We start from the raw sequence: 144,179 nt of genomic DNA, 5'->3' as shown, positions 1-144,179 counted from the left end.
GCCCACCCCGAGGATAAGCTTAACGTTTTGTTAATTACCGGAAGCACTCACTGGCAATCCTGATGCCTTCTCTTTCTCAATTTTTAAAAATAACATTTATCACATTGTACTATACACTGTCTTTGTAAATTATGTATATTGTCTCTCCATAAGAGCACAAATTCCATGAAGTCAGAGAATTTTGTCCACTTTATTCTCTGATATATCCCCAGTGTCCTGAACAATGTCTGGTACACAGTAAATCTTCAATAAATATATTTCTGGAATGAATGAATTTTATGGAAGATACTTACAATTAAGTAGAAACATATTAAATGGAATAGTCACAGAAGATTTCAGAGGAAGATGATATTTCGGGGTTGTTCATTGTTTAGTCGCTAAATCGTGTCCAACTCTTTGTGACCCCATGAACTGCAGCACATCTGATTTCCCTGTCCACCACCAAATCCCTGAGTTTGCTGAAATTCATGTCCAGTGTGTCAATGATGCCATCCAACCATCTCATCCTCTGTCACCCCCTTTTCCTCCTGCCCTCAATCTTTCCCAGCAACAGGGTCTTTTCCAATGAGCCAAGTTTATTTTAGTGTTAAAAGGTATTACGGATTTGGACAGCACATCTCCTGAAAGAACTGTGTGTACAGTAGCCTGGATGTAACACAGAGCCCATGAGGTAGAGAGACTCTGGAGACTCCATCGTGAAAGACTTGGAATGTCTGATTAAGATGCTTGGATATCAGTTCAGTTCAGTTCAGTCGCTCAGTCGTGTCTGACTCTTTGCGACCCCATGAATCGCAGCACACCAGGCCTCCCTGTCCATCACCATCTCCCGGAGTTCACCCAGACTGAAGGCCATCGAGTCCGTGATGCCATCTAGCCATCTCATCCTGGGTCGTCCCCTTCTCCTCCTGCCCCCAATCCCTCCCGGCATCAGAGTCTTTTCCAATTTTTGGATATAATTTTATAAAAAATTGGATATTTCTGAAAGATCTGTCTGATGATTGCTATATACAGCATGAGTTGGAGTGGATAAGATATATGTGAGAACTGAAATAGCCTGGACTCAGATTTCTAACACTGGACAGAGGTAAATGGAGTGAAAGAGAAAGGATGCAGAGAGTAACGGAGGAGGAACCATTGGTACCTTCAATAACATGAGTCTTGATGAAAACATGTCATTGTCAAAAGTTGAAAGGCAGCAGAGAAGAGAAAGCATTAAGAAATAGAAACCAGTCTGCTTCAGTTCTTTGTAGTTTATTGAATAAGCATGTATACAGTTCCCAGTGTAAGATTTCTGCAGATTTCCTGCCTCAGAGAAGGCATATGTTACGGTGAACCTGGCAAACTAAACCAATTAGACTGAGCGACGTCACTCTCACTTTTCACTTTCATGCATTGGAGAAGGAAATGGCAACCTGCTCCAGTATTATTGCCTGGAGAATCCCAGGGACAGGGGATCCTGGTGGGCTGGTGTCTCTGGGGTCGCACAGAGTCGGACACGACTGAAGTGACTTAGCAGCAGCAGCAGCAGAGTTAGATTAGTAGAACTATTTCAGAAGTCTGAAAAGGTTTCACTCAGCTAGATTTTAAGTCACCTGCGCCATCTATGTTGAATAGAGACAATAAATCCAAATGTACATGACAGTGCCTAAACTTTTTTTGTGTGAAAATAGTAGCATGATATAATTTTAAGTGAAAGACAAGAAAAAATATCACATACAATTTGATTCTATTTACATACAATTTTATACATATTTAAGATGGACTCCCCCGGTGGCTCAGTGGTAAAAGAATCAGCTTCCCAATGCAGAAGACTCAGGTTTGATCCCTGGGTGGGGAAGATCCCTTGGTGTAGGAAATGGCAACTCACTTCAGTATTCTTGCCTGGAAAACTCCATGGACGGAGGAGCCTGGGCTACATTAGGAGTGGGCTACAGTCAGTCCATGGGTCACAAAGAGTCGAACATGACTGAGCAACTGAGCCCACACAAGATGGGATTTTAGGCTGTATATTCTTCTCCATATTTTCTGTATTATTTAAGTTTTTGCAATGACGATATTAGTTTTTACAATCATAACAAAATCATTTTTATGTTAAACTATTAAAAATGACAGGCCAGATGTATAACAAAAATCTCCATAGATTTGTTTATATATTAAGAACAGATTCATGCTACAAACTACTTATTTGCTGTGAAGACTATTAGGAATTAGTCAGCAAAGTTTGAGATAATAGGTAATGTTCCAATAAACTGTCTGCCAAGCATATTTGAATTTCTATTAGTCTAGTAAGAACAGGCAATTGACTGATTGAACTAAGATTATGAATTTTGGAAACTAGACCTGTGTCCAATGCCAAAGAATCACTTGTTGCTTGAGTTTTAAAAATGGATTATGGTAATCCTTTCTTAAATGGTTATTTAAATGAATTGATATGATAAAGAATACAAAATACCTATCTAGTGAGTAGCTGTTCCAAAAATGATAGTTATTATTCTTAAAAAATGGGTAAGTACTAAGGTAAAATAAGAGTTTGAGAATCAAGTCACATTTACTTAACCCATTACTCAATTTGTTCCACTTAATATCATGAACTGTGTCAAGTACTGGCATAAAATGTAACATCAGGAGCCTGCCTGCTCTGTGTTTAAGGTATGACCAAGAAGGTGTTTAATAAGGTGTTACAGATGCTATGACTCAAGTTCTTACAGAGCAGAAAATTTAAACCAGGCTACCTCCCCAGTGAAGTTTAGCATATAAAGTCTTTTGTGTGCCCGGAGGCTTTTCACTGAAAATATATGTAAAAGGACTTTTATTTGGAAGTTGTCCTTTTATTCATCCATTCATTCAACAGTTACATGTTCAGCATCTTCCATTTTCATACATTCTTCTTGGAGCTGGCCCTATATAAACAAAGACAAACAAGATTTCTTCTCCTATAAAGTTCCAATCCGATGAAGGCAGAAAAATTAACTAGGAAAAAATAAATAGACAAACTCAGTTAGTACCAGAAAGAAAATCAAATATGGTGGTATGATGGACTAGGGTAATTTAGCTCAGATGATTGAGCAAGGCTTCTCGGAGCAAGGGGTATCTGATCTGAGACCTGAAAGATGAAACTTCCATCATGTAGAGAGAGAATATTTGGGAGAAGGGAATTATAGGTTCAGGAAATGGCTAGTACAAATCATGTAAGGAAGGAGCAAATTTAGCCAGCTTTATAATCACGACCAAGATAATCACGATGGTATGATCACTCACCTAGAGCCAGACATCCTGGAATGTGAAGTCAAGTGGGCCTTAGAAAGCATCACTATGAGCAAAGCTAGTGGAGGTGAAGGAATTCTAGTTGAGCTATTTCAAATCCTAAAAGATGATGCTGTGAAAGTGCTGCACTCAATATGCCAGCAAATTTGGAAAACTCAGCAGTGGCCACAGGACTGGAAAAGGTCAGTTTTCATTCCAATCCCAAAGAAAGGCAGTGCCAAAGAATGCTCAAACTACCGCACAATTGCACTCATCTCACACGCTAGTTAAGTAATGCTCAAAATTCTGCAAGCCAGGCTTCAGCAGTATGTGAACTGTGAACTTCCAGATGTTCAAGCTGGTTTTAGAAAAGGCAGAGGAACCAGAGATAAAATTGCCAACATCCGCTGATCATGGAAAAAGCAAGAGTTCCTGAAAAACATCTATTTCTGCTTTATTGACTATGCTAAAGCCTTTGACTGTGTGGATCACAATAAACTGTGGGAAATTCTGAAAGAGATGGGAATACAGACCTCCTGACCTGCCTCTTGAGAAACCTATATGCAGGTCAGGAAACAACTGTTAGAACTGGACATGGAACAACAGACTGGTTCCAAATAGGAAAAGGAGTCCGTCAAGGCTGTATATTGTCACCCTGCTTATTTAACTTCTATGCAGAGTACATCATGAGAAACGCTGGGCTGGAAGAAGCACAAGCTGGAATCAAGATTGCCGGGAGAAATATCAATAACCTCAGATATGCAGATGACACCACCCTTATGGCAGAAAGTGAAGAGGAGCTAAAAGCCTCTTGATGAAAGTGAAAGAGGAGAGTAAAAAAGTTGGCTTAAAGCTCAACATTCAGAAAATGAAGATTATGGCATCTGGTCCCATCACTTCATGGGAAATAGATGGGAAACAGTGGAAACAGTGTTAGACTTTATTTGGGGGGGGCTCCAAATCACTGCAGATGGTGACTGCAGCCATGAAATTAAAAGATGCTTACTCCTTGGAAGGAAAGTTATGACCATCCTAGATAGCATATTGACAAGCAGAGACATTACTTTGCCAACAAAGGTCTGTCTAGTCAAGGCTATGGTTTTTGCTGTGGTCATGTATGGATGTGAGAGTTGGACTGTGAAGAAGGCTGAGCGCTGAAGAATTGATGCTTTTGAACTGTGGTGTTGGAGAAGACTCTTGAGAGTCCCTTGGACTGCAAGGAGATCCAACCAGTCCATTCTGAAGGAGATCAGCCCTGGGATTTCTTTGGAAGGAATGATGCTAAAGCTGAAACTCCAGTACTCTGGCCACCACATGCGAAGAGTTGACTCATTGGAAAAGACTCTGATGCTGGGAGGGATTGGGGGCAGAAGGAGAAGGGGATGACAGAGGATGAGATGTCTGGATGGCATCAATTACTCGATGGACGTGAGTCTGAGTGAACTCCGGGAGTTGGCGATGGACAGTGAGGCCTGGCGTGCTGCGATTCATGGGGTCGCAGAGTCGGATACAACTGAGCGACTGAACTGAACTGAACTGATAAACAGGATTGTTTAAAACTATGGTTGAAGGAACAGGGGAAGGAGGAGGAAGCTGTGAAGTTAAAGAAGTGATCTCTTCATCACCTGAATATGCGCTTCCCTAAGTAGGAGAAAGGGCTTCCCAAGGCACTAGTGGTAAAGAACCTGCTGCCAACATAGGAGACTCAGGTCCGATCCCTGGGTCAGAGATATCCCAGAGAAGGGAATGACAACCCACTCCAGTATTCTTGCCTGGAGAATCCCATGAACAAGGGACCCTGGTGGGCTACAGTCCATAGGGTCCCAAAGAGTTGGACACAACTGAAGAGACTTAGCATGCATGCAGGCATGTAGCAGAAAGTTACAGAGAATGCTGATGTCTTGAAATGCAAGGATTTAATTCAATATCCTAGAGCACAAGATCATCAACTCTACCTTACTGTGTAAATCATTTAATCAACTAATATTTGTGTGGATCACAGTAAACTGTGGAAACTTCTTAAAGAGATGGGAATACCAGACCTCCTGACCTTCCTCCTGAGAAATCTGTATATAGGTCAAGAAGCAACAGTTAGAACTGGGCATGGAACAACAGACTGATTCCAAATTGGGAAATGAGTATGTCAAGGCTGTATATTGTCACCCTGCTTATTTAACTTCTATGCAGAGGACATCATGAGAAACGCTGGGCTGGAAAGCACAAGCTGGAATCAAGATTGCTGGGAGAAATATCAGTAACCTCAGATATGTGGATGACACCACCCTTATGGCAGAAAGCGAAGAGGAAATAAAGAGCCTCTTGATGAAAGTGAAAAAAGAGAGTGGAAAAAGTAGGCTTAAAGCTCACTATTCAGAAATCTAAGATTATGGCATCTGGTCCCATCACTTTATTGCAAATAGATGGGGAAACAATGGAAACAATGGAAACACTTTATTTTGGGGGGCTCCAAAATCACTGCAGATGGTGACTGCAGCCATGAAATTAAAAGACACTTGCTCCTTGGAAGAAAAGCTATGCCCAACCTAGACAGCATATTAAAAAGTAGAGACATTATTTTACCAACAAAGGTCTATCTAGTCAAAGCTATGGTTTTTCCAGTTGTCATGTATGGATGTGAGAGTTGGTCTAAAATGAAAGCTGAGCATGAAAGAATTGATGCTTTTGAACTGTGGTGTTGGAGAAGACTCTCGAGAGTCCCTTGTACTTCAAGGAGGTCCAACTTGTCAATCCTAAAGGAAATGAGTCCTGCGTATTCATTGGAAGGACTGATGCTAAAGCTGAAACTCCAATAATTTGGCCACCTGATGTGAAGAACTGACTCGTTGGAAAACAACCTGATGCTGGGAAAGATTGAAGGCGTGAGGAGAAGGGGACAGCAGAGGGTGAGATCGTCGGATGGCATCACCAACGCGATGGACATGAGTTTGAGTAAGCTCTGGGAGTTGGTGATGGACAGGGAAGCTTGGCATGCTGCAGTCCATGGGGTCGCAAAGAGTCAGACACAACTGAGTGACTGAACTGAACTGAACCAAATACAAAGCCTTCAAGAAATTTAACCCATACAAAAGCTCAAGTGTATGTACTTTCTGTCAGAAGTTAATGTCTCCGGCAGATAGGGAGGGATCATTTCTTGCTGTGTGAATCTGGAATTTTTATGGTTGGCATTTGAGTGAGGTTAGGTGGGTAGGATTTAGACATAAAATACAATGGTGCTGAGGGACACCAGAAGGCATTCTAGGAAACAACATGGATAAAGGCATAGAGAGTTGTTGAGATAATAATAGCACGCTATTTTAAATTCCTCTTATAAAACACCTTGAGTTCTAAAATTCAACAGATCATTGTGAAACCTTAACTTGACCTTGTCACATTTGGCTCCCACTTTTCTTTGCAAGAAATTACGTGTGTGTGTCAACAGGAACTTTGTGAGCTACACCACAGGTCTTCTACACACATTGAGCAGTGAGGAGAGATGAGGTGGAAGGGCCATCCCTCCTAACTTCACTGTATAGCCATGCCAGGTCTTGTAATAAACAGTGAAATGAAGGAGGAAAGGCCAGAAGGTGACGCTCATCAGCTATGCAGTTCCACAGGGATGGGGTGATTGCCCAGGCTACGAGTCGTTTGGGCAGCCCCGTGTCCACCAGGTCTGGTATAGTGAGGTGAAGGATGTAAAGCTGTAAAGTGATATAAAGAAAATGGAAAGTGGCTTATTTTTTTTGAATTTGTTTAATCTGTTCTCAACTGGTAATGTGATTTACATCAGACGATGTATTTCTGGATTCAAAAAGGAAGTCATTAGGTTATGAATGTCATCGTTTCCTTTTCAGAAAAACTGACCTCACCTGTTGGCCCATCTAGGAAGTAGTCTTCCTAAAGCTTATCAGCTATCTCCATAATGCCTCCTCAGCTACTCACAAAGATTATTTCACAACCTATGCTTCTTCTCTAATATGTCAGATTGGCAGGGGTTTTATTGCAATATTTCAGGTTGATTAACATAAGAACAAATAAATAAGGACTGAAATTATTGATCCCACAAAGACAGGTGGGGCTGAAGATGGCTGCTGTAGATAAAATAGTTGATGGTACAACAAGGTCATATTTTTAATAAAGACACATACGTCCTAAGTAATAACTCTTTTAGATCTATCTATTTCTACAACTGGAAATCATCTACCCTCTTGCAATTGTCAGGCACTTGTCATATATTAAGAAATTAATACAAATGGTGTTGGTGTTTGGGTAAACTGGACAAGAGAAAGATTTTAAGATTTAATCCTAGGGGGCAGTGGTAAAAGGCAGAATTTTCATGAACACTAGTTCCCTAGAATTTCTCCAACTCTGTCCTTTGCAGTATTACTTCCACTTATTGATCCAGGGAATGTTTATTAAGCGTTTATCTGTAACAACCACTGTGCTGGAAGTTAAAGATCAGAGTGACCAGAAAAGAGAGTCCTTGCATCACTGAATTACAGGAAAGGAAACAGCAAGGGCAATATGAATGAGAAAACTGCAAAGGATGGGGAAGCATTAAACCCAGGTTTTGAGTCTCAAGGCTGCCTTCTGGGAAGAAGTACCATATAGGCTGAGACACCGATGAGCACGTGTTAGTGGACTGATAGGTAAGAAGGTCACCTAGATGTGAAAACAGCTCTTTCAGGAAAGCTATGGCTGGAACATCAGGATTCAGGTCCCTGGATAACTAATATAAATTATGCTATGTGCTAATACTCCTTCTATTTTCCCTCTCCTTTTCCTACATAATACTTAACACTATGTACAATTCTCTATTTATATGATTTTTAAAATGTCTATTATTTCTCTTATTTTGTTATCTCACTTCTTGGCACACAGTAGGCACTCAATCTTTTTTTTTTCATTTGGAGGATAATTGCTTTACATTATTGTGTTTCTGCTGTACAACTATATGTATACATATATCCCTTCAATCTTGAGCCTCCCTGCCACGTGCACCATTCCAGCGTTCTTGTTCATCACAGAATGCCAGGCTGAGGCTTCTGTGTTATACCACAGCTTCCCACTAGCTCTCTGTTTCACACATGGGCTGTGTATATATCAACACCCCTCTCTCAAGGTGTCCCCACCCTTTTTCCCTTCCCCACGGCCACGTGTGCATCCTCTACATCTGCGTCTCTATTCCTGCCATGCAAACAGGCTCAAATGTACCATCTTTCTAGATTCCACATACATGCGTTAATAAATGATATTTGTTTTTCTCTATTTGATTTACTTCACTCCGTATGACAGAGTCTAGGTCCATCACCATGACTACACATGACTCAATTGCCTACCCTTTTCACGGCTAAGTATTATTCCATTGTATATATGTACCACATATTATCTGTCCATTCCTCTGTTGACGGGCATTTAGATTGCTTCTGTAAGGCTATTGTACTCAGTATTTGTTGAAGCAACAAATGGCTGAGAGGTGAAGGAAAGGATAACAGAAAAGGTTAGCCAGGGGACAAATTAAGCAGGGCTTTCTTGACCAAATTAAGTTCTTAACTTTCTTCCTGGGGTTTCTCTAGTGGCTCAGCTGGTAAAGAATCCACCTGCAATGCAGGAGTTGCAAGAGGTGCAGGTTCGATACCTGGGTTGGGAGGATCCCTTGGAAGAGGGCATGGCAAGCCAGTGTAGTATTCTTGCCTGGAGAATCCCATGGACAGAGGAGCCTGGAAGGCTGTAGTCCATAGGGTCACAAAAAGCCAGACATGACTGAAGCGGCTGAGCAAGAGTGGTACCTTCATTCTAAGAGTAGTGGGAGATAAAGAACTTTAAGTTGCTGTTTGCATCTCAGAAAGATCACGTAGACTACAATGGAACAAAAGAGACTGGAAAAGAGCAGACTCAGCCTGTTAGTTACCTGAACCAACTGAAATTATAATTCTGGGAGTGGATGTAAAAGAGAGTTTGGAAGAGAAATTGATAAAGCTTGGTGATTGGTTAGATAAGAATGGAGATTAGAGTGGAGTCCTCCAAAATGACACATAGATTTCTGATGCTATGTGAATCGTGAAGTAGAGCAATATTTTGTCTTTGTTTTTGGTGATGAAGAGAGAAATGAGATTCAGTTTTGAGCATATTAAGTTTAAAATGCCTATAGCATCGTCTAAGAAATATTTGGGAAGATGTTGGATCCCTATCTTTGAAGTTCATGTGAGAAATTTTGGTTGGAGATAGACATTTGTGAGTTATCAGAAGATAAAGCTGTCTTTTGCTGATGTGGCTAAAAGATTCTTGCAAGACCGGCTTCCATAGACACTCTCCTAAAGGTCTCTCTTCTAGGCTGCCAATCCACACACTGAGAAATAAATCACAGAGGATTGTTTTATAACTTTGGGGGAAAATGCATGGTCTTTTTCAGACATCATAAAGGCCAATATGATGGGAGAGCCAACCAAGTGTCATCTGGACTCCATAGGTTTCTACACCCCAGTTCAAGTGTTCCTCTTTCATCTCTTTGCTGAGTAGTGATTCTGTATCACTAGTTTTCTTTGCACCTCTTTGAGTAAGAGACACCCACAACAAGAAATCTGTTGGGACACTGTTAAACTAAAATGCCACAGTGGATTAATCATGTCACTGTATTTCCATATCCAATTTCCTTCCACTTGAAACCGAAGTTGCTTTTATTTCTGCTTCTCAGTACAGATCTCTCATTTCATAAGTGCTATGACCTGTGTAGCAAAAGACTATGTCTTTGGATGTGTTTTGTCTGCTTGGTTATATCAAGAGTGTTTAAAAGAGCAGTTTAACTTGTAAGTGTTATGCTTGGTTACAAGTACCTTAGCATGAAGTGTCTTTCATCCTATCTATTTCTGGCATTTATGTTGAATGCACACCTTCTGCAGGTGTTTGGTTTGTAACCTGTACCCTAATGTTAAGATCAACAACAAAAGCACAAACATGGTACAAAGGTAGGCTAGCAAAGGAAAAGATGAGCTGTGTGTGTTAGGTACGGGAAGGAGGAGCATTTTATCAAAACCTCCATATAGAGATTTTACAAAACAAAAAAGCATTTGCCATTCTTCCAGGCAGACCTTGCAGAGGAAACTACACAATCAAAGGCATACCATGAATGAATGAAGTGTTTTCAAGGATGTGCAGGCAGTAAGATGTTTAATGGTATGAAATATTTGCAGGCAATAAAGAAGCATCCTAAATACTGTGGTAAGAGTTTAGGGATTATCTTGGAGACTAAGGAGAAAGAAAGTATTTGATGCCACAGAAAAAATATGTCTTACTTTTCATTTTAAAAAGAGTTTCCTGGCAGCATTATTGATCATGAATTTGAAGGAAGCAAAGCCAGAAAAACTATTTTGCCATTTTCCACAGCATTCATGTCAACACAAATTCAGAATCTGCTCCACTACTGAAACCGTGATCTCTGAAATCTTTTACCATAACAAGTTGCTCTTTTAGCCTACCAGTAGACACACCCTCATTATTTTTTAGGACCAATAACCCTTTCTTCCTGGTACAAGCGTATTCTTCCTTCTTAGCTTCATTCCTACCCCTATTCAGCCTGCAATGCAGGGATCAACATTTCTGACTGTACTCTCCTCCCATTCCTTTCACCCCTTGACCTGAGTCCAGCCTTTATCTTCCAATGCTCTTACTCACTCTTAGTTAACTCCCTGTCTCTGTGGTGTCTAGTTTCCCACACCTGGTAGTTCTAAAAATCCCTCTAGAGGCTTGTTAAAAATTTTAGAATCCCAACCCAGACCCAGAGAAACACTCTCCCATGAAAACTTGCTTTTAAAATAATATTAAGGTTGATCCTTTTAATCTGGTAAATTTAGAGAACAATTCATAGATAAGTCTATTAATTCCTCAATAGCAACTCCTCTGAAATTATTTTACAGTCTTAAACTTCAGCTCAGCCCTCCTCCTTAATTTGCTTACATTTAACACCGAAATGAGAGATCAAACCAGTCAATCCTAAAGGAAAGCAAACCTGAATATTCATTGGAAAGACTGATGCTGAAGCTGAAGCTCTAATGTTTTGGCCACCTGAGCCAAAGACAGCCAAAGTGGGCTGATGCAAAGAGCTGACTCATTGGAAAAGACTCATACCGGAAAGACTGCAGGTGAAAAAGAGAATGAGATGCTTAGATAACATCACTGACTCAATGGGCATGAATTTGAGCAAAATCTGGAAGACAATGGAGGGCAGAGGAGCCTTTGCACAAAAAGTGGGTCCAAACCAACAGACAACCAATTACAATAGAGTCTGACTGCCATGGGGTCTATCCTACTGTGTGGTCTGTAATGACTCAATTCTCCCACATTTTTTAACTTAAACTAATGAAAAACTTTCCTTCCTAAAGCATCTTATGCTGTTACCTCGGTTTCATTTGATGAGAACCCACCTATGACACAAACTCAAATGTGAACACTCAAATTACAGATTGTCTTCCAAAAGTTACAGAATGCACTCAAATTAATTTTGATTTCACATAGAGAATTCTAGGATGTCAAAGAGTACATACCAGTTGGAGAAATTCTGACCTAAATGAAAAACAGGCTGTTTCCAGGAACACATACCCTGTTCATGCGGTGTTAACATCACAGTGGCTACAGTAGAAGCAAGATGAGGTAGATATAAGGAAACAAGGGTCAAAAGAAAATGAAATCTCTTTAAAGGCTACAACACAGTTTAATAAATTGCTCACGTAATTATCTTCCTGACTCAGGCCTTGTTCTTACTCCTAAAAGACTCAAGGGAATGGAAAGATGGAAAATCTATTGAAAAGTCACTATACAGAGGCTTATTGAATCACAGTCAAAGCTCCATCTTCCTAGGAGAATATTGCTTGGTTTTTACTCCTCAGAGGTGAATAAGGAAGAGTGTTGTTGCTGCTGCTGCTGCTAAGTCGCTTCAGTCGTGTCCAACTCTGTGTGACCCCATAGACGGCAGCCCACCAGGCTCCCCCGTCCCTGGGATTCTCCAGGCATGAACACTGGAGTGGGTTGCCATTTCCTTCTCCAGTGCATGAAAGTGAAAAGTGAAAATGAAGTCACTCAGTGATGTCCGACTCTTTACGACCCCATGGACTGCAGCCTACCAGGCTCCTCCCACCACGGGATTTTCCAGGCAAGAGTACTGGAGTGGGTTGCCATTGCCTTCTCCAGAGGAAGAGTGTTAGATCTCCCCAAATTACTAGAGTTTACAGTGTTTAGTAACAGCTAAAGGTGAATAATTTAGAGGAGAACATAGACAGCATCTGGGGCATTTAAGAGTCTGGGCTTCCACTCAGGAGATATGGAAACTAGGCATTAACTAGTGGTGTTGACTTGAGGCAAATCAATTGATTTTTTTTTTCATCATTTTCCTTTCCTTTCAAACGGGGCAGCTAGACTACACCGAGGTCTCTGCTGTCCAGCTCAGAGTTGAGGTCTTATGGCTCTGTGAGATGGCTGTATAACATGGTGGAGGAAACCATAGTCAAGGTTTCATGGACTCAAGCCATGGTGCTACCCTGGTGTCTGTTTCGTAGGATATTATTGAGATACTTTAATAAGTAACTTTCTGCCTGCTTAGTTACAGTTTAAGACATAACCTCCATTCTGCTATACTCAGAGGGACATACATTGTGTTCCAGTTTATGTTTCTGGAAGGTGGGGTGGAACTTTCCTTCTTGGGAACAAGTTGCTCCACTCTGACTTTTAAAGGGATTGATAGAAATCAATGTTAAGGTTTCCAGGAAGAGCAATTTTAACACCATACCCTAAAACACATTTAAGGAAATAACATTTCATCACATTAGTCAAGAAACAATCAATCTTATTAAGGTCATAACTTGTCATCTGTGTGTTTAGTCCTTATTTCACAATATAAGGGTGATAATGATACAGTGTGTGTGTTTAAAGCAGTCATCAATTGCAACTAAAGGCAGGCATGTTGAACTAAGAAATGGCAGAATCAATTCCAAAAAGAGAGACTTTATGTATATTATGAACTATTTTTTATGAAGTTAGTCACATGTGGATGGCTATTTTTTTAAATAACTTGAAATATATCCTTGTATATCAAATTTAATAACTTCCAAACTTTGTCTTCATAAGAACCACCTGTAGCTTTTGCGAAAAATACTGATTCTTGGTCTCCATCCCTGACTTCTGGGATCATTCTCTAATCACTCCAACCTTGGTTGCACATTGAAATCACTGGAGAGCTTTAAAAAATACTCATGCCTGTGAAATAAGCCAGCCAGAGGAAGGCAAATACCATCTGATCTCACTTATATGTGGATTCTAAACAAACAAATGAAAAATAACTCATAGATACAAAGAACAGATTGGCAGTTATCTAAGTTCAGGAGTAGGGAGTGAGTTGAAATGGATGAAGCAGGTCAAAAGGTACAAACTTCCAGTTATAAGAACAGTAAGTCATGAGGATGGACTATACAGCATGGTGACTATAGTTAATAGCACCATATTGTATTCTTGCCTGGGAAATCACATGGACAGAGGAGCCTGGTGGGCTACAGGCCATGGGGTCACAAAAGGGTTGGATGCAACTTAGTGACTAAACCACAAAACAGCAAGTCATATATTAAAAGTTTCTAAGAGAGTAAACCTTAAAAGTTCTCTTCACAAGGAAACCAGCGTTTAACTATGTATTTGGATGGTTGTTAAGTAAACTTATTGTGGTGATCATTCCACAAGAACAACAACAAATATTGAATCATTGTGTTGTCCACCTGAAACTGATGTCAATTATATTCCAAGAACAAATACTCAGGCTTGGGCTAAGCCCTAGAGATTTTGTGTGACCTGGATATCTGGACTTTAAAATATTCCCCCAGGTGATTCTATGGAGCAGGAGAAATTGGGAACCACTGCCCTAGGAGATAAAGCCAGGAAGGATCTGCTTCACAAAGTTCCCTAAATTTCCCTAATCATCAGGTAAGTGTGTAGAACTTCAGATGATCATCTTTCCAAGATGTTTTCAGAACCCATGTGGATTTACTTTACATTGTGTTCCAGATCCTGAATCAATATCACACTTTTCTAGTTCACTCTCATTCCAGTGCACCTAGCTAACATTTGAAGCAATGACTCTTTTGCATCAGCAATTCTCAACTAGTAGTTGTTCTGAAAAATGTAGTGAGCCACACTCTAGACTTTTTTCTTTTTTAAAATTAATTTAATTGGAGGCTAATTACTTTACAATACTGTGGTCGTTTCTGCCATACATTCACATGAATCAGCCATGGGTATACATGTGTCCTTCGATCCCCAAACCCCTCCCACCTCCCACCCCATCTAATCCCTCTGGGTTGTCCCAGTGCACCAGCTTTGAGAATCTTGTTTCATGCATCAAACTTGGACTGGTCATCTGTTTCACATATGGTAATATACATGTTTCAATGCTAATCTCTCAAGTCATCCCACCCTCGCCTTCTCCCACAGAGTCCAAAAGTCTGTTCTTTATATCTGTGTCTCTTTTGCTGTCTCGCATATAGGGTCATCTTTACCATCTTTCTAAATTCCATATATATGTGTTAGTATACTGTATTGGTGTTTTTCTTTCTGACTTACTTACTTCACTTTGTATAATAGGCTCCAGTTTTATCCACCTCATTAGAACTGACTCAGATATGTTCTTTTTTAATAGCTGAGTAATATCCCATACTGTATATGTACCACAACTTTCTTATCCATTCATCTGTTGATGGACATCTAGATTGCTTCCATGTCTTAGCTGTTGTAAACAGAGCTGTGATGAACATTGGGCTACACGTGTCTCTTTCAATTCTGGTTTCCTCAGTGTGTATGCCCAGCAGTGGGATTGCTGGGTCATAAGACAGTTTTATTTCCAGTTTTTTAAGGAATCTCCACATGTTCTCCATAGTGGCTGTATTAGTTTGCATTCCCACCAACAGTGTAAGAGGGTTCCCTTTCCCCACACCCTCTCCAGCATTTATTGCTTGTCGACTTTTTGATAGCAGCTATTCTGATGGGTGTTAGATGGTACCTCATTGTGGTTTTGATTTGCATTTCTCTGATAATGAGTGATGTTGAGCATCTTTTCATGTGTTTGTTAGCCATCTGTATGTCTTCTTTGGAGAAATGTTTGTTTAGTTCTTTGGCCCATTTCTTTTATTGGGTCATTTATTTTTCTGATATTGAGCTGCTTATATATTTTTGAGATTAGTTGTTTGTCAGTTGCTTCATTTGCTATTATTTTCTCCCATTCAGAAGGCTGTCTTTTCACCTTGCTTATAGTTTCCTTTGTCCTTCAAAAGCTTTTAAGTGTAATTAGGTCCCATTTGTTTATTTTTGCTTTTATTTCCATTACTCTCAGAGGTGGATCATGAGGATCTTGCTGTGATTTATGTCAGAGAGTGTTCTGCCTATGTTTTCCTTTAGGAGTTTTATAGTTTCTGGTCTTACATTTAGAGCTTTAATACATTTTGAGTTTATTTTTGTGTATGGTGTTAGAGAGTGTTATAGTTTCATTCTTTTAAAGGTGGTTGACCAGTTTTCTCAGAGCCACTTATTAGAGATTGTCTTTTGTCCATTGTATATTCTTGCCTCCTTTGTCAAAGATAAGGTGTCCATAGGTGCATGGATTTATCTCTTGGCTTTCTATTTTGTTCCATTGTTCTATATTTCTGTCTTTGTGCCAGTACCGTACTGTCTTGATGACTGCAGCTTTGTAGTATAGTCTGAAGTCAGGCAGGTTGATTCCTCCAGTTCCATTATTCTTTCTCAAGATTCCTTTGGCTATTTGAGGTTTTTTTGTGATTCCATACGAAGTGTGAAATTATTTTAGTTCTAGTTCTGTGAAAAGTACCATTGGAAGCTTGATAAGGATTGCACTGAATCTATAGATTGCTTTGGGTAGCATACCCATTTTCACTAGATTGATTCTTCCAATCCATGAACATGGTATATTTCTCCATCTATTTGTGTCATCTTTGATTTCTTTAATCAGTGTTTTATATATAGGTCTTTTGTTTCTTTAGTAAATTTATTCCTGAGTATTTTATTCTTTTCATTGCAACGGTGAATGGGATTGTTTCCTTAATTTCTCTTTCTGTTTTCTCATTGTTAGTGTATAGGAATGCAATGTATAGGATTTTTGTGTATTAATTTTACATCCTGTGACTTTACTATATTTGTTGATTAGCTTCAGTAATTTTCTGGTGATGCCTTTAGGGTTTTCTATATAGAGGATCATGTCATCTGCAAACAGTGAGAGTTTTACTTCTTTTTTTCCCAACCTAGATTACTTTTATATCTTTTTCTTTTCTGATTGCTATGGCTAAAACTTCCAAAACTATGTTGAATAGCAGTGATGAGAGTGGGCACCCTTGTCTTGTTCCTGACTTTAGAGGAAATGCTTTCAATTTTTCACCATTGAAGATAATGTTTGCTGTGGGTTTATCATATGCGCCTTTTATTATGTTGAGGTATGTTCCTTCTATGCCTGCTTTCTGGAGAACTTTTATCATAAATGGGTGCTGAATTTCATCAAAGGCTTTCTTTGCATCTATTGAGATAATAATATGGTTTTCAGCTTTCAATTTGTTAATGTGGCATATCACATTGATTGATTTGTGAATATTGAAGAATTCTTGCAACCCTAAGATAAAGCCTATTTGGTCATGATGTATGACCAGTTAGACCTAATTGATATCTATAGGACATTTCACCCCCTAAAAATGAATTTCACCTTTTTCTCCAGGGCATGTGGATCATTCTCCAGGAGAGATAACATCCTGGGCCATAAATCTAGCCTTGGTAAATTCAATAAAATTGAAATCATTTCAAGCATCTTTTCTAATCTCAATGCAGTAAGATTAGATGTCAACAAAAAGAAAAAAAAACTATTAAAAATACAAACATATGGAGGCTAAACAACACACTTCTGAATAACTGACAGATCATGGTAGAAATCAAAATGTGCACAGAAATGAATGAAAATGAAGACACGACAAACCAAAACCATGGGACTCCGTGAAAGCAGTGCTCAGGGGAAGGTTCACAGCACTATAGGCCTACCTCAAGAAACAAGAGAAAAGTCAAACAAATAACCTAACTTTACACCTAAAGCAACTAGAAAAAAAAGACATGAAGAACCCCAAAGTTAGTAGAAGGGAAGAGATATAAAAATCAGAGCAGAAATAATTGAAAAAGAAACAGAGGAGATATAGCAAAAATCAACAAAACTAAGAGCTGGTTCTTTGAGAAGATAAATAAAACAGACACACCATTAGCCAGACTCATCAAGAAACAAAGGGAGCAGAATCAAATTAACAAAATTAGAAATGAAAATGGAGAAATCAGAACAGACAACACAGATATACAAAGGATCATAAGAGACTACTATTAGCAGCTATATGCCAATAAAATGGACAACTTGGAAGAAATGGATGAATTCTTAGAAAAGTATAACCTTCTAAAACTGAACCAGGAAGAAATAGAAGATCTTAACAGACCCATAACAAGCACAGAAATAGAAACTGTAATCAAAAATCTTCCAACAAACAAAAGCCCAGGACCAGATGGCTTCATAGGTGAATTCTACCAAAAATTTAGAGAAGAGCTAACGCCTAACCTACTCAAACTCTTCCAGAAAATTGCAGAGGAAGGTAAACTCCCAAACTCATTCTCTCAGGCCACCATAATACCAAAACCAGACAAAGATGCCACAAAAAAAGAAAACTTTAGGCCAGTATCACTGATGAACATAGATGCAAAAATCCTCAACAAAATTCTAGCAAACAGAATCCAACAACATATTGAAAAGATCGTACATCATGACTAAGTGGGCTTTCACCCCAGACCTCTTGAATGAATCTGGGAAGGTGCAGTTCAAATATCTATACACTAACAACTCAGAAATTTGCATTTCTAAGCCTCCTGGGTGATGTCTGGGTACAGCAAAAGTTGCAGACAAGAGGATTAAAACTTGCTTGGCATGGGATAGCAAAGAGTCAGACCCAACTTAGCAACTGAGCATGCCCACATGGCATGGAGAACAACAGAAGACAACAAGTTGTGGGAGCGCAAAAGCCAATAATACCCTGCTCTCATTTCCTCTAGTCACAGCACCTTTCCCACAGCCAAACTCAGCCACTCTGTAGTAACACTAAAGAAAGCTTCTCAAAGCGTTTGGTGTGTGGGTTGTGAGAACTGTACATATTTACACTGAAAGGTAAATATGACTCACGAGTCAATGAAATTGCACCTTATATAAGAGCACAGCATGTGAAATCCTGGGCTGGATGAATCACAATCTGGAATCAAGATTGTTTGGAGAAATATCAACAACCTCGTATATGTAGATGATACCAGTCTAATGGCAGAAAGTGAAGAGAAACTAAAGAGCCTCTTGATGAGAGCAAAAGAAAAATGTGAAAAATGTGACTTTAAACTCAACATACAAAAAACCAAGATCATGGCATCTGGTCCCATCACTTCATGGCAAACAGAAGGGGAAAAAGTGGGAGCAGTGACAGATTTTATTTTCTTGGGCGCCAACATCACTGCAGTGTCTTCAGCCATGAAATTAACAGACATTTGCTCCTTGGAAGAAAAGCTAGGACAAAGTTAGATACCATATTAAAAAGCAGAGACATCACTTTGCTGACAAAGGTCCAAATAGTCAAAGCTAGGGTTTTTTTCCAGTAATCATGTATGGATGTGAGAGTTGGACCATAAGGAAGGCAGAGGGCTGAAAGCCAGTACTTTGGCCACCTGATGCAAAGAGCCAACTTTAAAAAGACTCTGATGTTGAGAAAGACTGAGGGGAAAAGGAGAAGAGGGCAGCTAAGGATGAGATGGTTAGATACAGTATCCCCATCACTGTGTCAATGGACATGAATTTGAGCAAAATGTGGGAGATAGTGGAGGACGGAGGAGCCTGGTGGGCTACAGCCTAAGGGGTCCCAGAGTCAGATACAACTTAGTGACTGAAAACAACTCAGCAAATATACTTAACTATGTATAGACACTTAGGTTTTAGAACATGGCCTAAAATTAGGGAAAGTAAGGATGTCAGTGGGCTTCCCTGGTAAAGTAGGCTTAGCAGTAAAGAATCCGCCTGCCAATGCAGGAGATGCAGGTTCAATCCCTGGAGAAGAAAATGGCACCCCATTTCAGCATTCTTGCTTGAGAAATACCATGGATGGAGGAGCCTGGCAGGCTACAGTCCATGGAGTCATAAAAAGTCATACAGGACTTAGTGACTAAACAACAGCAAAAAAGCTTGAATGTTACATAAGTGTGAAGTTGTTATTTAAGTTACAGGAAGTAGAACTCTAAATTTCTTAGAGGTTGCAAGTACTGCAAGCAGCCCTCATCTCTAATATGTACTTGGGAGGAAAAGAGACAAAGTTATTGAAATTTAGAACCATAGAGGAAAGGACCTCATGAGCATGGGACCAGGATCTCTGAGGAGAGGGGCTTAATGAATCTAGTTCTACTAGAGTTGCACAATTACAAACTGGATTTTCACACAGATAGAGAATGCACTTCTGATGGGGTGAGAAACCTTCAAGGCTAAAGCCCAGGGCTAAAGAGCCTCTTAATGAAAGTTAAAGAGGAGAAAGAAAAAGCTGGCTTAAAACTCAACATTCAAAAAACTAAGATCATGGCATCTGGTCCCATCACTTCATGGCAAATAGATGGGGAAACAATGGAAACACTGATACACTTTATTTTCTTGGGCTCCAAAATCACTGCAGGTGGTGACTGCAGCCATGAAATTAAAAAACGCTTGCTCCTTAGAAGAAAAGCTATGACCAACCTAGACAGCATATTAAAAAGCAGAGACATTACTTTGCCGACAAAGGTCTGTCTAGTCTAAGCTATGCTTTTTCCAATAGTCATATACGGATGTGAGAGTTGGGCCATAAAGAAGGCTGAGCATCTAAGAATTGATGCTTTTGAAGTGTGTGTTGGAGAAGACTCTTGAGAGTCCCTTGGATTGTAAGAAGATCAAATCTGTCAATCCTAAAGGAAATCAGTCCTTACTATTCGCTGGAAGGACTGATGCTGAAGCTGAAGCTCCAATACTTTGGCCACCTGATGCGAAGGACTGATTCATTGGAAAAGACCCTGATGCCAGGCAAAATTGAAGGGAGGAAGAGCAGAGGATGACAGAGGATGCGATGGCTACATGGCATCATTGACTCAATGGACATGAGTTTGAGCAAACTCTGGGAGGTGGTGATGGACAGGGAAGCCTGGCATGTTTCAGTCCATGGGGTCGCAAAGAGTCGGACACAACTGTGTGGCTGAACTGAACTGAAAGTCCATAGCACATACAAGCAGACAAGAAGACTGTAGGAATCCCACAGGAAACAGGAAAACACATTCCCCTTCCTCCAACCTTCCAGTCACCCTCACACACCCCTCTCGGCAGAGATTAAGACTGATCCAGCTGGAGATACAGAAACATGGGTTCAGCCTGAGAATCACAAAGCACAGGGAACAAAGATCAAGAGATAAGTTGATAACTGGTGGAAGAAGCATAGTGATGGCTGGGCTCCCTGTGTAATATATCAACATCTCACCAGCTATCTGTTTTACACATGGTAGCGTATGTATGTCTATGCTGCTTTCTCCATTCATCCCCTGTCTTCCCCCACGGTGTCCATAAGTCTATTCTCCGTATCGATGTCTCCATTCCTTCCCTGCAAATATGAGCTAGAGGGGTGAGGTGGGGGGAGGGCAGGGAGGCTTAGGAGAGAAGTGATAAATGTATAATTATGGCTGAATTGCCTTGTTGTATGGCAGAAACCAACACAACATTATAAAGCAATTTTCCTCCAAATAAAGAATAAATTAAAAGAAAAAAAGCACAGCATTAAATGCTGCATGGTAGACGAGAGGAGACAGATAGGTTCCTGGTGCCTTCACTTAATAGCTATGTGATCTTTGGTTCCTTATACTTGATAGATTAATTTGCCCTAGGTATAAAACAGGAACAGTGTTAACATCTAGGAACTGTTGTGAGAAGTGATTTCAATAACGAGGTTAACTGCTTATCATACAAGCTCAGATGAGTATGTGACAAATGTCAGCTATTATAAATTATATTTGTATTATACAGCAAGATATATAATGGTATATTCCAACTAAAAACTTCGGATGTACACTACAGATTAGTGGTTTTCAATTGTTTATGAGTCTTCAATACCTGGGAAGGCTTCTGTTTGTAGTAACATACCTGGAAATTGGACTTCCCTTGTGGCTCAGTGGTAAACAATCTGCTTGCAATGGAAGAGATACAGGATATACAGGTTCTTTCCATGAGTTGGGAAGATTCCCTGGAGGAAGGCGTGGCAACCCATTCCAGTATTCTTGCTGGAAAACTTCCATAGACAGAGGAGCCTAGCAGACTACAGTCCATGGGGTCAGAAAGAGTTGGCACAACTGAAGTGACTGAGTATGCATGCACCTGGAAATTAACATGCATATTTCAAGAAGATTCTGAATATGTATCTACCGTCATTCATTAATTTGTAACCTTCCTATTATGTGCCATGTCCCCATCATTGTAGAATTTACAGTTTAGCAGACGACAGAGACAGCTGAACAAGTACAACAAAGTGGCATAAAGGCCAGGAAAGGGGAAGCATAGCGATATGACAGAGATGGGTAAAGAAGCTCAATAAAATCTCAGAGGATGCTCTCTAAGGAAGAGAAACCTGAGGCCCGAGTAGGTTAGCTAGGCAAAGTTTGCAGGGGACATGGCACTCCATATACTTTACAAAGTTAAAAATAAAGAACTTAATAAGCAAAAGTTTTCACACGAATGCAAAAGCTAGCATGTGGAACATAATGAGATCTTCAGATTGCACAATGAAAATGTTTAATCCTGTACCTTGAAAGGTTTAAGAGAATGCCATATATTTTATTCAGTCTTTCTAGAGAATTTAGTGCAGTGCTGAGTAAATAGAGCTCAATATGTATTTGTTAGAAAGTACAGTTCTATGGTTTTGTACTATTATGGCTCAGGGTCTGTCTGGTGAGATTAGTACCCACCCTAATAGCTCAGCTGGTAAATCTGCCTGCAACGGAGGCGACCCTGGTTCAGGGTTGGGAAGATCCACTGGAGAAGAGATAGGCTACCCACTCCAGTATTCTTAGGTTTCCCTGAAGGCTCAACTGGTAAAGAATCCACCTGCAATGCAGGAGATATGGGTTCGATCCCTGGGTTGGGAAGACCCCGTGGAGAAGGGAAAGGCTCCAGTATTCTAGCCTGGAGAATTCCATGGACTGTATAGACACGACTGAGTGACTTTCACTTTTACTTTTCCATTGGGGCCTTGAATTATTAACTGAGTATCTTGACATACTAGAATAGAATTACAAACTGGGGAAGGAAGTGGGTTGTATTCTGTTAATCCATCTAATAATAACCCAGTTTATATCTCTACTATATATATGCATACATTATTCTTTTAGAATTCTATTATATATGAAAAAGTGAGTGTTAGTTGCTCAGTTGTGTCTGACTCTTTGCGATCACATGGACTGTAGCCCGCCAGGCTTCTCTGTCCATGGAATTCTCCAGGCAAGAATACTGGAATGTGTTGCCTTACCCTTCTCCAGGAGATCTTCCCAACCCAGGTCTCTTGCACTGCAGGCAGGTTCTTTACTGTCTGAGCCATCTATGTATGGATAGCTCTGTACTTCTACACACAACAGTGATACAGTGACGCAGCCAAGGCTGTTGCATCACATTTTTTTCCTTCTTGGTCCCTGGTTTTGATTGTACATCCATTGTGTAACAGAGATCAAAGAACTATTGGTATGAACATCTTGGCGGAGTTATTGTCTCAATGTGAAATGACCCTAGACATCCTGACTTCTTTTTACAGTCGAAACAACACCTTGATTATAAAAGATAATTTTATGTTTTTAATTTTCATGTATGATGTTATTTGTTATATAATGTCATTAGCCAGAAAACTTAGATCTCTTAGTTCCCTTGCAGATATGCCTTTGCTGCTGCTGCTAAGTCGCTTCAGTCTTGTCCGACTCCTAGCAACCCCATGGACTGCAGCCTAGCAGGCTCCTCTGGAGTGGGTTGCCATTGCCTTCTCTGATATACCTTTAATGATCTCTTATTCTCTGAGCTAATAAGTCATACCTTGTACTAGACCATTATTTCTTTACAAAAGACATGTGATGTTTATCATCAACTACCTCTAAGAATTCTACAAATGATTAGTGAAACAATGATTTCAAAGCTGTCTAGTATTCTCTGGTGGAAAAGTACCTTGCATGAAATTAGCATTAAATAGAAGAATGCATCCATACACAAATGAGAAATAATGATAATCCTTATATTTTGTGTACTCAAACTTTATTAAGAGTCATCAGACTATTTTTATAATATTCTCTATCAATAGGGAAAAGATAATGAAATATAAATGTCTCTATATATGTATGTATGGGTGTTTTGAGGAGAAACTCACTCTAGGGAGAATAATTGGAAAACACAGAGATTCTTGATGCCTTAATTTCAGTAGAGACTACACACATGCAAAATGACACTAATTATAGGATACACAGAATAACCATACACTGTTCAATAATCAGATGAGAAAAAAAGACTCAGAAAGGGAGCGCTATTTTTACAAAGTCGCACAAATAGATGGCCAAGAGAACATACTTTTCTCCCCTTCCAGATTAAATCAGTAAACAATAAGCATGTGCCAAGCAGCCTTTCTGAGAAGTGGAAGTAAAGAACAGTTCCTCAGGAATATACAATTTAGTATGGTTTCCAGCTCTTCATACATTTATATGGTATTAAATGTATTGTGTTAAGCAATTTGAAGAAAGGCATGAACCTGGCGGGGGGTGGTCCTTGTGATAAAAATACATCACTTTGACACATCCAGAGCGATGTGTTATACACACACACACACACACACACACACGCACACATGTATTCCTGCACATGATACCACTCTAATGGTAGAAAGTGAAGAGAAACTGAAGAGCCTCTTGATAAGGGTGAAAGAGGAGAGTGAAAAAGTTGGCTTAAAACTCAACATTCAAAAAACTAAGTTAATGGCATCCGGTCCCATCACTTCATGGCAAATAGACAGGGAAACAGTTAAAGAAGTGACAGATATCATTTTCTTGGGCTCTAAAATCACTGTGGACAGTAATTGCAGCCATAAAATTAAAAGACACTTATCCTTGGAAGAAAAGCTATGACAAACCTAGACAGCGTGTTAAAAGCAGCAATATCACTTTGCAAAGTCTGTATAGTCAAAGCTATGGTGTTTCCAGTAGTCATGTACAGATGTGAGAGCTGGACCATAAAGAAGGCTGAGCACCAAAGAATTAATGCTTTTGGACTGTGGTGCTGGAGAAGACTCTTGTAGAGTCCTTTGGACAGCAAGGAGATCAAGCCAGTCAATCCTAAAGGACATAAATTCAGCTTTATACATATGAATAATGTTTGCCTGGTGGCTCAGCAGTGAAAGAACCTGTCTGCAGTGCAGGACGTGCAGGTCTGCAGGTTTGATCCCTCAGTTGAGAAGAGCCCCTGGAGAAGGAAATGGGACCCTACTCTGCTATTCTTGCCTGGGAAATTCCATGGACAAGGAGCCTGGCAGGCTACAGTCCATGGGGTCATGAAGAGTTGGACATGACATTAACTAAACCACAACCACAACATACGATTAAAATGAACATCAGCGCAACTTTGTGCCATATACTTAAAGATTATTAGTTTTCACATATGAATATTCTCCTATGTCCATTCTTTCAGATGGACTTTAGAATAATTTTCTTGAGTGCCAACACCCTAAAGGATAATATGCATCTGTTGTAATTAGCTACAATTATTATATTGTTACTATTTCATTTTAACTACAGAATTCAAATCAAGGTTAATTCTAAGATATTTCATAGAAACTTGTAATCACAATTTACATAATTTTAAAACTTCTATTATCTCTAAAATTACTAGAACTATACAAATGCCTACAATCAAATTGCCTCAGTTTTCTCATCTGTACTATAAACAGTAACATAATCAATTAATTCTGAATCTAGCTGGTGATGAAAATAAAATTGGAGGTACTTCTTTGATGGTCCAATGGTTAAGACTTCACCTTCCAATGAAGTTGGTGCAGGTTTGATCCCTGGTCAGCTGAGATCTACATGCCTTGTGGCCAAAAACCCAAAACATAAAACAGAAACAATATTGTAAAAAATTCAATAGAGGCTTTAAAAATGATTCACATCAAAATTAAATCTTTAAAATAATAAAGTTAGAATCTTTTTAAGCTTTCTTATTTTTTATCTAATGCCTTTTTTCTGTTTCAGGACTCTATCCAGCATACATTACATTTAATCATCAAATTTCCATAGGCTCCTCTCTTCTATAGTAGTTTTTTAGGTTATTTTTTCCAAGACCTTTACAGTTTTGAGAAATGCCAAGTATTTTGAATGTCCCTGTTATTGGAGGTTACTTCATGATGCTTACTAATGTGTTATTCCTGATTAAACTAGGGTTATAAGCTTTGAAAATAAGACTGAAGATTTTCTAAATTATACATTTCTGTATTTATTTATAATTGTGTGGATCATACATGAGAATTTTTCAAAACCTCTTCAGGATTCAATCACTGCTTAAATTGTCTCTTCTCTCAGGTGCTATTTGCTCTGTTTAGTATCAATCAGATACCAGTTAAGGATTAAGATCTGAGAATCTATTTTCTTCAGTTTTTGGAAAACTCTTAGTTATATTATTTCTTATTTCTTTTTATAGTTCCTCCTTTCTTTTCTTCTGAAACTCCAGTTACAGGTAAAATTGAGTTAATATATTCTCCCAGTCTCTTAATATTGGCATGCATGTTATATGTGTCTGTTTTTCTCTCCTCCATCCTGAATTTCTCAGAACAATCTTTAGATTTACTAATTTCTCTTCACAGATGTGTAGAATTTATTCCTCACAATGAACTTTCAAGATTTCTTTTCCTTTTTCATGTTCAAACTTTTCTTGAGATATTTTTGCCTTACAAATTGGAAATGAATTTGTAATTTTGATTTTAAAAGCTTTGTCAAGTAATTCCATAAAATTAATATTATAATATAATGTAATTAATATAATTTACAAAGAATCCATGCTTGGAGCACTGAGGTTTTCTTAACTTTAGAGTTCTTCCTGTGACTTTAGTATACATTTTATTTGGAGAAGGACAGAAGACTGGAGAAGGACAGCTTTTTCCCTTGGTCTGGCCTTTCTTGTCTAAGTTTTCAGGTGCCTATGATTGCTTTCACTTGGCATTCTTGAACCACCAATCCAGACCCAAGTTTGATAGCAGCACTTTAAGGTTCTTGCTCTGGGGAGATATTGGGGGTACAAACTTTATGCAACTAGAGTTAGTGAGCAGCTTGATTTGATTCCCAGTTTGGAGTCCACACCCACTTCAGCTAGTTTTCTATATAGCCAGGTTTTTAGCCTTTCATTAAGATCGCATTCACCTGCGTGGGAGTCCTGGCCTCGCCCTTAGTTTCTCTTCCTGAATGGAGTACTGAGCTAGTTATCTATTGCTGGATCGCACATTACCACAAACTCAGCAGGCTGAAAGAAGACACACTTACTATCTAACAGTCGTGGGTCAGGAATGTGAGGACCAATTACCTGGGTCTTATGACCAGGGATTCTCAAGGCTACACACCAGGCATTGGCCAGGTAGCCTTTCGGCTGGGGAAGAAGACTTTAAAGTGCATTCAAAAGCAACTATACTCTAGTTAAAATAATCTAAAGTAAATAAATAGGTAAAATCAGTTTCTTTAGACTGCCTTAAAACAAAGGGGAGCGTTAGGTTGTTTGCAGAGTTCATTCCCCCGCAGCCGTATGACTGAGGACCCTGGCTTCTTGCTGGCCGTTGGTTGGAAGCCACTCTTAGGTCCGTGAAGCTGCCCTCAACTGTTTGCCACAAGGATTTCCTCCACATGGCTGGTTATTTCATCAAGCTTGCAGGCAGGGTCTCTCCTCTCAAGAAGGATCTTCTACTTCTTTTAAGAGTTTCCCCCTGATACCCTTAAAGTCATACACACAGAGAATAATCTCCCTTTTGATTAATTCAACATCACTGGATTTGGGACCTTAACTACATTTTAAAAATCCCTTTACCTTTGCCATTTATGATCTTGCCTTGTGGCTCAACTGGTAAAGAACCTGCCTGCAATGCAGGAGACCTGGGTTCAATCCCTGGGTTTGGAAGATCCCCTGGAGAAGGGAAAGGCTACCCACTCCAGTATTCTGGCCTGGAGAATTCCCTGGACTATACAGTCCATGAGGTCACAAAGAGTTGGACACGACTGAGCAACTTTCACTTTCTTTGCCATATTATAAGGACCAGAAGAAAGTCAAAGTCCCACCCATACACAAACGGAAAGATTTACAGACAGCATGATGTCAGGAGGTGAGAATCATGGGTCACCCTGGAGACTATTTACTATAAGCACCTTCATCTCCCAAACCACCATCGATGTCTGGTCCCAGAAGAGACTCTTGGCCACAGCTTGGCTCCCTGCTTTGCATTTCTGTTCTTTCACTAGCTTAGGAAGATGTTTTCCTTGTTCCTTACTTCCTCTGTGTCTATCAAGTATTTCATCCTTTCGATGTCTGGTCCCAGAAGACACTCTTGGCCGCAGCTTGGCCCCCTGCTTTGCATTTCTGTTCTTTCACTAGCTCAGGAATGTGTTTACCTTGTTCCTTACTTCCTCTGTGTCTATCAAGTATTTTATCCTTTTACATTCTATCAGGTGTAAGTTTTTGTTTGTAACAGAGAGGTTTTGCAAAAGGATAAATATACAAAGCCAACTTACCCCATCAGAAATGTCTACGTTATCAGGGTTAGGACAGGTTTTTGAAACCTTGGTGTGTTTTAATGGTAAAGAAGTATTTAACTAAACGGCTTGGAGAAGATGGTTAAAGAAGAGGATTATTTTTAGTGTGAAAGGATAGGGAATTGGTCAACACAACTAGGGGCATTTAAAACTTTGCCATCACATTTTAAAAACAATTTTAAAAGTAGTCTATACCTGCTTTACAGCAACAGCCTCAATTTCTAATTATACTCTGGAAAGACCCACACAATCTTCATATCTTCACACTATAGAAATAGCACTGTCGATGACTAGGTTTTTCCCTACCTGGCTTTGTAAGGGATACTTCATCAGACAATTTATTACACTATGGTTCTTTATGACACAAAAGTAAGGGAGGCAATGAATGGAAAATAAGGCAAGAAAAGAGATACTCAGAACAGGATTCCAACCACAAAATAAAATACACACTATAATGTAATGATCTGAGCACTAGGGGCAAAGTCCTTAGTGTTTCTTGTTTTCCATTGATACAGAAACCCTCTTTCTTTGCAGACCTTGGGAGAGTTACACTTAGGGCTGACACTTATGAACAATAGTTTAATAGTCTTAATAGTTTCACCTGAGAGTTAAGGCCTGACCTGAGAAAGTAACAATTTAAACACCATGATTTTAAGATAACCATATGAAATAAGGGTCACAAAATATTGCTTGTATCAATCTGCCAGGGCAAGTCCCTTATTTCTTTTCTGAAAATAACTGGTTCTTTATGTTAAAAGGCAGAGGATATAGTCCTTAAAAAGATTTCTATTCTGGGGTTCTTTAACCTTCTCAATAAATGCAAGTTGACTAGGCAGATAAATTAATGTTTACTTTGGGAAGCTCACAGACCAAGGTACCAGGGGGATATATTTTAGACATATTCAGAATGGCTGTAAAAATTAATGCCTGCAAGATGAATGGGGAAGGAAGCTGTTGTGGCACGGGCTTAGCTTTACTGTCATGTAGCACCACCTGATTCTCTCTCTTAAATCTTTGTTGGTGTAACGGACAGAGACTCAATACAGGGCTCCATAGGACACGACTGAGCGACTTCACTTTCACTTTTCACTTTCATGCATTGGAGAAGGAAATGGCAACCCACTCCAGCGTTCTTGCCTAGAGAATCCCAGGGACGGTGGAGGCTGGTGGGCTGCCTTCTATAGGGTCGCACAGAGTTGGACACGACTGAAGTGACTTCAGTAGCAGCAGCATAGGAATACAGAATAGCAAACCTCCCAGTTCTGAAAGGCCAAACGCCTTAAAAGAGATATTCTGTCTCCATACATTTTCCGCAACTAACTTTGAACGGAGTTTATCATCATGAAGTGTTAGAAATTATTTTTAAAAGATTTTAACTGACTGGTATAGATTAGAGGGGGCTTCCCTGGTGGCTCAGTAGGAAAGAACCCACCTGCCAATGCAGGAGCTGTGGGTTCTCTCCCTGAGTCAGGAGGATCCCCTGGAGAAGGAAATGGCAACCCACTCCAGTATTCTCGCCTGGGGAATCCTTATGGACAGAGTTCATGGGATCACAAAAGAGTCAGATACAACTGAATGACTGAAACAACCAATAAACATAGATGAGAAAGCAAAGTTTTATTGAAGGCATTTTCTAATCATGAAAATAAATATTGCTTTAAAAAGACATAAAATAAACAATAAATAAGGACATACAGAATAAGTTACTGACTCTGTGCAACCCCACAGATGGCAGCCCACCAGGTTCCCCCGTCCTTGGGATTCTCGGGTTGCCATTGCCTTCTCTGATGATGTCTATCATGTAACCAAAATTACTAAAAGTATCAGCTTTTTTTTTTTTTGACTTGCCCTTATATCAGATATTCCTTAAGACAATTTAAAGATATATTTTTTTATGAGAAGTTCCCCATCACTTTCAAAGTTCTAGAAATTTCTCTTTCTTCTTCCAATCATTCTTTGTTACAATTTGACCCACAGATCAGCATTTTTTAAAGAAGCCTGCTGCTGCTGCTGCTGCTGCTGCTGCTAAGTCGCTTTAGTTGTATCCGACTCTGTGCGACCCCATAGACGGCAGCCCACCAGGCTCCCCCGTCTCTGGGATTCTCCAGGCAAGAATACTGGAGTGGGTTGTCATTTCCTTCTCCAATGCATGAAAGTGAAAAGTGAAAGTGAAGTCGCTCAGTCGTGTCCGACTCTTAGCGACCCCATGGACTGCAGCCTACCAGGCTCCTCCGTCCATGGGACTTTCCAGGCAAGAGTACTGGAGTGGGGTGCCATTGCCTATAATGCATAATAAAACAGAATTAAGATGAAAATTGCATGTATTAAGCTTATAAAGAATGAAAAAATGTGCATATGTTAAAAATGGGATATGACACTAAGTAGAGCATATAGTTAAACCTGAAAGCAGGAAGCAGATGTTTGCAAGAAAATAGATGATGAGAAAGGACATAGGAAAGAGCCAAAAGGAGGAGGTGCAGATGTGCTAGTGTGCCTGTTTTAATCACATGGACTCTGCATGATCTTCATTCTGTTTGCCTTCAGGTTTAGTGTTTTTACAGCAAGTCAGAGTCCATAGGAAACAGGAATTAAACAAAATAATGGCCACAGTTTTAAAGTGGATCCACAGAAAATCAAGCCTCTCTCCTTGCTAGGTATGTTTGCAGTGTGATTGCCTATTAGCAGCTGTTTTGGGGTGAAAGAGATGCAGCAAGACAGACTGGGTCTATGTGTTTCTTGAATTCCGAGATTTCCCCAAATGGCCAGGCTGCCTTTATGTTCTTCAACGTTTTCTCCGACCATGTCTTAAAACTGCACTATGAGATAGTCTGAGTAGACATAGTCACTCAGGGCATGATCTTTGATTCAGAATTCAGTTCCCAGTTTTGTCAGTTTCCCTCTGTGAGCTTGCATGTTTGACTCCCCAACGTTCTACTACTCTACCTTCCACAGGGAAACTGATATTATCTACCTCCAGGATTCTTATGAGGATTACATGAGATCAGTCTTGTTAACTGAGCATTGTGCCTGAAATTACACTTTAGAAACTCAAGTAGAAACCATAATAATCATTATTATTATTAATATTATGGAGTGCAGGATCAAATTAAGCCTAAAGAGTTTTTATGTACCTTCAGATGCTCTGAATTCCTCAGAGCTCTAAAATAGATGGTCACATTTCTTAGGAACTCAGCAGAGCTCAAACATCTAATTTGCAAAGTCAGTGATATTTTCACTCATATGATACCCCACTGTGATATATTCAGATATTTGGGACAATCAGCAAGGGAATGTTGGAATGTACAGCCATCACATTTCTCCCCATGATTAAACTTATTCCCATTCTTTTATAGTCTATATTATATCATCTACATTACAAAGACAAATGATATAAAACTGTGCCATTCATAACTGATTAAAATTCCATAGTTCATGGTTAATGATCACCAGGCTAAGCGAGTGTCCTTCATAAGTTATTTTTTTATAATCTCCCAATAAAATCATATGGACCCAACTAGTTGAAGAATCATGAACATTAAAAAAAAATTAACAACTGAGTATACTGATACACTTTGTCTACTGAAATAATGGGGGAATTTTAATAACATACTTCAGGGTGGCTGGAACTTCCTTACTACAGATGAGCTAGTCAACATTCTATAAACTAAAGCTAATGAACAGAATTTCATGTGAATCTGGATGGGAACTTGGAAAATGGATTAAATATGAGAAATATCCATTCATTCTTCAAGAGAAGTAGCAAATGCTTTCATCATTTACTTTATCCAGCCATTCAGTCAATAATATTAAGTGTTAAATGCTGGTAGATCCTTAAAAAGGAGAGAAAGAGACTCACCGATTTTTTTGAATAATTTCAAGCTCCAAAAATGCAATTCAAGTATGTATACAATGACTGACTTAACATATTTTAAGTTATGGGATGTCTTTTGTGTGCAGAGATGTGAGAAAATAATCATTATATAAAGAGTGTTGTAGGCAATAGATAAAACAAAGAGACAATAAACATGGATATATCCCCACATACTGGAGCAACACATTTTCTTTCCAAAAATCTGACAAAAATATTACTTGACGGTCAGTTTAAATGACTTTATTAAGTAAAGGATTGTGACACAAATTTTTAAAAATCTTTCATAAAATTGAGTATTTTTGCTTAATTTCTAGTACTTTTTTTAACCAAGAATTTACAAATGCATTATCCAAAAAGTAGCTTGCAACTGCTTGAACGATTACTTGAAGCTTGACAGTTGAGAGAGGGGATCTTTTAAAGTAAATGCTTAAATTCTCTTATGTCAGATTGTTATCCGTGGTTTACATTTTAGGTTTTTCTAATGAAATTAAATGGAAAATGATTATAGAGGTCAGTGATCTCCTTTGGTTAGGTACAAAGACTGAGAAAATATCCCCTATGTTTTCACAATATTCCAAATTTCTAATCTGCAAAGAAGGTAAACACATTCTTTTTTAAAATCCGCATTTGGAAGTCTATCAGTGAACTTTGGACTCTGGTACTTAAACATAGAAACATAAATAAAATGCTAATAGCAATGCATGTTAGTTCCCCCCGCCCCCTCCTTTTAATGTTAAGTAATACTATGCACAATAAAACATAGTCTCCGTTTTCTTTTCTAAGGGCACAAAATCCCAGCCTATCTCTGAAATTGTTTGGAGCAAGCAAAGAACGGCTTGACTTGGCATTTTTTTTTAAATTCCCCTGTTTGGTGTTTAAACGTATAACGGATGTACAGCGGCGGCATCTTAGCTTCTGCAGCTTACACCTCACATGATTTTTAGCTTTTCTGAAAGCTATGTCATATATATACACATTGAATACATAGCCAATCATGCTCAGAGGAAAAGCGAACAACTGTTAGACTTTCCTGGTTCCCGGGAGGACAGCACTCTAAGATCAGACTCTTAAAGGTACTTGGCCTCTGACTGGGGGAGAGGGGAGGGAAGGTGAGGTACCACAGCAGGCCTGGGTATGCAAAGCTGCTTCCTGGCTTTCTTGCCTGGACGCCAACTTGGCGAAGCTCTGCTGCTGGCAAACACAGATCAGTCAGGATAAAGTCGCCACAGACTAAACCAAGCAAAGCATAAATGGCTCTTTTCAGCACGAGTCTGTGAGGAGGGATGTTCCTGAGCCCAGCAACCCCATTTCCTTCCTCCAAGATTCCCAACTCGCCTTTTCTAAACCCTTTCTGACTTACAAGGCAGGTGGCTGATCACCTAAGCACCTCCCCCGCACCCCCCCCCCCCGCCTTCCCTTCACTTATCTCCTTCACCTCCTAGCCCAAGTTCAACTTTTTCGTGGGTTCGGAAAGAAGGAGGCAGACTAGCAGGCTGGGAAGTTAGGGCAGGCGCGCTCCCACCACACCACGCAGATTCGAGCGGCGCTGGTGTGACGGAAAAAGGCGGGCACGGGGACCAGCTGGGAGGTGGCAACGAGGGCACAGGGCACGCCTCGCGGGGGGACGGGGCGGGGCCACGTGCCAGTCCCAGGGTTCCCAGCTGCAGCACCCGAAGGCTCGCGCGCCCCAGCCCGCCCGCCGCCCGCCGCCCGCCCGCGAGCATCCCGGTCCTAGGACTCTGCGCTTCGCTCAGCCCGCGAGCGCGCGGCACGAAGGCGCGTCGCCATCCATGCCCCCGCCGCGCGAGCAGGAGGCGCTCGCAGCCCCCGGCGTGTAATGCGAGGCTGAGCGCGTGGCGGCCCGCGTCGTGCCCTGCGGAGCCAGGCGCGGGAGGTGAGGGGCGCACTCCAGCTCGGCTCGCGGCGCGCGGGGCGGGGCGCGGCTGCTGGGGGGGCCCGGCCGCCTGCGGGGAGCCGCGGAGGAGCAGGCGCGCTGCGGACCCGAGGGAGGGCACGGTTAAAGCTTTGCCATCAATTCCGAGTCCAGAAAGTCCGTCCTAAGCTAACACGCTAACTCTGCAGCCTCCCTCACGACCCCAAGCCACCGAAGGCGGCGACACCTGATCCAGGGACCCAAACACGGGTCCCTTCTGTCCCCGGATACAATTACGCGGCGGAGACACACTCAAACTCACGCGCAGCAGCCAAGAGCCGAGGTAAGCGGAGGGACCACGCGGTTCGAGCGGGCGGAAGGGGGGCGGGTAGGCAAGAGGAGAGGGGCGCTGTTTGATGCCGGAGGTGAGTGCTGGGCGAATGACTGCGATCCCGGGGTGGGGGTTAGGGATCCGAAAGTGCAGTTGCGGTTGGGCTGAGGGAGTTAAGGGTTGGGGGTGGGTGGGAAGGAAGACGGTGAGCTGAGGCGGAGGGGTGTGAAGGAGATCTTTCCAAGCTGCCCCAGTCACGCCTGTGCGCCCTTCCCTCCCATATGGCTCTCGAGTGAGGGTCCTCTCGCTTCGCGCGTGCAGACTGAGAGGGCATAACGCGGCGCGGATCTGGCCAAGGACTTTGCACTTGACCCTGGAGGGATGGGCACCGCGGAACCCCAAGGCCATAGCCCGCTGTCAGGGATGGGGGCCCCAGGAGGTGCTTCTTCGGAAAAACTCTCCAACTCTCCTCCACTTCGTCCTCTCCTTGAGGGGGAACTAGACCTGGGTGCGTTGGGGATAGGGCGTGGCTGGGGACACCGACACAGGGACCTTTCAGTGCCCGCAAGCCTGTGCGACCCTGGGGAATGCACAGTAGTGGCAGGGTCTACGCGCGGATGCGGGGCCCATATGGCGTGCCCTTGCTCTAGGGAAGCCTGTGCGGGTGAGAGAGGAGTCGAGAGAAAGGACGCGCTGCAGGAAGTAGGGCGCCTTCCATGGACCGGAGGAGCGGTGAGGGGGCCTGGGATATGCGGTTCGGAGTTGTACCGGGCAAACCGCGTAGGGGGGCGCAAGATTTAGCCGTGCGACCCGGCAGAAGGACGGTCACGGGTGGCGAGGGGTTTATTCAGTCTGTATGTGTAAATTCACTGCTTTAATTGAGGGTTTATGAAGTTGAGGACCGGAATGTGCCACTCTGCAGCACTTCCTTAAGAAAGGACCACCTCTGTACCTGTACCGCTGGTTCCCATCACCTTAAAGCAACTCTGGGGGCGAGGAGGGAAGAAAGTGAGAGAACTTCTGAAAGTCGGCAGACTAACTCAGTCGGCTGGGTTGTGTTAACTAGTCATCCTCAAGGGGAAGAGGGCGTATCACAAGAGTGAGGAGTGGGTAGCATTTTTATTTTCAACTAGGCATGACCCAAGAGTCACCTCTATTATGAATCAGTGTTAGTGATAGAGGCAGCCTTTTATTTCAGGTGGCTTCTATCCAGAAAAGGTAGAAAAAACGCTACTCTAAACCTTCCGTTTCCCTCAGGCTGTCATCTAGTATAATGAGTTTTTCAAGATTAATGACATGAAGATGTGGTAGTCTGGCTAGCTGCCAAGAGTGCTGTTGTTTCTATATCTGATAATTTCGTGTTCAAAGAAAAACGTCTCCACTCAGAATTGGTGTAATTGGTGTGCTTTATTTCCACTTATTCTCAGGAAACAAACAAACAAACACTTGAAGAAAGGAGGGAAAGTGCTTTTTAAATGGTATTTAATAGTATTAGAAGTAATCGTATTTTATTCCCTGGAGATTTTTAAATTAATTGTAGAGTCACGCACATCAATATTGTATGGTGAGGGAATCCGCACTTTGCATTCATTGAATCCGATCATAAATCAGTCTGTGTTTTCTTCTGTCTCAGAGAAACAGTGGACTAGTTTTCTCCTGTAGAAACTTATCTCCAGGCAGTTTGAGGTTTGGTTTTGGAATGTCTCTGTTCAACTATTCTAGATAATTCCAGAAAAAAACACTGGAGTATTATTTGTGTTGCTATGTTTTGTGATTTACTGCTGTAGGAGTGTTTAAAAACTACAATGAAGCATAATGCCCTGACATTTAATAATAGCCTGATAGTATGTTAGTAGCTTGGGTGTAATTGAGTAAAAACTGTACTTGTGACTTTCTCTTGATGATACTACTATAGATAATACTACTATAGAGATCAAACTCTTATGTCTAAACTTTCCAGAGCTTTATGCTTATGGTGTTAATGCCTGGTGCACATATTAGAATAAGTAAACCAACTCAGTAAATAAAAATACTTATAACAGAATTTGTCTTTTGCAAAGTCTTTTTTTGTATGTAAAGAGTTTGATAGTTCACATTTGATTTAAATTACTTAAAACGTTTCATGGTATCTTATAAATAACCATCAGCTTAATTACTATGTAAATATTGATGGCCAAGGAACAAAATAACCACACTCTCAATTCTTCGACTCCTTTTCAGGGTTATTATGTACCTGTTTATCAGATAATATTGACTTGATGCTGTTTAATTCACATTAAGTTTCCAAAGTACATTGAGAATGAGACACTTTGGATTGTTTTTGCAATATGTAATGAAACTGCATTTATTTGATACCATCTGGGTTGTTGCTTATTTACATAAGCACATTTTCTAAATAGCTGACCACTCACACCATTCATTACTGAAACTTTAAAAATTTAGCTATTAAAACAAGCAGTGTCTAAATGTTCCCCTCTTAGTTGGTCCCCAGGATGTAAGCTAAATTTTTTTGTTAGATTGTCTTTATGAACATGAATTCATAAAGAATTGAATAGTGCTGTTTCTTGAGGTGTATAGAGCTGTTTTTGTTTATGGTAAATGGTCTCAGCCTGCCCAGTTGAAATACTAGAATGGAGACATAAGTACTATTCTCTTCCTCTCTCTCTCTCTTTTTTTTTAATTTGTGGTTTTTCTGTGCCCTCTTTCTGTTATCAGCTATCACTTTCTACTGCTGTCAGACTGTAAGCGGGCCCTGCTGCTGTATCTGTTGTCTTTTTTTGGCTTCCGAGATGATGTGGGCTATTGCTCTCGTATAAAGCCTGTGTCATTTGTGACAGATACATGCTGTCCTCATCTTTTGTTTCTGGGCTATATAGTGAGCTCAGTTGCTGAGGTTCCTAGACAGGTAGCTTCTATATAAGTGTTTTTTTTAAGTGGGTTTTTTTTTTTTTTAATAGAAAATTTGTATATGAGATCTTTAGAAGGGTGTCTTAATTTCAGACATTCAGTCTTCTGGAAGATCTTTGCTTTTCTGAGAAATCTAAGCAACCCTGTAATGAAAGAGTTTACTTTTCTGATGGTAGCCCCAGGTTATCTTTGTGTAAGGATACATGTATGATGATATTTTACATCTTACTTCCTGCCACTGAAGTTGACTAACTGTTCACAATGTTGACAATTATGTCTCTTCTCTGAAAGCCATGAATAGTGTGATTTGATAATCCTGGTTCCCATACTTGAAGCTAGGTGAATCATTTCAATACTGTTTTGCATACCCATGTATGGAGGGGCTACATAATCAGATGAATTTGAATAAAGTTGTTTTAGTTAGTCTTGAAAACAGTGGTAATCATATCTTCCTAATCTAAAGCATTTTACAAACATCCTTCTTTTTTTCAATAAATACTTATTACTTTCAATAAATGCTTATTAAATACATACTATGCATTGGGCACCGTGGTCTTGTACACTGGGGATATGCAGACATAAAGACTGTGGGAGGACTCTGGATTTAAGAGGATTAGATGGACAGAAAACAAGTTAGTTTCAATATAGTTTTACTATAGTGCTGTATGTTCTGAGAGTGCTGTGATAGGGATACTCAGGGCGCCCTAAATAGGCATTTGGACGTGGCCAGTTCTACATGGGGACAGAACACTAGAGAGGCTTCATAGGGAAGGTAACAGCAGAGGTCAACCAGACAAGGCAATCAGAAGGTAACCAGTTAAGGGCAAGATCATGGAGGACTGTTTGTCATCCTAAGATGCATAGACCATTTTCTCTTCAATGTTGTTTTAAACTAAAGAGTGATGAGAAGACAGCTGTCACAGCTGTCTAGCAGGATTGATCTGAGGTGGGAGACAGGGATAACAAGTCAGAAAGTATTGAAGTGATCTTGTTAAGAGAAGTTGAGGACCTTATACCAATATGGTGGCACTGAGATGAAGAAAAGGGTTTGGTCACACAGATGTTAAGGTGGTAGAATCTCTTGGATTAGATGACTGGTTAGATGGTGGGTGGTATGGGAGGACAGGATAGGGACTTTAAAGGAGAAGCAGGTTCGAAGACCAAGGATGGTAGAGTTCAGTTTTGGAAATGTAGAATAAGACGTGCTTATAGAAGGCAATGGCACCCCACTCCACTACTCTTGCCTGGAAATCCCATGGACGGAGGAGCCTAGTGGGCTGCAGTCCATGGGGTCGCTGAGAGTTGCACACGACTCAGTGACTTCACTTTCAGTTTTCACTTTCATGCATTGGAGAAGGAAATGGCAACCCATTCCAGTGTTCTTGCCTGGAGAATCCCAGGGACGGGGGAGCCTGGTGGGCTGCCGTCTGTGGGGTCACACAGCGTCGGACACGACTGAGGCGACTTAGCAGCAGCAGCAGCAAAGAAAGAGAAGGTAAAATGCAAGTTGGGAGGAAAATTAAGGGAGAGTTGTTTTTAGCAACTGAAGGAAAGAAGAATTTCAAGATATGAGAAGCTGAGTACTAAGATAGAGGGGGGGCGGTATTAGACAGTTCTGGTTCTGCCCCTGTCTATGTCTGTGACCTTGAATTCAGAGCTTAGTTCCCTTTCCTCATTTACGTAATGAGGATCAAAGTGTGACTTCCCAGGGCTACTGTGAGGATCAAATGAGGTAAATCAAGCTCAGTGACTGGAAGGTTACTGGTTTGTGTTCAATAAGTGTTCAATAGCTGATTTTATGGAAAGCTCAGTCATGTTGGACTCTTTGTGATCCCATGGACTGTGGCCCACCAGGTTCCTTTGTCCATGAAATTTTCCAGGCAAGAATACTGGAGTGGGCTGCCGGTATTCCCTTCTCCAGGGAATCTTCCCGACCTGGGAATCGAACCCAGGTCTCCCGCATTGCAGGCAGGTTGTTTACCGTCCGAGCCAGCAGGGAAGCCCTTTATGGAAGCAGAACTTGGATTTGGTGATTGAGTGGTCTGGAGATACTACTGCTTTTAGCAGCACTCCTTTTCAGGGTTTAGGGAGGTTGATTAAAAGATCTATTAAAAGGGGCTTCCCTGGTGGCTCAGATGGTAAAGAATCTGCCTGCAATGCCGGAAATCAGGGTTCAGTTCCTGGGTTGGGAGATCTCCTGGAGAAGAGCATGGCAACGCAGTCCAGTATTCTTGCCTGGAGAATCCCAGGGACAGAGGAGCTCACAAAGAGTCAGGCAGGGCTGAGTGAATACTCTTTCACTTTAAGGTGGAAACTTTATTATATTTATAACCTTTGGGGAAGAAGCCAGTACAACAGGGGCAATAATAAAGTAAAAAAAAAAAAAAAGAGAGAAACTTTTGAAGGGAGAAGAGAGAACTTTGGAACCTGTTCCTGAAAGGGTGTGGGTGGGGTTGGGTCAGGAGCTCTGGAGAGGAGTTAGCGTCCTCAGGGAAGGCCATGTTCTCACCAGCCTGGAGGGTCCATAGCAACTTTGCTGCTTTTTAAAAGCCTCTGGTAATCAAATCATAAACATTTCTAACGTTTTATTTAAAGTTTCTTGATATTTAAGTGAATTTAAGTGAGTTCTAATTTCTCAGGTAATCCACTAAGGCCAAAGATTATTCATTTTAAGAGACTCTGGAAACAAAAACAAACAAAAAAGATAGGTGATAGTAAAGTAACAAAATATAATTTAATGTTTGATTCAGATGGCACTTGCATGTCAAATGGTGTCTTAAAAATCAACATTGTGGAAAGCAGGTATTAACCTGTGTAGTAGAGGAGGGGCTGATGTGTAGATTTCTTGAAAAATTGAGCTGACCATAGTAATATTTTAAAATATCTCCTTTTTTCTTTAGGATTTTCTCTATTTGGATGAAATAGTGCTCTATATTAGAAACATCTGAAATTAGGTTTCTATATTAATATGTATATGGATTTTCTTGCCATGTATTTAGTGGATATTTTGAAAAAAAAAAAAAAATTTACATACATGAGCTGATTTTGGAGCCAATTAACAATAACATAGTGTATACTGTTTACCAAGTGGTTGTTAGGCATATTGGTGGTTAATTAATTAATTATTATTTTTTTTAGTTCAAATTAAGAAGTCTTATCAATATTTATTCCTTATCATTTGTTTATATAGCATGAAGAATGGTACATAGTTTTTGGGACACCCAATAAATGTTTTTTGAGTAAAATGAAATTGAATGTTCAGTATTTTAAGATGAACTGAAGTCCATTATGTGTGTAGTTTTTAACCTGTGATGACCTTCTTTTCCTGAGATTCTTTACCTACATCTTTGTCATCGGGACCTCTGTGTCTTGGAGTTGAGTTTTGGTCTGTTGCGCTAACTCCCTCTCAGAGTATGGTCCCACCCTTGCAAACCATAGCGCCTATGCAGGTGATTCTCAAAGACTCCTGAAAGTTCCATATTGTATGTTCACAAACTCGGCTTTGGACTCTATACTGTCCCGTTCAGGACTCCCTTACAGAGATGGCCAATGCCACGTTGAAACTGACTTAGACATGAGGTCAGCATTTAGGGTTCAGAGCCCAGATGGAAATGGAACTTCTGGGTTTGTGAATGGCAAGGGTGTATAGGACAGCCGGGTCAGTTCTGAGTCTCTGGCTATAAGCAGTAAAACATTTGGATTAGGTGGAAAGAACATGTAGTTAGGAACGTTTCACAGATTCTGTGTGTTTTGCTAATAATGCTCTTCTGTTTGTCTGAATTTTTAATAATGGAAACAATCACTATATTGGAGGTATTATTTCCCTTGACTTGATTGAAATAACAGAAATGCACCTAGAGGTATTCCCTTTCACTAAATAAATTTATATTGTAACTGCTTTGGTAAATATTTGCCTCATTTGAGAATATTATGAATACAGACATACGTGTAAAATTGCTTCACACTTTTCAGTTAGATTTTAAAGAAATTTAATACTTGAAACGTTTTCGAGACACCAAGTTATATTTTTTTAGCTGTATATTGGCCATAACTTGCTTTAATGATAACCATGGGGCTGATTTTACTCCACGTGAGATGTTTTAGCTTAAACAAAATGTTCTCATGGGTTAAAAAAAAATTTAAACAATAGAATCAAGTGTGGAGACATGCCTTGATTTTTATAATATGTTCCTGAAAAGTTATATAAAATTTAGTTTTTATAAATTGAATCATATTTGTAGAATTTAAGTTTCAAAACACTTGAAAGTAAGGTAGAATTTAAACTCTTAAAATATAGATGATGGGTATACAGATTTTTTTACATTAATTTTATACCTTTCCATATGTTTGAAATAGTTGACAGTCCAGAAAAATATGGACAATGATTTTAAAGCATATCATGTTTAAAATGTACCCATTTAAAACAATCTCAGATTCCCTGATGGTTCAGTGGTAAAGAATCTGCCTGCCAGTGAGGGAGATGCAGGATTTATGGGTTCGATCCCTCGGTTGGGAAGATCCCCTGAAACAGGAAAATACAATCCACTCCAGGATGTCTTCCTGTGAAAATCCCATGGAGAGAGACATACTGGTAGGTTACAGTCTGTGGGGTCGCAAAGAGTCGGACACAACTGAGCGACTAACACACACACACACACCAAACAATCTCAAAGTACATCCCTCTCTCTAAAAAAATCTCATTCTGATTAATCTGTTTTGCAAACTCGTACTTTCCTAATGGACTTAAGCGAACACACACAACAGCAACAAACCGCAAGGATACCTCTGTACCACACTGTAAATAATACAGTCATATCCACCATCTTAAACTTGTCAGATAAAGGCTTAATCTGATTCTCAGTGGTAACCACATTGTAATATCCCTTGTTCAGAAGAGAATGCATAGACAGGAATTTTTTTTTTTTTTTAACTAGCAATAGAGTGAGCCCTTCAGTGATGTTGTCTTCCTGCATTGAGACAGCTGCCCTGAGACTGGGTGGATGGCGCAGAGCCCTAGCTGTGTCTGCTTCTGAAGGCCATGTGCTTTACATAGCCTTTGCATTTGTGCTGCTGTCCCTGTGGTTCATTTGTACTGTCATCCAGTTGGGAGAGCTGGACTTAGAAGAAAACTAGTCAGACAGGTTTGCCTGTCTATTTAGAAAGGGGTGGGGGGGAGCTGGGGGTGGCAGCAAAATTGTGCATAAAGTCAAGGGTGAAGCTATTTTAAGGAATATTAATGCTAATCACTGACTGTTTTTTCCTGGTTTAGAAAATACTTCAGTGGCATTTGTGAGAATATATTAATACCTTAATGGAACTAAAGTGATCAGAAGAGAATCTGGAAGGAGAAGTAGCTAAGAAACAGGGAATTAGAGCAAGATGGAGAGTGGGAAAGGAGATTATATTGGGGGAGAAGGAAAAAAAAAAAAGGCAGAAGAGAATGAGTGCCTCAGCGGCCTATGTGGGCTTTGTGTGAACCTGGAGCACCGTGGCAGGAAACCATAGCATTGATCTGGGCTTGAGTTTAATAAAAACCAGTGCCTGTGATCCTCCACGTTCAGAAGAGGAAACACTACTGGCTCAGTCAGGGCTGAGGTTTACTAGGAACTTTGGTGGCTAAATGTAGCTACCATCTCGGACACTACCTATGTGTTGCAGATACTCAGTTCCTTTGAGCAGTAGTAAAATCTCACATTGATACAGCTTTTTCGTACCTTGCACATTGCTTACTCGGACCTTCTATCATTTCATACTCATTCTTGCCTGTCCAGTAGTGTTAGTCACACAGTCGTGTCCGACTCTTTGCGACCCCATGGACTGTAGCCCACCAGGCTCATCTGTCCGTGGAATTTTCCAGGCAAGAATACTGGAGTGGATTGCCATTCCCTTCTCTGTGGGATCCTTATCCAGGGATGGAACCTGGGTCTCTGGCATTGCAGGCAGTTTCGTTACCACTGTGCCGTGTGGGGCAGCTGGTCCAGTGGGTCGGCACATCTTCCGAACCATGGAGACACAGCGCTCTGAGATCACCAGGACAGGCGTAATGTTTGGACCTGGGCTCCTGGCCCTTCGTTTTCACCTGGGAATGCTGGCTCTCAGAGCTCCCTGTTATCGGGCTCCCCTCTGATCCCCCTTGTCTGCTTCCTCCTGTCCCCCACACAGTTCCGTTCTCTGGGTTCCCTTTGTCTCTCTAGGCGTTTGCTTCAGGATATCCCCCACCTGAATGGCTCTGGGTTCTGCTTTTTTCCCTCTGGGCTTGCAAACTGTCATCCTTCATGGTCTCGATACTCAAGTCCCAACTCAGACTGCTGTGTCCCAGTTTCCATTACTTCCCTTTGCCTTTCATTTCTGTATTTGGCTGTGATAGTTGATCACTTGGTTATGTTAATTCTCCCTCTGAAAAGAGTATGTGCAGTTAGAGGGTGGACTTTCACTCTGGGTTTCCCTATAAGGCCTTGGACAAATACACTAATCAGAGATAAGATATTTAAACATGGTTGAATGATACCTTCTGTGACTCAGAGCAGGAAGGGAGGTAAATTCCCTAAAATGCTGTATGTATATTGATACTTTTTTCCTGTTTGTTTTTTTTTTTTTTAAACCATATCATTGAAACTAGAAACATTCTCTTTCTTTGTAAATGAATCATCCTGTATAGACTGCTGTAACATTTAGTTATGACCGCAAAAAAAAAAAAAAAAAAGGTTTGGTCTGTGGAAAGATCATATTATAGGTCTTTGAACTCTTTATTATAAAATATGTAATGGTTTGGTAGATTTTTCTTTTAAAATTTACCCAGGGCTTCTAATGCATGGAAGTACATTCACAGCTAATTTAAGGAAAGACTAATAGGAGGAAATAATGACACAGATAATTAAGTGTATTTAGTTTTTAATTTGTATTTATATTTGAATATGGACTTCCCGGGTGGCTCAGAGTGTAAAGAATCGGCCTGCAATGTAGGAGACCCAGGTTCGATCCTTGGGTTGGGAGGATCCTCTGGAGGTGGAAATGGCAACCTATTCCAGTCTTCTTTCCTGGGAAATCTCATAGATAGAGGAGCCTGATGGGCTACGGTCCATGGGTCACAAAGAGTCAGACACGACCGAGTCAGACATGTCTGATGTCAAGAAACAGTAGTTGGAGAAAATGATTACACATGTTAGGAAGCTGTGACTTGAAGCAATCAAATTGTTTCCTCTCTCCCTGACCCCCTGATAAGACCTTTTATATCAACTGACCAGAAGCACAGCATGAGTTCTTTTCCCTCTAACCAAAGTTTTCTGGTTCAAAGTGTAACTCTTCCATGTCATTATGGGCAGGGAAATAGGAGTAGCAATACAATGAGACTAGATCTTGAGAAATCTCCTCAGCAACAACAAAAAAGGAAATTGACAGGTTAACTAAGACTGTTAGTAAGAACCGATGCCTGACTCTGTCATTTCCCAGTTTTAAATAATTCATGTGAGCTTTAAGAAGTACTTTTGCTTTGATCAGTTAGACTTTATCTGAGCATTTAGGCTTCCTTTGTGGCTCAGCTGGTAAAGAATCTACCTGCAATGCGGGAGACCTGGGTACGATCCCTGGTTGGGAAGATCCCCTGGTGAAGGGGAAGGCTACCCACTCCAGTGTTCTGGCCTGGAGAATTCCATGGATTGTGGTTGCAAAGAGTTGGACACTGAGTGACTTTCACTTTCACTGAGCATATGCCTGAGAGTAGAACGTACTTTTTGTTCAATCTCTAAATGATGAAAGCCATGCAGAAACAAGGCCCTCTGGCTGTCCTGCAGCTTCTTTTTGCTGTCCCACTCTCCTTCTGTCCGATTACATCGTCTTCCTTTGTGAAGATGATGTCCCTGTCTTTGTGGTGAGCTCAGAAGAGTGATCCCAGTGATCGGCTTACACGTTGTCAGGTAAGGATGCGGATAGAGGTGTGTGCGGAGAGGGGAGGGCGGTGGAGTCTGCCCATTTCTAGAGGAGGATCTGGTCATTTTAGTCAAATCATCCTGTGTAGCAGTTGCCCAGCCTCTGTATAAGCCCAGATGCTTTATGCTTTCTCATCAGTATTTTTACCAGTAAAGATCACACAGCTTGCCATTTTGATACTAAGCAAATGCAGCCCTATTCCTATATCCCTACTCTGCTCACAAGGGCATGGAAGGGGAGAGACATTTTGAACCAGACATATTGAATTTCAGGAGGTTTGTGAGATGAGCATCTGTAACAGAGAAGAACTGATCCAACCATTCGTTCACAAGCAGCCTATTATGTGTTAGATGTCTTCTGTCTTAGAGCCAAAATATACAGTGGTTTAAAAAAATCAAGTATAACATTGAAAAGCTTTTTGAACATTGCTGATTTGCTTTGTGTACCCCAGAATTAAAAAAAAAAAAAGCCTATTATCTGACATGTGGCAGTGGCAACTTCAGAGAGTCTTTTTATGGTACAGGTAAGAGATACTGAATTAGGACCCAGGAAACCTGAGTGCTAGTTCCGACTCTGCCAATGAGTAACTAGGAACTAGCCAAGTGATGCTTGGCAACCACCGCCTGAAACCTTGTTCCTTTCTCTACAAACGAAAGGGTTTGGACTCAGTTATCTTTAGTTTTGAAATTGGGACTTCGATTTATTTTGTAAAATATGAAATACATATTTAAAAAACATATTTGGCATCATTTCATAACAAATGTATTAAGTACCAATGTTAAGCATATTTATATTATGTTTTCAAGACTGTTAACAATGGCAGTGATATACAAAAGCCTTCTCTGGCTTTGCTTCATTCTGTTGAACATCAGGTCTAATCCTAGATGCTAAGAAGCCACAAAACTACATTTTCACTTGTTAACAAGGGAGTCTCAGAGAATGCATTCTGTCTTTCTGTAGAATTTACGAAAATCTTCCTCTTCTGGGGACTAATACAACTTTGCAGTTTTGTCTGATACTCCATAACAAACTTCTCTTTCTGACTTCACTAGTATTTTATGAGACTACAGTTGGGAAATGTGTTATTTGCTCATTCTTCAGGACTTCCAAGGAGTTAAATAGGGAAATATCCAGAGTTATTTTAAATTTGTTTTTGGTTACATTTAGTCAGGCATTTTTTATTTGAAAACATGTTAAAAATATCACATAGGGATTTATCTTTTGACTCTTGATAATGTTAATGTAGATAATGTTTACAATTTAAACTAGTGATATTAAAGAAAGGATATTATTAATAAGTAGGAGAAAAAAAAATCCCATGATCTTTTGTGAACCTAGTACATTTCTGAAACTTTAAGATTCTGTAGGTGATGGTGTATTGAAAAGCTCTCTTCCCCCACGTGTGATTTTGTCCCTTTGTGGCAGGAGATGAAAACTTGACCTGCATTTCCTCCACATTGACTGTGGTATTCTGCTAATTAAAATCCCAGTGAATGAGAGCTAATAAAAGCCCTAATGAAGCATTTTAGATCATGAATCAAACGTCAGTTTTTTTAAAGAAAGCAAATACCTATTGGAACTTAAAGCCTCACACAGAACCAGTTGTATGATGTATGAAACTTTTCTCATTTGTTTAAGGATGAGAACAGTGTCAGAACAAAGAGTTTCCTTATTGTTGGCTGAGTGTTGAGCTCATGGTACAGGGACATGGAGATACCTGTGCAGCTTAGCAGCAAAAGAAACCCACGCTGCATCTGTGTGTGTGTGTAAAATCACAAACTTTTCCCTCTAGTAATGATTCTCAAAATGATCTTCGGACCGGTAGAAACATCGCCTGAAAATTTGTTAGATGTGCATCTCAGATCTCTGGGAACAGAAACGGTGGACAGGCCAATAAGTCTGTTACAACAAGCTCGTCAAATGGCTCTGCTACTTGCTAAAGTGTGAGAACCACTGATCTATGATAGTAAATATAATCGTTTCCAATTTTCTCATGTAATGAAAAATTTCTAGTCATTTTATGGACAAAAGAAAAATCCAATAGGAATGTCAAAATGTTTTCCTGCTTAGCACTTCCTGGCTAGTTTTTATACCCTAAATTCATGGTATTGTATTTTATATGCTAACTGGTTATTTAGGAATATTCAAGTATTCTTGGTTCTGCCAACATACACATATACATACACATACACACACACACACAAGCTCCTCAGTTTATTAAAAGACAACACCAGAAAATGGGTTGGTGGGAATGTAAATTGATATAGCCGCTTTGGAGAACAGTATGGAAATTCCTTAAAAAAACTAGGAATAACGCTACCATATGACACACCAATCGCTCTACTAGGCTTATACCTTAATTGAAACCATAATTGAAAAAGACAGACGTACCCCAGTGTTCATTGCAGCACTATTTGCAATAGCTAGGACACGGAAGCAGCCTAGATGTCCATTGGCAGATGAATGGATAAAGAAGTTGCGGAACATATACACAATGGAATATTACTCAGCCATAAAAAGCAATGCATTTGAGTCAGTTCTGATGGGGTAGGTAAACCTAGAGCCTAGTATACAGAGTGAAGTAAGTCAGAAAGAGAAAAATATCGTGTATTAATGCATATATATGGACTCTGGAAAGATGATACTGATGAACCTATTTGCAGGGCAACAATGGCAGTGCAGACATAGAGCACACACTTGTGGCCACAGAAGGTGAAGGAGAGGGTGCGACGAATTGGGAGAGTATCACTGAGACATACGTACTACCATATTTAAAACAGATAGCTGGTGGGAATGTGCTATATGACACAGGGTCTCAAAGCTGGTGCTCTATGACAGTCTGGAGGGGTGGGATGGGGTGTGAGGTTGGAGGGAGGTTCAGGAGGGAAGGGACATGAGTATACCCATGACTGATTCGTCCTGATACATGGCAGAAACCGACACAATATTATAAAGCAATTATGTTCCAATTAAAAGTTAATTAAAAAAAAGAAAGTAGGTTGGATTAGTTAGTTCACTTTTGTGTATTTTACTGTGACTTTGTGTAAATGGAACCCAGTGGCTTTCAATAGCATAATCCCCTGGGGAGCATTAAACAGAAAACGAAAAATGCTAAGACCTAGGTAGGCCCCGTCTCCAGAAATTCTAACTGATGTAGGGTGGGGGTGGCAGGTTTTCGGGTGTCTCTGGTTTTCCTGGGCTCCTCTGTGACTATAATGTGCGCTCACAGTTGAGAGACACTGGAGGGCCGCCCTGTGCTGGGAGATTGGCTCCCTGCCACACGTAGCAGTTCCTTAAAAAAAACATATATTAGGCTGCTGCTGCTGCTGCGTCACTTCAGTCGTGTCCGACTCTGTGTGACCCCATAGACCGTAGCCCACCAGGCTCCCCCGTCCCTGGGATTCTCCAGGCATGAACACTGGAGTGGGTTGCCATTTCCTTCTCCAATGCATGAAAGTGAAGTGACTCAGTCGTGTCCGACTCTTAGCCACCCCATGGACTGCAGCCTCCCAGGCTCCTCCGGTCCTTTAATTGTTTTAAACAAATTGTCTTTTGTGTGTGATTAAAAAATAATCTGTTTTCCAGTGGGCTATTGGTGGTGTTGACTCACTGACCGCTCTCTTGATGGTGCTTTCTTACTCTTCATTCTGCCTCTTGGCTTCACTCTGCATCCTCGCTTGCTCACAGTGCACTGCGCATACCTGTAGCGCCTTGTGTCACCAGAGAGCTGGTCAGAGATAACGCATCTGGGGCCCCACACCAGACGTGCTGAATCGTAACTGCATTTTAACATTGTCCCTGTGAAACTTGTCTTCACAGTCAAGATCCTCTAGAACATAAAGTTTAACCTCAGGGTAAATTGCGTTTTTCTTTGTTTTTTTCCTCAGCATCCATTGATCTGGTCTTAACTATTTTTATGATGCAAATCATTGCAGTCTCATTAAGCCTATTCTTAACCTCATTTTTCAATAAGCTTTAGACTATAAGCGGTTTTCCAGACTATCTAATTTAATATCCTCACTGGCAGGTGAAGGAAATTAGGTGCAGAGAAATTAAATGACATGGCCTAAATTACCAAGACTATGGATTGGGGCATCCATAGTTGCTTGCCACGCATGTGTGTGTGTGTGTTTTCCTTTAATTGTAGGGACATCATGATAGAGTCACTTACAACAATTTTACTATCATAATATAAAAACAACTTGAGATGCGAACTACCTGAAAAGACAATCAGGTTACTCAAATGTGACACATATTCAGAACACCAAAATTTTAAATACACGTTGACATTTATTTCAATTATACATCTAAAGTGACATTGAAATACTTTACTAATAAACTAATATTTCAAATTATAATTTGTGTAATTTAGTGGTGATGGGAAAGTAGAATATGTGATATTAAACTTAATGAAAATTGGAAGGTAATGTGTGTCCTTATAAATTACTAAAACTGTATCCATGCATTCCTGAGATATTGCAGGCACTTTATCACAAGACATTTAAAATATTTGGGGAGTGTTGATTTGTTTATTCTGGGTTCTTCAGGAACAGGGGATGGGCCTTGTTCTTTTTCACATCCCTGGGAGGGGTGAGCTTTATCCAATCTTTAGATTTCAGATCCACACATCCACTGCATCACTTCTATATCTCTTATTGCAGATAAGGATTAAGTGTGAGATCCTTGTCTCTCAATCTGATGGTTGAATTCATCAAAAACCCCAGCTGCTTCTAAAAATTGCAGATATGGGGATTTCCCCCAGACTTCGTAATAGCCTGTGTATTGAAAAGACTGTGGAATCTGCATTTTTAGTTAGCACTGTAGGTGTTTCACTTGGATGCACACATTTGAGAATCATTTCATTAGGGGATTAAATTTTTGTTTAATATAGTTAAATTTAATTGCCATCATTGAGCATTGAATACGTACATTGTACTAGGTGCTGAGTGCCATGTCTGTTGGTATCCGTATTATCCTGTTTTTCTTTCCTATTTTCTTGTTTTTTTTTAATCTTAGTTTCCCACCTGATGATTTCAGACAAGGAGCCCAGGTGCATCTGGGCCAGCTATCACTGATAAGCGAACAGCATTGGGTTTCTCATTACAGCTTCACCACCTGTACTATAGATGGCTGGAAAGAGATAACTGCAGGTACTGGCAGTGTAGGAAAGTGGTAAGTGCAGCTAGCTTGAAGTGCTATAACAGCAACAAGAACGATAAAGGACCACAAAACACTCCTTATAACTTCTCCTTCAAGAGGAGGTTTTTCCTGTCCCCCTTGTGGTGCTCATCAGAGTCCCAAGGGCAGGACTGGTTTTTTTGAATGGTATTGCTACTGTTTTATTTCCTTGAGTAGTTTGCATTTCTGTAGTTGAGCTGTGCGTATCCAGACAAATCAGTTCAGTTCAGTTCAGTTGCTCAGTGGTGTCCGACTCTTTGGACCCCATGAACCTCTGCACGCCAGGCCTCCCGGTCCATTGTCTCTGCTTTTCAATATGCTGTCTAGGTTGGTCATAACTTTCCTTCCAAGCAGTAAGCGTCTTTCATTTATTTAAATTTTTATTTTTATTTTACTGTACAATACTGTATTGGTTTTGCCATACATTGACATGAATCCGCCACAGGTGTACATGAGTTCCCAATCCTGAACCCCCCTCCCACCCCATATCATCTCTCTGGATCATCCCCGTGCACCAGCCCCAGGCATCCTGTATCCTGTATGGAACATAGACTGGCGATTCGTTTCTTACATGATAGTATACATGTTTCAACGCCATTCTCCCAAATCATCCCACCCTCTCCCTCTCCCTCAGAGTCCAAAATCCGTTCTATACATCTGTGTCTCTTTTGCTGTCTCACATACAGGGTTATTTTAATTTCATGGCTGCAATCACCATCTGCAGTGATTTTGGAGCCCCCCAAAATAAAGTCAGCCACTGTTTCCACTGTTTCCACATCTATTTGCCATGAAGTGATGGGCCCATGATCTTCGTTTTCTGAATTTGAACTTTAAGCCAACTTTTTCACTCTCCTCTTTCACTTTCATCTAGAGGCTCTTTAGTTCTTCTTCACTTTCTGCCATAAGGGTGGTGTCATCTGCATATCTGAGGTTATTGATATTTCTCCTGGCAATCTTGATTCCAGCCTGTGCTTCATCCAGCCCAGCATTTCTCATGAATTTTTCTGTAAGAATCAAAACTATAAATTTGATAAAGTAGCAGACTTTGAAAATCTGAAAGTTACCTCTCTTTATTAACTGCCAGTTGCCAACCAAATATAGGATTTTCACCCAGATTGCACTCTTAATTAAAGAGGCCAGATTGTTTCCAGATCACTGCTCTTTTTTGGGGGGGAGGTGGTGGTGGGAGGGATCATTAACCAAAAGCAAGTGGCCTTGATTTTCTGAATTATCACCCCTAGCCCCTACCCCAAGCCACGGTGTTCCCATTTCACAGTGTGATTTTAGGGGTCTTCTTGCTTTAGTAGTTTACTTGCAAATCAGTTCAGTTGATCAGTTGTGTCTGACTCTGCAACCCCGTGGACTGCAGCACGCCAGGCCTCCCTGTCCCTCACCAACTCCCAGAGTTTACTCAAACTCATGTCCATTAAGTTGGTGATGCCATCCAGCCAGCTCATCCTCTGTTGTCCCCTTCTCCTCCTGCCTCCAATCCCTCCTAGCATCAGGGTCTTTTCCAGTGAGTCAACTCTTCGCATGAGGTGGCCAAAATATTGGAGTTTCACCTTCAGCATCAGTCCTTCCAATGAATATTCAGGACTGATTTCCTTTAGGATAGACTGGTTGGATCTCCTTGCAGTTCAAGGGACTCTCAAGCCAACACCCAGTGTTCATCGCAGCACTGTTTATAATAGCCAGGACATGGAAACAACCTAGATGTCCATCAGCAGATGAATGGATAAGAAAGCTGTGGTACATAAACACAATGGAGTATTACTCAGCCGTAAAAAAGAATTCATTTGAATCAGTTCTGATGAGATGGATGAAACTGGAGCCAATTATACAGAGTGAAGTAAGCCAGAAAGAAAAACACCAATACAGTATACTAACACATATATATGGAATTTAGGAAGATGGCAATGACAACCCTGTACGCAAGACAGGAAAAAAGACACAGATGTGTATAACGGACTTTTTGGACTCAGAGGGAGAGGGAGAGAGTGGGATGATTTGGGAGAATGGCATTCTAACATGTATACTACCATGTAAGAATTGAATCGCCAGTCTATGTCTGACGCAGGATGCAGCATGCTTGGGGCTGGTGCATGGGGATGACCCAGAGAGATGTTGTGGGGAGGGAGGTGGGAGGGGGGTTCATGTTTGGGAACGCATGTAAGAATTAAAGATTTTAAAATTAAAAAAATTTAAAAAAAAAAGCATCAATTCTTCGGCACTCACCTTTCTTTATAGTCCAACTCTCACATCCATACGTGACTACTGGAAAACTATAACCTTGACTAGATGGACCTTTGTTGGCAAAGTAATGTCTCTGTTTTTAATATGCTATCTAGGTTGGTCATAACTTCCCTTCCAAGGAGGAAGCATCTTTTAATTTCATGGCTGAAACCACCATCTGCAATGATTTTGGGGCCCAGAAAAATAAAGTCAGCCACTGTTTCCACAGTTTCCCCATTTATTTGTCATGAAATGATGGGACCGGATGCTATGATCTTAGTTTTCTAAATGTTGAGCCTTAAGCCAACTTTTTCACTCTCCTCTTTCAGGTTCATCAAGAGACTGTTTAGTTCTTTTTTGCTTTCTGCAGTAAGGATGGTGTCATCTGCATATCTGAGATTCCCAATATTTCTCCTGGCAATATTGATTCCAGCCTGTGCTTCCTCCCGCCCAGTGTTTCTCGTGATGTACTCTGCATATAAGTTAAATAAGCAGGGTGACAATATACAGTCTTGATGTTCTCCTTTTCCTATTTGGAACCAGTCTGTAATAGATGGTCATAATTGACTTCAGAACACAAGATATTTTTTACATATGAGAGAGAAATGTTTAAACCTGGGCTTTTTAACAACTCTGTAGCAATAAAGCTGAGTATCCCCCCAGTTTGTCCACAGTCACAATATGTTTTTTCAGCTTCGCTTTCTTCCTGTCTTTGAATGGTGGGATGAAAGTGGATTAAAAGTGGATATGAAGCTCTGCAATACACTAGGTTATTTCTTGTCTCAGTCTTATTCTCCTCATCTGTAAATGGGAACAACTATTTTTGTCCTTATCTCAGTATAAAATGAGGTAACACTCATAAAGCCTGTGATACAGAGAAGGTACATAGTACACAGTACAACTTTACGAGCTGCTGTTCACTGAGAGTTTTATGTTAAGGTGTAGGTTTCAAGCTGTGGCACGACCAGCTCCTTCTGGTTTGCCCAGGACATTCCCAGTTTTAGCGCTGAAAGTTCCACATTCTGGAAATGCCCTCAGTTCTGGGGTGGTTGGTCACCCTACTGTTGGAGACAGTCTGCGAATGACAATGACCTCAGAAAAGTGTCAGGAGTTTCCTCGTGGATAATGGTTACAGTGGGCAGAGCAGACAGGACTGATACTCAGGCGGCACAGTGCTAAGTGTCTCTCTTCTTACACGTTTCCTGGTTTGTGCTTCTGTCCTGTGGTCCAGGATGTTAATCATTACCAAGTCCTCATTCCGTCGGGCAGAAAGACCAAACGTGTAAGCTCTAAGGGTGTAAATGAGAAATTGCACGTACCACTCTGCTTCTATCCCATCCTGTTTACTAGAACTAACTTTTGTGCCTAAACTGGCTCCTAGAGAGGCTGGGAAATGGCTTTAGTCTTTTCGGCTATGAGCCAAGCTAATGTAGAGGATTCCATTACTAGAAAAGAGAAGGAAAAATGTATGCCACGACTCTCTCTTATATGCCTATTTATGACATCCAGTTTCCTTTCATTATTTAATAAATGGTTATTTGCTTGGCCATTTACAACATTGCTGTAAATGTGTAGGAAGTTAACAAATAACATGAAAAAAGACCCTTAGACTTAAGGAAAAGCTGTAATGAAATCTATTCTTGACTTGATAACTTTTTCCAATTGCAGTACCCATTAGCCCAGAAATTCTCTTCATAATTGAAGTGGGTAGCTAACTCCAGTGCCTCGGGCAAAGCTTTTGATTTAGAATTTTGTTCAGAAAGAAGGCAATAAATATAATTACAAGTTCATTCATTTCAGATTAAAGGACAAAAAAGAGTCCATTGGTGGAGGTGTATGTGGTCCAACTATGTATCCTGGTTCAGAATCACAGTCACAGTCATTCATTTAATAAATCTTTATTGAGTACCACCTGGTCAAGCCATAGGAATAAAACAGTTATCAACTTCTACAATTTCTACCCTTTTGGAACTTAAATTATGCTACAGGAAAATAGACTTTTAAAATAAATTTGCATTTATTTAAAAGCCCTATTCAGTTCAGTTCAGTTCAGTTCAGTCGCTCAGTCCTGTCCGACTCTTTGTGACCCCATGAATCGCCACATGCCAGGCCTCCCTGTCCATCACCAACTCCTGGAGTTCACTCAGACTCACATCCATCGAGTCAGTGATGCCATCCAGCCATCTCATCCTACCCCTTCTCCTCCTGTCCCCAATCCCTCCCAGCATCAGAGTCTTTTCCAATGAGTCAACTCTTCGCATGAGGTGGCCAAAATACTGGAGTTTCAGCTTTAGCATCATTCCTTCCAAAGAAATCCCAGGGCTGATCTCCTTCAGAATGGACTGGTTGAATCTCCTTGCAGTCCAGGGGACTCTCAAGAGTCTTCTCTAACACCACATTTCAAAAGCATCAATTCTTCAGCGCTCAGCCTTCTTCACAGTCCAACTCTCACATCCATACATGACCACAGGAAAAACCATAGCCTTGACTAGACGGACCTTAGTCAGCAAAGTAATGTCTCTGCTTTTGAATATACTATCTAGGTTGGTCATAACTTTCCTTCCAAGGAGTAAGCCCTATTAATGATTCCCAATTAGTTTTTACTTTGCTGGATTTAATTTTCCTATTTTTGTTTTACTGGATGGTATTTTCTGAGGCTTAACTTGTAGAAGGTGCTTAGAAGAGAATGAAATTACTCGACAGTATTTCATATAGTACCAAAGTCAACCTGTGGTGGCAGTCATGGTTGATACATTTGCTCTTCTTATTGCCATCCACATAATCCTCAATGCCAAGGGAACTTAAAAGCACGAAGAAATTCTGCTGTGCGGCTTGCTGGACTATGTGATCTGCGTTGAGGATTCAGTCACTCACTTTGTTTTTCTAAATAGCCCAATTCACTGTGTACCGACATGATCTTAAATTTCCCCTTAGCCCTTGGTTTTCCGTAATCACTAAAAGATTTTGATTAATTCTTGTTTAGAATGTTAGATGGTAGGCTGTCAAAACCTGAGTTCTAATTTTGTTTTGTGTTTTTCATAGTTTTTTCCTATGTAGTTCATCCTCATGTATGTCTAGTTCAGAGTTATTAATGATCCAACTTCAAATAGAACAAAAAAAAACAGAGAAATGATTCTTTCCAGTAGTGGTCAAAAGTGAGGCCCCCTCCTTTTTTCTTTTTAAATAAGTAGATGGTTGCTGGAGGTCTAGCATGGTGTTACACTCTGATATTTGAGAAAATGGGAGCAATATGGATTCATAAAGTCTATTGCTTATCTTTTAAAATCTTAGTGGTATGATGGGATGTTCTTGAGTTAAATTTCTGCCTTTGTTAACCATTGTTGCTTAGGAGCAGGAACAAAAGAGCTATTAATAATTAATTTTTTCTGGTGCTCCTCAGGGGTTTAGAAACATGGGGTCTTGCGGGGATCACTTTTGCAAATGAGTGTTTTGTAGAGGCAACATACAGGAGAATTCCATGGGCAGAGGAGCCTGATGGGCTAAAATCCATGGGGTCACAAAGAGTTGGACAGAACTGAGCGACTAACACACAAACATACACACAGACACATAGGTACACCCAGATATTCTTGTTGTTTTGCCCAAATTAATTCATACTTAAATGTTGAATGGTTTTCATATGGTGAGGGGTGGGCACACTTATTAAGACTAGCATTGTTTCTTATCTTGAATACAGCCCTAGAAATAATTTTTATGTAAAAAATTTTATATGAAGAAGGAAGGGTGGACTGATGGGCAACAAGAAATTTGTTTTGTTGTGTTCAGTCACTAAGTCATGTCCAGCTTTTTGTGACCCCATGGACTGCAGCACACCAGACTCCTCCTCTTCACTCTCTCCAAGAGTTTTGCTCAAACTCATGTCCACTGGGCCTTCCCTCGTGGCTCAGATGGTGAAAAATTTGCCTGCAGTGTGGGAGACTTGGGTTCCACCCCTGGGTTGGGGATTGAGAATTTGTTTAAAGACTTTGAATCTGGGATTTTTGTCAGTATTCTGGCAGTGTGGTACAGTCAAGTAATAGTTGCATATTAGAAGCCAGGAGAGAATTTGGAGCAGGTAGGGGCTCAGTAGTATCTTAAGTGAAAGAAAAGCCCAGTCAGATAAGTACTGGGAAAGAAAGGTATTGCGATGACTATTAGGAGATATTTTAGCTTCCCTGTTGGTGCAGTGGTGAAGAATCCGCCTGCCAATCCAGGAGACATGGGAGATGAGGTTTCTATCTCTGGTTTGGGAGGATTCCCTGGAAGAGGAAATGGCAACTCACTCCAGTATTCTTGTTTGAAAAATTTCATGGACAGAGGAGCCTGGCAGACTACAGTCCACGGAGTCACAAGGAATTGGACACAGCTGAGCAACTGAGTACACAGATAGGAGATATTTAGTGCCCTTGACAATGAGTGTTCAGGCAGAGTTGTGGTGGAGTCCGTGGCAGACTGTAATCATTTGGGAAATAAGTGGGGCCCAATAAATAGAGACTGATGTTTTAAGACACTTGACTCCAAGGGGAAAATGAGAGTAAGACATGCTCAAGAGGCATGTATGTTGAATGAGTGTGTAATAAATATTATGTAGTTTCGATAGAAACCTTCAGAAGTCCAGAAATATGTAACTAGGAAAGTAAGACAAAGTCACTCAATCTGACAAGCCAAATTTACTACTGATAAGAGTTTTTATATTTACTTTGCTGTTACTATAATCATTTTGAAAGTGAAAGTAAAAGTGGTTGTTACTCAGTTGTGTCTGATTCTTTCCGATCTCATGGACCTCATTGCCCACCAAGCTCCCCTGTCCATGGAATTCTCCAGGCAAGAATCCTGGAGTAGGTTACCATTCTCTTCTCCAGGGGATCTTCCCGGCCGAGGAACTGAACCCAGGTCTCCTGCACTGCTGGCTGATCCTTGACCTTCTGAGTCACCAGGGAAGCCCTACAATCACTTTATGTTTACATATATATGTGTATGTTTGTGTGCGCTCCATCGTGTCCAACTCCTTGTGACTCCATGGACTGTAGCATGCCTGGTTCCTCTGTCCATGGTATTTTCTAGGCAAGAATACTCAAGTGGGTTGCCACTTTCTATTTCGGGGGATCTTCCCAACCCACGGATCAAGCCCGTGTCTCTTGTATCTCCTGCATTGGCAGACAGATTCTTTACCACTGCAACACCTGGAAAGTCCATGTGTATATATATATACATTCTGTTTCTTACTTTCTTATGTTATAAGCATTTTCTCAAATTAAAATTGTTTTTAAAAGCATGGTTTTTGATGGTGCTAGAGTTTTCCATAGTAAAATATGCTATACTTTTTCAAATTAATTAATTTTTAATTGAAGGATACTTGCTGTACAAAATTGTGATGGTTTCTGGCGTAAATCAACATGAATCAGCCGTAGGCATGCCTATGTCTCCTCCCTCTTGAACCTCGCTCCTACCTCCCACCCCGTACCATCCCTCTATAAAATGCACTGTACTCTGATCAGTCCTTTACTGCTGGCTTCCTAGTGGTTCCTGGCTGTTAGCTGTCAGAAGTGAATAAAGAAATTATCTTTGTAGATATGTGTTGGCAATTCTGATTTTGGATCGTTTCGTAAATGTAAAATAATGTGCCAGTTGTTTTTCAGAACATTTGTGCCTATTTACATTTTTACATGGCGCTAGTATTACAGAACTGGAAAAGGTCAGTTTTCATTCCATTCCCAAAGAAAGGCAATGCCAAAGAATGCTCAAATTACCACACAATTGCACTCATCTCACACGCTAGTAAAGTAATGCTCAACATTCTCCAAGCCGGTCTTCAACAGTACGTGAACCCTGAACTTCCACATGTTCAAGCTGGTTTTGGAAAAAGGCAGAGGAACCAGAGATCAAACTGCTTATATCTGTTGGATCATCGAAAAAGCAAGAGAGCACCAGAAAAATATCTCACTTCAGTTCAGTCGCTCAGTCGTGTTTGACTCTTTGCGACCCCATGAATCACAGCATGCCAGGCCTCCTTGTCCATCACCAGCTCCCAGAGTTCACTGAAACTCATGTCGATCGAGTTGGTGATGCCATCCAGCCATCTCATCCTCTGTCATCCCCTTCTCCTCCTGCCCCCAATCCCTCCCAGCATCAGGGTCTTTTCCAATGAGTCAACTCTTCGCTTGAGGTGGCCAAAGTACTGGAGTTTCAGCTTCAGCATCAGTCCTTCCAATGAACACCCAAGACTGATCTCCTTTAGGATGGACTGGTTCGATCTCCTTGCAGTCCAAGGGACTCTCAAGAGTCTTCTCCAACACCACAGTTCAAAAGCATCAATTCTTCGGCGCTCAGCCTTCTTCACAGTCCAACTCTCATATCCATACATGACCACTGGAAAAACCATAGCCTTGACAAGACGGACCTTAGTCGGCAAAGTAATGTCTCTGCTTTTGAATACGCTGTCTAGGTTGGTCATAACTTTTCTTCCAAGGAGTAAGTGTCTTTTAATTTCATGGCTGCAGTCACCATCTGCAGTGATTTTGGAGCCCCCCCAAAATAAAGTCTGACACTGTTTCCACTGTTTCCACATCTATTTGCCATGAAGTGATGGGACCAGATGCCATGATCTTAATTTTCTGAATGTTGAAGTTTAAGCCAACTTTGTCACTCTCCTCTTTCACTTTCATCAAGAGGCTTTTTAGTTCCTCTTCACTTATTGCCATAAGGGTGGTGTCATCTGCATATCTGAGGTTATTGATATTTTACTTCTGCTTTATTGACTCTGCCAAAGCCTCTGACTGTGTGGATCACAATAAACTGTGGAAAATTCTTAAAGAGATGGAATACCAGATCACCTGACCTGCCTCTTGGGAAATCTGTATGCAGGTCAGGAAGCAATAGTTAGAACTGGACATGGAACAACAGACTGGTTCCAAATAGGAAAAGGAGTATGTCAAGGATGTATATTGTCAGCCTACTTATTTAACTTATATGCAGGGTATATCATGAGAAACCCTGGGCTGGAAGAAGCAGAAGCTGGAATCAAGATTGCCAGGAGAAATATCAGGAACCTCAGATGTGCAGTGACACCACTCTTATGGCAGAAAGTGAAGAGGGACTAAAGAGCCTCTTGATGAAAGTGAAAGAGGAGAGTGAAAAAGTTGGCTTAAAGCTCAACATTCAAAAAACGAAGATCACGGCATATGGTCCCATCACTTCATGGCAAATAGATGGGGAAACAGTGTCAGACTGTATTTTGGGGGGCTCCAAAATCACTGCAGATGGTGATTGCAGCCATGAAATTAAAAGACGCTTACTCCTTGGAAGGAAAGTTATGACCAATCTAGACAGCATATTAAAAAGCAGAGACATTACTTTACCAACAAAGGTCCATCTCATCAAGGCTATGGTTTTCCAGTAGTCATGTATGGATGTGAGAGTTGGACTGTGAAGAAAGCTGAGCGCCGAAGAATTGATGTTTTTGAACTGTGGTGTTGGAGAAGACTCTTGAGAGTCCCTTGGACTGCAAGGAGATCCAACCAGTCTATCCTAAAGGAAATCAGTCCTGAATATTCATTGGAAGGACTGATGCTGAAGCTGAAACTCCAATACTTTGGCCACCTCATGTGAAGAAGTGACTCATTTGAAAAGACCCTGATGCTGGGAAAGATTGAAGGCAGGAGGAGAAGGGGAGAACAGAGGATGAGATGGTTGGATGGCATCACTGACTCAATGGACATGAATTTGAGTAAACTCTGGGAGTTGATGATGGACAAGGAGGCCTGGCATGGTACATTCCTTGGGTTGCAAAGAGTTGGACACAACTGAGCATGTGAACTGAACTGAGTAGTAAAGAATCTGCCTGACAAAGCAGGAGACATGGGTTCAATCCCTGGGTTGAGAAGATCCCCTGGAGAAGGAAATGGCAACCCAGCCTAGTATTCTTTCCTGGGAAATTCCATGGACAGAGGAGCCTGGCCTGCTACAGGTCATAAGGTCACAAAGAGGTGGACAGGACTGAAGCGACTGAGCACGAAGCACATTTTTGCTAGCTGCATTCAGCTACTTTGTACCTTTGCAGGGACTGAGCCTTATCATTAAAAATTACATGCTTGCTAATTTCATGGAGGAAAAAGTCTCATTTTTTCAGTCACTCAGCAAGTTTGAGCTCCTTAAGACTGACTGGGGGGTTGCGTCCAGACTGCACGTGGCGGGTGGCATGTCTGGTGCTGATGCTGCCTCTGGGGTCCACGGGTGAGGAGCCCTCTGCCGCCACCACATGCCCACATTAGGAGGGCTTCCCCCTCAGTCATCAGTTCTAACTGCTCTTCGGGCAGATGATCCTGTTTTCCTGGAGAGCTGGTCTTCATCTCTCCTTTGAGGGGTGAATGCAACGGCCCCTGCTTTCCCTGGGTGCACGTCCCCTACATCTCTTGCTCCTGGAGTGTCCTCTTAAGCTCTCAGCCATCTGGAAGCAATCTTCATCTCTCCTGCAGCTTCCTTTCTGTGTTTTGGGCTGTGACTTCTTTCATCCTTTAGTATCCCTCAATAAGCATTTGTCAAATTACTGACACACTATCCAAACTCCATTCCACTGTTGACTGTTGTCTTGCCCACACCTCCCTTCTTCATGTCGGTTCTCAGATTTGGGGGAGCTTTAGGAAGAAAGGACTAGAGACCCCTGTGTTCAGATAGCGATCCTGGACTGGAAACTTCTGCTCCAGATGTTTTAAACATTCCAAAAATAGTTAATGATTATGTAATAAAATCTAATAATAGTGATTTTTTTCCCTTTGCTTTATACTCAGAATTATCTTTTTCCTTCCAGAGATCATTTAAAGCTCAACACTCTTAATGACTTTATTAGAAAAAAAATTTTTTCAACAATCATCAGTCTGATTTACTTTGGGGAAAGTCTAAGGCAAAAATTTTAGTGATTTTCTTTCTCCAATATAGAGCCATTTTATAAGACTTCACATTGAGTGAGTTCTTTCCTCGTTTACTTGTGGTACTTCCTTCATCTCATGTTATATTCAAGAAATTCTTACAGGCTACCATTGATTTGAATTAAGATTCTTGGACGAGTTCCATAGTGTTTTTTTTTTTTAAATTTTAATTGAAGTGTAGTTGATATACAATGTTGTATTAATTTCTGCTGTACAGAAAGAGATTCAGTTTTATATATATATATATATGTACACATACCCACATTCTTTTTCATATTCTTTTCCTTTGTGGTTTATCTCAGGATATTAGATATAATTTCCTGTGCTATACAGTAGGACCTTTTTTTATCATTCAGTGTATAATAGCTTGCATCTGCTTTCCCCAGCCTCCCACTCCATCCCTCTCGAACTACCCCTCCCCTTGGGGACCACAGATCTGTTCTCTATGTCTGTGAGTCTGTTTCTGCTTTGTAGGTAGGTTCCTTGGCATCACAGTTTAAATTCTACATGTGACTGATACCGTATGGTATTTGTCTTTCTGATATACTTCACTTAGTATGATAATGTCTAGTTATATCCATGTTGCTGCACATGGCATTATTTTGTGTTTCTCTTATGGCTGAGTACTATTCCATTGCCATTATGCATATGTGTGCTACATATATATACATACATACATATATAGATAGATAGATAGATACAGTTGTTTGTTTTTTTTTTTTACAGCTCGGTTACAGCTCAGAATTTTATGTGGTCAACACAAGATGGTATACCCCTGAGGCATGAGGGTGGGCTGACCCTGAAGGAGAGGCCCAGACAGTGTTTTATTTTTTATTTATTTATTTCATTATTATTTTTATTTTTTTAATTTTTTAATTTTTTATTTTTTTAAAATTTTAAAATCTTTAATTCTTACATGCATTCCCAAACATGAACCCCCCTCCCACCTCCCTCCCCACAACATCTCTCTGGGTCATCCCCATGCACCAGCCCCAAGCATGCTGTATCCTGCGTCAGACATAGACTGGCGATTCAATTCTTACATGATAGTATACATGTTAGAATGCCATTCTCCCAAATCATCCCACCCTCTCCCTCTCCCTCTGAGTCCAAAAGTCCGTTATACACATCTGTGTCTCTTTCCCTGTCTTGCATACAGGGTCGTCATTGCCATCTTCCTAAATTCCATATATATGTGTTAGTATACTGTATTGGTGTTTTTCTTTCTGGCTTACTTCACTCTGTATAATCGGTTCCAGTTTCATCCATCTCATCAGAACTGATTCAAATGAATTCTTTTTTACGGCTGAGTAATACTCCATTGTGTATATGTACCACAGCTTTCTTATCCATTCATCTGCTGATGGACATCTAGGTTGTTTCCATGTCCTGGCTATTATAAACAGTGCTGCGATGAACATTGGGGTACATGTGTCTCTTTCCATTCTGGTTTCCTTGGTGTGTATGCCCAGCAGTGGGATTGCTGGGTCATAAGATAGTTCTATTTGCAATTTTTAAGGAATCTCCACACTGTTCTCCATAGTGGCTGTACTAGTTTGCATTCCCACCAACAGTGTAGGAGGGTTCCCTTTTCTCCACACCCTCTCCAGCATTTATTGCTTGCAGATTTTTGGATCGCAGCCATTCTGACTGGTGTGAAGTGGTACCTCATTGTGGTTTTGATTTGCATTTCTCTAATAATGAGTGATGTTGAGCATCTTTTCATGTGTTTGTTAGCCATCCGTATGTCTTCTTTGGAGAAATGTCTATTTAGTTCTTTGGCCCATTTTTTGATTGGGTCGTTTATTTTTCTGGAATTGAGCTGCAGAAGTTGCTTGTATATTTTTGAGATTAGTTGTTTGTCAGTTGCTTCACTTGCTATTATTTTCTCCCATTCAGAAGGCTGCCAGACAGTGTTTTAATTACAAAATTTTTCCCTTTCTGTCCTAAGTCATTACTGTATCATTTTCAAAAGTGAAATCTCCTTTCTAGCCTGCTGTAACATGGATATAGTTTGGTCAAATCCCAGACAAAACAAAGCCATCCACTGGAATTTTAAGATGAATTTATTCAGTCTATTTATTATATGGAAAGGATTGACTTTTTTAGAATATTATATTCCCTTAAAATAATATGGTATTGCTGCACACCTATATTCTTTTCATGTATATATTCAGAGAAAGACTTGCCTTACTTAGAATAGCCAACATATATGTTTTTTAGTTAATTTTAATTTTAAAGGTATTTTATGTACTTTATTGTTACTGTGAATGAGATCTTTTTTATTATATTATTTAAAAATAAGTCATATTTATTAAGAGAGGAGTAATGGACTGCAAGGAGATCCAACCAGTCCATCCTAAAGGAGATCAGTCCTGGGTGTTCATTGGAAGGACTGATGTTGAAGCTGAAACTCCAATACTTTGGTCACCTGATGCAAAGAGGTGACTCATTGGAAAAGACCCTGATGCTGGGAGGGATTGGGGGCAGGAGGAGAAGGGAACGACAGAGGATGAGATGGTTGGGTGGCATCACCCACTCAATGGACATGAGTTTGGGTAAACTCTGGGGAGTTGGTGATGGACAGGGAGGCCTGGCGTGCTGTGGTTCATGGGGTCGCAAAGAGTCAGACACGACTGAGCGACTGAACTGAACTGAACTGAATGTGACCAATGTAGAAAAAGTTAAAGTGAAATCTCTTATAATTTGTACTATCCAGGAAGAAACACTGCCTTTTGATGCTTATCACTTCTGTGTATAATATTTATATGTATGTATCTTATGTAAAGTGATACTTGACATGGTGGGCTTCCCCGATGTCTCAGCAGTAAAGAATTTGCCTGTGATGCAAGAGACTGGAGTTTGACCCCTGAGTCAGGAAGGTCCCCTGGAGGAGGAAATGGCAACCCACTCCAGCATTCTTGCCTAGAAAATCCCATGGACAGAGGAGCCTGGTGGGCTACAGTCCATGGGGTTGCAGAGTAGGACACGGGTGAGCAACTGAGCATGAGCACATTACATGATAACGCTTAGTAACCTCATTTTTAATCAATAGTAAATCTTGAAGGTCTTTTCATGCCTAAATATTCTTTTACAGGATTATTTTAGGGGCTATTGTATGGATGAATCACAGTTTACTTTAACCAGTTTCCAATTGTTGGGGGTTTAACGTGTCTCCAAATGTCTGCACTTAGTAGCAATCTTCTCCCGCCTTAAACAGTGGCTTCATGAAAATGCTTATAGAGGTTAAATGTCTATTATGTATGTTGCAGGTTGTTTTTCTAGGGTATAATTTTCCATTTAATTATGTTTACATCACATTTGATGCATCCACATCCATTTTTAAAAATTGGTTTATTTTCTCTTCATTTTTTCAGGCTACTTTAAATTGTTCCCTAAAATAATCAACTTTCATTTTTAGAACAGTTTTCGGTTCGCAGCAGGAAGTACACAGAGTCCCCATATCCTCCCCCGACACTGGTGCACACCTTCCTCCGGTATCAGCATCTTGCACCACAGTGGTCCGTTGTTAATGATCAGTGAGCCTATACTGACACATCAGCATCTCTTCAAGTCCATACTTTACAGCAGTGGTCCCCAGCCTTTCTGGCACCAGGGACTGGTTTCATGGAAGACATTTTTCTCAAGGACTGAAGGTGGGGAGAAATGGTTCAGGTGATTGTGTGAGCGATGGGGAGCAGCAGATGAGGCTTCACCTGCTCACTGGGCTGGCACTCACCTCCTGGTGTGGCCCAGTTCCTAACAGGCCACGGACTGGCACCAGTCCTCAGCCCTGGGGTTGGGGAGCCCTGCTTTATGGGGTTCATTCTTGGTGTTTGGATATTCTCTGGGTTTGGGTAAATGTATAATGACATTTGTACACCAGTGTAGAGTCTTACAGAATAATTTCACTGCCCTAAAGATCCTCTGTGCTCCACCTGTTCATCCTTCCCTCCCTTGCAACCATCGGCAATGACGAATGTCTTTACTGTCTCCATAGACTTGCCTTTTACAGAAGGTTATATAATTGGAATCATACCATATGTAGCCTTTTCAGATAGGTTTCTTTCATTTAGTAAATATACATTTTAATTTCCTCCTTCTCTTTTCATGGCTTGATAGCTCATTTCTTTTTAGTGCTGAATAATATTCCACCATAGCAATGCACCAAATTTTTTTTATTTATTCAGCTGACTTTAGCTGGTGTGCTTGGTTCCTCCCAAGTTTTGGCAATTATAAATAAAGCTGTTATAAACATCCATGTGCAGATTCTTGTGCAGACATCTGTTTTCATCTTTTTTTCTGTACATGCCAAGGAGCACAACTGCTGGGTCACATGGTGAGAGTATGTTTACAGAAACCATCGATTTGTCTTCCAAAGTGTCTGTACTATTTTGCATCTCCAGCAGCAATGTGTGAAAGTTCCTGTTGCCCCATACCCTCTTCAGCATTTGGTGTTGGCAGTGTTCTGGATATTGACCACTTTAACAGATGCGTAGTGGTATCGTTATTTTTTTAATTGCAATGTGGTTGCTTTATTTTTTTTTCTAATTTTATTTATTTATTTATTTTTGGCAGTGCTGGGTGTTCATTGCTGCATGGACTTTTCCCTAGCTGTGGTGTGCAGGCTGCTTATTGGGGTCACCTCTCTTGTTGGGGAGCACAGGTTGTTAGGGCTTCAGTCGTTGTAGATCCTGGGCTCCGGAGCACGGGCTCAATAGTTGTGACGCGTGGCCTCAGTTGTTCTGATCTCCGACCAGGGTTGACCCCACGTCTTGTGCACTGGCAGGCAGATTCTTTACCACTGAGTCACCAAGGAAGTCGTCATTATTATTTTAATCTGCATTGTCCTCATGACATTTGATGTGGAATATCTTCTCATCGGTTTACTCTATATCTGTATGTTCTTTGGTGAGATGTCTGTTAAGATCTTTAGCCGCTTTCAAATCAGGTCGTTTATTTTTTTATTGTTGAGATTTGAGTTCCTTCCTTACATATCTTGGTAGCAATCCTTTTATATATATATATATATTTTGCAAATGTTCCTTCCAGTCTGGTGCGTATCTTTTCATTCTCTTGACATTGTCTTTCTCAGAGAAGATTTTAATATTAATGAAGTCCAAAATTTCAGTTGACACGATGTGATATTTCTGGATTAGCAAGGATCATACCATTTATTGGCAGTTGTGTTAGTCATTCTGTTATCCATAACGGTGATATTTATGAGATTAAAGTGCTGTTGTGATCCTTCATAATTAACTTCGTATTTTTTTTTTACTTTATTTTACTTTACAATACTGTATTGGTTTTGCCATACTTAACTTCGTATTTTAATAGTGAGTAACACACTTGTGCAAATGATGCTTCTTTGCTGGTAATCAGTTCTTTTTCATGAAGACATATGATGACCTAGTAGACATTATTCTCAGAAGACATTTTATCATGTGAATATTGGCATTTCTGAATAGTTTTATAATTTACATGTGCAGAGTCTATGTACCTTTTCTAACCTCCTTTTGTTATACGACAGCCACTGGTGGCTGAGATGGTCAAATATCTGCCTGCAACGCAGGAGACCTAGGTTCAGTTTCTGGGTCAGAAAGATCCTCTGGAGAAGGGAATGGCTACCCACTTGAGTACTGTTGCCTGGAAAATCCTATGGACAGATGAGCCTGCTGGGCTACCATCCATGAGGTTGCAGAGTCAGATATGACTAAGGTACCAACACACATACACACGCAGGACAGTGCTAGTTTAGGTGTTCCTCAGTCACACTGATCACGCTGGGATTGCTCACTGCTGCTGCTGCTAAGTCGCTTCAGTCATGTCCGACTCCTAGTGACCCCATAGGAAGCCCACCAGGCTTCCCCGTCCCTGGGATTCTCCAGGCAAGAACACTGGAGTGGGTTGCCATTTCCTTCTCCAATGCATGAAAGTGAAAAGTGAAAGTGAAGTCGCTCAGCCGTGTCCGACTCCTAGCGACTCCATGGACTGCAGCCCACCAGGCTCCTCCGTCCATGGGATTTTCCAGGCAAGAGTACTGGAGTGGGGTGCCATCGCCTTCTCTGGAAATTGCTCACTAGAGGCTCCCATATTAGATGGTAAGGAGATAGACCATTTTCATCATCACAGGTAGTTCTGTTGGACAGTGTGATTCTAGAACATAAGCAGTTAAACGGTGATTAAACAGTCATTTTGTATGATTTCTTTTTACTTTGCAGTAATTACTAAAATACTAAAAGAAAAAATTAAGAAATGCAGTGAAAGCATTTGTTTCCCTACTGTTATCTTTTGTTTCTTAGTGATTTATGTTAAAGTAACAGTTACAACTGCAGCTGAAGGAGTTGAGTATGCTCACCATCTGCTCAGCTAAATGCGAAATACAGTTGGCAGAACAGTTGTCTAACATTAGTCCATCATGATGTTGGTCTTCTTGAACATGCCAGTAGTAACAGGCACTATTAGTCACAGCAGTGGACAATTCAGCTGAAATAACTTTTCTGCATAGATCTCATTCTCAGAATTAATAACTTGTCTATTTAAAATTCCTATTTTTTTTCTCTCTTTTGGCAAAGGCAGAAGGCTAGGCTTCACTGGTGGCTCAGTTGGTAAAAAATCTGCCTGCATTGCAGGAGAACCGGGTTTGATTCCTGGGTTGGGAAAATAAGCTAGAGAAGGAAATGGCAACCCACTCCAGTATTCTTTCCTGGGAAAGCCCATGGACAGAGGAGCCTGACGGCCTACAGTCCATGGGTCACAAGAGTTGGACGTGACTTAGCAACTAAACCCCCGCCACTATTGGCAGAAGACTATACCAGAGAGACACATTCGGAGAGACAACACAGGAGAATAAAGGCCTGCAAAGTTTGCTCCAAGATTGGCTGTTTAATTTTCTTCTTTCATTGACATTGTAATTATAGAATAAACTTCATTGCTGTAGAAACAGTGTTTGTTCCAAATTGTTTTTTTAAAGGCCTCACATTAATTCAGGCAACATTTAACATAGGCTTTCATATGTTTATAACACATATTACTTCAGTTTACTGTTATAGTAATGATAATTTAATGATAGTATCATTTGGAATTGGTTTGAAAAGCATCTGGAAATATCGTTTAATCTTGGTATTGGAAGAATCTATCATTTGCCTGCTATTGACTTCTTCTTTTTTTTAGGTTTATTGCAGTGTTTGAATGTTGAGAAGGTATAGTTGTTTAAACTGCGTTTAGATGGCAGGAATTTGTATAAGCAGGATGGTTAATATATGATGGGTAAACACAGATATCGATTTGGTGATGGCATGTAAATCTATTTTGAGTTGTTCCTTGAAGTAGAAAAGTCCAGTTCTCATGGGTAATTATTGTTTACATCTTTCCCTATTTGGAGGCTAATTTAGAATCTAAATGTAAATTATATTGGGTAGGTAGGGCAAGTTTCCATATTCAGTGGCCCACGTAGGTATTTCTAAAAAAAATGGTAGAAGGTGATTCTAACTATTGTATACACTTTAGTAAAGCAGAGGAGTAGAAGAAACATGAGCCGTCCTGTGCACTTGACCTTTGCACCTGAGTTCCAAGTACAACACAGGAAGTATAGTCAAGGACACAGGCACTCATCAGCCATCTCTTTCTCAAGTATTTACTGAGATCCAGTTAGCCCTCTTGAACTTTTGTATTAAAGGTTTCTCTTTTAGATAATGCCCTGAAATGAGTCAGCCAATTGATATAAATTACATAAACAGAGTTGGCCAGGATACTTAAGGGTATTTAGATAAAGGAGAAGGTCACATTAAAGGTCATTTTTTTATCCTGTGGGAAAGCTTATTTTCTGTAGAATTACTATTTGAAAGAATGATTTTCTGATACACAGTCATTCTTTGGTATGCTTTAGTCATAATTGGGGAATGTTACTGCTGTGATAAAATGATTTTAAAAGAGACATACATGCTGATATACCCCAAAATAAGAAGTCTTGGCTCTTCTTCCTGGGGTTAACATTGATGTTCAATTAAAAGATAAACAAAGGTTTCATGGATGGCTTATAGCTCTTATTCAATGAAGAGAGTTTTTCTTTCAAATTCAATTTTACAGGTTTCATTTCAAATTAAAAAAAAAAAAATGAGTTCTCTATTGTTGTTCCAAAGCTGATACATTTTAAATCTATGTCAGTTTATGGCAGTCTTACTGTCAATTCTCTGTTTTAAGAGACACCTTTCAGAAGTGAAGAGACAGAACATATACTGGGATAATTTTTTAAAGCCATCCTTAGGCCAAGTACTGGATCATCAGATCCTGTGCGAAAGCATCTTTGTGAGGGTTTTGAATGGTGCGGATTGCCGTCTGTTTTAAGCAGTTTTCCGGTTGTCATTTCAGCTATGAAGTCTTACACTCCGTATTTCATGCTCCTGTGGAGTGCTGTTGGGATAGCCAAGGCTGCCAAAATCATCATCGTGCCGCCAATTATGTTCGAAAGCCATATGTACATTTTCAAGACGCTAGCCTCGGCCTTGCACGAGAGAGGCCACCATACAGTGTTCCTCCTCTCTGAAGGCAGAGACATCGCGCCATCTAATCACTATAGCCTCCAGCGCTACCCAGGGATCTTCAACAGTACCACCTCGGATGCTTTCCTGCAGTCCAAAATGCGGAATATTTTCTCTGGGAGATTGACAGCAATCGAACTGTTAGACATACTGGATCACTATACCAAGAACTGTGACATGATGGTTGGCAACCACGCCCTGATTCAGGGTCTGAAAAGGGAGAAGTTTGACCTGCTGCTGGTGGACCCTAATGACATGTGTGGATTTGTGATAGCTCATCTCTTGGGGGTTAAATATGCTGTATTTTCAACCGGCCTTTGGTATCCCGCTGAAGTGGGCGCTCCTGCACCCTTGGCTTACGTCCCAGAGTTTAACTCACTCCTCACAGACCACATGAACCTCCTGCAGAGGATGAAGAACACCGGCGTTTACCTCATTTCCAGAATAGGGATCAGCTTTCTGGTTCTTCCCAAATATGAAAGGATCATGCAGAAGTACAACCTGCTGCCGGAGAAGTCCATGTATGACTTGGTCCACGGGTCCAGCTTGTGGATGCTGTGTACAGACGTAGCCCTGGAGTTCCCGAGACCCACCCTGCCTAATGTTGTTTATGTAGGAGGAATCCTAACCAAACCGGCCAGCCCACTGCCAGAAGTAAGGTTTGGTGAACTCCTTGGTAATCTTTTCTTAATGTAAATGTCAGTTTGCCAGTTTGGATTTTTAGAAGAGAGGGGATTGGGTATTGTTGGATAATAGATGCTATTATTCTAAAAAGTGGTTAAGACACAGAACCTGCCAAGGCCCTTTTATTTGTGGGTGCCCCACTCCTCTGGAACGCATTCCTGCTTTGAACGAGCGTTTCCGTAACACCAGGAGGCCACTGTGCCATATGGTCAGTAGACTGTCTGAGAAGCAGATTTTTGATTAAGTTATAACTCTGAGAGGAATGGAGTTAGATAGTTCATTTTAGTGAGTGTAAGTGATTTCACCTTTAAGTAAACACAGAGTTTCTTCTGATCTCCCCCAGAAAGCACAAACACAAGTCTCTACGGCCAGGTTAGGTCCTGTGAACTCAAATAAGCAGAACAATGTTAGTAGTGGGTCTTCTTTCAGCAGTCATGACCACTAAAAAGCGTATGTCCAGCAACGAAAATGAGGTACTAACTTCCATCAGACTAGGATGCTGATTTTAAGTTAGTAAAACTATTTAAAGAAATCATGTCTCACTGTGATTTCATGAAAAAGATGGAATTAATTACATTTTAACAAAACCTATTTACTCTCTGAGTCAAACCTGATTTCTTCTTTCTGGCTGAGCTGTCAGCAAATACACTTGTGTTCTATTATTCATCTTACTTTGGCTTTTCTTTTTCAATTAGGTGTCTCAAAACCTGTAGGAGCCATATTGCATATCTGTTGTGGTGGTGGAATTTCCAGCCTCAGGTTGACTCTGGATTGAAACTCAACCTCTGATGGCATTTATCAGAAGTGTAGGGCCTGTTCTGTGTTTTTCTCTACTGCAGCCGTTTCTATTCTTAAAATTCTTAAAGCAGCCACTCACAACAACAGTCAAAGTGCTCATTTCCAACTCTGGTCACGACATTTAAAGAAATCTGCCAGAGTCTTGAAGAGTCAGGCTAGAATTTCTCCTGTAGGTGTCACATAAGCACAATCTCTGGCAGAATTTTCTCTTGGGGAAATAAGGTGATTGGGATATATAGCCTGTAGATTTCTCTCACACCTGCATTAGAAGCACATTTAATAAATAACACTTTGATATATTTCACGTGACATGAAGAGAGAGAACTTGCCAGATCTTTGACCTATAAACCCTAGATTGCCACTGTTGAAGACGGAGAGAGAGAGCAGTTGTTCTTTCTGACGCCAGCTGTAAAGGATAAAGGTTAATCTCAGGCTGTCTCAGCCATTATCAAGCCCACTTGGAAAATTTAATTAGTCTCTTTCAGAGTCACTGTGTGATGTATTACCACCTTCCTAAAAGTATCTAAAATCAAACTTCAGAAATAGCTTCTAAAAGTCCCAGAATCAAGTTTATCTCTACCTGAACTGAGCCATTCCTAATGTCGGGCATATCAGCCCTGCTCCCTTTAAGTCTTCATCTTTTACCAACCAGAGCACTGCCATTTTGCCTGTTTCTTTGAAATTTTGTTTGAATACTGTCTCCCCTCTTTATGTGGAAGAAGGAATTAGTGACGTTCATTTTTCCTGTATTGTAGCAGCTTGAACGGTAAGTACAGAACACTATTGTATGCTTAGTAAAATAGCATGTGTCCTTATGGCTTCATTACAGTAGGCCCTCCTTATCTGTAGCTCAGTTATCCTCAATCAACCATAATATGAAAATATTAATGGGAAAATTCCATAAATCAACAATGTGTAAGTTTTAAATTGTACCTTGTTTTGAGTAGTGAAGTATGATATCTTATATGGTCCATCTCGGCCCTGCTCCATGCTGCCTTGAATCCCCATCCGTCCACGTGGTCTGCTTCTGGCCTCCAGCCAACGACATCATCATGGCTCTGCGATCCAGCGTTGCCTGGAGCAGATGATCCTCGCGCTGTAGCCTGACTCTGTATCGTAACGCCCGAGTCATTGACCTTACTCCATCTGATCGTGTCTCATCTCGTGTCATCACACGAAGGGAGAGTAGAGCCCAATAAGATATTGAGAGAAACCACATTCACATAATGTCTACTGCAGTGTATTTTGATCTGTTTTATTTTTAGTCATTATTGTTGATACCCTACTGTGCCTGATTTGTAAATTAAGCTTCATCATAGGTGTGTATGTGTAGGAAAGAGCTTGGTATATATAGGGTCCAGTATTAAGATTTCGAGCATCCACTGGGGGTCTTGGAACATATGCCATGTGGATAAACTGGGTTACTGGATACTTTGTTTTGCTTTAAAAGCATATTTTGCATGGTTTTTGGGATTTCCTATAATGTTATTACCCAAGATGTTTTCTGACTTGCCATGATTTCTAGTTTGGCACCAGTTTGACCCAATTTGTGGGCTTCCCTGTTCTTTTTTTCCTCTCTGGGCATTTTGTAATTATTCTTTTGAATATGTGCTCCTTATTTCTTTTCACTTTCATGCGTTGGAGAAGGAAATGGCAACCCACTCCGGTGTTCTTGCCTGGAGAATCCCAGGGACGGGGGAGCCTGGTGGGCTGCCGTCTGTGGGGTCGCACAGAGTCAGACACGACTGAAGCAACTTAGCAGCAGCAGCAGCAGCTCCTTATTTACAAGTATTGCTTTGGCTCTGACAGGTGTCACACTCAGAAATACACACATCTGGCAGGAGTATGTGTTAGGTGTGTGAACCTAGATAAGTATATTGTGTGTGTGCTCAGTCATGTCTGACTTTTTGCATCCTGTTGGACTATGACCCCCCAGACTCCTCTATTGCTGGGATTCTCCAGGCAAGAACATTGGAATGGGTTGCCATTTCCTCCTCCAGGAGATCTTTCCAACCCAGGGGTCGAACCCGCATCTCCTGTGTCTCCTTCATTCAGACAGGTTCTTTACCCACTGAACCATCAGGGATAAGTATATTAGTATTGAAAATCTGTGAGGTTATGAAGTGTGAAGGGCCATTTTCACTTCAGTGTTCCATTTACAGAGCTCTTCAGTAGGGAGAATTTTGAAGAATGGTGGGTCTTATTTGTTCATACCCCTACCCTAGTGAGGTTTTATATGCTTTGGAACATGTGCATTTCTATTGAGATTTCTCTAGTAGATTTGTCTGATGCAATAAACTGTACCTCAGCGTTCTAAAAGTTAAGGAGTTTCTCAAATGCCTGTATTATTTGCAGGTCACAGTTGTGACAGTAAGATGATAGAGCCCAGCAAGTGGCCTCTTAGAGCACATGACTCACTAATAACAGCTTAATTGTTAACCGCCTTGGTGTCTCACACTGGCAGTGGATGAAGTTTTCCAGATGTCTAGAGATGATTTGACTGAGACTTCGTTTCACAGCCTGGGATGAAAAGGTGGAGAAAATGTCTAAAAGACGTGTTTTCAGAAGCTTTCACAATGTTTGAGCCTAAAGAAACTCTAGAGAGCGTCGCGTTCAGCTCCGCCTTTCCACCTCAAAATACAGGAAGTGACCCGTTCACTTGTCACGTACGAGATTAAGAGGATCTGAGTGTCTCATCCAGGCCACACAGTTTGTAGCACAGCCAGGTGAAACGTGGATTGTTTTCCTATGAATTAGATATTTTGTCAAGATGCCTGCGTCTCTTGTTACTCATTTTACTCATTCACACATTTATAGCATATTCGGAGAAGGCGATGGCACCCCACTCCAGTACTCTTGCCTGGAAAATCCCATGGATGGAGGAGCCTGGAAGGCTGCAGTCCATGGGGTCACTAGGAGTCGGACTCAACTGAGTGACTTCACTTTCACTTTTCACTTTCATGCATTGGAAAAGGAAATGGCAGCCCACTCCAGTGTTCTTGCCTGGAGAATCCCAGGGGCGGGGGAGCCTGGTGGGCTGCCTTCTATGGGGTCGCACAGAGTCAGGCACGACTGAAGTGACTTAGCAGCAGCAGCAGCATATTCAAGGAACTTCCCTGTAGCTCATACCGGTAAGAATCTGCTTGTAATGCAGGAGACGTGGGTTCAGTCTGTGGGTCGGGAAGTTCTTCTGGAGAAGGGAATGGCAACCCACTCCAGTATTCTTGCCTGGAGAAGCCCATGGACAGAGGAGCCTGGTGGGCTACAGTCCCCGGGCTCGCAAAGAGTTGGACACGACTGAGCGACTAAGCACAACATATTGAAAACTATGCAGAGACAATTTCACCCATCTTCATTTGATAGCTCAAAGATTGTGAGGATTTAATATGACAGTCAAGTCACACCATTTATACCCCTTCTTGGAGAAAGAAATGGCAACCCATGGCAGTATTCTTGCCTAGGAAAACCAAGGGACAGAGAAGCCTGGCAGGCTACAGTCCATGGCTTGCAAAGAGTCGCGCCTGACTGAGAGACTAACACTTGTGTTTCAGAGATTTAATGATAGAAATCAGCCAGAATCCAAAGCCTTTTGATTACGAAATGTTGTCTTGGTGTAGAGAAAAGAAATTGTCTGCACTGATAATCGAATGATTTCTAAATGCATGTGCCTGACTCACGCTATTTACTACCCACTGCCTACAATAGGAGTAATGACCTTTAGAGCAAGAGGTTTAGATTGGACTGTGTCCATACTGTGGCTTATCTCTATCATTACAGTGTGGTAGAGAACACAGAAACAATTTTTTTTTTTTTGAAGGTTTACTTCCACCAGGAAGGAAGTCTGTAAAAAGTCCCCCATTTCACTAGATCCTTCAAGTATTAAATGTGGATGAAATAAATAATAACATCTAATAGGGGGTGTACTAAAATAGCTTTTAGTAGTTTGACTAGGAGGTAATAACAATAATACTCCCAAAGAATAGTACATTTACTAAGGGAGTCTTTTGATTATTAAAATTCACATGTTTGAGGTGATAAATTTTAGATGATTTCCCATTGGCAGAAAGTGGTCTAGCCCTGCTAAGCAGCTGATCTCTGCCACTTTTTACCTTCTATAGCCCTGAACCATCATTGCACCTAACATATTGTATCTTAATTATTGGTTTTTCACATGGTTTTCTCCCCTACTAGAGTGTGGATGCCTTAAAGGGTGGACAACAAGGTGGATAACCTTTGTACCCTGAGTGCCTGGAAAATGATAGTCATTCAAAAACTGTTAAAAATTAAACGAAATGCATCAAGTAGAAATTGTTGCCATAAAATAGGTGATTCAGTGAGTATAACAATATTGTTAATAGTATAACCATTGTTTATTCCAAATTTGTGTTCAGGTGCCATTGTAGCCATTAAGTAACCGAACATTCCAAGTTCTTGTAGTGAATTAGGATAGCTACTTAATGATACACGATTGAGAAAAGGTGATCATCTCACTGCTCATTACCCAGTTGGTGAGCTAAATGGTCCCTAGAGTGTTCCAGATACGCATGTGAACAGGAGCAGTGGTGCTCAGGCACTATTGCTGTATTAAGATGGCTTGGGAGGGTATGACTCTCATTTGGTTGGACTGCAGAGGGGCTTTATTGCCAGGCTAGGGGTGTGAAAGGCATTTTCATTGCACCATTTGTACAGACATTCTTTTAAGTTAGGGAAACAGTCCTGGGGAGGGATACAGATAAGATAAAAAGATGAACAGAGATAAGAAAGAGCCAGAGGCCAAGGACAGGGTCATGAGATCCTCCCTGTTGTTCATTCTGTCCTTTGCCAGAACTCCCTCACAGAGGAAGGTCTGGGGGAGGCGGGGTGGGGAGAGAGACATTGTGCAACAGATGCATTAGATTAACCCACTTGGGAGCAGATCAGGTTACGAGAGAAGAATAAAACTGAGGAGCCAAACAGTGTCTTTTTACATGTAGTTCTCATTGAGTCACCTAGAAGCCTTTCCTTATTACTACATATGGAAAAGGAAAGCTGCCTCCCCCAAGAGTGAATGAATCTCTAGGCTGAGTTATGGGACCACAGTCACTGGGGCTAACAGACTGATCCAGGGTTGCAGCAAATATGGGAAATTATGGTGACGGACCTTTTAGAACTAACATCCAAAAAAGATGTCCTTTTCATTATAGGGGACTGGAATGCAAAGTAGGAAGTCAAGAAACACCTGGAGTAACAGGCAAATTTGGCCTTGGAATACGGAATGAAGCAGGGCAAAGACTAATAGAGTTTTGCCAAGAAAATGCACTGGTCATAGCAAACACCCTCTTCCAACAACACAAGAGAAGACTCTACACATGGACATCACCAGATGGTCGACACCAAAATCAGACTGATTATATTCTCTGCAGCAAAAGATGGAGATGCTCTATACAGTCAACGAAAACAAGACCAGGAGCTGACTGTGGCTCAGATCATGAACTCCTTATTACCAAATTCAGACTTAAATTGAAGAAAGTAGGGAAAACCCCTAGACCATTCAGGTATGACCTAAATCAAATCCCTTATGATTATACAGTGGAAGTGAGAAATAGATTTAAGGGCCTAGATCTGATAGATAGAGTGCCTGATGAACTATGGACTGAGGTTCATGACACTGTACAGGAGACAGGGATCAAGACCATCCCCATGGAAAAGAAATGCAAAAAAGCAAAATGGCTGTCTGGGGAGGACTTACAAATAGCTGTGAAAAGAAGAGAAGTGAAAAACCAAGAGAAAGGGAAAAATATAAGCATCTGAATGCAGAGTTCCAAAGAATAGCAAGAAGAGATAAGAAAGCCTTCTTCAGCGATCAATGCAAAGAAATAGAGGAAAAGAACAGAATGGGAAAGACTAGAGATCTCTTCCAGAAAATTAGAGATACCAATGGAACATTTCATGCAAAGATGGGTTCGATAAAGGACAGAAATGGTATGGACCTAACAGAAGCAGAAGATATTAAGAGGAGATGGCAAGAATACACGGAAGAACTGTACAAAAAGGATCTTCACGACCTGGATAATCACGATGGTGTGATCACTCATCTAGAGCCAGACATCCTGGAATGTGCAGTCAAGTGGGCCTTAGAAAGCATCACTACGAACAAAGCTAGTGGAGGTGATGGAATTCCAGTGGAGCTATTTCAAATCCTGAAAGATGATGCTGTGAAAGTGCTGCACTCAATATGACAGCAAATTTGGAAAACTCAGCAGTGGCCACAGGACTGGAAAAGGTCAGTTTTCATTCCAGTCCCAAAGAAAGGCAATGCCAAAGAATGCTCAAACTACTGCACAATTGCACTCATCTCACACACTAAGTAAAGTAATGCTCAAAATTCTCCAAGCTCAAAATTCTCTTCAGCAATGCATGAACCGTGAACTCCCTGATGTTCAAGCTCTTTTAGAAAAGGCAGAGGAGCCAGAGATCAAATTGCCAACATCCACTGGATCATGGAAAAAGCAAGAGAGTTTCAGAAAAACATCTATTTCTGCTTTATTGATTATGCCAAAGCCTTGAACTGTGTGGATCATAATCAAATGTGGAAAATTCTGAAAGAGATGGGAATACCAGACCACCTGACCTGCCTCTTGAAAAATCTGTATGCAGGTCAGGAAGCAACAGTTAAAACTGGGCATGGAACAACAGACTGGTTCCAAATAGGAAAAGGAGTACGTCAAGGCTGTATATTGTCACCCTGCTTATTTAACTTCTATGCAGAGTACATCATGAGAAACGCTGGACTGGAAGAAACACAACCTGGAATCAAGATTGCCGGGAGAAATATCAATAACCTCAGATATGCAGATGACACCACCCTTATGGCAGAAAGTGAAGAGGAACTAAAAGCCTCTTGATGAAAGTAAAAGAAGAGAGTGAAAAAGTTTGCTTAAAGCTCAACATTCAGAAAACGAAGATCATGGCATCAGGTCCCATCACTTCATGGGAAATAGATGGAGAAACAGTGGAAACGGTGACAGACTTTATTTTGCGGGGCTCCAGAATCACTGCAGATGGTGATTGCAGACATGAAATTAAAAGACGCTTACTCCTTGGAAGAAAAGTTATGACTAACCTAGATAGCATATTGAAAAGCAGAGACATTACTTTGCTGACTAAGGTCTATCTAGTCAAGGCTATGGTTTTTCCAGTGGTCATGTATGGATGTGAGAGTTGGACTAGGAAGAAGGCTGATCGCCAAAGAATTGGTACTTTTGAACCGTGGTGTTGGAGAAGACTCTTGAGAGTCCCTTGGACTGCGAGGAGATCCAACTAGTCCATTCTGAAGGAGATCAGCCCTGGGATTTCTCTGGAAGGAATGATGCTAAAGCTGAAGCTCCAGTACTTTGGCCACCTCATGAGAAGAGTTGAGTCATTGGAAAAGACTTTGATGCTGGGAGGGATTGGGGGCAGGAGAAGAAGAGGACGACCGAGGATGAGATGGCTGGATGGCATCACTGACTCGATGAACGCGAGTCTGAGTGAACTCCGGGATATGGTGATGGACAGGGAGGCCTGGTGTGCTGTGATTCATGGGGTCGCAAAGAGTCGGACACGACTGAGCGACTGAACTGAAGGCTATTTAAATAGTATGTTGCTTATAAATTATTTCTTGAAATATAAAGCTAGAGATAGCATTATATCTATTATATTGATTAAATTGTCCTCTTTTAAGTAAGTATAATTTAATCTATATATTTTATAGTTGGTTCTTAATTTTGCATACCATCACCTACAAACAGTTTTTTAGGGTGTCTTTATTCGTGTGCTCTATTGGTAGCTATGCAGGGATCAGAAGACTGAGAACTATAACATTTGGAAGAGATGAATGATTTAATTTCAACTACTAGTTCTTAGCTGAAAGATTCACCACAACATGATAGTTAGGCATAAGGGAATTTATAGGCTTCCTAGGTGGCTCATTGGTAAAGAATTTACCTGCCAAATACTGGAGATGCAGAAGACACAGGTTCAGTCCCTGGGTTGGGAAGATCCCCTGGAGGAGAAAATGGCAACCCACTCCAGTATCCTTGACTGGACAAAGCCCATGAACAGAGGAGCCTGGTGGGTTGTAGAGTCCATAAGTTCGCAGAAGAGTCGGACAGGACTGGGTGAGAGAGCACTCAGCACCACCACGGTAATTCATTAATGTGAAGTGTTGCAGATATTTCTTGCAGAAGTTTTGTGCATGGATCATATATTTTGTCTTTATTTTGTAGTGAGAAACCAGATTACCTGACTAAGTGAATCTATCTGGAAGTAAATTGGGCAGTGTTGCAACTATCGACAAGTTACTGTTTAGTTCACTGATACGGAGGTTTTCTAAGCAGCACTGTAGTTTTGAATAGCTTATCAGTTGCTTCTGTAAGCATTATAGGCTTGCAAGAGTTTTCTGATACTTTTAGAGACCCAAATATAATTGAAAGTGCAGTCTGACATAATTTTTAAACACCTTTCTTCCTCTTCTATTGAGTATTTAAGCTTTAAGTTGCCCAGCAGAGTTGTTCATTTAGATGTTAGACAGTGGCAATGTCAAGGAAAATATTTTTTAACTGATCATATTTACAAATAGTAATTCTCACAATTAAATAGTTGCTCCAGTTTTTAGAATAATATTTTTCACAAATACTCTCATTCCAAGCCAAACAGTTTGAAATGGAAATCGCTACTGTCCCTCAGTTTGTCAGATATATTCCTGAGTGCAGAGTTTGACAGAAAAGACCAAGTGAGCCTGAGCTTCTGAGGAAGTGGTGGCTCTGGAGACAAGCTACCCATTTCATAGTTTTGTTTACGGAATTTTTTATACCAAAATGTCCAGGGGCTGTGGCACAGTAGCCAGATGGAAAAACATGGGCTTTTTCAGCCAAATGGCCCTGGGCTTTAATCTTGGCCTTAATAAGACTTGGAGAGGGAGGGTGTCAGCCTCCTTAAAGTGAGGATGGCAGTGCTTACTTCGGAGGGTTTCGGGGAATGAGAGCCATGGCAATGCCTGGTGGGGATAGTTCTTGTTCTTACTATTGTTCCAATAATTCTCATTACTGAAGATGAGCTCTGGTTACTAAATCCCTTTCACCTGCTGTCTTCCACCTGGCAAACAGAAGAAGGGTTTCAGAGGTGGAGGAAGTGCCTGTGGCATCACCCCTGCTCATTCCAGGGGCTGGCCCTTGGTCCTTCTCCTTCCATCTTGGGGATGTTTATCTCCCTTTCTTCATCCGCTTTCTCACTGAAGTAGAAGCAAAAGAGCAAGTGAACTATATGGGGTTTAGACATCTGAGCCTTAAGAAATGAGCAGAAGCTGGCAGGTATGTCCTGCTCAGGGAGTGCCCTCCTGGTGCTTCCAGATGCTGCCTTCTTTAAGCTCAGTGATGTTATCTGTGGATTTTCAGCCCTTTAAATGGATGAGCAGCAATTCCAGCCCTGTTCTGCGGGCTCCATCCTTGTTCCTTCTCCTCCTCTGTGCTTCTCATTCCTGTCGGACCTAAGGAGATGCTCCAAACTAATAAATACCTGCCTCCTAGCCAGAGATTCTACCCAGATTCCCCTCCACACTGTGACCCTGCTGCACTAGGTTATTAGATTAGATAACCCTGTACTGGTGGCTCAGATGATAAGAATCTGCCTGCAATTCAGGAGACCCAGGTATGATCCCTGGTTTGGGAAGATCCCCTGGAGAAGGGAATGGCTCCCCACTCCTGTATTCTTGCCCGGTAAATTCCATGGAGGAACCTGGCAGGCTGTAGTCCATGGGGTCACAAAAAGTCAGACATGACCTTCAAAAAAAAAAAAAAAAGTTTGAAATTTTCTTCTAAGATCTGAAGTGCAGACTCTGCAGTCAGCTTCAGTGTTTATCCTTACTTCTGCCTAGATCTCTGTCATCTGTGCAAGTTGTCGCTTCTGTCTGATTCTTTCACTCTCCACAGTATTGTTTATATCAGAATCCCATTACATTCTTGTTAAAACAGTGTATTGTAGGGCCAGTTAGGAGGCCTGAGATGGGCCTTACTCATTTGTAACAAGTTCCTGTGTCATGGTGAGGCTGCTGTTGCTGGTCTAAGGACTAACCACACTATGGGAACCACTGACCTAGATTATACATTATAATTCGTCTGCACGAATTATACATTTTAATTACAGCATTAATATATTTTGTCTGAGAATAATTTTTTCCTCATCATTATAGGGTTTTTTCTCTTCTAGAAAATTACTTTCAGTATAAATTGTACCACCATAAATGTATATACGTATTTAGATTTCAAGGACTAGGAGAGCCATGGGTTCCATTGTATGTCTGGAGAACTCATTACCTTATCATTTTGCTTTGTGAAATTATGATGATGCTGTTGATGTATCAGCCCTTGCTCTAGGAAGCAGGTCTAAATAGAACATCCATGTGCAGCCCTGTTCATATATCCTTTAACTCTTCTCCCTATTTTCCTTCATCTCCAGCACTGTCTTTTAATAACACTCTAAAAATATTTTATCTCAGGTTAATATACAGCATTGGATCAAAGCAGGCTGTGATTTTAAAGTCATATTACATAAATGTCTTTTTCTATAATTATAAGAAGTCATGTGCTAAGATACTTTTAGCTTTTATGTGCAATCCTTTGTCCAAAATCTAGTAACAAGCAGGGTGTTATTTACTATATGCTGCTGCTGCTGCTGCTGCTAAGTCGCTTCAGTTGTGTCCGACTCTGTGCAATCCCATAGACGGCAGCCCACTAGGCTCCTCTGTCCCTGGGATTCTCCAGGCAAGAACACTGGAGTGGGTTGCCATTTCCCTCTCCAATGCATGAAAGTGAAAAGTGAAAGTGAAGTCGCTCAGTCGTGCCCGACTCTTTGTGATCCCATGGACTGCAGCCCACCAGGCTCCTCCATCCATGGGATTTTCCAGGCAAGAGTACTGGAGTGGGGTGCCATTGCCTTCTCCGTATTTACTATATAGCATCCTGTAAATGCTCACTACCCATCAAACATTTTTTGTATTTATAAGATGTTAATATATCTCTTATAAATAAAACAAAATGAGGGTTTGGTTTTTAGAGTCAGTCTTTATATTAGCTTGCTTATTTAGAAAATACAGCTGACCATTGACAACACGGGTTGGGATGTTGACCCTTTGTGCCCTCAAAATCCACGTGTAATTTATAGTAGTATCTGTGTACACAGTTCCTCTTTATTCAAAGTTCCTCATTTGTGGATTCAACTGACCATGGGTCATGTACTATGGTAGTATTTAGTATTGCAGAAATCAGTGTGTAAGTGGATCCATGTAGTTCAAACCCATGTTGTTCAAGGGAAACCTGTGTTTTTTACACTGTGACAACCACTTTTATCTTTTTGCTTTGAAGGCATCTCTCTTATAAATCAGCAAACCCTGAGCATGCACATAAGCCAAAACTGGTCCCTGCCTGATAAACCCAGTGTTGTCCTGGGCCAGGAGTGGCTTTATAATGGGTATTTTTGTAGCAGGAAAACAGAACAGATAGCCAAAGAGAGAGAGGCATGAAGTAGTGGGGTGGACTTTTTCAGGTACTTCTTAACCCAGGATATATTCTTATTCCCCTGAAATCATAGTATCTAGAAAACTGCTCCTCACACAGTGCGGATGAAGCATCGTTTCACCGAGCTCAGGGAAAAGTGTGGCAAGCGCTCTCACAGTGCCTGCATTCATGGTAGGAACTGGGTGCCAAAGGGAAAGTGATGAAACTGTAGAGACCAGAACGCTGCGTGTTGGTGCTGGGAGGCCTGTTCTTTAAATCCTGATAATGAAGCAGTTGGAGAAGGCAATTGCAACCCACTCCAGTGTTCTTGCCTGGAGAATCCCAGGGACAGGGGAGCCTGGTGGGCTGCCGTCTATGGGGTCGCACAGAGTCGGACACGACTGAAGCGACTTAGCAGCAGCAGCAATGAAGCAGTTGCAGCCCAAGAGACCTTCTGCACAATTAAACCCAGCTGTGCTGCCAGCTGCAAGGTTCCTGGACCAGAATGCGATATGCATTCCTCCACCGTTGTCTTTCGGCTTTCTGTCAAGGTATATTTTTGTAAAGCAGCATTTATCACTGTTGCAGGAATCACTGTTAGTAGGAGGGTCAAGATTTCTGATTCTGTCAGTATAAATGCAGTCAGTTAATTAGCCTTTTAACAGAACATTTGTTTTATTAAAAAAATTTTTTTTTTTTTTACTTTATTTTACTTAACAATTCTGTATTGGTTTTGCCATACATCAACATGAATCCGCCATGGGTGTACATGAGTTCCCAATTCTGAACCCCCTCCCACCTCCCTCCCCATACCATTTCTCTGGGTCATCCCAGTGCACCAGCCCCAAGCATCCTGTATCCTGTGTCGAACCTAGACTGGTGAGCATTTGTCTTAGAAAGTGCTGTAAGAGAGAGAGAGAGAGGCATGAGACAGAGAAAGCATCTCTGCTTTTTTCCTTAAAATGTTTGTCCACCTGAAAGAGAAGAGTGCCTATTAAAAAGTCATTTTCTTAGATCATTTCATACGGATGACTTTTTGTCAGAGTGGCTTTTGGATGAGTTATGGTGTTCAAATGCAAGAGGGGAAAACTTAATGTCATGAATGTTTTCCTTCAATGTGCTTCTCTCTTTTCCCCCCTAGATGTATGATACAGTAAGAATAAACCTGGCAAAGTAGGCTGACCTGATTTTATACTTCTTTGAATATAGTAACTGCTTAATAATTGTTTGTTGCTTCGAATTGCTTTATGCTCAATTAGATCTAGAGAAGAGTCCTTTTGATAGTATCTGAAAAGATTTCAGCTGCATAGATCTCTAAAAAAAATCACTAGGTTCTGAAAAACTGAAGACCTTTCAGAAAGAGTAGTGGAAGAAACTCTCTGAGAACAGGGTTCCCAGTTTAGTCACCATTTATATCCCACCCACTTTCATACCTAGTTCTGCAGTGCTTTGCAAAGCATAGGCCCTTATACATATATTTTGAATTAATATAATTTCAAGTTGTAAAAGCTGGTGCGTTTGCCCAGGTTATTTAGCAAAACCGGGGTAAAATGTTTTTAAATGGTACATTCCCAGAGCTTTTATAAAAAGCAGCTCGAATGGCTTGATAAATATTATTAAAATCCTGAGGCTAATTGTTAATTTCCTCGCCTAGCATTGTCAGCCCAGTGTGAGGAACAGTTAAACCAACTTAAGGTTTTCTTTTTCAGTGGAAAGTCCATTGAGAACTCCTCCTTGTGTGTGGCAGGGCAAACGTTTTGCAAAACACAAAGGGATGGCCGCTCATAGAAGGGATAGATAGCTCTTCAGTTATATATTCAGTGTATGTTTTTTGAGTGCCAAGTATGTGCCTGGCACCAGGTTAGCAATGTTAAGTACAAATCATAGTTTCTTCATTTATGCTTGTTGTTCAGTTGCTAAGTCGTGTCCAGCTCTTTGCAACCCCACAGACTGCAACACGCCAGGCTTCCCTGTCCTTCAATGTCTCCCTGAGTTAGCTCAAACTCATACCCATTGAATCAGTGATGCCATCCTCTGTTGCCCCCTTCTCCTCCTGCCCTCCATTTTTCCCAGCATCAGAGTCTTTTCCAATGAGATGGCCCCTTACATCAGGTGGCCAACATGTTGAAGCTTCATTTTCAGCCTCAGTCCTTCCAGTGAATATTCAGGGTTGATTTCCTTTAGGATTGACTGGTTTGATCTTGCTAGCCAAGGGACTCTCAAGAGTCTTCTCCAGCACAACAGTTCAAAGGCATCTAGTCTTTGGCGCTCAGCCTTCTTTACGGTCCAGTTCTCATATCTCTACATAACTACAGGAAAACTATCGCTTTGACTATATGGACTTCTGTCAGCAAAGTGATGTCTCTGCTTTTTAATACACTGCCTAGGTTTGTCATACTTTTCCTCCAAGGAGCAAGCATCTTTTAATTTCATGCCTGCAATCACTGTCCATAGTGGTTTTGGAGGCCAGAAAAATAAAACCTGCCACTATTCCCATTTTATTTCCTATCTATTTGGCATGAAGTGATGGTACTGAATGCCATGAATTTAGTTTTTTGAATGTTGAGTTTTAAGCCAACTTTTTCCACTCTCCTCTTTCGCCCTCATCAAGCGCTGCTTATAGTCTAAGGGGAGAAATGACTAGAAAAGATGTAGATGGATAAGATGGACAATTTTGATGTTGAACTACCAGCAAGGAAACCAGTGGGGCGCAATGATAGAGAACAGGGAGTCTTCTCGGGTGACTGGGTAGTGTCTCAGGAGAAGGTGAAGCCACAGGGTGGAAAGCTTTCCCGGCAGGGGACTCACCTGTCCCCCGGTAGGGAGACGCTTGCACTTTGAAAGATCAGCGAAGCTGAAGCGCTGAAGGCCTGAGGCTTGGGCAGGTGGTTCAGCTGGAGAGGTGAGCAAAGAGCCTGTCACTACAAGGGGTATAGATTCCCCGGAATAGTCAAAGTGTTAGTCACTCAGTTGTTTCTGATGTTTCTGACTCTTTGTGACCCCATGGACTGTAGCCCGCCAGGCTCCTCGATCCATGGGATGCTCCAGGCAAGAACACTGGAGTGAGTTGCCATGCTCTCCTCCAGGAGATCTTCTCAACCTAGGGATCAAACCTGGGTCTCCTGCATTGGCAGGCGGATTCTTTACCATCTGAGCCAGTGGATTTCACCAAATCAGTTAAAACCTGATGGGGTTTGCATTTAGAAAGACTCCCTCTGGTTGCTTTGTGAAGATGGTATTATAGAATAGAAAGCGAGAGGCTGGGAGGACCAGTTGAGGGCATGTTGCTGTAGCTCAAGGAGGAGGTGGGTTGTTGAATGTGGCTGTGGTGAGAGAGAGATGATTCCAGGTGCACTGGGGAGTAGAATTAACTAAGGTCCAATCTGGGGAGTGGGGACACTTTCAAACAGCCAGGTTTCCTGCTTAAATAACCCAGTAGGAGGCATTTGCTGCATGGAAAGACTAGGCAATGAGCAGATTTTTGAGGGAAAACACATTGTTCAGTTTGGGACATACTGAATTTGAGAAACCTGTGGATCTCTGAACATGGATTTGACGGGAAAGGCCAGACTTGCTATTCAAATGTGGGGATGATCTTCAAGAAGACTGTACCAAAGCGGTGGGAAAAAATGAGGTTACTAACAGAGAGGTGTAGAAAAAGAAGAGGACTTAGGTTTGAGTCACCAGGCCTCGACTTTGTACAGGTTGGTTAAAGGCAGAGGAACCTCCAGGAACTCTGAGAAGTGTCAGCACCCGAGATGTGAAGCATAACCAGGAAAAAGGCATGTTTTAGGATCCAAGGAGTGGGTGTTTCTGGAAGAGAAGTCCATCAGTTATCATTGCTACCAAATCAGGTGTTCCCATGTGTTAGTTGGAGGCATGTGCACATGGTTGTATATATCACTGGACAGCTTTAGTTGTTGCTAAGTAGATAATTGCTTAATCAATATACGAGAACCTATGATCTCTTTGGGGCTTCCCCAGTGGCTCAGTAGTGAAGAATCCACCTGCCAATGCAGGAGATGTGGGTTCAGTCCCTGGGTTGGGAAGATCCTCTGGAGAAGGAAATGGCACCCCACTCCAGTATCCTTGCCTGGGAAATCCCATGGACAGAGGAGCCTGGAGGGCTACAGTCCATGGGGTCGCAAAGAGTCGTACATAACTTAGTAACTAAACAACAGCAATAACAAGTAGATAATAACAGCAAAGTACTTTTTGTGCTCATCTGTAACAATCAGCCTCACATCTGCTACATCAGTCCACCGGTACAGTTGAAAGGGCACCCCTCGGAATCAGACAAATATATGCAATTGACCCTTGAACAACAGGAGTTTGAACTGGGTGGCTCCTCTTATGGCCCAATGTGGAGGAATCGGAATTACAGAGAGCTAACTAGAAATTATTCTGGTCTTATTGACAGCGGGAATGTTTGGCAGCCCTAGCCTCCGGGTCAGAGGTCAGCTGAATATTAAGCGTCCAGCTAGGCCCTGGGGAGATCACTTTCTCATTGTGGGCTCCCCTTCCTTTATCACCAGGCTGTGGGTGGGTGAGTGGATGAGGGCTGAACTGGTCTTTAAAGTCTTCTTCCACTTCAGTGATGGTGGGAAATAGAACATTTTGAGCACCATACATACATTAAAATCCAGACTTATATTCTTAACTTAAAACTTTTTTGTTTTTGGTGCAATTAATGTTGACAGAATCAAAGTCAAGCAGACCTCTCTATAGGTGTATTTTAAGTCTTAGTTCATTAAAGTGGAGGCTTGCAGAGAACGGATGAGACATAGGTACAGAAGAGGGTTGAAATTATAATTTACATATGGTGAACCTTTGATTTTCTGGTAAATCATAAAGAATAGTTATTAAGAAATAATTTTTGTGTTTTTCAACACTGATTAAATTTTTAAAATTAAAAAACTGATAAAATTCAAATCATCATTTGGTTTTATTTTGTATAATACACAAGATGTATTTTTCCCTTGGGAATATAATTGAATTACCACTTTTATTGAAGAATACTTTCCCGAACTGGAATCTTAAGGAGAATTTTAGAATGCCTCAAACCATGCACATAATTTTTTTTCTTGCTTCAAAGATTATATCTTTTAGTTTTTTTATGATAATTTGTGAATGGATTTTGTAAAATATTCTTCTCAAAGGCAAAAATTGAAATGACAGGAAAATGCTGAAGGCCTTTGCAACTTGATTTCATTTTGGTGAAGTTCATACTTAGTTGAATATTATGTAGAGTAGTAAAATGAGGGAATTTGGCTATTTTGCTGCCAAAACTTAGACGCATGAAAACTTGGGTTAGTTATACGTAGACATATATATAAGATTAATAATCAGTCATCTGAGGCACAAAACACAAACTTATTTTCTGTTAAAAATGCCTCACCAAATAAGTTTTGATTTCTTTTACAACTTATTTCAGTTGGTTTTTTAAAAAGTAACTTACTTCATGACTGAAACTTCAAATGAAGTTTATTTAATGGATCTTTACAGATTAAAAGGGTAGAAATTTATGCTGAAATGCAGTTTGGATCACTTTTCTCTTATAGAAAAGTCTCCTTTATTTTAAACTCTTTTAGAAAAGTGTTAGATGTTATGAGGACTAAAGTTGGATAAAGATAACAAGTGAAGTTATTTATCTACTAGTTTATTATGTGCAACTCATTTTTAGTTGAATGCTGAAAAGTTCATTTTTTATCAAAAAATATACGGGTTTCCTATAATAATTTTTGAATATAGATAGTTTATCCCTCTAGGCTTCCTTAGGAATAAAATATTTTTTAAACTATGAAGATTTAATGGAAATCATGTATAGTATGTTATTTATGGGTTAAATCAAGCCAGCTACCTAGCCTATTAACGTATTACCTTGTTTAACGTATTACCTTATTTTTTTTTTTCTAGTCCAAATAGCTTTTTAACAGAAATGAAAAATATTCCATGGCTATTAGCTTTATGCACATCTTGTACATAATCAGTGCCTTTCTTGATAACTTTACTTCTTTCAGCTGAATAGGGCCTCAAAAGTTTTATATTCAGTATTTGAGTACTTTTGTTTTTCTCTTTAAAAATCAGTATTAGGCACTACTGGTTACTACCAGCTGAAGCCTCACACAGCTGTGTGTTTAGCATTTAATCATGCTAAGAATTGCTAATTAGAACATCACATTGGACAAAGCGAACCCAGTGGAATTGAGACAATGCCATTTTTGTTTGAGAAACAGAAATAAATGATCTTTACGCAGTAGTCTTTTCATTAGAAGCATTTGTGCAGAGTATGGAAAGTAGGTGATCTTTAGCAAAATGTTTTAACCCGCTGGGAATGCTTTGTCAGTATCACCCTTTCTTGGTAATCTCGGTAGGATATGGCCAGCCTTATTCAGGACTGTCAAGCTTACACGTGGCTTTTCGACTCCTCTTTCAGTTCTTCACTCTCCTTACGTTGTTGCCTTTCAGCAGCAACCCCTTCCAACCTGACACCCACCCTGCACTAAGGACACACACCGTCTCCTGTGCTCCCCTTTGCCCTTTTGCCTTAATTTGAATCTTCGGTCAGGCTTACTCAGACTCAGGTTGCCCAGCGCTCCCAAACCCCCTTGTCCTTTTTGTTAAAGCCACCTTGTCTGCAGACCTTAGGTGCAGTTAGTTAGCTGTAGTGTAGAGGAGGACTAATTTATTCAGTGCTGTGTTAATGGCTGATAGCAATTTAACGTATTACCTTTCTAGGAGTAGTGAATATTTTATACTGAAATCGAAGGTCTAGTGGCAGTAAGGCATACGTCAGAAGAATCAATATCAGCAGCATAATTAGTTTGGTTAGGAAAAGGGGAAGATAATGGTTCCAGAAAACAAGAAAACAAGAAAACAAAACAGAAAACAAGACACTCTGGGTGTCCCTAATACCAATTCTTATTACCCACTCCCATGGGTGATTATGCTCTCAAAGGGTCTAACTTACCCTGATAATGCAGCAATTTTAGCTTTTTATGGCATCAGATCTCACAGTCCTTATGAGTTAAGAGGTAATAGGAATGTTGTGGGGTCTGACATGGTGCTTATATAATGGGTGCTTAACACTCTTGTAGCTTCCGCAGATTAAATAAGCCAGACAGATAATATGTGGAGAAGTTAAGATGTGCAGAAAATATTTAAATGCATTGAAAATGTTTAAATGGCACAGATCTTGCGGAACCATGCATTTGGGAAAGTACTGAAGTAGTGATTGTCCGAAGTTCAGCAGATACCGATTTCTTAGTTTTTTATGGTTGTTTGCTTTGAGCTGGTGTAGACTAGCGCTACTCCAGTAATTCACATTATTAAACCTATGTCCTTGTAGTAACAGAAGACTTCTGGGATTCGAGACACTGAAGTGTCCCATGTCTGCCACTTACTAACTTTGTCATCTTTGGGGCTTGTCACCCAAACTTGCCAGTTGCACTTATCTTGTTTGTAAAAGGAGGGGGATAATAATGTTTTTATCTGTATCAAGAAATGTTCGTTGAAGATTTGTTGAAATAGTATTTGTTTTCTACAAATGACTGAGTATTATATAAAAGTAAAAGATAAGTGAGATATTATGTAGGAACTATACATTATTAATTTAAAAAAACATATATTAAGATGAGCTGCATTTTTTAGAGAACATTTAGTGGAGACCCGACGATCAGAGTCTTAGTGCCATTTCTCCTACCAACTTCGGTAACAAACAGGCTTTTTTCTGGCAGCACTGCTTATCTGGATGAGAACCAGGAGCTAAAATCTCAGTCAAAAAGACATTTGGGAAACCACAATAAATGCCAAAATGTCCAGGAACTAAAATTCATGTATTTTACTCACGGTAGATGCCCTTAGACCGTCTTCCCTCGCAGTGAATTCATTCAAATTACATACCTTTGAAACAGTTTAGTTATTTTATTTCTAAGACTCTGGAAGATTAAAAAAGCAAGTAAGTTTTTCATGTTAGCATGCCCCAAATCATGAAAAGTAACAAATAATCTGATAGAAAAAGGATACCCTTCTGGAATAACTAGAAGAAGAATATAAATAACTCCAAGAGCATAGTCCCCTTGGGCTATTTAGTGTTGCAGACCCAGGAAACCACTCTGTTATAGTGATGCAAAAACATAATTGAGCTCATATGTTATAGAAGTCGCTGTATAAGCAAATAATGTGTCCCTAGCACCTTTTATGAGTCCATCCATCAACAGTATGCTTTAGCTGTCATGTAAATGAAAATACTCAGAAAGATGCAAATTCACAACAGGCTTCAGATAGTTTGTATTAATTTGGGTTAAGGGATGCAGAACTACTCCATCAAGATAGGCCCAGTGTATTCATTTGCAAGGGCTTTCCAGGTGGCAGTAGTGGTGAAGAACCTGCCTGCCAGTGTAGGAGATGAAGAGACGTGAGTTCGATCCCTGGCTTGGGAAGATCCCCTGGAGGAGGGCATGGCAACCCACTCCAGTATTCTTGCCTAGAGAATCCAATGAATAGAGGAACCTGGCAGGCAACAGTCCAGTAGGGTCTCACAGAGTCAGACACAACTAAAGCAACTTAGCATACACATTCATTTGCAAAATGAAGAGCCTGGGCTAAACTAATCTTTCAAATTAGAGGCTAAAACATGTAGCTTCATATATCTCTTCTATCAGAATAATATTGTGCATTTTAAAATAGCCACATTTCTTGAAATCAATTTTTCCACAGAATATATCTGATAAAAGACATAGGATGACATGCAGTACTTGCTTTATTCATATAAAACCACTAAAAAAACATTTATCTTTAAGGTCTTAGGACTTGGAAATTAAGTTATAAATATAGTGTTCTTGCCTGGAGAATCCCAGGGACAGGGGAGCCTGGTGGGCTGCCGTCTATGGGGTCTCACAGAGTCAGACAAGACTGAAGTGACTTAGCAGCAGCAGCATTCATTTATTTAACAAATTTACATGAAGCACTTTCTTAAATCCAGAGAGCTTGTCAGCTCCTGGGAATAGAAGATTTAGCAAAGTGAGCTTGTACCCTCAGGGCACTTAAGTGCCATGGGAAGACAGATACTAAACTTCTAATCACCTTAAATGACATTTGGAAGTGCTATGGAGGAGATCCAACCAGTCCATTCTGAAGGAGATCAACCCTGGGATTTCTTTGGAAGGAATGATGCTAAAGCTGAAGCTCCAGTACTTTGGACACCTCATGCGAAGAGTTGACTCATTGGAAAAGACTCTGATGCTGGGAGAGATTGGGGGCAGGAGGAGAAGGGGATGACCAAGGATGAGATGGCTGGATGGCATCATGGACTCGATGGACGTGAGTCTGAGTGAACTCCGGGAGATGGTGATGGACACGGGGGCCTGGCGTGCTGCGATTCATGGGGTTGCAAAGAGTCGGACACGACTGAGCGACTGAACTGAACTGAACTGGTGATGGAAAACATGGGTAGGGACCCAAGGAGTGTGGCATTAGAACCTAGGAGTTGCAGATAGTGTCCGTTAAGAGCGTTTTAATTGGAAGTGCCAAGGATAGTCACTGACTTTTAATAAGACCCTCAGGGAACCCAGAACTCAGGCTTTTTCTAAGGAGTAGCAAATCTGGGGGCATTCATTTCTCCTTCCCTCCTGCCCTGCCTCCCCCCTTCCTTCTGTCCCTCTTCTCCTTCCTCTGCCATTCTTTCCATAGTAGTTTATTGAAGGTCACCGTGTGTGAGGCCCATTTTAAAACTCATCTCATTTGGCAGGGAGCAAGGACCTCCTCCTAACACCACTGTGGCTGACATTTTAGGTCATTCTGATCTTTGGTTCACACTGAGTGTTCTCTGCTGATTGGAAAGTTACTCCATCCCACTAGCTGCTTGCTTGTCATTTTCCAGCTTCACTAAGCTCTACAGGTCACAGCCATGCTCGGGTCCAGCTGCCATTCTTCGACATCTCTCATCGCAGAAGATCTTCCTAAACTTCCTTCCCAGGCTCACCTAGGATTTCTGGGGCGACTGTGCTTTCATCTGGCATTTGCTGCACTTTGGTTTTCACTGTTTTGATCTCATAGATTGATCATTTTCATGGAAAGAGATATTAGAAAATTTCCTAAGGGTTTTCCATAGACGAGAAACTTTCCTCCGGTTTCTACATCTGTAACATTCTTCAGGATGAATACATTTATAGTTATTTACTCCAGTAGCTGCTAGCTGCCATCCAAAATAAATTAGAAAATATTTTTCAAAATGATTTTAAAATTAAAATATTTATTATATAAATATATTTATCTATACAATATCTTAGAGTCATATTTCTTGATTATATTTAATTCACAGATTGATTAAATTCACAGATATAGTTTAGAAAATATCACCAAAAGAACAGGATATTCTTACCTTAAAAATGAAGCCCTGATTTTTTCTGGCACTTTAATCATTGTTGTCAATCTTAGAGTAATTTCTGTGGAGAAATTCTGATAAACGTTTGACTGTCACTGTGTTCAAACACGACAGGCAAAGTTCTAAATTTAAAAGCTAAGTTAATAGCCTTTGAGAGAGCTACGGATGAAGTTTGAACTAAAAAATTTGCAGTGAATCATTGTCAACTGATAATTAGTTACTAACAAAGGAACCACAAAACCCCACTGTCAGTGGGATTATATTCATAGGTAATAATGTTTCTTTAAAATACAGCTTCATTTTTAGCTTACTCCTTCCCTTTCTTCTGACCATCTAAGAAATCTTTCCCTCTTTGTTCAATCTCACTTTATTTCTCTTGCTATAAACAAACTTGAATTTGGATTATATTAAATTTTGGTTTGGTGACTGTTCTCCATGACCCAGTTATGGATTCCAATTCATATGAGTGATGAGAAAGCTATGTCTTATCTAAAATATTTGGTATAGAAATTTTTCATAATATAATGTTAGTTAAAGAGAAGAAAAAAATAATAGTTGGTGTGTACAAACCTCAGTGGATATTGGTGTGGCTGTTTAGTCACTAAGCTGTGTCTGACTCTTTGTGACCCTGTCGGCTATAGCCTGCAAGGCTCCTCTGTCCATGGGATTCTCCAGGCAAGAATACTGGAGTGGGTTGCCATTTCCTTCTCCAGAGGATCATCCCAACCCAAGTATAGGACCCAAGTCTACTCACTGGCAAGCAGATTCTTTACCACTGAGCCACCAGGGAAGCCCCCAGTGGAGGTTAGTTATAGCTTTATTCACGTGTTCAGTCCCTGAGTCTTGTCCGACTCTTTGTGACCTTACGGACTGCAGCACACCAGGCTTCCCTGTCCTTCAGTGTCTCCCAGAGTTTGCTCACACTCGTGTCCACTGAGTCCATGCTGCCACCCAACCATCTCACTGTGTGTCGTCCCCTTCTCCTGCCCTCAGTCTTTCCCAGTATCAAGGTCTTTCCTGATGAGTCAGGTCTTTGCATCAGGTGGCCAGATTATTGGATCTTCAGCTTCAGCATCAGTCCTTCCAATGAATATTTAGGGTTGATTTCCTTTAGGATTGACTGGTTTGATCTCCTTGCTGGCCATTTATGTGTTTGGTGTTACAATGAGAGGAAGACCTCAAGTGTTTTGACAGTATTTACTGATTTATAAAATGAGAGATTAATCGCTGAAGTAAATTCATAGAAAATGAGAGAGGAGGATGGAGAAAAAAATATTGCCTTTTTTAAAGACAGTTTCATGATACAGGATGCTCGGGGCTGGTGCACTGGGATGACCCAGAGGGGTGGTATGGGGAGGGGGCGTGGAAGGGGGGTTCAGGATGGGGAACACATGTACACCCATGGCAGATTCATGTTGATGTATGGCAAAACCAATACAATATTGTAAAGTAATTAGCCTCCAATTAAAACAAATGTATATTAAAAAAAAAAAGAAAATAGCAAAAAAACCAATAAAGAGCAGTTTTAGGTTCACAGCAAAATTGAGAATTTGCATAAGCCCTTACTCTCTCATTATCAACATCCCACACCAGAGTAGCACATCTGTATCAACTGATGAGCCTTGTGTCACCTCGACACGTCGTAATCACACACAGTCCACAGTTTACAGTGGGGTTTACTCTTGGTGTTGCACGTTCTGTGGGTTTTGACAAATGTATCGTGAAGTGTGTTCATCACTATAGTGTTACCCGGGATAGTTTCACTGCCCTAAATGCTATGCTTTCCACCTAGTCACCCCTTCCCACCAAGTCCTAGCAAGCACGGATCGTTTTTTACTGTCTCTGTCATTTTGCCTTTTCCAGAATGGCGAATAGTTGGAATCATGCAGTATGTAGCCTTTTCAAATTGGCTGTTTCACTTGAGAATATTTATTTAATATTCTTTTATGTCTTTTCATGACTTGACAGTTAATATCTTTTTTAATGCTGAGTAATATTCCTTTGTCTGGATGTACCACCATTTGTTTATCCACTTACCTACTGAAAGACAGCTTTTTGATTCCAAGTTTGGGAATTAGGATTAAGCTGCTATAAATGCTTATATGCAGATTTTTGTGTGGTTATAAGTTTTCAGCTCTTTTAGCTAAATACCAAGGAGTTCAGTTGCTGGATTCAGTTGTAGGAATATTTTAAGTTTTATAAGAAACTGCCAAACTCTCTTCCAAAGTGGCTGCACCATATTGCATTCTCGCCAGCAACGAATCTGAGTTCCTTTTGTTCCACATCCTTGTCAGGATTTGGTATTGTCAGTGTCTGGCTTTTGGTGAGGGCTTCCCTGGTGGCTCAGATGGTAAAGAATCTGCCTGCAATGTGGCAGACCTGGGTTCGATCCCTCGGCTGGGAAGATCCCCTGGAGGAGGCTTGTGATAAGCATGCAGTGGTATCTCATAGTTTAGTTTGCAGTTCCTCAATAGTGTAATGTGGAGCGTCCTTTCGTACGCTTCTTTGCTGTCTGTAGATCTTCTTTAGTAGGGTATCTGTTCAGGTCTGTGTTGCATTTTAAAATCACACTGGTCATTGTATTACTGAGTTTTAAGAAGTCTTTGCATATTTTGGGTAACAGTGCTTTATCAGATGTGTCTTTTCCTTTTTCTCTAGGCTGCAGCTTGTCTTCTCATTCTCTTAAAATTGTTTTTCATAGAGCTGTAAGATTTTAATTTTAAATGAAGTCCAGCTTATCAGTTCTTTCATGGATCATATTTTTGTTGTTGTATCTAAAAAGTCATCAATATACCAAAAGATTGTCTAGGTTTGCTCCTATGTTATCATCGAGGAGTTTTTTTTTAAATTATTATTTCTTTGCTTTACATTTATGCTTGTGATCCATTTTTCGATTAATGCTTGCCAATGGTGTCAGGTCTGTATCTAGATTCATCTTGTTGCATGTGGAAATACAGCTGCTCCAGCACCATTTGTTAGAGAGAATGTCTTTGCTCCATTGTAATGCCTTTGCTCCTCTGTCAAAGAGCGGTTTGTGCGTCTATTTTTGGGTTGTCTGTTCTGTCACACTGGCCTATTGGTCTATTCTTTCACCAATACCATACTGTCTTCTTTTTGTTGTTTTTTAAAATTTAAATTTATTTGTTTTAATTGGAGGCTAATTACTTTACAATATTGTATTGGTTCTGCCACACATCAACATGAATCTGCCACAGGCGTACATGTGTTCCCAATCCCGAACCCCCCTCCCACCTCCCTCCTGGTACCATCCCTCCGGGTCATCCCAGTGCACCAGCCCCGAGCATCCTGCACCCTGCATCGAACCTAGACTGATGATTCGTTCCTTATATGATATTATGCAGGTTTCAATGCCATTCTCCCAAATCATCCCACCCTCTCCCTCTCCCACAGAGTCCAAAAAACTGTTCTGTACATCTGTGTCTCTTTTGCTGTCTCGCATACAGGGTTATTGTTACCATCTTTCTAAAGTCCATATGTGTGCGTTAGTATACTGTATTGGTGTTTTTCTTTCTGGCTTACTTCACTCTGTATAATTGGCTCCAGTTTCATCCACCTCATTAGAACTGATTCAAATGTATTCTTTTTAATGGCTGAGTAATACTCCATTGTGTATATGTACCACAGCTTTCTTATCCATTCATCTGCTGATGGACATCTAGGTTGCTTCCATGTCCTGGCTATTATAAACAGTGCTGCGATGAACACTGGGGTACGCATGTCTCTTTCAATTCTGGTTTCCTTGGTGTGTATGCCCAGCAGTGGGATTGCTGGGTCATAGGCAGTTCTAGTTCCAGTTTTTTAAGGAATTTCCACACTGTTCTCCATAGTGGCTGTACTAGTGTGCATTCCCACCAACAGTGTAAGAGGGTTCCCTTTTCTCCACACCCTCTCCAGCATTTATTGCTTATAGACTTTTGGATTGCAGCCAGCCTGTGTGAAATGGTACCTTATTGTGGTTTTGATTTGCATTTCTCTGATAATGAGTGATGTTGAGCATCTTTTCATGTGTTTGTTAGCCATCTGTATGTCTTCTTTGGAGAAATGTCTATTTAGTTCTCTGGCCCATTATTTGATTGGGTCATTTATTTTTCTGGAATTGAGCTGCAGGAGTTGCTTGTATATTTTTGAGATTAGTTGTTTGTCAGTTGTTTCATTTGCTATTATTTTCTCCCATTTAGAAGGCTGTCTTTTCACCTTGCTTATAGTTTCCTTTGTTGTGCAGAAGCTTTTAATTTTAATTAGATCCCATTTGTTTATTTTTGCTTTTATTTCCAGAATTCTGGGAGGTGGGTCATAGAGGATCCTGCTGTGATGTATGTCGGAGAGTGTTTTGCCTATGTTCTCCTCTAAGAGTTTTACATACTGTCTTGATTACTATAGCTTTTAAAGTAAGTCTTGAGAACTTACTTTAGTAAGCTCCCAGTAACTGGAAAACCAGTTTTCCAATTTTTTTCCCTCATCTTAATGTTATTAATATGTTGGCTATTCTGGGTCTTTTACCAGAATAAAGACCAGGTGGCACCAGTGGTAAAGAATCTGCCTGCAAAGCAGGAGACTTGGGTTCGATCTCTGGGTTGGGAAGATGCCCTAGAGAAGGACATGGCAGCCCACTCCAGTGTTCTTGCCTGGGAAAATCCCATGGACAGAGGAGCCTGGCGAGCTACACTCCGTGGAGTTGCAAAGAGTCAGACACGACTTAACAACTACACAGCAGCAACAGCAGCATAAGCTTTAGAATCAGTTTGTTGCTGTCCACAACAACAAACTGGAATTTTGACTGGATATCACTGAATCTAGATTAAGTTGGGAATAGCTAACATTTTGAAAATAATTGAGTCTATCTGTCTGTGAACATGCAGTATCGCTCTATTTCTTTAGTTTTTTTATTTCATTCACTCTCAAAGGTGCACACTTTTTCTCATTTAGATCTTGTATATATTTTGTTAAATTTATACCAAAGAAGTTTTTGGAGATGCTAATTTAAAAATATTGTATTTTTAACTTCAAATTCCACTTGTTCATTGCTGGCATATGGGAAAGTGATTGACTTTTGTGTATTACCCTTGTATCCTGAAACCTTGATATAGTTACTTATTAGTTCCAAGGAGTTTTTATTTTAATGTTGTTACTAACTCTTCTGGATTTTCTAATCATGATGTCATCTATGAACAAAGGCAGTTTTATCTCTTCCTTCCCAATCAATATGATTATTTCCTTATCTTAGCACATTGCTTCCCATACAGTGTGAAAAGGGAGAGATGAGGGGAGACATCCTTGCCTTGTTGCTGATCTTGTTGGAAAGCTTCTAGTTTCTTTCAATTAAGTATGATATTAACTGTATGGGGTTTTATAGCTATTCTTTTTCAAGTTAAGAAGGTACTTCTCTATTTCTCTACTTCTCTATTTCTAATTTTATCGTGAATGGGTGTTAAATTTTGTCAGATGTCTTACTGCATATATTGATATCCTCATTGTGATTTTTTTTTTTTTAATTTTAGCCTGTTGATGTGATGGGTTATTTCCTAATTTTGAACCAGCCTTGCATACCTGGAATTTTATTAGATTTTTAGAAACTAAAATAGATGCATTTAAACTTGAAGAAATTGTAGGGTCTCAATTTATCCATTGCCTAAATCAATCTTTCCATCTTCATTTGCATTTGACAGTAAAAGGAAAAATTCATAGTCATTTTCCATCCGTCTGTACACTGAAAGGTATTACAACATGACCAGTAATTTAAAAAGTGAACTTGAAATGTTGTCAGATTAAATTTAATAGTTTTGCAGTATATGGTAATTTCTATTAAAGGGAAATAAACATCAGTAAGAGGAGGAAATGGACTCATTATGTCTTATGAAGTAGTCTATATGAGGGTTACTGGTACCTTTACGCTGAGTAGTAGCCAATTGTTAACATGGCCCCATGGATTTAAATAGAATTGTCAGATCAGGTACACCAATAGCTGGCAGAATATTCATGAACTTTTTCAAATCTTACTTTAACTTTGTTGGAATTTTTTAAGCCATTTGTATCTTTGAGATATTGGGACTGTGAGCCGGCACGTATTTCGTCTGTATAAAGGGGAAACTGTTTACCTTACAGTTAGGTTTTGCAGTTTAAATAGGGCAATAGAGTAGGTAAGGCACATTATTTAATGCCATAGTAAGGAAAATATTCTGTTGTATTTTTAGTTCAAACTGTATTGATGTGTTCTTTTCAATATGAGATTCTTTAATTAAACCTGTTCTTTTTCCTAACTTATTAGACTATGAATATTTTGCTTCCTGAATCCACCCTTCTATTTTCAGTTGAATGAACAGCTGTAATGACTCACCCAGTACGGACAGCTGAATAAACTAGCACTCAACAAGTCAGTAAATAAAACATCATTTTATTTATTTCTCTTTTCTTTTTCTCAAAGCTACTTTAGTTTGCAAGCAACAGAATCTAAGCTTGCTATTTGACTTTCTGTTGGTGTAAGAGAAAAATGTATTTATTAAAAAAAAAAAACCATGCTGTTTTAAAGTCCCTCAAAAAGATAACTTATATAAAAAATTTATAGAATGAAATTCTCTAAAGTCACTATTTTTCCCCTTGCATTTAGAGAAATTATTTTTAATGAAAAATATAGTGCTTTTCTTTTGTATATTACATGTGTACCTCTGAGATGAGATGTGATCTCTGATAAGCATCATGCGTTAATCAGAATAAAATTAGAAGCAACTAGCCCTTTAAAGGGTTATTTTTCCTCCAAAATGGAAAATCAATTTGAGGTGGGGGTGCTTAAAAGGAAAACAAAGGAGCTTGGGTTTCATTCTTTCTCTTTTAATGGTGTTTTGGTTTGTAAAATTTTGGCTTAAGGTCCAAGGTAAAAACTGTGAAATGGCAGGACCTGGTACTTAAGATGCACAGTCACACTCTCTCTTTTTGGTTTAAACATTAAGTTGTAAAAACAGTTCTGGATGCAAGATGATGGCAGTGGCATTGAAAGCAGCTTCTAGGCCGTTAGGCACCTGTGTTCCAGAGGATGGAGACAAATACTGTAAACGTTAAGTTTAAAGTTTAATAGTTACACAGTATTGGTGAGTGATAAAGCGCCTAAATAAAGGTGGGTGACACCTAACTTCAGTTGGTACAATTGGGTGGGAAAATTCTTGGGGGCAAAAGAAAGTCCTAAGCCATACCATAACAGGTAGAAGTAGTTTTGTGGTATTCCATTTGGTACTGATAAAAAGGTACTTGTAGGGCTTAGAAAAAAATGTTATCAGATTTTCCTGAGTGAAGTTAATATTTCTTGACCTTTAAATAGCTTCTTTGTGACATTATTGTAGAATAATGCACCATTTCAGAAACAGATCAATCATTCAAATTTATTTCCTTCTGACAGCTCAGTATTTGGCCTACACACAGTAGGGCCTCAGGGAATCTCCATTGGATGTGTGAATGCATTTGTAACTTTTATGTCAGTTGTTTAGATGAAAACAACTAGTTGTTGAGACTTAACACATAATTCATATGGGCTTTCCTGGTGGCTCAGATGGTAAAGAATCTGCCTGCAATGTAGGAGACAGGTTCAATCTCTGGGTCAGGAAGATCCCCTGGAGAAGGGAATGGCAACCCACTCCAGTATTCTTGCTGGGGAATTCTATGGACAGAGGAGCCTGGTGGGCTACAGTCCATGAGGTCACAAAAAGTTGGAAATGATTGAGCAGCTAACGCATATTTACATATTAATATTGCTAATGTGGTAATTAGCTCATTAAAGTCATGTTGAGCTTCTACTGTAACTAAGTGTTGTTTATAAAACACCCACTATATACAAGTCTCTGGAGAAGAAGGAGGCAACCCACTCCAGTATTCCTGCCTGGGAAATCCCATAGACAGATAGACAGAGGGAGCCTGGTGGGCTGCAGATCATGGGCTCACAAAGAGTCAGACTTAACTGAGCAGAATACACACGGCTCAGAGATACAGGCTTCCTGACCATCTTTAAGAGTTGAAAGTGAAAAAGGAGACTTTGTGGGAGGAATTCAGACTGTATAGAGGAAAAAAACTTAATGAGCAATTACATTTAATGAGCAGTTAAATTAACAAGTCTGTGAATTGGTCAAAATTATTAAGAAAACCATTGCAGAATTTCTTGAATGGGAATAAACATCAAGAATTTCACTACCAAGTTTGCTTAAAAATAATACTGTTCGACGTCCCTTGTTGTTGGCTTACTATGAAGAGGCACGGTACTGAGTGACTTACAGGTACCATTTCATTTCGTCTTCACACTTATTACAGGACAGAACTGTGGGAGACACATGAAAACAAGCAGATAGCCCAGGTCATGCAGAGCATAATGTTCTTACTTACGATTACAGTTCTGTCAGTTTGGTGTCACTGGTTTGCCAGTTGGGGAAGTTTTCTACCATCAAAAATGTAAAATAGAATGAATTTAACTATTCTTCCAAAGTCCTTTGCCGATTCTATACCTGGGCATTTAGGACAGAACATTTCCTGGTTTGATTCCCTTATTTATCTTCGTTATATAAGACAGGATATGAAAAGGTAGGGTATGCACTTCATATCTGTGGTGACGAAGCAGGATGGTATCATGAGCATGAAAGCTTAGCAGCGTCACTTACATGTATCTTCAGGCACACAGATAACCTGTTTTGCATTCTTTAAACTTTTCAGTCAAATCAAATCCAAGGCAATACTTAAGAAGCTCAGTTCACTTCAGTCCCTAATTTGTGTCCAACTCTTTGCAACCCTGTGGACTGCAGCATGCCAGTCTTCCCTGTCCATCACCAACTCCCAGAGTTTACTCAGACTCATGTCCATTGAGTCAGTGATGCCCTCCAACCATCTCATCCTCTGTCATCTCCTTCTCCCTCCTTCAGTCTCTCCCAGCATCAGGGTCTTTTCCAATGAGTTTGTTCTTCGCATTAGGTGGCCAAAGTATTGGAGTTTCAGCTTCAGCATCAGTTCTTCCAATGAATATTCAGGACTCACTTCATTTAGGATGGACTGGTTGGATCTCCTTGCAGTCCAAGGGACTCTCAAGAGTCTTCTCCAACAATCACAATTCAAAAGCATCAATTCTTCAGCACTCAGCTTTCTTTATAGTCCAACTCTCACATGCATACGTGGCTACTGGAAAAACCATAGCTTTGACTAGAAGGACCTTGGCCTGCAAAGTAATGTCTCTGCCTTTTAATATGCTGTCTAGGTTGGTCATAGCTTTTCTTCCAAGGAGCAAGCATCTTTTAATTTCATGGCTGCAGTCACCATCTGCAGTGATTTTGGAGCCCAAAAAATAAAGTCCGTCACAGTTTCCATGGTTTCCCATCTATTTGCCGTGAATTGATGGGACCAGATGCCATGATCTAAATTTTTTGAATGTTGAGTTTTAAACCAGCTCTTTCACTCTCCTCTTTTACTTTCATCAAGAGGCTCTTTAGTTCCTCTTCACTTTCTGCCATAAGGGTGCTGTCATCTGCATATCTGAGGTTATTGATATTTCTCCCGGCAATCTTGATTCCAGCTCATGCTTCATCAGGCCTGGCATTTCATATGATGTACTCTGCATGTAAGTTAAATAAGCAGGGTGACAATATACAGTCTTGATGTACTCCTTTCCCAGTTTGGAACCAGTCTGTTGTTCTAGGTCCAGTTCTAACTGTTGCTTCTTGACCTGCATACAGTTTTCTCAGGAGGCAGGTCCCATCTCTTTAAGAATTTTCCACAGTTGGTTGTGATCCATACAGTCAAAGGCTTTGGTATAGTCAATAAAGTAGAAGTAGATGTTTTTCTGGAACTCTCTTGCTTTTTCTATGATCCAACAGATGTCAGCAATTTGATCTGGTTCCTCTGGCTTTTCTAAATCCAGCTTGAACATCTGCAAGTTCTTGGTTCACATATGTTGGACCCTCACTTATAGAATTTTGAGCATTACTTTGCTAGCATGTGAGATGAGTGCAGTTGTGTGGTAGTTTGAACATTCTTTGGAATTGCCTTTCTTATGAAGAAGAAGCAGTTGGCACATTTTAAAAAGCTTAATTGACTGCACTTCAGGTGGATTAATACATATGCACTAAAGCCAAAAAAAATTAAAGAAAAAAAATAATTAAAAGTGAAAAATAAGAAACACGGTGTTTACCAGTAGCAAAATGAAAGTGGTTTTTTTTTTTTTAATTTTCATTTCCTGTTTTTCACTGCCTTCCAGTGCACCGGAAAAGGGGAGATAAAATGCAGTTTTGAAGGACATAGTACAGCATTGTATCTTTTCATTGAGCAAGTAAAAAAAATTCGTTATGGATTCCCTGGATTAATACCTTTGATTTACATAACATTATTCTTCTGAAGAATTTAAAATAGTCTTTGCATTGTCTCATAGAATAAATGGCCATGCTACGATTTTATAATAGAGAGCACTAGAACTTAAGGCTGGAACTCAGTTCCCGCTTGCTTCTGATTTCCTGCCATTGGTTTATGTCTGTCTTCAGTTTCTTTAGTTGTAAAATAGCTTAGCAGGACAACATGAGTTTTTGCTGTTCAGACTTTATGATGCTAGTGTGGTTTGATTTTCAGGTACAACTCCTGGTCACTGTGGTATGAGAGACTGATAATATAGTACAGGTAGAGCATTCTAGTTTTAAAGCAACCCAAAGATCCAGAAATTAGCATTCTATAATAATTTGTGCTGCACGATTTCTCAGACCTACGTCACAGTCATGAGTTTGTGCACCTGGGTGGTGCTGGGAAAGCCTATGCAGCCAGCCAGAAGCATGGACATTTGTTTGAAGTCTCCTATTTTGCATCCTTTTTCGTAATTACATTACTTAAGAATTACATTTTAATTATAGTTTAATGCAAAAGCAGAAAACAAATATACAGACCCAATGGAAGTTTATTTTTCTGTTACAAAAAGGAATCTCTAGGTTGGCAACTGTGAGAGGTCAGCGGGGATCCAGCCCTCGTTCTGCCATCCTGGAGTGCGGCTCTGGTCCTTGTAGTCCAGCCGTATGCCAGCCATTGGCAGACCCATTGCTTCCGCGTACATCTCATTGTCCAGAACACTGGCTGCTCACCTGTTCATGCTCAGCTTCAGCTAAGGCTGAAAAGTGTCTTCTTTACTTGGGCTACAATATGCCCAGCTAATATCTGGGAATTGTTACTAAGGAAGTTGAGAAAATAGATATTGCTAGGCAACCAGCAGTCTCTCCTACAATTTTATACCTTCATTTGTTTCATTTTTTTTTAAAGTTAATATTATTTGTGATTAAAATTGACATTCCTTGATGTTTTTATTTTATGGCTTTATGATGTGTGTATTCCTTCCTACACCTGGGTGTTTCCTCACTTTGAGAAGTACAGATTTATATGTGAGTATTTAAATTCAGTAAACACTGACTTAAAGTGATACGTGGACTGTTAATTAAAAGCAGCGGTGTTTTGGACCAGTGGGCCTTGAGTTTGGTTGGTGGTGTTTGTTTTTAACCTCACTGGGTTGGCATGCAGAGATCTTTCCCATGCTGAGCTGGAGATTACATTTGCCCTGAGGACCTGATGTGCTTAGGGACCACTGGCTCCTCTTCTCCCAGGTGCTGAATTCTTCACTGTGACTCAGCTATGTGGTCATGTCAGTTACCTCTGGAGTTGTATTATTTCCAAATGACTGGCAGTTGGCCAACCTTGTAATCCTTTTTCTTATCACTTTATCTACATCTTCTCCTGGAGCAGATTGCAATATTACAAATGACAATTGTTGGTAATATCCCCACATTCACATTTCTCTTATGTATGAGCTACTTTTTTCTTAAGGATGATATGCTTTGAAGCTGTCTGTATACAGCTACTACTTACAATTAAAGTTAATTCGCCCTTTTTTTCCCCTTAAGTTTGTTGTAATTTTTTAAAATTAATTTATTTTAATTGGAGGCTAATTACTTTACAATATTGTAGTGGTTTTGCCATACATTGACATGAATCAGCCATGGGTGTACAAAATTAATATATGTGTATTCTCATTTTTTGTCATACTTAGTCTAATATTATGACTATGATGGACTTCCCTGGTGGCTCAGACGGTAAAGCATCTGTCTACAATGTTGGAGACCTGGGTTCAATCCCTGGTTTGGGAAGAATCTCTAGAGAAGGAAATGGCAACCTACTCCAGTATTCTTGCCTAGAAAATCCCATGGACGGAGGAACCTGGTGTCCATGGGGTCGCAAAGAGTTGGACACGACTGAGTGACTTCACACACACACACACACACACACACACACACAAAATGACTGTGATTTCCAGTTCCATGAAAATAGTTTCTTTCTTGGTGTTTTTGTTTGGTTTGGTTTGTTTGGTGACTTTTGGTTGTTGGTTTTTCATCTATTTTGAGGGTTATTCAGTTTGTCAGAATCAACTGTCAGGTGACAGGAATCCAGGATAAACTCATCATAATCTGATTTGATTGATCCTGGAAAAACCTGATCTCTGCTTTACTCAGCATTTCTTCTGTACTGCTGTTCTCAGTTTGCCCAGCCTTAGACCTAGATGAGATAGTTGAGATCTCTGCCAGCAAACTTCCTTGAAGCTGTTAACTTGGAGGAAAAAGTTGTTTACCCCTTTTCTAATTTTTCACTCTAGTAGATAACCATCATACAGGTTTTCTTCTGGAGTCACATAGTGAACTAAATCATGTATATTCGGAAAATCTGTGACCAGTTTGTCTTAAAAGATTTGGCAAGTCTTTATTCTTTCCATCTTTTCTCAATTGAGAATGCTAGAAGAACCTATGTCTAAGAGAAATATTACATAACCGCTTTTCTTTAGTTATGTTTTTCTTTTATAAGATAAAAGTATCATATCTTTTAATTTTATGTAAAATTTGAGACAGTTCCAAAATTATAAACAAGAACTGGATGATTTTTCCATATATATGTCATTTCTGCTCTCTAGCTGAAATGCTGTTATACTTTTCCTTTATGTCCCCTCTCTTACAAACATATTTAAGATTCATAAACTCTTTAAGATACTTACTTTTAAAATATACAGAGAGATGATTTTTTTTTAAACAGAAACAGCAAGTCCATCAGTCACTGATGCCCCAGAATAGGAGTAGAGAAGATAAATTTGTTGTCCCCAAATTCCCACTGGAAAAGTGATATCCATCACAGCTAGGTTCTTTCTATATCTCCCAACTGTCTTGTAAATTAATAATTGATCCATACTATCTTTGAAGTACTGAATTCAAATTCAGTTATCCTAAATTACTGCCTGTAACAACAGCATTTTGTGAAAATAGGTAGATTTCAGAAAAAGATTTCCAAATGAACCTTAAGAATAAACCCATTTATAAGCCGATGGATGTGTGCATGGGTTTGATTTAGCAAAACAGTAATGAAAATATAATGTAATTCATCAGATAGACATATATTCAATGAATGTTTATTGAGTTTAGATGAGTTATGAGAAATACACTATTTGGGGTACTTTAGATCATGGCATCCGGTCCCATCACTTCGTGGGAAATAGATGGGGAAATAGTAGAAACAGTGTCAGACTTTATTTTGGGGGGCTCCAAAATCACTGCAGATGGTGACTATAGCCATGAAATTAAAAGACGCCTACTCCTTGGAAGAAAAGTTATGACCAACGTAGATAGTATATTCAAAAGCAGAGACATTACTTTGTCGACAAAGGTCCGTTTAGTCAAGGCTATGGTTTTTCCAGTGGTCATGTATGGATGTGAGAGTTGGACTGTGAAGAAGGCTGAGCGCCAAAGAATTGATGCTTTTGAACTGTGGTGTTGGAAAAGACTCTTGAGAGTCCCTTGGACTGCAAAGAGATCCAACCAGTCCATTCTAAAGGAGATCAGCCCTGGGATTTCTTTTGGAAGGAATGATGCTGAAGCTGAAACTCCAGTACTTTGGCCACCTCATGCGAAGAGTTGACTCATTGGAAAAGACTCTGATGCTGGGAGGGATTGAGGGCAGGAGGAGAAGGGGACGACAGAGGATGAGATGGCTGGATGGCATCACTGATTCAGTGGACGTTGAGTCTGAGTGAACCCCAGGATTTGGTGATGGACAGGGAGGCCTGGCGTGCTGCGATTCATGGGGTCACAAAGAGTCGGACAGGACTGAGCGACTGAACTGTACTGAAAGGATATGACATATGCTGCTGCTAAGTCTCTTCAGTCATATCCAACTCTGTGGGACCCATAGACGGCAGCCCATCAGGTTCCCTGTCCCTGGGATCCTCCAGGCCAAGAACACTGGAGTGGGTAGCCATTTCCTTCTCCAGTGCATGAAAATGAAAAGTGAAAGTGAAGTCGCTCAGTCATGTCCGACTCTTCATGACCCCATGGATTGCAGCCCAAAAGGCTCCTCCGTCCATGGGATTTTCCAGGCACGTGTACTGGAGTGGTGTGCCATTGCCTTCTCTGCATATACATACAAATAATTTTATAACAAGTTCAGATATGGATGGTACCATACCAGAGATATAAAGCATTATCAAAGAAGAGAAATAAAGAATATATTCTTAAACTTGGCAAGATCCAAGATTGATGTAGAAGGTAATAACAATTGTCTGACCCTTAAAGATATGCTAAATTTGGATAAATGAAAATACCCTGATGCAGCAAAAACAGAAAATATAGTTACCAGTGTGGGCAGGGTGGAAGAAGCTAAGAGAATGTGGAATGATATGATGTGGTTCAGTGTTAGAAGTGAGAAACAGATTGGCCTTGCATTTTCAATGAGAATTTTAAGATTTTTCTTAATGGGTAAAGTTAAGAGAAAGTGAGAACTTGAGTGCTGGATGAAGAGTACTTGTATAATACTTTGAAAATATACTGGTTCAGGTTGGGCAGAAAACTTTTGAGAGGGCCCAGGTATTAGGACACAAAAAAAACAAAAACAAACAAACAAACAAAAAAAAACGGTGAGAAAGGGAACTTGGAGTTGCTTATTTATAGATTTGCACTGGTCATAGCAAACACCTCTTTTCCAACAACATAAGAGAAGACTCTACACATGGACATCACCAGATGGTCAACACTGAAATCAGACTGATTATATTCTTTGCAGCAAAAGATGGAGAAGCTCTATACAGTCAACAAAAACAAGACCAGGAGCTGACTGTGGCTCAGATCATGAACTCCATATTGCCAAATTCAGACTTAAATTGAAGAAAGTAGGGAAAACCACTAGACCATTCAGGTATGACCTAAATCAAATCCCTTATGATTATACAGTGGAAGTGAGAAATAGATTTAAGGGACTAGATCTGATAGATAGAGTGCCTGATGAACTATGGAATGAAGTTCCTGACATTGAACAGAAGAGAGGGATCAAGACCATCCCCATGGGAAAGAAGTGCAAAAAGCAAAATGGCTGTCTGGGGAGGCCTTACAAATAGCTGAGAAAAGAAGAGAGGCGAAAAGCAAAGGAGAAAAGGAAAGATATAAGCATCTGAACGCAGAGTTCCAGAGAATAGCAAGAAGAGATAAGAAAGCCTTCTTCGGCAATCAATGCAAAGAAATAGAGGAAAAGAACAGAATGAGAAAGACTAGAGATCTCTTCAAGAAAATTATAGAAATACCAAGGGAACATTTCACGAAAAGATGGGCTCTATAAAGGACAGAAAAAAAGTGCTGCACTCAATATGCCAGCAAATTTGGAAAACTCAGCAGTGGCCACAGGACTGGAAAAGGTCAGTTTTCATTCCAATCTCAAAGAAAGGCAATGCCAAAGAATGCTCAAACTACCACACAATTGCACTCATCTCACACACTAGTAAAGTAATGCTCAAAATTCTCTAAGCCAGGCTTCAGCAATACATGAACTGTGAACTTCCAGGTGTTCAAGCTGGTTTTAGAAAAGGCAGAGGAACCAGAAATCAAATTGCCAACATGCGCTGGGTCATGGAAAAAGCAAGAGAGTTCCAGAAAAACATCTATTTCTGCTTTATTGACTATGCCAATGCTTTTGACTGTGTGGATCACAGTCAACTGTGGAAAATTCTGAAAGAGATGGGAATACCAGACCACCTGGCCTGCCTCTTGAAAAACCTATATGCAGGTCAGGAAGCAATAGTTTGAACTGGACATGGAACAACAGACTGGTTCCAAATAGGAGAAGGAGTACGTCAAGGCTGTATCTTGTCACCCTGCTTATTTAACTTCTATGCAGAGTTCATCATGAGAAATGCTGGGCTGGTGGAAGCACAAGCTGGAATCAAGATTGCCAGGAGAAATATCAATAACCTCAGATATGCAGATGACACCACCCTTATGGCAGAAAGTGAAGAGGAACTACAAAGCCTCTTGATGAAAGTGAAAGAGGAGAGTGGAAAAGTTGGCTTAAAGCTCAACATTCAGAAAACAAAGATCATGGTATCTGGGCCCATCACTTCATGGGAAATAGATGGGAAACAGTGGAAACAGTGTCAGACTTTATTTTTTGGGGCTCCATAATCACTGCAGATGGTGACTACAGCCATGAAATTAAAAGATGCTTACTCCTTGGAAGAAAAGTTATGACCAACGTAGATAGTATATTCAAAAGCAGAGACATTACTTTGCCAACAAAGGTCCGTCTAGTCAAGGCTATGGTTTTTCCATGTATGGATGTGAGAGTTGGACTGTGAAGAAAGCTGAGCGCCGAAGAATTGATGCTTTTGAACTGTGGTGTTGGAGAAGACTCTTGAGAGTCCCTTGGACTGCAAGGAGATCCAACCAGTCCATTCTAAAGGAGATCAGCCCTGGGATTTCTTTGGAAGGAATGATGCTGAAGCTGAAGCTCCAGTACTTTGGACACCTCATACAAAGAGTTGACTCATTGGAAAAGACTCTGATGCTGGGAGGGATTGGGGGCACGAGGAGAAGGGGATAACAGAGGATGAGCTGGGTGGATGGCATCACTGATTAGATGGATGTGAGTCTGAGTGAACTCCAGGAGTTGGTGATGGACAGGGAGGCCTGGTGTGCTGCGATTCATGGGGTTGCAAAGAGTCGGACACATCTGAGCGACTGAACTGAAATGAACTGTTTCAAAGATTTCCGCTTCAGGCTTCTCTAGAAGCACAGTGGTTAACTGTATCAGTGGAAGGAACTCATGACATTGGTGAATTAGACAAACAGATCAATCCAATTTTTTGTTCCACAGAATTGGCCTGGGGGAGTGCTTCTGTCAGAGCAGTGCCTGGAGGGAGGCTGAGAGGCAGAGCAACCCCACCGAACATTCTCTTGATTTTCCGTCTTTGGTGCCTTTGCTGGGCCCAGCCAGGATTTTCATCTTATTGTGATCTTCCTGTTCTCTGTCCAAGCAGAGGGTGAGATTTATTTTGTAAATTGTCATTATGTAGCGTAGAACATGGAAGTACGTGGAAGATTACACAGTCTAGCAGGCACTGTTACCTCGGCTCTGCATGCTTTTGCCCCAGGTAGAAATGCTTTCCCTGGGATGACTCACCTCCTCATCCAAGGATCAATGCACTGTTGCCCAGACCCTTCTGGGTCATTGACTTTGTTGCATAGGGGGAGATGTACTTCCTGATGAGTTATAGAAATAGATGATCTACAGGGGAAAGAGATGGAGGGAAAGAGTTGGGCAGTTTTAGTTTTCTATTCTGTATAGTCTCTTACCCCAAGCTGACAGCAAAAGTAAATCAAAAACTTCTGCTTTCTTTCTGACTATGTGCACCATTTATGGTCAGCATGGAAAGACAGAGGAGTTAATGGAAATATCCACTGGGTACACTTGCAGCTTATTGCATATGTTGGTTTTTGTCTATCTTCCTATTTCTTTAAGCATTTGGGAGGAGCTGACTCCAGGGCACTCTGATACTGTCATCTAATTGAATGATTTATGCTGAAACTGAAATGAACTAGACTGGTTTTAGCTAGTATTTGCATTTACTGTTCTTTTATTAGGTTTATAATCTGGAAATTAATATCAGTATTAAAATAGAAGAAGGTAGATTTTTTTTCTTTTATTTAGGAAGGGATTCTTTAGTTCCCAAGGCATTTTTTTTGACATAGTATTTTATTGAACTATCAATGTATTTCCAATTGGTTTTGAAACTGTTCAGTTCAGTTGCTCAGTCGTGTCTGACTCTTTGCGTCCCCATGGACTGCAGCACACCAGGCTTCCCTGTCCATCACCAACTCCCAGAGTTTACTGAAACTCATGTCCATTGAACCGGTGATGTCATCCAACCATCTCATTCTCTGTTGTCTTCTTCTCCTCCTGCCTTTAATCTTTCCTAGCATCAGGGTCTTTTCTAGTGAGTTAGTTCTTTGCATCAGGTGGCCAAAGTACTGGAGTTTCAGCTTCAGCATCAGTCCTTCCAGTGAATATTCAGGACTGATTTCCTTTAGAATGGACTGGTTGGATCTCCTTGCTGTCCAAAGGACTCTCAAGAGTCTTCTCCAACACCACAGTTCAAAAGCATCAATTCTTTGGTGGTCAGCTTTCTTTATATTCCAACTCTCACATCTATACATGACTACTAGAAAAACCATAGCTTTGACTAGACAGACCTTTGTTGGCAAAGTAATATCTCTGCTTTTTAATATGCTGTCTAGGTTGGTCATAGCTTTTCTTCCAAGGAGCAAGTGTCTTTTAATTTCATGACTGCAGTCACCATCTGCAGTGATTCTGGAGCTCAAAAAAATAAAGTCTGTCACTGTTTCCACTGTTTCCCCATCTATTTGCCATGAAATGATGGGACCAGATGCCATGATCTTAGTTTTCTGAATGTTGAGGTTTAAGCCAACTTTTTCACTCTCCTCTTCCACTTTCATCAAGAGGCTCTTTATTTCTTCTTTGCTTTCTGCCTTAAGGGTGGTAGAATCTGCAGATCTGCATATATGAGGTTGTTGATATTTCTCCTGGCAATCTTGATTCCAGCTTGTGCTTCCTCTAGCCAGCCTTTCTCATGATGTACTCTGCATGTAAGTTAAATAAGCAGGGTGACAATATACAGCCTGACGTACTCCTTTTCCTATTTGAAACCAGTCTGTTGTTCCAGGTCCAGTTCTAACTGTTGCTTCCTGACCTGCATACAGATTTCTCAAGAGGCAGGTCAGGTGGTGTGATATCCCCATCTGTTTAAAAATTTTCCACAGTTTGTGGTAATCCACACAGTCAAAGGCTTTGGCATAGTCAATAATACAGAAGTAGATGTTTTTCTGGAACTGTCTTGTTCCAGAACAGTCTGGCAATTTGATCTCTGGCTCCTCTGCCTTTTCTAAATCCAGCTTGAACATCTGGAAGTTCACGGTTCACATACTGTTGAAGCCTGGCTTGGAGAATTTTGAGCATTACTTTGCTAGCTTGTGAAATGAGTGCAATTGTACGGTAGTTTGAGCATTCCTTGGTGTTGCCTTTCTTTGGGATTGGAATGAAAACCTACCTTTTCCAGTCCTGTGGCCACTGCTGAGTTTTCCAGATTTGCTGGCATATTGAGTGTAGCACTTTGATGACATATTCTTTTAAGATTTGAAATAGCTCAACTGGAATTCCATCACCTCTACTACCTTAGTTCGTAGTGAAGCTTCCTAAGGCCCACTTGACCTCGCATTCCTGTATGTGTATCTCTAGGTGAGTGATCACACCATAGTGATTATCTGGGTTGTAAAGATCTTTTTGTATAGTTCTTCTGTGTATTTTTGCCACCTCTTCTTAATATTTTCTGCTTCTGTTAAGAGCATACCATTTCTGTCTTTTATCGTGCCCATCTTTGGATGAAATGTTCCCTGGGTATCTCAGATTTTCTTCAAGAGATCTCTCATCTTTCCCATTCTACTGAAATTGTTAGCATACAGCTTTTCATTGCTTGTTGCCACTCTTCCATTGGGAAGTCAACTCTAAAGTGAGGAGAAAACTGACTTATAATTTACAGAAATTTAATGTGAAAGAATGTTTTGAAATTATTTCTTGAGTCTCCATTTCCCCCGCATGGAGGGAATACATGGGGCAAAGGCCGTATTCATGTAATGAATGAACACTATCATGTAACGATAGTGAATGAAGTCCACAAATCTGCCCTGGACTGTGATGTTCTGGGCAGAGAACCAATCTTGCTTTTTTGTATTCTTGGCCCCTGTTACTTGTAGCATAGAAAGTGATCAGTAATGGTTTAACTGTTACCGAACTATTGATGACATGAATACGCCTGCAGATTAGTTAAGGGCACTCCACCCAGTCCTTTGTCAGTATCTATACACATCAAAAGGGAATGTGGCTGTAAGAATTATTTTGGAAAAATACAAGGTAAATATATTTTTTTCAGTTGAACTATTGATGAGTACCACAAGTCCATGGCTCAGAAACAGGTTCTTTTGTTATTATTGGGCCTCACCTTTATTCATTATCTCTTTTTCTTAGAAATAATTTTAGATGGGTTGATAATCACAGAGTAGGTATTCAGTGATGGATAGTTAATTCCTATTCTCCCAGTCTTTTCTGAGAAAAAAAAATGCTATGCCAGGAACTTCATGTGGATCTCTTAGCCCTGTTTTTAGAATCTACCTGTGACTCTTGAGAAGCTAACCAAATGAAGATCTGTTGAGACATTCCAGTTATTGGAGGTGTAAGGACAACCTTAGTGACAGTTTAACAACCATTCATGTGGCCCATAGAACCTGTAGATGAGGACTTTAGGAAGGACATAGTGGGAAGGGCTTTCCAGTACTTCCATTTTCTGCGGCCTCAGCTGGACACCTTGAAAACTGGAAGCTGGAATCATTGTAGGTACAGACAGTCACATGTTTGGCTCTTGCTACTGGTGAGTGGCTGAGACCCTACTTGAGGCTGTTAGTTAGAACACCTACTTGTGGCCTCTTCATGTGATGGGGATTTATTACGGAATGGTGATTGGGCATCAAGGGTGCGTGTTCCAAGAGAGAAGCAGGTAACATCTGTATCCTTTTTTTGACCTTCTACTGTATCAGATGATCAGGAGAGTCACAAGCTTGCCCAAGTTCAAGGGGTGTGGATACAGCCCCATTGTGATGGGGAGTAGTGAGGTTCAGAAAGCATGTGGGCTTCCAAGTTAGCACAATGGTAAAGAATCTGCCTGCCAGTGCAGGAGACCCAAGAGACGCAGGTTCAGTCCCTGGGTTGGGAAGGTCCCCTGGAATAGGAAATGGCAACCCACTCCAGTATACTTGCCTGAGAAATCCCATGGATAAAGGAGACTGACAGCTTATAGTCCACAGGGTCGCAAAGAGGTGGACACGACTAACGCAGTCTAGCACACATGCTCGTGTTGATCAGGTACTGAAATTGATGGAGGGAAGTTTACATTTAAAAATAAAAATGACTAGATTATCTAGAATTTTTGTCTTGTATTTCCCAGTGAGGCAGTTACAGGTTTGTTAATACTTTGGAGAGCAGTTAGGAGTTATAATAAAATTTGATTGTAAAAGGGATAAAATTATCCCATCCTTCTCTTGCACGAGTAAATAATGAATACTCAGCTTCTAGGGAACTTGCTCTTGTTTCTTTTTGCTCTATGCTATTTCACTTTTCTCTCGCCTTGAATATAAATCAGTTTTATCTTCATTCAGGTATATAGCAAAGACATACTTGTCAGTGAGCCACCATGTCTATTTCTTTATGATCCTAAGCTATATTTTGTGATGGCACAGGGAATTATACAGATATCTCATTCAGGAATTTCTCAATGGAAAATCATTCTAAGAAAAATAAAAATAGACAGGGACTCCCTTTATCAAACTTCCTTATTTTATGTCGTCTCCTTTTAGTCCAGGTGCTAGTTTTGCTCAACAGGAAGTCATTGTGTTTTTTCCTTCCTTATCAGCACTGAATTTAGTGAGTTAGAGGTAAGCCCAGTTGCTTCTCAGCTTGGAGAGGGTCTGGAGAGCCTAGCAGGGACGTCCAGAGAATTAAAGCCAGCAGATTAAGGAGGACTCATTCTGGAGTTGGAGTAATGGTTATTCCAAGTCTTTGACTTGCTTTGGGATCCTCCCTGAAGGAACCAGATTGACTATAGGGCCCAACTGCGCTCTTGTGGGGTTCCCTGGGTGGGGTGCTGTGGACTCTCTGCCTGCTGCTTACTGAACTGGGGGACCGCATTCTGACTCGGGCTCTGAGCAGAACTGTAACTAAATCATTCTGTGTTCGAGACCCAGACTCTCTGTCTCTCGATTCTCTTTAAAGAGGCCGCTGGTCACCACTTGTCCGTTATGCTGATGTGTTTCTCCTGAGGTAGTCAAGTGCTCTCCAAAGCTGTATCTGCAGCCCCGTTTTCTCCCCCAATTTTCTGTTTCCTTCTGTCCTCTAGATAGCTCCACATGTATATTACACAGACATCCCAGATTCATTATGTTCAAATAAAAACTCTTCTTCTTCCCCCTCGCCCCCAGATCTGCCTCTCCATAGGTTACTTCTCTTGGTGGATTAGGATCTGCCTCTCCATAGGTTACTTCTCTTGGTGGATTAGGAAGTTATTCCAAGCCAGAAACTTGAAAATCATGCTAACTCCACATTCTCCCAACCCCTCACTAAGTCTCTCCTTTTAATAAACACCCGCCTGCACCCACTCCTTCCTCTTCTCAGCCTTAGACCCTCGCCTCGTCCCCTCCCAGTCTCCTCACCGTTGTCTCCCATCTCCTCTGAAATGTCCTGGGATAATCCTCTCCTATGTGAACCTCACTTTAAAACAGCCATTTCCCTCCTCTGCCCTCACACTAGGGGCTTCCCTGACGGCTCGGTTGGGAAGAATCTGCCTGCAATGCAGGAGACCCCGGTTTGATTCGTGGGTCAGCAAGATCTGCTGGAGAAGGGATAGCCTGCCCACCCCAGCATTCCTGGCCTTCATACTAGACGTGAATTTTGCCTCCTTCCTTGTGTCTCTGTGGCATCACTCAGTTCAGGTTAGTCACTCAGTTGTGTCTGAATCTTTTCAACACCATGGTCTGCAGCACGCCAGGCTTCCCTGTCCATCACGAACTTCCGGAGTTTACCCAAACTCATGTCCTTTGAGTCAGTGATGCCATCTGTCATCCCCTTCTCCTCCTGCCATCAATCTTTCCCAGCATCAGGGTCTTTTCCAATGAGTCAGTTCTTCACATCAGGTGGCCAAAGGATTGGAGTTTCAGCTTCAGCATCAGTCCTTCCAATGAATATTCAGGACTGATTTCCTTTAGGATGGACTGGTTGGATCTCCTTGCAATCCAAGGGGTTCTCAAGAGTCCTCGTCAACACCACATTTGAAAGGCATAATTCTTCGGTGCTCAGCTTTCTTTATAGTCCCAACTCTCACATCCATACATGACTTTTTCACTCTCCTCTTTCACTTTCATCAAGAGGCTTTGTAGTTCCTCTTCACTTTCTGCCATAAGGGTGGTGTCATCTGCATATCTGAGGTTATTGATATTTCACCTGGCAGTCTTGATTCCAGCTTGTGCTTCATCCAGCCCAGCGTTTCTCATGATAAACTCTGCATATAAGTTAAATAAGCAGGGTGACAATGTACAGCCTTGACGTACTCCTTTCCCAATTTGGAACCAGTTTGTTGTTCCATGTCCAGTTCTAACTGTTGCTCCCTGATCTGCATACAGATTTCTCAAAAGGCTGGTCAGGTGGTCTGATATTCCCATCTCTTAAAGAGTGTTCCACAGTTTGTTGTGATACACACAGACAAAGGCTTTGGCGTAGTCGATAAAGCAGAAGTAGATGTTTTTCTGGAACTTTCTTGCTTTATCGATGATCCAACAGATAGTGGCAGTTTGATCTCTGGTTCCTCTGCCTTTTCTAAATCCGGCTTGAACATCTGGAAGTTCAGTGTTCACATACTGTTGAAGCCTGGCTTGGGAAATTTTAAGCATTACTTTGCTAGTGTTTGAGATCAGTGTAATTGTACAGTAGTTTGAGCATTCTTTGGCATTGTCTTTCTTTGGGATTGGAATGAAAACTGACCTTTTCCAGTCCTGTGGCCACTGCTGAGTTTTCCAAATTTGCTGGCACATTGAGTGCAGCACTTTCACAGCATCATCTTTTAGGATTTGAAATAGCTCAACTGGAATTCCATCACCTCCACTAGCTTAGGCCCACTTGACCTCGCATACCAGGATGTCTGGCTCTAGGTGAGTGATCACACCATAGTGATTATCTGGGTTGTGAAGATCTTTGATCTTGAACTTTATTGTGCCCATCTTTGCATGAAATGTTCCCTTGGTATCTCTGATTTTCTTGAAGAGATCTCTAGTCTTTCCCATTCTTTTGTTTTCCTCTATTTCTTTGCATTGATCACTGAGGAAGGCTTTCTTATCTCTCCTTGCTATTGTTTGGAACTCTGCACTCAGATGGGTATATCTTTCCTTTTCTCCTTTGCCTTTCATTTCTCTTCTTTTCACAGCTATTTGTAAGGCCTCCTCAGACAACCATTTTGCCTTTTTGCATTTCTTTTTCTTGAGGATGGTCATGATCCCTGCCTCCTGTACAATTTCAAGAACCTCTGTCCATAGTTCATCAGGCACTCTGTCTATCAGATCTAATCCCTTGAATCTACTTGTCACTTCCACTGTATAATCATAAGGGATTTGATTTAGGTCATATCTGAATGGTCTAGTGGTTTTCCCCTGCTTTTTTCAATTTAAGTCTGATTTTGGCAATAAGGAGTTCATGATCTTTGTGGCATAGTATTATGATTATCACAAAGAAAGTTTCACTTTATTTTCCCAAGAAAAGAAGGCAGTCAGGTACACTGGCTGGCAAGCCCACCTTTATTTTCTTGAGGCAGGACATGTAGTTAAACTTGATTTTAAAATACCCAACATTCTGTTAGCTCAAATTCTATGGGAGGGACAGTGTTACGGAATGAAAAAAATAAAGCTATTTATTGTTTATCCTTTGAAGCTGTAGGTTACTATTGGCTTTCTTGATTTATTCAAAGACATAAGTAGTGAGCACCTACTATGTCCTATAGCCCTGGAAGACAGAAAATCCTGTGCCTAAAGTCACACACTGCAGGGTGTGCGCTGTGTGTCCTGGGAGATAGCACATCTCACAGAAGAGATAACACAGAGTTACTCCAGTCCTGTCTGACCTTTGTGACCCCATGGGCTACAGCCCGCAGGCTCCTCTGTCCATGGAATTCTCCAGACTGCCGTACTGGCGTGGGTTGCCATACCCTCCTCCAGGGGATCTTCCCGACCCAGGGATTGAACCCACGTCTCCTACGCCTCCTGTGTTGGCAGGTGGATTCTTTACCGCTAGTGCTGCCTGGGAAGCCCATCCTTTGTCATGACTTTGACAGGTACGTGTGGGCTTAGGAGGAAGTGGCAAGCACCCCGCGGCAGGCTGTATCTGAGGAGTGAAGAGTAGATGAGGTGTGGAAGCCTGATGGAGGTGAGGGTAGAAAGTTAGGTTGTGGCCATGTTGTTAAGAATGTAAAGTCTCTAGATAGGAATTTTTGGTCATAAATTTATTCTTTGATATGTCTCAAATATCTGGAAGAATGCCAGGTATGGTACACAGCAGGTCCTCAATAATATTTACTGAATCCATGAACAGACTCTGTAACTCACCTCACTTGCTGGGACGCTATTTAATAAACAAGTATTTGATAGCCTTGCACCCCACTCCTTTTTTCCAGCAGAAATGTGAATGTTTAGTTGACAGCAGATTTTTTTGGAAAGAATGTTCCAGGATCACAGATCTGAACACTACACTCACATGTGCACAGAAAAGTATCTCCTCTTCCTGCGTCTTTATTCCCCTCCCCACATGCCCATCCTCCTTTTCTGTTGCAGATCTGCACGCTCAGATCTCTCTTGTTCACCCCAAACCTCTGCATTCTTAATTTCCTTTGGTAACATAAGGAAGATTTAAATGTCATTTTTGGGGACTGATTTTCTTTCTTCTGGTGAGATTTTCATCTTTTTACGTTCAGTAAAATGTACACGCAGTACTTTCCATAGTGCCCGAGGCCCTTGCCATAATCGCTTCCTGGGGACATCCTGACTGTGTGCGGTTTCTTGAAGGTCTTAAGAACCTTGAAAACTTAACTCTCTTCACAGTCAAATCAGGGTTTCAAATTTTGCTTACTTCTTTTCATTGTAACTGTAATGGCAAAAATTTTAAAGCCCTATGAGAAAGAAAAAAGATGCTGCAGAATCTCCGTGGAAATGAGTACACCCTTCTAGGTACCTGTTTCATTCTCCTGGATGTTCACTGTGTTAATGAAGGCATCTTCTGAGAGTTGTTTTTTTTTTTTTTTTTTTTAAATAGAACCATCACCTTGACATTGGTCACTGACATTGGTCATTCTTCAGGTTAGTTGTGACATAACCCCTTTGGATCATCTTAGAAATCATTTGAATATTCTGAAAAATCTGACAACTAGATATAAAACATTTTTGTGGTATTTCTCGTTTATGTATTTGTATTAATCAGCTTTATTCTGGAGAATACAAAGCATGACGAAAAGAGTAATACAATTGAGAGAAAATCTGTTCATGCAAATGACTTTTTTTCTTCCTTTTCTCGGTGTAGCTTATCATTTCAGTCCATCATCTGTATACTGTTTTCCAGACTTCCTGCTCTGGGAAAATGACACTGTAATTTTTATGTGACAAAGCACTTTTATATATTTGATCTCATTTAATCTTTACAATGTCCCTATGGAGTATTATCAGAATTTCTAGAGAAGAGAGAGCTGGGTCTCAGAGAGAATGAGCCCTTGATGGAGATTACACGGCAAACCATGGAACTGGAGGTTTAAACCAAATGCTTTCCCAGTTAACTCCGTGACAGCAATGGTTGGTGCATTTCCACTTTGAATGGTATCTTCTGTATTCTCAGTGGTATTTTTTTGTTATTTTTGTTTACTACGTCTTGATTAACTGTCTTAGCAGTAGTCAAAGATCACGTTTGATGTCCCATGGTGTTTCTAAAACACTTTATGTCAGAAATGTTCCGTATTATCTTATCTGTACTGGATTTTGCAGAATGAATATTTCAATTCTGTGCAGCCCACCTGACCAAATCGGAACATTCTTTGTATCAGGCCCTTTAAAATGGGAAAAGAGAGCTATTGATACTGGTGTTGGAAACAAGAAGAGCGGTCCCAACAGCCACCCCCCTCCTCTCCCGTCACCATCTCTGTGTGGGATTCTCTCACAGTCCAGGCATTCTTTGCCTCAGAACGCATGGGGCTGACAAAGGGTGCAGTGTTTCTGGTATCTCCACTGCGCTGGCCCCCTCTCAAGGCTCCTATTTTGTGGGGAGAAGGGAGTAGGTTTGGGTCATAGGCTGCCGTCAGGACAGATCTGGTCCTCACCTCGACAGCCCCGTCTGTCCCCAGGCTCGAAACTGTGACAGGCTTCTCTGGGGAGGAGGGGGCCTCTCCACATCCTTCCAGTGAAGCCGAGACAGGATAGAGGTGGGCCTGCACCATCCACCTTTTCACTGGATGGTCTTCCGTTGATTCTGAAGTGACCATCTCTTAAAGATCTACTTTTACATTTCTGAAACTGGGGTGTGTTTTACATACGTACAGTTAAGAGGTAGTTTCTCGTTGTTTTTGGATAGGAGGCCTGACTGCATAAAAAAAGGAGTCACTCAATGACTGCCTTCTCTAGAAGTCTCAGAATCTGCTTTCTGCTCCTTCTTTGAGTGTTCCACTGGTCCACTATCTTCATCTCTCGACATTCACCATGTCAAGACATTACGTAAAGTTATTGGACTTTTTACACTTTGGGAGCATTTGCTGCCTCAGTGTAACGCTGGTACTTCTCTTGTACACCCATCTGGGGTCTCACAGGGCCAGGCTGTGTACCCGCCCGTCCTGACCAGTGCTGCACCGAGGGAAGTGGGGAGGGGGAGGACAATATACTTTGTGTTGCCTCATTCATCTGACAACCAAATCAAGGCACGTGGTATATAATTACTCTAGGGAAAGGAATCTGGCCATACCAGAAAACACATCATGCGTAGCAGTAATCGTCTTTTATTTAAAAAAAAAAAAGGCAAATATGTAAATATATAGCACTTGAATATGATAAATATATTATCCTTATTTCCCTATTATGCTACCCTTTTCCACAGAGAGTTTAAGACACCTTCCCTATTTAATGCTACAGGAAGATAACATGATTATTCTTATTGTAAGATTGTCTTTTCAAAAGCTAATATATTGTATATTATAATTATAGGAAAATATAAGTATATATCTAAATTGGTTAAATTGCATAGAAATGTAATTATTCTTGGTAATATAGCTGGAGAAGGAAATGGCAACCCACTCCAGTATTCTTGCCTAGAGCATCCCACGGACAGAGGAGCCTGGCAGGCTACAGTCCACGGGGTCACGAGAGTTGGACGCGACTTAGTGACTAAACCACCACACAGTAATATAGTGAGACCTGTGACTGTTGTTGCTTTGTTCTGCTCAGTATTTGACCTAGTACTGTGAAGGCTTCCCTGGTGTCTCAGAGGTTAAAGTGTCTGCCTGCAATGTGGGAGACCTGGGTTCAGTCCCTGGGTCGGGAAGATCCCCTGGAGAAGGAAATGGCAACCCACTCCAATATTCTTGCCTGGAAAATTCCGCGGACTGATGAGCTTGGTGGGCTACAGCCCATGGGGTCGCAAAGAGTCAGACACGACTGAGTGACTTCACTTTCACTTTGTGAGGATTTTGCTCTTACTTACATTGTGGAAACACAGAGTGCTTCCCCTGGACAATAAGCAGGAAAAGCCATAGAGATAGGCTGTGGGTTCGGGCCTGTGATGATGGCCGAGAGTCTGGGAACCTTTGCAGAGCCCAGACATCCGTGCTCTGCTCCTGCCCTGCCATCTAGTGGAGCAGCATAGATGCGGCGCTGGTCGTGTGTTTGCTAAGGCGCTTCAGTCATGCCCGACTTCCTGTGACTCTGTGGACCTTAGCCTACCAGGCTCCTCCGTCCATGGGTTCTCCAGGCAAGAATACTGGAGTGGGTTGCCATTTCTTCCTCCCGGGGATCTTCCTGACCCAAGGATTAAACCCGAGTCTCCTGCATCTCCTGGGCTGGCAGGGGAATTCTTTGCTGTTAGTGCCACCTGGGAAGCTGCAGTGCTGTTCAGTTAAGTATAGAGGACCGAATGCATTTCTAAACTCATATGATATGTGAAATGATGTGTTTATGCTGTGCATATATGCATAAATACCAATAACATCCATTAAAAAATGGTACTGCTGATAAATGGTGAAAGTTGCTCAGTCGTGTCCGACTCTTTTTGAGACCCCGTGGACTCCATGTGACAGTCCATGGAATTGTCCAGGCCAGAACACTGGAGTGAGCAGCCTTTCTCTTCTCCAGGGGATCTTCCCAACCCAGGGATCAAACCCAGGTCTCCTGCATTGTAGGTGGATTCTTTACCAGGTGAGCCACAAGGGAATCCCAAGAATACTGGAGTGGATAGCCTACCCCTTCCTCAGAAGATCTTCTTGACCCAGGAATCGAACTGGGGTCTCCTGCATTACATACATTGATGTGTTAAAAAAGCAAAGTCTGTAAATGGAAAGTAGTGAGACATTTAGTGCAAATATTAAAATGTTTTATACCAATAAGTACAGCTCTCTGACACAGGCACAGAAGTGAATGGATAGCTCAGTGGAACAGAATAGAATTTAGAGAGAATTCTCTGGCAATCCAATAGTTAAGATTTTGCACTCTCATTGCTGAGAGCATGGGTTCAATCCCTGATCAGGGAACTAAGATCCCACAAGCCATGAAGCATGGCCAAAAAAAAAAAAATAGAATTTAGAAATTGACTGAGAGAGTGACATTTCAAATAAATGAGAACCAGATGAAATACCTAGGAGTGTTGAAAAGGCTGGAAATTTGGTTTAAATGGATCCCAGTTTCATTCTTTCCTCAAAAAAAGAAAAAAATGTCTAGATGAGGAAAGGTTGAAAATTAAAGAAACAATATAAAATGAAGTAGAACAATTTAAAAGATAATCTTAAAGTGGGAAATGTTTGCTAAGTAATTTGGGAATAAACTCAGAGACCACTTAGGAAAAGGCATTTATCCTTCTGGCCAAAAAAAAAAAAAAAAAAAAAGTCAGAAAATTATAAAGCAGCAATACTTCAAGGGAAATGCCACATTCAGTTCTGAAGCTAAAGTGAATCAGGTGATACTGCCTTGACAGCATCTGATAGAGTACTATACAGACTACTGGAGAACAAGAGATGAAAACAGTTGAATTTCTGTTTCCCCGATGATCCATCTGAGGCTGAACAGCTTCTGTGTTACGCCATCTGCTTTTCTTCTGTGAAATAGGTGTTTTCTCAAGCTGTTGGTGTGGGGGGTGTTCCTCATTATTTAAGGGTTTTTTTTATTTTAATTTTTCATTCTGTTTAGAAGTATAGCCAATTAACAAATTTGTGATAGTTTCAGGTGTACAGCAGAGGGGCTCAGCCGTACTTATACACGTGTCCATTTGCCCCCAGGCTGCCACGTAACACTGGCAGAGTTCCCTGCGCTGTACAGTGGGTTCTTGTGGGTTCCCCATTTCCTCATTATTTTGTTCTATGTATTCTTTATTTTGTGTGTTACAAATACTCTGCATCAACTTTTGGTTCTGTTGCTTTTTATTGATAAAACGTCTTCCCTTCTCTAGATGTTTATTCTGTGATCGTATGTGTCGGTCTTTTCTTTATGACTTCTGGGGTATGTGACTGGCTCAGGAAGGTCTCCCCCCCGCCGCCAAATGCAATAAAATTATCTTTGGGGTTTTTTTCAAGTACTTCATCTGTTTTAATTTAGTTTAACTGTTTAATCCTTTTCCAATTTGTGTTAGCGGAAGGATCTAGCTCACTGTTTTTTTCTGGACCCGTGGCTGGAGACCTCATTCCTGTGCTGATAAAGATGCCGACTTCCTGTCCACAAGGCAGTCCGTCTTGTCTGCCACCTCATGGCTCTCTCTCTTCCGAATACCAAAGACGTGAATTGTGATGCTTCTAGATTCTACAGTGCATTTTAATATCTTGAGGCATTTAGTATCTTTAAACTCTTGTTTTTTCATAAGTTTTTTAGCCTTTCTTATACATTTTCTTTTCTGGATGAATTGTAGGCTCAGATTTTTAAGTTTGGTATGTAACAATCCTTTTGGAATGTAGGTTGAGGATGCATTGAACTAAATTTTATAAAAAATCAGCATCTTAATAACATTGATGTTTCCTTCCCAGCCCATGTTACATCTCTCCATTTGAATAGATTTTTGTTTTTGTCCTTCAGTAAAGTTTTCTTGTTTTCTTTCTGTGGATCTTATATATTTTATTAGTAAGTTCATCTTAAATGTGTATTATCTTTGTTGATATCTTGAGGGTTTTTTTTTTTTTCCAGTCCAATTTTTTAAGTTAGTGTTTGCCACAGGGCAGGGGGATTCTAAAGTATCTATAATTTTAATAATGGTAAGTTTCTGGAATTGGGATAATTTTTTTTTTACATTAATTGCATTTATTATGAAGGGTGGAGAGGGTTTTGTGAAGAACTGTTATGAAAACAGTTTACCCTTTATAACCAGTGGAGTCTTAAATTCTAGGAGACACAGTGCCTGTACGTAGAATTGAGATGCTGCCTGGCCTCGTAGCTCTTTGGCAACCTGAGCACACTTTTCAGTGAAGCTTCAGTTCCAGAGTCTTCCCAATGAGTTGAACAGATTCTAGACCCCCTTGGTGTCTAGCTCCTGCATCTCCTCATATTACCTGAGGGTCACTGAACCAGTCAAACCCCAAACCCAGCTGTTTCTGTGTACTTGGCGGACATGAGTCACACCAAACCTTTTCTGAATGTACGCGGCAGATTGGAGACCTTGGGGAGGGGTTCCGTCCCCTCGTGGCCAGGTGGCCTCTGCCCCTACCTCTCTCGACTCCAGTCTCTCACTCTCCTCTTCTGCCTCCAGCTCAGGACAGAGAGTCGGGAAATCACATTAAGCCAAGTGCGGTGCATGTACGTGCTAAATCGCTTCAGTTGGGTCTGACTCTGCAATCCCATGGACTGTAGCCGGCCAGGCTCCTCTGCCCATGGGATTCTCCAGGCAAGAATACTGGAGTGGGTTGCCACACCCTCCTCCAGGGGATCCTCTTGACCCAGGGATTGAACCTGTGTCTCTTATGTTTCCTGTTTTGATGAGAGTGTTCTGTACCACTAATGCCACCTGGAAATCGCAAGCCAAATGTGGTACTACCTTCTAAAAAAGCTGAGTATTTCTCCTGGAGGGAGTGAACCATAATGAATAAAAGTTTTTCTAGTCCCTTACATACCAATAAAGACAAGATACTTGAATATATTCTGCTTATGGCTAATGACTGTGATAAGAAAAGCTGGGAAAACAGGTTTATGATTTCATTGTGTGTCAAGCAAAGCAGAGAACAACTGAAGAAGTATCTGTAATTCTGTATGTATCCATAGAGTCAGCTGAAACTTAAAGACGTTCTAAGTTCTTACGAGACAAAAATTGAATAATGTTATTCCCATCAGTTTAGTTGCTCAGTTGTGTCCAACTTTTTTGCAGCCCCATGGATGGCAGCATGCCTGGCTTCCCTGTCCGTCACGAACTCCTGGAGATTGTTCAAACTCATGTTCATTGAGTCGGTGATGTCATCCAACCATCTCATCCTCTGTCGTCCCCTTCTCTTCCTGCCTTCAATCTTTCCCAACATCAGGGTCTTTTCCAATGAGTCAGTTCTTTGCATCAGGTGGCCAAAGTATTGGAGTTTCAGCTTCAACATCAGTCCTTCCAATGAATATTCAGGACTCATTTTCTTTAGGATTGACAGGTTGGATCTCCTTGCAGTCCAAGGGACTCTCAAGAGTCTTTTCCAACACCACAGTTCAAAAGCATCATTTCTTCCACACTCAGCTTTCTTTATAGTCCAACTCTCACATCCATACATGACTGCTGGAAAAACCTAGATGGACTAGATGGACCTTTGTTGGCAAATTAATAACTCTGCTTTTTAATATGCTGTCTAGGTTGGTCATAGCTTTTCTTTCAAGGAGCAAGCATCTTTTAATTTCATGGTTACAGTCACCATCTGCAGTGATTTTGGAGCCCCCCAAAATAAAGTCTCTCACTGTTTCCATTGTTTCCTCATCTATTTGCCACGAAGTGATGAGACTGGATGCCATGATCTTAGTTTTCTGAATGTTGAGTTTTAAGCCCACATTTTCGCTCTCCTCTTCCACTTTCATCAAGAGGTTCTTTAGTTCCTCTTTGCTTTCTGCCATAAGGGTGGTGTCATCTGTGTATCCGAGGTTCTTGATATTTCTCCTGGCAATCTTGATTCCAAGTTGTGCTTCATCCAGTTTGCCATTTCACATGATGTACTCTGCATAGAAATTAAATAAGCAGGGTGACAATATACAGCCTTGGTGGACTCCTTTCCCAATTTGGAACCAGTCTGTTGTTCCATGTCCAGTTCTAACTGTTGCTTCCTGACCTGCATACAGGTTTCTCAGGAGATAAGTAAGGTGTTCTGGTAGTCCCAGCTCTTTAAGAATTTTCCACAGTTTGTTGTGATTCACACAAACTGTTGTGATCCACCAATTTGTTGTTTGATCTACGGTCAAAGGCTTTGGCATAGTTGATAAGTAGATATTTTTCTGTAACTCTCTTGCTTTTTCTATGATCTAACAGATATTGGCAATTTGATCTCTGGTTCCTCTGGCTTTTCTAAATCCAGTGTGAATATCTGGAAGTTCATGGTTCATGTACTGTTGAAGCCTGGCTTGGAGAATTTTGAACTATACTTTGCTAGTGTGTGAGATGAGTGAATTCCATGGACAGAGGAGCCTGGTGGGTACAGTACATGGGGTCACAAAGAGTTGGACATAACTGAGTGACTAACACTTCACTTCACTTGAGCATTCTTTGGCACTGCCTTTCTTTGGGATTGGAATGAAAACTGACCTTTTCCAGTCCTGTGGCCACTGCTGAGTTTTCCAAATTTGCTGGACTATTGAGTGCAGCACTTTCATAGCATCGTCTTTTAGGATTTGAAATAGCTCAACTGGAATTCCATCACTTCCAGTATCTTTGTTCGTAGTTATCACACTGTTGTGGTTATCTGGGTCATGAAGATCTTTTTTGTATAGTTCTTCTGTGTATTCTTGCCACCTCTTCTTAATATCTCCTGCTTTTGTTGGGTCTATCCATTTCTGTCCTTAATTGTATCTGCCCATCTTTGCATGAAATGTTCCCTGGGTATGTCTAATTTTCTTGAAGAGATCTCTAGTCTTCCCCATTCTATTGTTCTCCTCTATTTTTTTGCATTACTTTTTCTATAAGGTTTAGTATTTTTGAATGTAAACATTTTGTAAATAGCAGGGGCCCTGAAATCTTTGGCTTTAGAGAATTGGATAGTTGGTGATAAATTATTTGAAGACAAGCCATAGGGAGAAACCACAATATGTATTGAGATCATTCTACTGTGCTTTGTTTATAGTTGTTCTAAGTACACCTAGCTTATAAATATAAAATGAAAATTCTGAATCAGTTTGTTGTGTTTCTTACTTTGAATCTTCAAATTTCACTGTTAAATTTTTAGCACATGTGATATTCTTGATAAATGTGGTAGCGTATAAGTTAAAAGCATTAATCTACAGTTGATATATTCTGTTTCTTTTATATATTCATTAATAAGTAGAGTTTCCTGGAAAATGAGGTATTTTGATAAGATTTTCTTCCCTCCCAAATAATGATAGCCTATTTTACTCACTCAGTAGCTGGAAGGATGTACTTCCTTTCCATCTTCATTCTTGGTCATATAATGACACTATTCACTAATTCATTTGGGGCATAAAATGTAGTCCTCTCTTCCCTGCTAAGAAAAAGTGTAATAGAGCCAGTTAACACAGATCTCATTAAGTGAGAGGCGGGAAAGACAGCAGAGAAAATCAAGACATAAAGAGGCCAAACATTCCATATAAATACTTCATATTCAGCTACATGGTGATGCTGTTGTGCTGGTACTCCATACTGTACTTCTTACCTCTCAGCTGCAGCTCAGTTATGCCAGAAAGTGGTGTGCCATGAAAAACACAGACGACACAGTCATCTCAATAACTTCTTCATCCTGAACCAGAGACCTCCCAGGACTGCAAGCCCTAACTGAGACAGCTCACTCTGCCTGTTGTGACTACAATGTGGGACTGTCCCCTGTTTCCATGACTGTAATAGGGCATAGGTATTGCCAGTGGACAGTATATTTGTTTTCCTTACAGTAGAATTACCTGTTCTTCAAAGCACTGTGGCTTTATGAATTCTCATATGGGAAACTGAAGCTCAGTGACTTTGACAAAAGGCTTAGTCAGAGGGATGAGTTACCCTGAAAACAAGCTGGTGCTTACAGAATAAAATGCTGCCAGGGTTGTGTTCCTTAAAACAAACTGCTTTCATCTTTAGCACAAGTCAGTGATGCTGGCAGAAGGGTGTTAATGTGTCTTCCTATGGAAGGAGTAATTCCTGAAGTTTGGCAGTTTCCTTAGTTAATATCAGATTTGCTATGGCCCTGTATCTGTTAGCTGTAGATGGACATGTCTGAGAATTTAGTGTTTTTCCACACAACGAGGGCAAGCTTCTGCTCAGAGATTTCCAGAACCCTGGGATGCCTCTCTATACAGTACGTATGATTTCCGTTCTGTGTGAGTGGAAGTTGAAGAAATAATTAGAGAAACAGTAAAAGTTGTTAGGCCTATGGTTCTGTGCCCCTATCAGCTAATTCCTTCTCTTTCTCAGTCATATACTACAGTATGCTTTTCAGAAATGCTTAGACCAAGATAAAATCAGCCTCAGTTCAGATTAATTCAGTTCAGTTGCTCAGCTGTGTCCGACTCTTTGCAACCCCATGGACTGCAGCACGCCAGGTTTCCCTGTCTGTCACCAACTCCTGGAGCTTGCTCAGACTCATGTCCATCGAGTCAGTGATGCCATCCACCTAGCTCATCCTCTGTCATGCCCTTCTCCTCTTGCCTTCAATCTTACCCAGCATCAGCATCTTTTCCATTGAGTCAGCTCTTTGCATCAGGTGGCCAGGGTATCGGAGCTTCTCCCTGGGTGGGTGTTGCGGTAGTAGTTTTTATTTTTATCATATGTCTGATCTTTTAGGTATATCCTCATACAGATTTATCTCTAGCCATGTTTTAAACATAAGTTTCAATTTTTTTTTTTTTACTTCTGTCTGAGGTCTTAGGCCATTAATTACTGATATTTTGTTGTTGTTTATTAATCTTACCGAATTAACTATCTGTTCTCCTTATTTTAGTTAGCATCAGCAGGTGAAATATTTGTAAGAAAAGCATTTAAAGGAAAATATATCCTCTTCAGGTTCTAATTGTTTAAGAAAATTATCTGAGTGTTTTTTAAAAACAGAGCTGTGATGACACTGATGATAAGCTATATTACTCCATCATAAAATTAACTGCCGTGTTTTGAATTGCAGGACCTCCAAAGGTGGGTCAGTGGTGCTCATGAGCATGGCTTTGTCCTGGTGTCTTTTGGAGCTGGCGTCAAGTATCTGTCAGAAGACATTGCTACCAAACTGGCCGGTGCTCTGGGGAGATTGCCCCAGAAAGTGATTTGGAGGTAAAGGAATAATATAGATTGTTTCTTCACCACTGATTTTCCGTATCCTCTTGCTTAGTCCGCAGGTGTAAATAACCACAACACACTGATACCTTGGCAGCATTAGCAGGATGCCCTGACTTTTCATTTTATTTCTTAGTGTGTTGAAATCTAGGGATTAATTTATATAATACTCTATAATTTATATAATACTCTTTAATATATAAATAACATCAACTTATATATTGTTAATATATAATATTCAACATAAATTAATTTATATAATTATAATTTACATGAATTTATATATTTCTAATATAAATAAAACAATTTATATAATACTCTTTAATATATATTAAATTTTAATATATATAATTTATATAATACTGTCATTTTGTTTGCACCCCCATAGACTGCAGCCCACAAGGCTCCCCTGTCTGTGGGATTGTCCAGATAAGAATAGTGGAGTGGGTTGCCATTCTTTTCTTCAGAGGATCTTCCTGACCCAGGGATCAAACCCAGGTCTCCTGCATTGCAGGCAGATTCTTTACTGTCTGAGCCATCAGAGAAGCCATTTCTGTATACTCCTTCAAATCAGTGTTGGAATGAGATTAAAAACTGATAGGTGAATGATTAAATAGGTAAAATATTTCATGGGACCTTTGGGGCTCCCACTTTGTTTATAAATGCTTTTGATTCCTTTCATCCAAGAGACCAGGCCTTTAAAAAAAAAAGTGACTTGCCAGTTAGTGCTGGTCCAAACAGACCTCACTTCTTTTGGGAGGCATGGCCAACACGTGTCTGTCTCTGGAATTTTTTTTTTTTTAATTATTTACCTATTTTTATTTTTGGTTTCTCTGGGTCTTCATTGCTGCTCTCTGGCACTCTCTAGTTGCAGCGAGCTGGGGCAACTCTTGGTTGTGGTGTTCGGGCTTCTCATTGTGGCAGTTGTGGTGAACGGGCTTAGTTGCTCCGCGGCATGTAGAGTCTTCCCAGACCAGGGATTGAACCCATGTCCCTGTCACTGGCAAGCGGATTCTTAATCCATTGTACCATCGGGGCAGTCCGGTCTCTGGAATTTCTAACCCAGTGTCTGAACTTGGCCCTGAGCACTTATATATTTAGTACCTGCCCCCACCATTGAGCGTTAGGGATACAGAAGTGAACAAGGTCAGCCCCACAGTGTCGAGCCTTTACAAATATGCTGTAAGGAATGTGGTTTTCTTCCTTGTACAGACTGTGGCAGAATTAGTTCCCACTTCTTCTGGTGCAGCTCGGATGGGAAAGAATCTGCCTGCAATGTGGGAGACCCGGGTTCAATCCCTGGGTCAGGAAGATCCCCTGGAGAAGGGCATGGCAACCCACTCCACTATTCTTGCTTGGAGAATCCCATGGACAGAGGCTACAATCAGTGGGGTTAGAAAGAGTTGATACGACTAAGGGGCTAACACTTTTCCTTGTCTCGCGGCTAAGCTATGAAGTGGATGTTGGGTTTCCTGTTTCAGGCTTAACCCAGAAAGTGCCCCTTCAGTTAATTATCTGGGCTGGTTTGTATCAGCCCATTTCAGGCTCTTGCCTTCCTCTCAGTTGATGAGCACGTTATGGTTTGTGTTTCAAAGACCAAGGCAGGAAACAGCCTGCATCCTTACCCCACAGTACCATCCCTGGGGCCCAGCTGGAGAAGAATACTTCCTGCTTTCTCCTAGTTCTCGAGCCTTTCCTCGGGTTCTGGGTGTCCAGATGGGAAGTGGGGGCTGCCCAGTGGTGGCCCTCCCTGCCTTCCTCTTTCACCTTCTAGATGCTGGTAGAAAGTTGACTTTCTAGCAGAGGTTCATATGGTTGCTATTTTCCCCAGCTCTGTGAGAACTGCTGAAGGAACATGGATCTCAAGATAATCCAGAATGTTTCGTATTTGTCCCTCAATCAATGAAAATGTGAAAAAGTAACTAAAATTTTTGCTGTTGAATATCAACAAAAGATCATGTAACATTTATTTTAAACCTAAAAGTTTGACCAGACAGTTCATACCAGGAGTCAAGTTTGATTCATTGTCTGGTATACATTTCAGATTTTCTGGAACCAAACCAAAGAATCTGGGAAACAACACCAGGCTTATAGAATGGTTACCGCAAAATGACCTGCTTGGTAAGTCAGTGACCCATGGGTGGTTACTTGGCTTGATTTTAATTGTGTAAATGTGAATTTTACACTTGAGTGGCTTATATAGTATACGTGTGGTTTATAATAGAATCATTGTGTTATCTTGAGTGCTAAGTCCTAGATTTCGGACCAACAAGTCAGATCTTCAGTTATTGGCAAATCATTTTAAAGTGTAATCATTTAGGCCTATAAATTTCAGACCAGTCACAAATTTTGATTTTCTGAAAAATATACTGAACACTGCATCAACTAGTAGGAGTAAAGCTATATCTCATTAGACTGATCAGCTAAAAGTAGTCAAATTAAAAACAGTGAAAATTTAGATTTGTATTATACTTTTACTTTAGCTGTATCTAAGAAACCAGAGAAAGTTGAAGTTACTCATTTGTTTGAAACCACAGTCAAGCAGAAAGCCAAAAAACAGTTTATTTCAACTTTATTTGAATTGTCTGACTAAATTTACCCCCAAATCACTGGGCAATTTTGAACACTTTATTTCTTTTGATTTATTTATTTATTGGGGTTCTGATCCTCAACTCGAAATTAAAATGCCAATTATATGCATATCTCAAGATTTGAATAATATAAACAATTTAATTCTCTTTGATAAGCAGAGATAGTAAAATGTAAGTTGCTTTATTCATTAAATCTCTAGGAAAACATAATGTCATGTTATCCTTTGAGATATTACTTCCTAAGGAAATTATAAAAATGTTATTGATTTTGGCAATATCAACTCATTTATTTGTTCAATAGTACTAATCTTAACAGATTATGTGAAAGTAGGTGAAAGTTATATTCTTAAAAATAGACTTTTAGAGAGTATCTTTTAGAAGCTAAATGGACCCTCTAAAACCCTGCAAATTGAATTTTGTAACTATAAAACAGTAAATATGAATACTTCCTTTTCATCTAGTTTATTATAAATATTCTATAATTATAAAAATGATGGGAAAAAAGACAATTTACCTTTTTTGATATTTGCATTTTTTTCTGTTTCTTATCTTTACTGTTATGATGTCAGATGCCTTAGAAAGTAGGCAGGAAGCAAGAAATTTAAATGCCTCTGCGTCTTGGCCCTCAGCCATCTCACTGCAGTAGCAGACTGCTGTCTGGGATCGCTGGAATTGGTTTCATGCCATTTGTCTCTGAGGCTATACAGTGGGGTGTAGCTGCTCCCAGAGGGCCTCCCAATTCCGCAGCTCCTCCAGGTTCCTCAGAATCTCAGCTCTCCACCTTTGCTGAGATTAGCATCCTTTTCAGCTCCAGCCATGACCTCTGTGGATCCTGTTGGTTTCTAACTTTGTTCAGAAGATTCCTCCAGGACAGAAGCAGGAACCAAATCAGTGTTCCTTTCTCTCTCAGTGCATTCCCCTTGGTCTCCACACACCAGTTCTCTTTACTTTTTCACAGCTGGCCTTGCTGGTGGTCCGGTTTCACTTGAAGAAAAAGAGTTCTACTGCTGAAAAGAAAGTTTGAAATGCACTGTGAGGGCAGAGTCTTTAGTTGGGCTGCGTTGAGAAGCCCCTTGTGGGTCAGGGCAAGAGACACTGAGTGAGCAGCCTGCTAGATGTTGGGGGTGGAGGGTCCTGGAGCCCCACTGAGACCTAGGTTCATACGTGACATGTGTTTATTTTAAATGCTCGTGTTTTTGCAAGCTGTAATTTCTTTCTGGCCGTCTAATACCCATCTCAAGTGCCATGTTTTTTTGTCTTTCCATTTTTTTATGCAAGTCTCTCTGCTCACAAGGAGATGTAGAGTTTGAAATATCACTAACTTTGATAAATTATCTCTTTCATCTCCATGACAACCAGATGTTACATGATGTCCTATCTCTTAGAACTAATTTTTGTATTTATCTGTCCCTGCTTGTTTTTATTCGTAAAATGTAGAAATGGACCCTAAGATTGAGAAGCACAGATGCTGCAGACATGACTTGAATGTTGTGAATACTGAGCGCTGTGCAATGTTCCTCCTTGGAGAAGCACAGAAACATTTCTTGGACATCTGGAGTCCAGCCTCACATTTTAACTTTCTTTTTTTACAGAGTATGTTTGACTTTAATATAGATAAATGTTGAAGTAGCCAGAAGTGGATATCTGCATTTAGTAGAATGTGGTTATACTCTGGTATTTTTTGGTTATTCCTTGCTTTCATTGACCTCTTATTAATTACTGGCTATTTGAATGCAGTTGGTATTTGTTTTTTGGGTGAAGATATTGTAATATACTTCTTAAAACTATAAATGTTAACTACTTAAAATGGCTTTTAATTGATATATACACATCTGATAATTATGCTTATAATAAACATTGTAATTGGCGCAGTGTAGGAATCAGTGAAACTATGTCTTTAAAAATCTTTTATCTGAAATGCATGTTTATTATAATGTCAACTCTTTAAAGATTTCTGGAAAACATCTTTCTAGAATAATAGACAATACTCTAAGTGGTTTTCTTTTTAAATCCTTCTTTAGGGCATTCCAATATTAAAGCCTTCCTGAGTCATGGTGGTTTGAATAGTATTTTTGAAACTATGTATCACGGTGTGCCTGTGGTGGGAATCCCACTCTTTGGAGACCATTATGATACTATGACCCGGGTACAGGCAAAAGGCATGGGGATACTGCTGGAATGGAAGACAGTGACTGAAGGAGAGCTGTATGAAGCACTAGTGAAAGTTATCAATAACCCCAGGTAAGGGTTCAACTGCTGTTAAAGCAGGCGAACTGTATTTACCACAGCATATTGTCACTAGCTGATAATTGCCAGTAGGTCGTCAGTAAACTAAATATAGAAATATCCTTTAGATTCCTGTGTGTGATGCTTTGTGCATGCTTCTGTCATTTGAAAAATAAAAATAGCAATCATTTGGCCAGCCATGTGTGACCTTGAATAATATTCCACCACAGTTTGCCAAACTGGGGAAGAAACCACCATGGGAACCTTTGGGTCCCTAGAGTTTGTCAATTTTTGTGTCCTTTACGTCATTTTAATGCTCATAAAACTTTATATCACCATTTTCCTTATTTCCATTATAGAGATGAGGCACTTAAAACTCAGAGAGCTTAAGTAATACACCCCTAGTTATACAGCTTTGGAGTAGGGACTTGAACCAAGACTGTCTGATTTCAAAACAGGTGCTCTTGATACTGCCAGGTGCTGGGTTTCCCTAGCACTGGCCGTCAATGAAATGCCAAGGTATATTTACTCAGGTGAATGACTTGGTCAGAATATTTTGTCTTATTTTATTTCTTAAATTCTTGATGTGTCTTGAGTTTACCCAGTTCGCAACTGAGCTTCAAACGGTTGAGAGTTGGCCTGCATAGTTTTAAAACAAAGCATAGGTTTTCCCATTTTTATGTGACATTTAATTCATCCTGCATTTCAAGTGGCATTAACGTCTGGAAATGTGTGAGCTTTGGAAATGGCAACCTACTCCAGTATTCTTTCCTGGAGAATCCCATGGACAGAGGAGCCTGGTGAGCTACAGTCCACGGGGTTGCAAAGAGTCAGACACGACTGAGTGACTTCACTTTCACTTTCCTCTTAATACCCAGGATATATAGCATAACACTGGATTGAGAAATATTGCCCTAGTCTAAGAATACATAATAAAGAAAAACTCTTTCATATAAAATGTTTCTTCTATGTAAAAGACTGGATTCAAGTGTCCTGGGGTTCTTTATGCTGCCATATGTGGGCTCGGAGGCGACCTTTATGCACTGACCCCTTAGAGGATCTACGGTCTTGGTTGTAATTCTAGGCACTTGGAGCAGTATGTTTGATCATCCAAGGTGTTGGAGTAGGGGACCCCTTTGTCTGTGTTCTATAGCTTTCCTTTTAAAACTGTGCTCAGATGCTCAGTCATGTCCAACTCTTTGCAACCCCGTGGACTTAGCCCACCCAGCTCCTCTGCCCATGGTATTCTTCGGGCAAGAATACTGGAGTGGCTTGCCATTTCCTTCTCCAGGGGATCTTCCCGACCCAGGGATGGAACCCATGTGTCTTGCATCTACCTGCTTTAGCAGGCATATTCCTTACCATCTGGGAAGTCCTTTAAAAGTATCAGTTCAGTTCAGTCGCTCAGTCGTGTCCAACTCTTTGTGACCTCATGGACTGCAGCACACCAGGCTTCCCTGCCCATCACCAACTACCCGAGCTTGCTCAAACTCATGTTCATCATGTTGGTGATGCCATCCAGCCATCTCATCCTCTGCATCCCCTTCTCCTCCTGCCTTCACTTTTGCCCAACATCAGGGTCTTTTCCAATGAGTCCATTCTTTGCATCAGGTGGCCAAAGTATTGGAGTACATCAAGGCTTTAAAAGTATAGTGTTCTTCAGAATATGATGTTCTTACGGAAAATGACATGTGTGTCTTGCCTCTACTCCATAGCTACCGTCAGAGGGCTCAGAAGCTTTCAGAAATCCACAAGGATCAACCTGGTCACCCCGTCAACCGGACTGTCTATTGGATCGATTACATCCTCCGTCATGATGGAGCTCATCACCTACGTGCCGCCGTCCATCAGATCTCTTTCTATCAGTATTTTTTACTGGATATTGTCTTCGTGCTTTTGCTTGGTGCTGCCTTGTTTTACTTCCTCTTGTCATGGGTGACAAAATTTATCTGCAGAAGAATCAAAAGTCTGTGGTCAAGCAATAAGCATAGCACAGTGAATGGACATTACCATAATGGAATCCTCAATGGCAAGTATAAAAGAAATGGCCACATTAAACACGAAAAGAAGGTGAAATGAGCCAACAGCCCACCTGGTAGTAACAAATCTATTCAGTCATTGAATTTTTATTGCTACAAGTTAGTCTAACAACTACTAAATTAAAAACATCAGTAAACAATTCTAACACTCCCTTATCTGATCTTATTAATGAAATTCTGTGGAATTAAGATGGCTGTAAAAAGCACAAACCTAAAATGCAAAAATGTATTTTATTCGAATACTGATACAGGTAGTTTTGGCACTGAACCTTTTAGAAGCCTTAATTATTTAAATCAATTAAGTGACTGTGTCAGACTTCAGTTTTAAGTCTTGACATATGTGTGTCCCGGATGAGGAATGGTTTATTTTCTCTTAGAAAGGTTTGTCTGTGTGTGTGTGTATGTCTCTGTGTGTGTGTGTTTCCTAAATGAGAGACTTTTAGCCAGCTGCTTGTTATATTTGTTGACGGTACAACACATCTAAGAATGAAATAGAAAGACAGTTAGGATCCGAATGTTTCTCTTCTAGAACGTAATATATGGGAACTCAGAAACAGTACCACGAAAGAACACTTTTTTCCTTAAAAGTGAATGCAGAGGAAGGAAATGCAAAAGATAAATGGCACCTGTTTTTGTACTTTGGGGTTTTTAAATTTGTTTTCTTTCTTTTTTTTTTTTTTTCTTAACAATTGGATTCTTCTGGGGGGGTGGGTGGGTGGGAAACGTACAATTAAGTAAATGTACAAATTGGTTGTCATAGTTAATTTTTATTTCCCCCCTACCAATAATTTGCCTCTGGGAGAATTTTATAGTTTTTTTCTATTTCATTTGAATGAATAACATTTTCTTAACTATATAATCCAGACAAAGCAACAAAGCTTTAATTTTTGTTCAAAATACTGAAGACTACTGCTTATATAGCATCTTTAAACAGGACCGTTGTTTGATGACTTTTCTATAATGTAATTTTTGAATGTTCAGATGTGATATTTCCAAAGTTTTAACTGAAAAACCACCTTCTTCATCCCCTTTTGGTGTCTGGGCCACACAATCTCTTATATAGGTGCCAACATTTAATTCTTTTCATTGAATCTTTCGCTTTTCTCCATTTTGGTACCTGCTTTGTCTGAGAGGTTTGAGATCTGGTTACCAAATCAAACTTTCCATGACATATAGAAGTGACAGAGAAATTGTACCACTTGTTTGTGAAGATGAGTTCCCACTTCCTCGTCACTCCCTTCACCTCACTTCAGTCTGCTCTGGCTCTTGGATCCGTTGTGGCTGACGTGGGGCAGTGACAGTATTCGTTTGAGAATGGGGTGCAAGCCACAGACATCATAAAATCAGGACCTCCCCGCTGGACCACACACTCACTGGCATCTAGGAGTTCATTCCACGTCATTCTGTTTACTTAGCATTTGCACTACACTTGTTGAGTGTATGCTTTATTTATTTGTAGTTCGAAATCTTCTGTCTGACGGCTGAAAGGAGAAAACTACAGCATTTACCTAATGGCTTTCACTAACAGGGGAAGAGTTGTGAAAATTCTAGAATGCTGTAAATCCTTGTCATACACTATGACATACAACTTCATCAACTCCCACCAGGAGCCACTCTCCTGTACTTAGAAATAATGTCACAAGTAGTTTTCTAGTATACAATGCAGGCAAATATATTGCTTTCTGAATACTTGAAGAAATGGTATTACATATGTAAGCCTATTAGTTATACCTTTTCACAATCTTGTAATATTGCCGTTAAAGGGAAAGAAAAACGCAGGCAATGAGTGGTGGGATGGCAACAGGACTTAGAGTGTATGACTGAGTTGATTTTGCTTTTTTGGAATTGGATGAAGTTGACAGTAGGCATTCACTGGACGATTAAGCATAAGTTAATCTCCACTGTGATAAGAACTTAAACAATAAACATGATTTAAAAATAGAGAAATGTTGTTGGAATAAAATTTTTATTCAGATTTTATTTCACAATATTATGTATATCCATTATAAACATGTTTCTGAGACAGGTCTCCCATCTTTTATATGTGTATATGAGTGTGAAAACAGTGTGTTACATGTGAGAATGTTTTTTTTAATTATTATTAAACAGAGGGATTTACCTTACAAATACATCAACATGGATCATAAAATTGTCCCATAATTAAGAATGTTAAGTGTAGGTATTTACTGATCATTGTTGTTGTTGTTTTTTTAGTAAGCTTATTGTTAGCCAGTTTTGGTAAATAGAGTGATTTTAAATTTTCCACACTTGGGCTAGATTCTCTAATAAAGTAAAGTTTTCATGAAGGTATTTATTCATTTATTTTTTTAAAAACTTCTGCAAGTGTTTCTATAACTGGTTGTCATCTTGTCAAATGCAAATGAGAATTAATACATCAATCATTTTTCCTCTAGAGCCATAAATTTCAGTATCCCTCCACATAGACATAGAAGCAGAGTTTGGATGTCCATGATTGGAGGGAAGCAATGTTTGGGTTAAAGCAGTGGTATATGATTAAGATTGAAAAAAGCTGGAGATTCTTTCTTGAAGATGTAGATACTTTGTATTACAGTCTGGGGACATTCCCAGAGACCTGAGTACAAAGTTGGTATTTTCTGGTAAAGATTCCACTGATGTTTATCAACTTAGATTTGAGAGTATTGTCCTTTTTTTAAAAGAGTCACCTCTGGGAGGGAGGGAAAGATGGCGGAGGAATAGGACGGGAAGATCACGTTCTCCCTCACAAATTCCTCAAAAGAACATTTCAACGCCGAGCAAACTCCACAAAACAACTTCTGTAGGCTGGCAGAGGACATCAGGCAACCAGAAAAGCAGACCATTGTCTTCAAAAACAGGTAGGAAAAAATATAAAAGACGAAAAAGGAGACAAAGGAGGTGGGGAGGGAGCTCCGTCCCGGGAAGGGAAGCCCATCCCGGGAAGGGAATTTTAAGAAGAGAGGTTTCCAAACACCAGGAAACACTCTCCCTGCCGAGTCTGTGGCGAGCCTTGGAAACACAGAGGGCAACATAACAGGAAGGAAAAATAGATAAATAATTAAAACCAAGAGATTACAAGCCCACCAGTAACTCCCCCAGCGGAAAAGCAGCACAGACGCCTGCATCCGCCATTGGGAAGTGGGGGCAGGGCAGGGACGCGCGGGAGGCGCGGGCTGCAGAGCTTTGTAAGAATCGGGCAAGAACGCCCCATGCGCAACCAGAACGATCTAACTTGGGCTAGCAAACCAGACTGTGGGATAGCTACCACGCGAAAAGCTCGAACATAAGACACCGCCAGGACTGAGCACAGAACAAAGGACGGAGCGGAAAAAGCCGGCTGCAGACCATTCCCCGCCGGGGACAGGCAGCCAGAGCCGTAAGGTCTGGAAAGGGGCAATTGCAGACCCGGAGAGACTTTACTTACATAACTGCAAGCAGGCTCCTTTGCTAAGACTTCTGGAGTTGCTGGACAGTCACAGTCTGCCTCACGGGGTGCGCCAGCGGTCCACCCAGAGAGCTGAGCGGCAGCGGCGGAAAAGGTGACAAGCTGCGGCGATTGCGCTCGCCAAACTCCTGAGCTACTCGGACCTGGGAAGGGCACAAAGCGCAGTCCCAGCCGCATTTGTGCCTCTGAGGGCTGCCTGAGGGCCGAACCTGAGCGGCTTGGACCGGGGAAGTGCACGCAGCCTAGGGCCGGCCCCAGACGGTTCCCGGCTGAGCATCGTAGAGCCGGAGTGGTTTGTGCGCCGCAAGAAAGGACAGGTCAAGCGGAGCAGAGATACTGTGTACACACGACAGTGCTATTTGTTTGCAGCATCCCCCCTCCCCACAGCGCGACTGAACTAGTGAGCCTAAAAACCAGCAAACAGAAGAAGTTAAACAGAGGGAACCACCTTGGAAGTGAGCCCACACGGCCCATAACATCAGAGAAGAGTCAGATATATTTTTAATTTTTTAATATTTTTTAAAATCATTCTTTTTTTTTTTTTTTGCCTTTTGCTTTTTTTTCTTTTTTTTCCGAGCTTTTTTAAAATTGTTAAGTCTTCTATTTCTCCTCTAATTTTTATTTCTATAACCTAGTATTACTATTTTTTTAAAAAAAAGACTTTTTTTTTTTTTTTTTTTAAGGCAAACACCATATATACTCTTTGGATGGTTGTTGGTGTTTTGTTTTGTTTTTTTGTTTGTTTGTTTGTTTTTTAATAATTCTTTTTTTTCCTTTCTTCCTTTTTCCTTCTGCTTTTCTTTAATATTGTATCTTTGAAAATCCAACCTCTACTCCAGATTTTTAATCTTTGTTGTCAATTTTATACATTTAAAAACCCAAACTTCACTACCCAAGTTTACCTGAGAGCGAGATTACTGGCTTGTCCACTCTCTCCTCCTCTGGCCTCTCCTTTTTCTCCACCAGGTGGCCTCTGTCTCTTTTCTCCCCCATCTCTTCTCTATCCAACTCTGTGAAACTCTGTGTGTTCCAGACGGTAGAGAACACCTAAGGAACTGGTTACTGGCAGGATTTGTCTCTCTCCTTCTCATTCCTCTCTCTTATCCTCCTGGTCACCTCTGTCTACTTCCTCCCTCTCCTCTTCCCCGTATAACTCTGTAAATACCTTTGAGCGGTCCAGACTATAGAGCGCACATAAGGAAGTGACTACTGGCTACCTTGCTCTCTCCTCTCTTTATCTCACCGCATCTCATTCCAGTTACCTCTAACTACCCCCTCCATCTTCTCTTCTCCTTGTAACTCAGTGAACCTCTCTGAGTGTCCCTCAAGGTGGAGAAACTTTTCATCTTTAACCTAGATGTTTTATCGTCGGTGCTGTATAGATGGAGAAGTCTAGAGGCTACTGTGAAAATAAAACTGAAAACCAGAAGCAGGAAGCTTAAACCCAAAGCCTGAAAACATTAGAGAACTCTTGAATTCAGGGAACATTAAGCAATAGGAGCTCATCAAATGCCTTCATACCTACACTGAAACCAAGCTCCACCCAAGGGCCAACAAGTTCCAAAACAAGACATACCACGCAAATTCTCCAGCAACACAGGAACACTCCCCTGAGCCTCAATATACAGGCAGCTCAAAATTATCCCAAAACCTTTGATGTCTCATAACCCATTACGGGTCACTCCACTGCACTCCAGAGAGAAGAAACCCAGCTCCACCCACCAAAACTCCAACACAAGCCTCCCTAACCAGGAAACCTTGACAAGCCACTGATAGAACCCCACCCAAAGTGAGGAAGCTCCATAATAAAGAGAACTCCACAAATTATCAGAATATAAAAAGGCCACCCCAAACACAGCAATATAACCAAGATGAAGAGACAGAGGAATACTCAGCAGGTAAAGGAACAGGAGAGTTGCCCACCAAACCAAACAAAAGAGGAAGAAGTAGGGAATCTACCGGAGAAGGAATTCCGAATATTGATAGTGAAAATGATCCAAAATCTTGAAATCAAAATGGAAACACAGATAAATAGCCTAGAGACAAGGATTGAGAAGATGCAAGAAAGGTTTAACAAGGACCTAGAAGAAATAAAAAGAGTCAAAATATAATGAATAACACAATAAATGAGATCAGAAACACTCTGGAGGCAACAAATAGTAGAATAACGGAGGCAGAAGATAGGATTAGTGAAATAGAAGATAGAATGGTAGAAATAAATGAATCAGAGAGGAAACAAGAAAAACGAATTAAAAGAAATGAGGACAATCTCAGAGACCTCCAGGACAATATGAAACGCTCCAACATTCGAATTATAGGAGTCCCAGAAGAAGAAGACAGAAAGAAAGATCATGAGAAAATCCTTGAGGAGATAATAGTTGAAAACTTCCCTAAAATGGGGAAGGAAATAATCACCCAAGTCCAAGAAACACAGAGAGTCCCAAATAGGATAAACCCAAGGCGAAACACCCCAAGACACATATTAATCAAATTAACAAAGATCAAACACAAAGAACAAATATTAAAAGCAGCAAGGGAAAAACAACAAATAACACACAAGGGGATTCCCATAAGGATAACAGCTGATCTGTCAATAGAAACTCTTCAGGCCAGGAGGGAATGGCAAGACATACTTAAAGTGATGAAAGACAATAACCTACAGCCCAGACTACTGTACCCAGCAAGGATCTCATTCAAATACGAAGGAGAAATCAAAAGCTTTACAGACAAGCAAAAGCTGAGAGAATTCAGCACCTCCAAACCAGCTCTCCAACAAATTCTAAAGGATATACTCTAGACAGGAAACACGAAAGGGTGTATAAACCCGAACCCAAAACAATAAAGTAAATGGCAACGGGATCATACTTATCAATAATTACCTTAAACGTAAATGGGTTGAACGTCCCAACCAAAAGACAAAGACTGGCCGAATGGATACAAAAACAAGACCCCTCTATATGCTGCTTACAAGAGACCCACCTCAAAACAAGGGACACATACAGACTGAAAGTGAAGGGCTGGAAAAAGATATACCACGCGAATAGAGACCAAAAGAAAGCAGGAGTGGCAATACTCATATCCGATAAAATAGACTTTAAAACAAAGGCTGTGAAAAGAGACAAAGAAGGCCACCACATAATGATCAAAGGAACAATCCAAGAAGAAGATATAACAATTATAAATATATATGCACCCAATATAGGAGCACCACAATATGTAAGACAAATGCTAACAAGTATGAAAGGGGAAATCAACAACAACACAATAATAGTGGGAGACTTTAATACCCCACTCACACCTATGGACAGATCAACTAAACAGAAAATTAACAAAGAAACGCAAACTTTAAATGATACATTAGATCAGTTAGACCTAATTGATATCTATAGGACATTTCACCCCAAAACAACGAATTTCACCTTTTTTTCAAGTGCTCATGGAACCTTCTCCAGGATAGATCACATCCTGGGCCATAAATCTAAACTTGATAAATTCAAAAAATCGAAATCATTCCAAGCATCTTTTCTGACCATAATGCATTAAGATTAGATCTCAATTACAGGAGAAAAACTATTAAAAATTCTAACATATGGAGGTTGAACAACACACTTCTGAATAACCAACAAATCACAGAAGAAATCAAAAAGAAATCAAAATATGCATAGAAACTAATGAAAATGAAAACACAACAACCCAAAACCTGTGGGACACTATAAAAGCAGTGCTAAGAGGAAAGTTCATAGCAATACAGGCATACCTCAAGAAACAAGAAAAAGTCAAATAAATAACCTAACTCTACAACTAAAGCAACTAGAAAAGGAAGAGTTGGAGAACCCCAGAGTTAGTAGAAGGAAAGAAATCTTAAAAATTAGGGCAGAAATAAATGCAAAAGAAACAAAAGAGACCATAGCAAAAATCAACAAAGCCAAAGCTGGTTCTTTGAAAGGATAAATAAAATTGAC

General features: G+C 40.6%; 1 protein-coding gene across 2 annotated transcripts; it reads left to right on the top strand.

Annotated features, from left to right (window-relative positions):
• The first annotated feature begins 34,160 nt into the window (after positions 1-34,160).
• Positions 34,161-139,085, top strand: UGT8 (UDP glycosyltransferase 8). Of its 2 annotated transcripts, none has more exons than XM_004009596.6 (6): positions 34,161-34,224; positions 69,750-70,573; positions 129,774-129,916; positions 131,964-132,040; positions 134,532-134,751; positions 136,452-139,085. In XM_004009596.6, the coding sequence occupies exons 2-6, from the start codon at positions 69,752-69,754 to the stop codon at positions 136,813-136,815; spliced, it is 1,626 nt and encodes a 541-aa protein (XP_004009645.2). In that variant the 5' UTR covers positions 34,161-34,224; positions 69,750-69,751; the 3' UTR covers positions 136,816-139,085. The 2 variants fall into 2 exon arrangements, with proteins under 2 accessions (XP_004009645.2, XP_060273506.1); XM_060417523.1 differs by having other exon boundaries at positions 34,161-34,944.
• The last annotated feature ends 5,094 nt before the right edge of the window (positions 139,086-144,179 follow it).

Source organism: Ovis aries, chromosome 6 (genome assembly GCF_016772045.2).
Source record: "Ovis aries strain OAR_USU_Benz2616 breed Rambouillet chromosome 6, ARS-UI_Ramb_v3.0, whole genome shotgun sequence".
In the NCBI taxonomy this organism is placed as follows: Eukaryota; Metazoa; Chordata; class Mammalia; order Artiodactyla; family Bovidae; genus Ovis; species Ovis aries.
Note: the sequence above shows the minus strand (reverse complement) of the source record. Positions and strands in the feature narration are given on the sequence as shown.

Excerpts from the sequence above, each read along its gene's own strand:
- UGT8 (XM_060417523.1), top strand. Across the intron at positions 129,917-131,963 it reads CCCCAGAAAGTGATTTGGAG|ATTTTCTGGAACCAAACCAA; the intron begins GTAAAGGAATAA and ends TATACATTTCAG. Across the intron at positions 134,752-136,451 it reads AAAGTTATCAATAACCCCAG|CTACCGTCAGAGGGCTCAGA; the intron begins GTAAGGGTTCAA and ends TCTACTCCATAG.